This window comes from Sorex fumeus, unplaced genomic scaffold, assembly GCF_029834395.1.
Source record: "Sorex fumeus unplaced genomic scaffold, SorFum_2.1 ptg000022l, whole genome shotgun sequence".
NCBI lineage: Eukaryota > Metazoa > Chordata > Mammalia > Eulipotyphla > Soricidae > Sorex > Sorex fumeus.
This window is the reverse complement of record NW_026606079.1, coordinates 1,911,518-2,054,749: the sequence shown is the minus strand read 5'-3', so window position 1 is coordinate 2,054,749 and position 143,232 is coordinate 1,911,518. Positions and strand designations below refer to the sequence as shown.

At 53.4% G+C, this 143,232-nt stretch overlaps 1 protein-coding gene across 1 annotated transcript; it reads right to left on the bottom strand.

Annotated features, from left to right (window-relative positions):
* Positions 1–29,693: 29,693 nt before the first annotated feature.
* Positions 29,694–124,650, bottom strand: RCOR1 (REST corepressor 1). The gene is made up of 12 exons (XM_056113689.1): positions 124,329–124,650; positions 124,203–124,262; positions 67,061–67,144; positions 49,747–49,799; positions 46,824–46,985; positions 46,090–46,208; positions 43,644–43,722; positions 38,189–38,383; positions 34,286–34,363; positions 33,491–33,548; positions 32,528–32,757; positions 29,694–30,517 (listed from the first exon to the last, which is right to left on the bottom strand). The coding sequence occupies exons 1-12, from the start codon at positions 124,648–124,650 to the stop codon at positions 30,476–30,478; spliced, it is 1,482 nt and encodes a 493-aa protein (XP_055969664.1). The 3' UTR covers positions 29,694–30,475.
* Positions 124,651–143,232: the final 18,582 nt, after the last annotated feature.

Here is a 143,232-nt window from a genome sequence, read left to right as displayed (position 1 = left end):
TGGCAGTGCTTGGGGGACCATATGGGAGGCTGGGGATCGAACCTGGGTCGGCCTCATGCCAGGCAAACCCCTACCCCCTTTCTCATGCTTTTAGGTCTGGCTACAGAGTCTGTTTACACTGGGAAGAAAACCAGAAATCCCATTACAGCAGTCCAGGCATCCTGAGAGGTGATCAAATAACCTCCATAAAACAAACGAAAATAAAGTACATATGTGTATATATGAATATACATGTGTATATCTGTAACTGGCTGTGATCAATTAATTGCAAACACCACTGCACTCGAAGGGCGTTTGCCTTGCACACAGCTGACCCAGGTTCGTTTCCTCCATCCCTCTCGAGAAGCCCGGCAAGCTACCGAAAGTATTCCTCACGGCAGAGCCTGGCAAGCTCCTCGTGGCGTATTCAATACGCCAAAAACAGTAACAACAAGTCTCACAATGGAGACGTTACTGGTGCCTGCTCGAGCAAATCGATGAACAACAGGACAGTGCTACAGTGCTACATATATATATATACATATATATATGAATTCATATGGGGGCCAGAGAGATAGTGTAGTGAGTAGTGCCCCTGTTTTGCAAATGGTTGATCCCTAGCACCCATAGAGTCCCCAAGCCCCTCCAGGAGTGATCCCTGAGATCAGAGCCAGGAGTAAGCACTGAGCATCATTAGGCCCAAAAACAAACAAACAAACAAACAAAAATAAAGTGAAAGTCAACAGGGAGCACATGGGGGGGGGGAGACAGCTGGGCCCTGCCTTACCAACCGAGTGGGCACAGGAGACACCGGCCCCGCCTCCCAGAGAGTGGCTCGGACGCTGCTTCCTACATGCCAGGATTCTTCCTTTTCTGAACCCCCTGGGGTGCATCCAGGCTTTCCTCAACAACAGACACAGAACACAGAAAGGTCAGAAAGCACCACTCTAGAGCCCTGGCCCTAACTGCTGAAGGCAGAGACAGGCTGAAGATCAACGTTTTGCTTTTGGTTGCTGTTGTTTTGTTTCTTGCGGTCTGGGGCCACACCTGGCAATGTTCTGGGCTTATTCCTGGCTCTGTACTCAGGAATTACTCCTGGCAGTGCCAGGGGATCATATGGGATGCTGGGGATCGAACTCAGGTTCACCGCTTACAAGGCTAGCGCTCTGCCCGCTATATTATCACTCCAGCCTCTGAAGACCAACGTTTACACAATCGCTAATTCAGGCTGTGTGTAGTGGGCTGGGGGTGAGGATGCCTCTGGGTCTGAGCTGAGGGCCGGGAGCAGGGAAGCTCTCACGGGCACACACCCTCCATCTTGTGCTGTGTCAAACATGTGGGTTGCTGACATGTCCCCCCATGTGCAGGGGGGAGCGAGAAGCCCCAGACTTCTGCAGATGACGCCCTGAAATGCAGGTGCGGGTCTCACCCCTCCTAACGCTCTAACTAGAATGTTATGGGAATGCGAGGCGCATTAATTGAACGTTAAATTAAATGAGAAAAAGACTCCCAAGTCTCAGCTAATGATCCACTTGTCCTGAGGAATGCAAAATGCGAAGATGCCAACCTGACTTCGAGTTGGCAGAAAGCAACAGTCACCTCACTGATGAACCCGAGGTGTCACAGAAAGGCACAGTTCGGCAAGCCAGGTGCTGGGGGTCTGCAGAGGGCGGCGTGGACCGCCGGGCACTGAGGCTCTGCCAGCCAGTGCCGGCCTAGAGCGCTGACACATATGGACCTTCTCCCGTTTCTCCTTTTCTCTTCCCGTTTCCTTCGCTCTGCGTGGCCCCAGGCCAGACTGCTGGGGTGCAGGCCACCCTCACCCCTGCCCTCCCGCTGTCCGCCTGGTGAGGGCCACTGGCCTGTCTCCACTCAATGGCTCCATCTCCACGTTCAGGTCGAAGCTCCCTCTCTCCGGTCCCCTCCTGAGCCCCCTGCCCGCTCCCCCCTCACTCCCCCTTCTCCGGAGCTGAGGTCCATGTGCTGTCATTCCTTCCCTCCCCTCCCCTCCCCTCCCCGGGGAAGTGTGAATGGGGCTGCCTCATCATTCTCCTTCCTCTATGAACTTCGCAAGAGCCCGTGTGTTAGAGTCCTGCAGTCTCAACACATGGCAGGGGCTGGGTCCCAGGAGGGCTCCTCTGCCAAGTCCAAGCTGAGCACTGCGAGGTGAGTCCACCACGGAGAGCACTAGCTGTCTGGACCGGCTTGCTATGGGAAGACGAGTAGATAGAGATGGGCACATTTAATGCAATTTCCTCTGTTGCCTGATCTAGCCCAGACTTGCAACACCACCGTGACAGAAGAACGGCTTCAACATCATAAAAAAGGACTTCAGGGAGCGATAAGTCATCGCCTCCTTCGTCTCATTAGCATACTGTCCTGACAATACCCCGAAAGGTCCTTCGAGCTGGCACGGTGAAAAATCAAGAGGGTTTACAGCAGGCGTGATCCTGGAGCCACAACCCCGTGTGGGGGGCGGCGGGGTGGGCTGGGGGTGACCACAGCAGGAACAGCTCCTCGGATGCAGCAAGGAGCGGGTTGCTGCTGCTGCTGATCCCAACAACTGGCGCTGCCCTTGCCTGTTTGCAGTGGAACGTCTACACCCTTGTGCCGAGTGAGGCCGGCTCGCGGATCCAAAATGAACGGGCAGCTTCCAAGGAGAAGAGCTGCCGAGACTCTGCACAGGAAGGTGTCTCTCTGGGCGCGCTGGAATCCTCCTGCCAGCTCTCCGCCTTGCTGGCGTGGGCACCAGCACTATGACAGCTGACAGGGACGGTGTCTGGAGGGACACCTCCGCTCCGGCCTCCTCCAGGAAGGGCTCACGGAGGGATGCTGGAGCCGCGCTGGCGGGGTGCCCGCCGCCCGCCAGCACCTGCTCCCACCATCGCCACCTCCTCTGCGGGAGTTTCTTCCACGCCGGCGTCATTCTGCCGTGGCCACGGGTTTTTACCTCCAAGTTACAGAGACAGACACACGCACACAGACATATACCCACAGATCCATGGAAATGTACACACAGAGAGACACACGCACGCACACGCAGGGTCGCCGAGGCAGCCAAGGCACAAATACTTGCTGTCACCGGGAAAGACACCGCGGCGCCCGGTTCCGCAGACACCCGTCTGCGACGCCGTCATTTTAGCGGGCGTTTGCAGCGGTGGAAAAACATGAGATCCGAGCACCAGGCGGAGGGAGGGACGGTCCCGGCGGGTCACTCCCGTCCGTCCGTGCGGGCTGCACAGGCGGGACCGAGGGCCCGGGAGCGCGTCCGCCGCAAACGCGGGGCGGCCGCCCCCACCCCCTCCCGGCCGCCTGCCGTGAATGTCAATCGCGAGGCGCCCGGCGCCGGCCCGGGAGGGCCTGTATGACTCCTCAAAAATCGGCGGCCCCGCGCGCGCACACGCACACGCACACACACGCACTCGGGGCGCAGCCCCGCACCGCCGCCACCCGCGCCCACCCGCGCCTCGCCGGGCGGCCGCGGGCCCGCGTCCCCCGGCGTCCCCCGGCGTCCCCCGCCGCGGCGGCGGCGGCGGCGGCGGCGGCGCCCAGGCTGCGCGGCCCTGGCTCGCGGCGGGCGGCCCGGCCCCCTCCGGCGCCCCGCGGCTCGCTCGCTCGCTCGCGGGCGGCCGGCGAGGCCCGGGCTGACCTTCGCGGCGCGGCCGGCGGGACCCGGACCCGCGGCGGCGCGTGCGGCCCGATGACTCAGGCGCAACTTTTCCGGCGCCGCGGGCCCCGCTCGGCCGGGGGTCCCGCTCGCACGCGGCCCGGGCGCCGGTTCCTGAAAAGCGGCGGCGCCGGCCGGGCCCGGAGCCCGGCCTCGAGGACAAAGTTTCCCGAAGTTGAGGCGGCCGGGCCGGCGCCGGCGCCGGGGCCGGGGCCGGGGCCGGGGCCGGGGCCGGGCGGCGCCCCCGCGGCCCCTCGCCCCGCCGCCCGCGCCCGCCCGCCGCCCGCCGCCCGCGCCCGCCCGCCGCGCTTACCCGCCGGCCGCCGCCGCGGGCCGCCTCAGGGCCGCCGGCTGCGTCCTCCGCCGCGGTCCGCCGCGTCCTGCTCCCCGGGCGGCCCCATGGCGGGGGGCGGGGAAGGGCCGGCGGCCGCCGCCGCCGCCGCCGGCTGGAAAGTCCCGGCTGGGCTGCCACCGGCTCGCGCACGCGGCGGCAGCGCCGCGCCGCGCTCCCCCGCGCTCCTGCCGGCACTTCCTCTCGCGCGCTGGAAATCCCCGCCGCCGCGCGCGCCCCCGCCGCCGCGCGCGCCCCCGGCCCGCCCCCGCGAGTGGGAGCCGCAGCGGCCCGCGCGCGCCCGCGCCGTTGCCAGGGCCCGCCCCCTCGGCGCCCGCCGGCCGGCCCTAGCAACGGCGCGGGGGAGGGGGCCGCCGCCCGCCGCCCGCCGCCGCCCCCTCGGGCCGGCCGGGACCCGCGCGCGCGCGCGGGCGGGCGAGGGGGCGATGGCGTCACCCGGTCCCCCGTCAGTCACGCTCGCCGCCGCCGCCGCCGCCGGCACCTGCTCTCGCCGCCCGCCCGCCCGCCCGCCCGCCGCAGCCGCGCTCCAGCCCCGCAGACACACACACACACACACACACAGCCGCGCACAGACACGCGCACAAACAGCCTCACTCTCCTCTCGGCAGTCTCACACAGCTGTCTTCACACGCACCGTCGCACCCACACTCTCTCAGACTTGCATCAGGCACACTCGCACGCTGCCCTCACGCGGTGACACACCGTCGCACTGTTTCACACACACACACACACAGCCACGTTTTCATCACCCGCATCAGCCAGAATGTTGTCACCGCCTCACACACACACACCACACGGTGTCTCACACACAGTTCCTTTCATCGCGCACGCTGTTGCATACGTCGTCCTCTCACTGTTGTTACAGTCTCACAAGCAACACTTTGATCACACAGAGCCACACTGACTCACACGCAATCAGTCTCTCACACGGAGAACCTCACGCCGGCACAACGGCCACACGGTCTCACACAAACCAGAACGCTGTCACGTGGGCGCACACACAGCCACTCGCCCTGACACAACCACACCTGGCACACATGGGTTCACACACAATCAGTGTTGTCACACGCACTGTCTCACAACCACAGTCTCCCACACTTATTCAGCCTCTCACCCAGTCTCATGCACTCAGTCTCAGATGGTCTCACGCTCAGTCTCAGTTTCACAACGGCACTCAGTGCCGCACACAGTCCCACACACACACACACACACACACACACACTCATATCTATCGGCACACGCTCGGCGTACATTGTACTCAGACGTACTCCCAGTGATACCCAGGCACAGGCACCTTCCCACCCCCAGCAGGACCGAAGGTGACTCAGGCCCGGGGTGCCTCTTCCTCGCTGCACCCTGGAGTTTGCTCTGCCCCGGCCCGGCCCCTCCTGCGCCGGAAGTGTAAACCAGGTGGCCAGTTTGCTGCGAGCTCCTGAGCGCACACCTGGCCTGGGCGCCCTCAGATGTTCTGCTGCCCGTGCAACTGCCTTCCTGCCTCCACCCAGGTCTTCTGGGGTTGTGCAGCCTCGGGCGCAGAAATTTCCACTTCTCCCGAAGTCTCCTCAGCCCCCCAAGTCCTCAGAACTTCCCCAGGGTCCTCTAGGATGCCCTCAGCCTGGCAGGAAGGTGCTGGCTAGTGAGGGCTCTGCCCTTGCCACACAGTTCATAACTTAACCCTAAGGGGACAGCTGGACTTTCCCTTTTTCTCTTCTCAGGAAAAAAAAAGAGAGAGAGAGAGAGAGAGAGAGAGACCAGAGCTGAGAACAACGCAACCAGCTTAAGTCACCCATGTCACCCATTTTCTCCAATGGTTCACATTGGTGCAGACAGGAAGTGAGTGGCTTTTCTCATGGAATGTTCCAGAACCCTCTAACTGGAGCCCGAGCTGAGGTCAGGCACAGTGGCGCCCCCTTGGGCTACTATTAAGCTACAGCTCTTTTGGTTCAGATGAGAGGCCCAGAAGGGCAGGCGGCCCTCACAGGCCAGCCTTCCCCACAAAAGTTAAACAGGAGGGAGCCCTTCCCTCCTGCAGGGTGGCACTGCAGTACACCGGTGTCCTATCCTGCTTGTCACATGTGGCCTGGATCCCCACCACTTCCCCTCTCAGTCAGGCGCCGAGGCCTCCAGAGGCCTGCTCGGCCGGCCCGGGACTCCCTCAGCAAGGGCTCGCTCCCACCTACCACTTTCCTCTACGCTACAATGGGTCTTTTGAAAACTTTGCCAAAATCAGCCTTTGCCAAAAATACTCTCAACCCAACTATACTTTCGTTTCCTTTAAAATAAGCAACAAGGTACAGGTTTCAGACCTGTCAGAGGTATTTTTCGACACTTCCATTTTTCCCCACCAAAGTAATATCCTAAAACCTTCCAAAGGGACACTCAGGGCCAGCCCTGGCTGAACCCTACGCTGGTGAGGCTGCTCCTCTTACCCTCTTCCTTCTCCTTTTCTCTTCCAGTGCTCTGAGCAGGGTTGACTCCTGGTTAAGAGAGCCTGGGGAAGGAGGGGGAAACACACACACACACACACACACACACACACACACACACACACACACACACACACCCTGCCCCAAACAGGGCAACCTCTAGGGAGTGGGATCTGGCCTCCGCAAACACAAGCCCAGGCAGCTGTGATGGGCAGCCAGGAGAGCCAATCAGCACTCTCCCCTGGGCATTTTCAAGGCAAGCCTCTTGTTCCCTATGGCAACATGGAGCAGCACAAGCAGACACCATTTCTGGACAGACGTTTCTCACAAGAATTTCTCTAAGCATTCCATGTTTTGTCTGCCGCATTCTGGGAAACAGGCTCACAGATGGTGACACCTAAGCTTGATAACGCTTCCGACAAGCCCAGGAAACTTATCGTGAAGGTCCTACTACAGTCTGTGGGCTTCTGGTGTTGGACAGGGGTCTTGCTGAACAGCATAATGAGGCCTTATGGGAGCAGAATGGAGCCGGAGAGATAGAACGACATGCAAGGCAAGTGCCTGGCCTGGGCTCGCCCCCTGGCATCCCACAGGGTCTCGGAAAACATCAGGAGTGACTCCTGAGGCCAGAGCCAGGAGGAAGCCCTGAGCACTGCCAGGTGCGCCTCAAAACAAAAAGAGACAAGCAAAAAGAAACCCTTTCATGCTAAGCCCTCAGGCCCTGTGGGCCCAGGGAGCTGAAATACGCTGGAAGTGTCTCCCACTGAGGCAGAGAGCTTTCAACCCATGGCGATGCAGGAGCCACTTGCTGTGGCTCTGGGCGTGGCACGCACCACCCAGCAGGCTGGCTGCACCTGTGTGCGCCGCCCGCCTGACAGTTGCTCTTCTCTGTGCTTTGTCACGCTGCTGGCCGGGACCCGCGCAGCTCACAGCTGTGACCAGAAATTTGAAAACACCGGTGGAGACTCAAAAAGCTACTGGAGGGGCTGGAGCAATAGCACAGCGGGTAGGGTAGGTTTGCCTCGCACGCAGCCAGCCCAGGTTCGATCCCCAGCATCCCATATGGTCCCCTGAGCACCGCCAGGGGTAATTCCTGAGTGCAGAGCCAGGAGGGACCCCTGTACATCGCAGGTGTGACCCAAAAAAAAAAAAGCTACTGGAGATGGTGGGGGTTCTGTGGAAGGATGGAAGCCCCCACCTCCTGCTCCTTGTCAAGTGCTCTTCGTTCCCCGGGGCCTGGTATCCACAGTGCTGGCTGCAGAGTCAGCCGCGCAAAAGAAGCCAAGGGGCACCGAAGGAACGAGAAGGCACAGGATGGGGACAGGGGCACTGGAAACAGGCCTCACAAGGCCAGGATATTCTCTCCTCTGAGTGGGCGACTGGGGAGAGGAGGTACCCCAATTTGAGTGAGACCGTGGTGGGTGCTGCAGGCGCCCACAGGCTCATTCTCCCTCCATTTTCCCTAGTCCTGCCAGGCCCACACTACTTTTTGCCACTGTCTGAAACATGTTAGCTCAGCCAGGAAAATGGGGCTTTCCTGGAAGAAGTTACGGAAGGCAGGAAGAGACTGTGCTGAGCACCCCAGCCAACCTGATGGTACCAGGGTACTCAGCCCAGATCCCAGCTACAAGCTGCGAGGATTGTGGGGTCACTTAGCCTCTCCCCAACCCTGCAGGCTCATCAACAGCCCGTCTATTCCCCACCCTGAGTCTGGCAGACTGCACTCAGCCCTCACTGTAGTGCCGGGAAACCTGTCCCCACGCAGGTCCCCAAAGCCCCCTCACCGCACACCTGCGGCATCCCAGAGGTAACCCCTTAACATGAAAAGGAGAGTCTGAGCCTCAGAACAAGCCTTAGACTGATGGGATGAATGTTTGAGAGGCGCCAGAATCCTCCTAAGTGCTGAAACTGCCACATGGCATTTATTTCATTCTCAAGTCATGGTCGCTGCCCACTGGTGCCAATGCGGGCTGCTTTCCACACCCCTGGGCCCATTCGGTCACGATGTGCGTTCAGTCAAGAAGCTCTCGAGAGGGGGCGCTGGAGCGACAGCACAGTAGGGAGGGCGTTTGCCTTGCACGCGGCCGACCCAGGTTCAATCCCCGGCATCCCAGATGGTTCCCCATGCACCACCAGGAGTAATTCTTGAGAGCAGAGTCAGGAGGAACCCCTGAGCATCGCTGGGTGTCACCCGAAAAGCAACAAGCAAAAAAAATAAATAAAAGGGGATGCTGAGCTCCGTGAGAGGGACTCCCTCCGCAAACGTCTGGATGGGGAGTTCACAGACTGTGTGAACTAAGTCTCTGTTTGATCTCCGCATCTCACAGCAACCAACAGGGTCGGGCCATGTTATGTGACAGAGTGGCAGCAGGGGACATAGACCCTGCTGTCTCAGAGTCCCCGTGTCTGGGCTCTCTCCCAAAGAAATGCCACCAAGCACCAGAAAACTGCCATGACTTGTCTGTGAAGTGAATGAAAGCCTGACTCACCCAGACCCAGGGGCCCCAGTTGCTGCGGGACGGCTGGACCCCAGGCCAAAGCTCAGGCCACAGTGCCACTGGCCACTGCACTGCTGCTTGCCGGGCTGCACTGAGCAGTCAAAGTCCCCACTGGACACAGCTGTCCCCTCAGCTCCCCTCCCCACTCCACGGTGTGGGCACTGCAGAGACCCAAGCCCAGGCCCCCCTCAGCCCAGAACGAACTTCTGTGCCCTGCTCTCTCCTCTCACCACAACCAGCTGGGCAGATGCCAGGGGAAAGACAGGCTCTCAGACTGTCACATTCACCACCCCGGGGCCCTGGTCTAACATGGGCCCTCCACCCACCGGACCCAAGAGGCAGATTCTGGGGCTGCAGTGATGGTATCTGCCTTGCACGTGGGTGACAAGGCTTTGGTCCCTGGCCCCATCTGAGCCCCGCCAGGAGTGATCCCTGAGCACAGGGCAGGAATAAGCCACGAGCACCTCCAGATGTGACCCAGAATAAGCAAAAGAAGGAACAAGTGAGATTCTCTCAGGGCAGATGCCTCCATCATGATGTTGAGGCCTTGGAAGAGGTGAGGCTGCGAGGAATTCACTGGGGCGGGAGAATTCTAGATGAGGGTCAAAAAAAAGCAGAACTCAGCTCATGACTATCTCGGGGAGGCACTTTTGCCTCCCTTGGGCCTGGGTTTCCCCTCCTGTGGAGCGGAAATGACTGCTGGCCGGACCCCAAGGGGCTTCGAGCTGGCAGGTGAAGTCAGCGGGGATGTCTGTGAGGCCCCAGAGAAGCGCGCGGGCGTCACGTGCTGCTGCTATTCTTACCGGGAAAGGGGGCAGCCTGCCCAGGAACGAGGCTTGCTTCTTACCCAGCGTCCCGGATCAATGGGCGTGGGTAAAAACTACGGGTGCCGGGCTGGAGAGATAGCTCAGCAGGTTGCACATAGGGACCAGGGTTCTATCCCTGGCACCCCACCTGGTCCCTGAGCTCGTCAGGAGGGACCCCTGAGCACAGAGCCAAGAGTAAGCCTTGAGCACTGCTAGGTGGGATCCAGAAGACAAACCAAACTGCAACTGCTGTGATGTTTGGGGGCTACAGAGCCCAGTACTGTGGGTACAGTTTCAGGGGTGCCATCCTGTGCCAAGAGCTGGGAGTGTCTCCTGTGTGCCTTGTCCTCAACACACCACCGAGGGCACAAACAACCAGCAGGTGTCCTGCCTGAGATGCCGTTTCAAAGTGTAGCTTTGGGGCCCGGCCATGTGGATATGGCAGACATTTTTTTTTGCTCTTTTTTTGCTCTTTGGGTCACACCCAGCAATGCACAGGGGTCACTCCTGGCTCTGCATTCAGGAATTACCCCTGGCGGTGCTCAGGGGACCATATGGGATGCTGGGAATCGAACCCAGGGCAGTCACGTGCAAGGCAAATGCCCTACTGGCTGTGCTATCGCTCCAGCCCGTGGTGGGCATATTTTAGAAAGAAAGAAAGAAAGAAAGAAAGAAAGAAAGAAAGAAAGGAAGGAAGAAAGAAAGAAAGAAAACAGAAGAGAAAAGAGCTGAATGGACCACCCTCTGAAGGGCTGGCACAGACCTGGGGGCCTGGAAGGCTGGAACCCCACCAGCACGACTGATGGTGATGGCTCAAGTTTCCATCACTTCCACTAACACACAGGTGCGCTGCAGCCCTCAGGGTGAACCAGGAGGAGCAGGTCCATGTCCGCAGGCACTTCTCCCCAACTCAATGAGGGGCAGGCGTGCTCCAAGGAGTCCTGCATGGCCAGAGGCCATCGCCCTCTCTCCAAGGCTGCTGGTGGGGGAGGCAGGGGTCGTCCCCCTAGGGAAGAGCCCTGGGAAGCCCCTCATCTGACTAAGAAAGAAAGTGCGAATAAATGAAGGGTCCTTCAGCCTCAAATCTTTCCTGTTCACTTCCAGCCCCATTTCAGTTCATCCAACCAGCTCCCCTCCCGGCTCTGGCCCCCCCTGGGCTCTGAGTGGGTTGAACGCAGGGGTCTACCCTGGGCTGAGCATGTGCTTTGATGGTCTCCAAGAGCCTGTGTCAGATCCTCATCACTGTGCTGAACACGGTTCTTACACCAGAGGACCCGGGGGGGCCGGACAGCCAGGACGGCGGGGAGGACGCCTGAGTCTCTGAGGTCTCCCTGAGCCCCGCCAGGAGTCAGCCTCGAGCCCCAAACTGAACGACCTCCAAGGCCAGTCTGAGTCCCCAGGAGTCCTCTGCCCAGCCCTGACTCAGGGGGCCAGTGACGGCTACTAAGGCCAACTCAGGGGCGTTTGAACGCCCCGAGAGCAAGCGGGGCCGGTGCAGTGAGCAGGTATGACGAAATCCAGCAGCCGTCCCCTACAGAGCCGGGCTATGAAGCAGTTGGGGCGTGGAGTTTCGAATCTGGGAGCCAAGAGGGATTGAAATTGTCCTGTAAGTGCCAGAGCTCAGGCCTGTACTGCCAGGATGAAAACCTGGGAGCAGGGGCCGGAGCGATAGCCCAGCGGGGATGGAGCTTGCCTTGCACGCAGTCAGCCCGGGTTCGATCCCCGCATCCCATGTGGCCCTCCACCCACCGCCAGGAGTGAGAGTGCAGAGCCAGGAGTAACCCTGAGCACTGCTGAGTGTAGCCCAGAAACAAGCAAACAAAACAACTTTGAACAGATTTACAGCTCCAGGTTCTGGGGTCAGAGTGATAGTACAGCAGTACAGTACAGCGTTTGCTTGGCGTGAGGCTCACCCAGTTCGATCTCCAGTACCCCACAGGGCCCCCTGAGCACCGCCAAGAGTGATCCCGGATGCAGAGCCAGGGTTAGGAAGGCCTGAACACTGCGGGGTGTGGTCCCCAAACAAACTGAAAACCAAAAAAGTACCAGATTCAGGGCCTCCCTCTTCCTCGGCTCACCAGGTGTTCTAACATGCCCATTTCCGTGAAAGGTTTGCAAACAGAGTTTGAATTCCGGGTGTGACTCCCGCCCCCCCAGCTCTCTGGCATCAATCCATGAGCTTATGGCTTCTGGAGTCTGGTGACATGGCCTGAGGACTTCTCCCAGAGAGGCATGACTGGCAGGTCATGGAGGCAACCTGCCTCCTCCCTCCAGCTAGCATGTGCTCCCAGCACCGAGCTGACTGCTGAGGCAGGCCATGGGCCGAGGATGTCACTGGCAGGGTCGGGGCTGCAGCAGACACCCAGAGCCCACTCCTGTGACATGTGTTCCTCATCGGGGGCGAGGGGATGGTGGGCACCGCCGAGGTGCAGCAGTGAGGCAGGGCTCACAGGCCCCTGTTCCTCTGGCTGGCCGAGGCCGGGGTGGGGGCACCCGGCGCCCCAGGCTCTGTCACAGGAAACAGCCTCTCCCCTCAAGCTGTTTCTCTTTGAGTGGGAGGCTAACTTCAGAATTTCCCCCAGCAACGTTAAGGAACCAACTTCGGACCCTGGCTGTGGCCAGGGGATTCTGCCCTTCTGACGGGCCATCTGCAACTCTGGGCACCCCCAGGCCCAAGGGCCACGCCTCTGTGTCCAGGTCACTCCCAGGCAGGACATGGCTTATGGGAGGCAGGACGCTTAGGGAGGGGTCCGCGGCCCCTCTCCCTTCCTGAGTGAAACAGAGACGAGGAAAGGATGAAGGGGAGTCAGCCCCCCATCCCCCATCCACCCTGAGCCCTGAGGCCGTTTCCCCTTCATTTCTGAGGAAAGCCGAGCACGAGTTTAGGGCCGGGGAGCTCAGTGGGCGAGCCCGCCTCACATGATGAGACCCTGCTTCCACGCCAGCACTGCCCACAGCCGAGTGTGCCCGCTCAGGGACCCCAGCTAAAAGCCATGTCCACACTGAGCCCACCCCATAACGTGATTACCATCCTCTAGTACCCCTCCCCGACCCTCCCCACCCTTCCCCCACCCCCCACCGGCCCACCCCTCCCCCACATCACTACATCCCCACCAGTCCTCCTCTCTCACCTGTCCTCCATCAGTGCCCTCCCTTCTGCCCCCTCCCCCTGCTCCCAGTTTCCTGGGTGAAGCAGCGTGCCACTTCTGGCGCCCAACATTCTCTTATGGCCTTAGGGCCTTATGGCCAGAGACAGGGGAACAAGCCCAAGCGAACCCCAAAGAGCCACACAGGAGAGAGCTAAGATCCCCCGTTAGTCGACAGTAGTACTCACAAGACCCCCCTAAGTCATGCAGCCGAGCCCGGCTAAGCTCACAGAACACCACCAGCTGCACCCAGCCCAACAGGCCAACCCGCAGACTCGGGGCTCCTCAGGGCCTAAGTGCTTGCAGGCAGCCCCGCTCCCCTGCAGGACCACCAGCAGAGAACAGAGGTTCCACTCACGCGGCACCCTGCTTTGCAGAAGAGAGCGTACTGCATGCGCCCCAAACCTGCCTTCTTCACCGGAACCAACAGGAAGCACCCGCAAGTGCACCCGAGGCTACTACAACCCCCTGGATCATTCCAGACTGGCCCCTGCATAGCCTGGGCCTCCACCCCACAAATACGGCTTATGCGCCAGTTAGGAACTAGGATACCTGTGGCCGGAGCGATGGTACAGCGCGAGAGGGCACTTACCTTGCACACCACGATCCGTTCAATCCCCAGCGACCCCCGTAGTCCCCGGAGTAAGCCCCGAGCACCACCAGGTATGGCCCCAAAAGCAAAACAAACAAAAGATCTAGGACCCCTCAGGATCCTCGAAGCAAATGGGCAGCACAGTGTCCCTGCCTCCTCCGCCTGCCACGCCTAAACGCTGAGTCCTGGTGACCAGGCCACAGCCTCAGAGAGCGGGGGAGACGGGTCAGCGGGGGTTGGGCTAGCACCCCCTTTTTGAAAGTCTCTCTTGAATCTCTCAGATAAAGATTTCAATATTAAACATGAAGATTTTGCTATGATTCAGTTCTCACTGGGATGTGGAAAGAGCTGTAACCACAGTTCAATGTAGCCTTTGAAGGGATTTAGTGATTTTCCATTAATTTTTTTTAAATGTCAAGGGTATATATCTTTCTTTGAGGACTCAGCCTATGGCAAATTTTGGATTTAAAAAGACCCAGCAATGGACTTCAGGGACCAAGAAGGGGAGGTGAAAAAAATCTACAATTCAAAAATTATGAAACTGCCACGAAGTTTTCTGTTAATTCAAAAAATCATCTCAGTGGAAAATTTTGTAAGCTTTCCATGCATAATCAAAGAGATCTGGTTTGGAACTGCAACCCAAACGAAGCCTTGTTAGCGCTCACTTTCTGGATAAAATGATCAAGCTCTGGTGGAAGGCACAGGCCAGTGGCTGACCGGAGCTGGTCCCAGGAGCTGGTCCCAGAAGCCAGCGAGCAGGAGCCGCGGAGCCAGCCAGAGAGGCACGCGCAGCCCAGAGCCCTCCCCGGAGCGGGAGAGCCGCCATGGTGCAGCTGCAGTTGTGTGCGGCAGTGAGGGCTGCAGCAAGTAGCTATCAGCCACTGAGCAAAAACAAGGACGTTTCTGGCTGCGCCTCACGGCTCCTTCATCAGAACCAGCTAAGCCTCATTTTCAAGCCTCAGTGGGTACCACTGGGGCAACCCTGTAGACATTAAAGTGCAAAAGGGGGCCAGAGCGATAGGACAGCGGGGAGGGCATTTGCCTTGCACATGGCTGGCCCAGGTTCAATCCCCGGCATCCCTTATGGTCCCCCGAGCACCGCCAGGAGTAATTCCTGAGTGCAGAATCAGGAGTAACCCCTGAGCAAGGCCGGGTGTGACCCAAAAAGAAAAAAAAATCAACAAACAAGCAAAACCACTGGTACTGACCACAACAGAAGGTCAGGATCTTCCTGTGCCCTAGACAAAGTGCTTGGTCAGGGAGTCACAGTCAGGGTGATGCCCATGGCCTGGCCTTCGCTGCCCGTTGGCTAGGCAGTGCCATCTCTTCCCAGCTGGGTCTGCCACAGGAAGGAAGTGAGCATGGGAGTCCCTCCTGGGATGCGCCTGCTATCACACCCAGATGCAGTCCAGCCTCAGGTACGTGGGCCCAGCCAGGACCACGAACTCCAAAGTCCCTCTCCAGTGTCCGGCACATGGTGACCCCAAAACAGTGCTGGTGTTTCCAACCTGGAAAAGGTTGGGGAGCAGGGGGCGAGAGGGCCGCACCCCGGCGGGACCCCACCCTAACTCTCCGTGGACTCCTGAGCACCAACACCACCTACGTATCTCCCACGGTTCCCAGCGCCACTGGGGAACTCTGCCCACCCCCAGGGTCCGCGGGCTAAGCGGAGGCAGAGGCCACTAGAGCATCTTGGCCGAAGGCCCATCCCTGATTGACAGCGCTGAGAGCCACTCAAGGCGCATCCTCGCCCCATTGCAGGACCCACCCACGGGGCGGGGAGCGGTGCAGGGCGCTTGGCTGGACGGGCCGAAAGGGGGTGACGGCCAAAGGGAGCACTCTCCTTCATAATGAACTTCTAGGGCTAATCTGATGGTGGCACCCCCCCCCCGGGGGTCGCCAGTGACCCCAGAGCCCTGCCTCTGGAAACTGCGGTTCTCGGCGCACGGCGGGCCCTTCAGTGGGGGACAAGGGGCTGCCCTGGGCACCAACCTGCGGGGGCAGGGGACACGGGCTCCCCGCTGCGTCTGTCCCCGCTCTGGAGGTGACCCCGGGGAGCGGGCGGGGACCAGGTGAGCGTCTCTGAGCGACACCAGCGGGGGCCTCCCAGGTTCTGGAGGAGCCGAGCTTGTTCTTCTCCCCGTGACGCGTCCACGGTCCCCGCAGCAGTGCCCGTCCAGCCCCTAGTAGCTGCTGGACACTTCTCCCACACGGACCGCAGGGCCTTCTGGGCCGCGACAAGCTGCTGGTGGCGTTCCCGGGCGCCTGCGTCTGGCCAGCGAGGCCGGGCCTCCCAGGGCCCTGCAGCGGGCCAGCCCCAACTTCCGGTCAGCCGGGCCAGGCCCTCGGACTCTCCTCTGATTGGCCGAGCCTGTGTTTCGGGCTCAGGGGCACGTGACTCATCCTAACCAATCGCACGCGCAGAGCTTGTTTCCGGGCCGGGGGCCTTGGTTTTGCTACTCTGGGGGGACCACGCCCGGCGATGCTCAGGGGCTGGATGTCCGGACTCAAACCCAGGCCAGTTGAGCAAGGCACGTGCCCTATTCTTGGTTCCGTAGAAGGTCCCGGGCTGGACCCCGAGCGAAAGGGGTAGCCTTGCACGCGGTCTACCCGGTTCCCATCCCGGGCATCCCACAGGGTCCCCCGAACACGTGGCGTTTCTACTACAAACCAAGCCGGCCTCACCGAAGTGAAGCGGGACAAAAGGGGAGACATTGACCCTTCGAGATGCCGCTGAACAACCAGTGACAGCCCAGAACTGATCCTCCCGGGGAAATCTTACAGCTGGCCCGCACTTGGGTGGGTGCTGCCCCGATCAGCGGGTTTGTTGATATGGGGCGAATAAAGACCATCAGCAGGGGGACTGGAGTGATAGCACAGCAGGGAGGGCGTTTGCCTTGCACGCAGCCGACCCGGGTTCAATATTCAGCATCCCATAAGATTCCTGAGCACCGCCAAGTGTAATTCCTGAGGCAGGGCCGGCTGTGACTCCCCCCCCAAAAAAAAATAAAAGAGAACAGCAGAAGGGTCACCTAGGACATAAATTCCCTAAAGGGTTCTGACCAAGTGACTGGACCCTTCAGCCCAGGTAATGCAACCTTCAGACCGAGTGACTGGACCCTTCAGCCCAGGTAATGCAACCTTCAGACCGGAGCATCTGGTGGGAGCAGGAAGAGAGGTGCCTTGCTTGTGCCAGCTTTGCCCACTGCACACTTGCCTTGACCCTGTTGTGCCAGATCCTTGCCTTAAATAAGCCACAAGGAGCGAGGGCAGCATCGCAGCCACCAGGGACCCCCTTGGGGCAGAGCTTCCAGACAGACAGAGGCCACAGCTGGGGTCCCCTTAGAGGCTGTGACTGTGCCAGCTCTGGCCTGTCCTGTTATTAATAGCCACTGTCGGGATTGCCCCCAGCTCAGCTCACCCGGGGAGCCACTCTCCCCTGCAGACTTGAGGCCCCAGAGGAGAAAACGAAGCCCTGACCCCTTTTGAGACACCCCGTTGCAAATTCTTGCACCCCAACATTCACAGCCCTCCACACCCAGCCTCCTCTTCAGCCGTCAGCTGGCCTTGAAAGATTTAACAGTCACCGGCTGTAATGAGAACTCGGTTATGAAGATCTCATTTCTCTTTGAAAATATCTCATGAAGTATTCTCTTAAATAATTGAAACTAAATTCCACCTATCAAAATAAGTGGGAGAGCGCTGGGCTCCGCGGTGTCCTTAGGTGACACGGGGGCCACCTGAACAGCAAGTTCTGTCCAGGAGGAATTGTCCTCCCGGCCGTGCCCCGGAGCCACTGCCGCTCCCGGCGTTACTCACCTTCCCGATATACCGCCGTCCCCTGGACCCCGGCGCGAGGCTCGCTGACATCAGATGTTGACAGCAGTGGGACAATCCCAAAATAAGGGTTTAGGTCTATTCCGAGAAGGCGTGTTTCTCTATACTTAGGACGTGGAATCCAGCCCCGCGACGCTGAGCTCATCGTGTTGGAGCGGAGCGGCCCCTGCCTCTCTGCTCCCCGGGGCCTTCAGGGGGGCCTTTCCTGAGTGGCTCTCGGGGACAAGGGTGGAGACAACTCGGGGCTTGAGGCTGGGTGCAGGGATCCCAGAGGGAGGCCGGGCTAAGCCGAAGGAGCTTCCTGGGTCTGTGTTCCAGGCGTGACCAAGCCCCGCACTTTCCTTTGTTGGTTTGGGGATGTCCCGAGATGATGGGGAGCAAACCCAGGGCTCCTCTAGGCGAAGCCTGCTCCTGGGAGGGGGGCTGGGTGCTCTGAGCCCCGGCCTGAGGAAGGCTGAGCAGGTGGGGGTCCTCATGGGGTCCGAGTCCCTCAAGGAGACAGGCTGCAGGACAGTGGCAGGTCCTGGCAGGGAGGGAGGGGACGCAGGCTCCAGAGTCCCCTGATGCTCATCCAGCCCAGGAAAGAGGCTGTGGGCCAGGTGACAACCCCCAAACGCTCAGCTGTGCCAGGAAATTCCCGACGGGCACTGCTGGGTATGGAAGCGGGTCTGCACCTCTCACCAGTCTCTCCACATGGACCCAGGGGCACAGTCCAGGCCAGCTCTGAGCCCTGCCCGGGTGCTCACTCACCCCAGTTCCCCTCCCACCTCGGCCCACACCCCACTTCCCAGTCGCTCAGCCGCCCCCTGGAGGTCACCTGGGACACTGCCTGGGGCGTGACTCCCCCCACCCCAGCTCCCCGCCCCATGATAGGACTGATGCCCAGAGAGGGAAGCCACTTGCCCAGGGTCACACAGCACTAAACCCAGAGAGGGCCAGGCGCCCGCTTGCACACGCACAGCTCTATCCCCACTGGTCTCAGTGGCTGCCCCGGGAACCCGGCTCAGAACCCCTCCACTTCCCAACCCCTTCGTCCTTACAGGCTGGGCCAGGGCCAGGGTGCTGCCCTAAGGGGCCACTTCCTGAGGCCTGCAGTGGGGTCCGGCATTGCTGTGGCTGAGAATCGAAGGCTGCACCTGGGTGAAGCACCCACCTTGTACCCGATGGTCTGACTGAGCCCCCAGGGCTCACTCCTGAGCACAGCCAGGAAGAGCTGACAGGGAGCCACAAACAGCCCCGCCTGCCCTCAGACTTTACCCACACCTGCACCCTCTTTCCCAGAGGCCTGTGCTCCGCCCCCGGCCACAGTCCCATCTTTGAGGTCTCCTGTCTGCACTCGATTCCTGAGCAATCAGGACCTGTGTGGAAGGGCCCTCAGCAGAAAGTTCCAGAGTGTTCTCAGCCTAGGGGCGACCCACAGCCAAGTGGCTCCAAACTTCTCAGAAGTAGACACACACACACACACACACACACACACACACACACACAGATTTCTCAGACCCCCACAGGCCAGCGCTGAACCTAGTCCTCACCGCAGGCTCCCACGACCCAACCCCACACCCCGCCCACTTGCCCTGCTCTCCTGGGAGCAGCTCCCTGGGGCTCTGGAGCTCTCTCTCTGGACCCATGACCCCACCCCAGCCTGGGAGAGCACCCCTACCTCCATGAGCAGCTTGAGAGGTGGCCCAGGACATCTGGGCTGAACAAAGTCAGGAGGGCAGGGTGGGAGTGGGCAGGGCAAGGTGGGGAGGGGAGGCAGGAAGGGCAGGGCAGGGCAGGGCAGGGTGCTGGAGGCCCCTCAAACTCCCTGGAGAGCTGAGCTGTGCTTCGAAGCCCAGAGCCGCTGAACGGCGTCTCATTGCTGGGACGCGCGTATTATTACTGTTGATTGTGGGTATAATTTCTGTTGATTTGCTAATGATTATTTGTTGATTCTGGGTTTGCGCAGCCAAGGATAGTCACACACCTCCAACCACACTCCCGCTATTTCCTGGCTAATTCAAAACCCGGAAGGTTCGCGGGCGAGCTTAGTGCCTGGCGGTCCCGGCCATGGCCCGGAGGTCCCATTACGTGGAGAGATCCCTGGGCGGGGCTCGGGACAGGCCCTGGGGGGTGCCTGGGGTCCGGATCAGCAGGGGTTGGGGGCACACCCCCAGCTCTGGCACGGGTGCCTCAGCATCTGGGCAGGGAGGCGGCGCGGGCCCACAGCCTTGCTGGGTTAGGTGTTTGCTGCCCAGGCTGGCGCAGGTGCACAGGCCAGGGTGCCAAGGTGCTAAGAATAGCTGCCCCCCACGAGCTATTTGGCGGGGCGGGGGGGACAGGAATAGGCGACGAGAGCCAGTGCCCCCACCTCGAGGAAAGTGGCCCGGGAGAGGAAGAGGAAGCCAGGCTCCAGGGCTGAGCTGCTTCCTGCAGACCCCCGGGGGCCCTGGAGCAGGATAGGAAGGGGGCATCGCAGGGTTGTGGCGGGCTGCGCTTCCACAACAGTGACTGGCGCAGTCCTCAGAAGGGGTGAGGCCAGGAGAGCACCGGGGGGGGGGGGGGGTGAGAACATGGGCGGGGGGTAGTTGGCTGGTCACCCGCGTCCCCGCAGAGTGAGGTGCTCTGCGGCCTGAGATGCAGGGCTGGGGCGAAGGATCTGGCACGCCTGGGGGGGGGGGGGGGGCAAACACCAGGCCCAACGCTCCCAGGCTGATCTCGGCGACTGGCGAGCGCAGGGCAGCAGAGGTGGGGCTGGAAGGCAGAACGATCTGCGCCCCTCCAGGAGGCAGCGCCTGGTCCCCATAAGGGGTGGGTCCCGCCCTTCCAGCGTCCGGGGACCCCATCCATGCTGAGGGGCCCACCCTGGCACTGCTGCCGGGACCGGCCTCTGGTCCTCGGGAACAGGGACGCAGCACAGCCTGGCAGCCCTGCCGCAGTGGCACGCGCAACCCCAGGAGGCTGCTCCCTCCCTGGCCTCTTGGCATGGCCAGTGTCCCAGCAAACAGCCCTCCCCCGCCCCCGAGGCTCAGAGCTGGGTGGGCCGTGGGCTTGGCTGGCTCCTCCGGCAAGGCAGAAACCTTAACCCCCACTTTGTTCGCCTGAGACTTGCAGGACCCTGGTGCATAAAATAGTACACAAATAAAATACCGATAAGACATCAAACTTCTTTTCAACCTCTCATGGCGCCCTCATTCAAGCTCAAGAAGCCAGGATGGAGGGTGGGAGCAGGGGCCGGAGGGAGGCGTTTTCCTGGAGCAGGCCGGCCCGGCTTTGCTCTCGTCTGCTTCCCCGAGTAGAGCGAGGAGTGAGCCGAGTACCACGGCGTGTGGCTGCCCACGTAAAGAAGGAAGCATCCAAAGTGTCCATGACGCGCGGCGTTTTCACTCTGTGTTTGGGAGGGGGCAGGGTCACTCCTGGCGGTGCTGTTGAACCATATGGTTTGGGCTCAAACCCAGGGCTCTGATATGCAAACCGTGTGTTCCAGCACTTGAACTCTCTCCCTACCACCCCCTCCACGTGTTTTGTTTTGTCTAGGGGTCACACCCAGCAGTGCTCAGGGCTTAGTCCTCAGCTTAGCGCTCAGGGATCACTCCTGGCGGGCTCGGGGAGTCACGTGGGGTGCAGGGAGCCCTCCAGGTGAGCTGTGTGCAGGCGAACACCCTTCCCGCTGTGCTATTGCCCTGGACCCCCATGCTTCTCTGCTGCCGGGGATCAAGCTCAGGGCCCCACACACCTTAGCAAAGGCTCTACCACTCAGCTCTGTCCACGGTCACTTTGGCCGGGTAAAGAAGAAAGGCAGGGCTAGGAGGTGGACATTATGTGATTTGCAGGCCACTGCCTCTCTGTTCCAATCCGTTCCAATCCACCTTCCTTTTCCCTTTTTCTTTTGGTTTTGGGGCCACGCCTGGCAGTGCTTGGGGCTGGCTCCTGGCTGGGCATAGGGGAGTACTTGGTGGCCGGGATTGACTGCAGTTAGCCGTGTGCAAGGTGTGCACCAGACCTCCCTTTCCCGCCTCACCCGATGTTTTCTGTTTGGCTTGTTGTTGGCCATACTGGGCAGTTCTCAGGGGCTACTCTTGGCTCACGATTGGGGAAACCTGTGATGCCAAGGATGGGCCCCGGTGTCCTGCACGCAGAGCCAGCCGCTAAGTGCCCTCTGCCCAAATGGACCCAGCTGTGTCCCCTGGCTGGGGCCTCCACGACCTCCTGCCGGTTGGTGCAATGCGTGGCTTTGCCCACAGAGGGTCCCTCGCGGATGCAGCCAGCCTAGTGGGGAGGGGACCCCTCAGTAGCTAGACTGGGGTCAGGCCTGGCATGGGGCAAGGCCGGAAGAGAGCCCGAAGTATGGATGCCCGCGTAGCCCTGGGACACGGCAGGCATTTCGGAGCCCGGCATCTCCCTGATCCCAACAGGCCCTGCTCCTGGCAGCTCTCCGGAGAACACAGTGGCTGATATCACTTCCGGCAGCCCCCACGTGTGCTCCAGGGGCTCAGGAGAAGGCAGGTTTGCTGGTGGCATGTTGGGTTCTCACCGAGCACTATCTCTTACCTTTCTTTCTTTTTTCTTTTCTTTTTCTTTTTTTTTTTTTTTGCTTTTTTGGTCACACCTGGAAGTGCTCAGGGGTTACTCCTGGCTCTGCACTCAGGAATTACTCCTGACGGTGCTCAGGGGACCATCTGGGATACCTGGGTTAGAACCCAGGTCGGCTGTGTGAAAGGCAAATGTCCTACCTGCTGTGCTAGTGCTCTGCCCCCTCCCTTTTTTTTTTTTTTTTTTTTTACAGCTTTGCTGAATAGAGTGCTCTTGTGTTTGCTCTTTGGTGTTTTGGGGTGGGAGGCAGTTGTGTGATCCAAGCGCTGCTGGGCCATGGGGCGTTTTCATGGTCAGCACCCTGAGGAACCTTCTGCGGTTTCTGACTTGCGTCATTTCATTCTAGATTGGGCCCCCTCCCTCTGTGGTGAGCCCTGACACTGCCCACCACAGTGTGCAGACACAGGCGTGAGGGGTCTCCCTCTCCCTCGGGTGCAGTGGGCAGACCGGACCCATGCAGTTGTCAGGAATAAAGCTTATTTTTTTTTGTTTTGTTTTTTTGCTCTTCGGGTCACACCTGGCGATGCTCAGGGGCCACTCCTGGCTTTGCACTCAGGAATCACTCCTGGCAGTGCTCAGGGGACCATATGGGACGCTGGGAATCAAACCCGGATCAGCCGCGTGCAAGGCAAATGCCCCACCTGCTGTGCTATCACTCCAGCCCCAATAAAGCTTATTCTTAGGCCCAGGAGCTCACTCTGCATGGCTCTGCTGTTTTGAGTTGTTTTTTTGTTTTGTTTTGTTTTTGTGTTTTTGTTTTTTTGCTCTTTTGGGGTCACACCCGGCGATACACAGAGATTACTCCTGGCTCTGCACTCAGGAATTTCTCCTGGCGGTGCTCCGGGGACCATATGGGATGCTGGGAATCGAACCCGGGTTGGCCGTGTGCAAGGCAAACGCTCTTCCCGCTGTGCTATTGCTCCAGTCCCTTGAGTTGGTTTTTGTTGCTGTTTTGGTTTGGGGCCATACCAGCAGTGCTCAGGACTGACTCCTAGCTCTGTGCTCAGGAATTACTCTTGGCAGTGCTCAGGAGACCATATGGGATGCTGAAATGGAACCCAGCGTGGCTGTCGTCCTACCCAGCGCCCGACCCGTTTCGCCACTCCAGCCCCACACGCAGCTTCTTTGCTGGCCCAGGTGCTGCTGAGATCTGAAACCAGCAAGGTCTCTGCATCCTGCAAGGGATGGGACGGGTGCTCAGGGACAGAACTGTCACCTGAGGTGCACCCTTCCCCAAGGCTTTATCTGACCATGGCCTGGGTCGCATGGCATGTGTAGAGCTGCGGCCACAGGGGTTTGAGCAGAGTGGAGATAGGTTAGGGGCTCTTTCTTCTGCTCTGTTTCTTGGCCAGGACATCACGGGGACTCTGCAGCTGTGGGTGCACCCCAAGCCATGCTGTGCTCCCCCTCCCTCTTTGGGGGTGCTTCTCAGCTGGAAACGGTTTGCTTTCAGGATTTAGAATCTTGATTCAGTTTCATGAGTGTTCCCTGCAGCTGGCAAGCCTGACCTCCACCCTCCTGTGCGTAGAGTCCCCAGGGAGCGGTGTGGGGACACATCTGGCTGTGCTCAGGACTTACCCCTGGGGCCCAGGGATCACTCCTTGCAGGGCTCAGGGGACCGTCTGGGATGCTGGGGATCACTTGCAGGGCCAGCGCTTCCCCTACTCTCTGTCGCTCACCAGTTTTATGGCCGCTGCAGGACAGGGCCAAGTCAGTTCTCAAGGTGCCTCAAGGTGCCTCCTTGCCACGGACTCACGGGACCCCTGGAGCAGCCTCCCTCGGGCCTAGCGACAGCCCCCTGCACCAGGGTTGCGCCTGGTTTCTCTGTTATTCCAGCAGTAAGTCCTCTCAGGGTATCAGCCACTCTCGGGCCACCACGTCCCTCCTCTCCCCAGGGACTGCACCGGATGTTGCTGCCCGGAGAGTCCCATATCCTCCGTGGAATCAGTGCCCGCCTCACTGAGTCACTCTAGGCCGGGGACAGCGCTGCAGTGACTCTGGGCGAGATGCCGCGGGGGTGGGGGGGGGGGCGGAGGGAGCTTTTTGGCAGCAATTTTGGCTGCAAGACCCCAAATGGGGTTGCTGGTCCCAGCGCAGTTCTTTCGGGTCATGTTCCGCAGTGCTGGGGTGGGGGTGGGGGCACCTGGTGCCGAGAGCCGGTCCAGGCCTTGCAGTGCCCTTGCCCAGCAATTCTATTTATCTGTTTGTCGTGTGGGGGCCCTTCCCGGCAGTGCTCAGGGGTGACCCAGCGGGCTGTGTGAAAAGCAAACACCTTCCCCGCTGCACTCCTGCTCCCGCTGCGACAGGCCCTGCGTTGGCCAGAGTGTTTGTCTCCTTGCATACCAGGTCCCGCAGATGCACACCCAAGGCCAGCCGTGGCCCGCGGGGAGGGGGAGGGTGTGCTGGGCCCGGCGCCGCGGACCCTCCCTTGGAGGCTCAGCTGCCCCCTCCGCCTAGGAAGCGCCTGCAGCGAGGGGCCACGCCCCCGGGCGGGGCCCGGGCGGGGCCACGTGATGGGCGTCACCTTCTATTGGCTGCCGTTCCTGGCGGCGACGCCTATTGGCTGTGGTCCCGGAGGGCGTGGCGCTGGGCGAACATCTGCAGGAACAGACGCTGACCGGGTGTATTACCTCCTTGGCCACCAGGAGGCTAAGACCGAGGCACACTGAAGCGGGGCTGTTGGAGCAGGGCCCTGAGTGACCACCGGCCAATGCCCGCACACCCGGGCCAGGAGGCAAGGCACCCAGGCAGAAAAATCGGGTGTTGCGCCAGGTAAATGCAGTGCAGGGGCTCAAGTCTTCCCACACGTGCCAGCCCGCCCGCCAAAGCCCAGACTGTCACGCTGGCCCGCCCCACCTCATAGCCGCGTCGTTTCCCACTGCCCAGTCTTAGGCGCATTTGCCAGCGAGCCCGAGTCTGGCGGAGGGGTGTGCACCGGGCAGGCCAGGCCCAATCTCCGGAGTCAGAGCTGCGGCACCAACCTCGTGGACTCGTCTCCGGCCAGGCTCCCAGCTCTCTGCCTCTGGTCACTGCCATCCCAGCCTGGAGGCAAGACCTTTCTGCAACTCTGCCGTGGGAGGCCTGCATAGACTCGTGAGGCTCAGCGGTCCTTGTGGACGGAGCACTATCTCCTCGCAGGGAGCAGCTGCGCCGCTCAGCGGGCTCATGCAGCAGCCAGGGGTTGGGGGGCAGCTGAAGCAGCTCCCACCCATCTCAACAAAAGCTTCTGAGCCTTCTGTGCCAAGCAGGCCGGCTCCTGACATCTGCCCAGAGAAGCAGGCCAGGGGCCGACTGGTCTCTCCTGGGTAGGCTGGATCTTGCCCAGCCCCACTCCATCCTGCACCCCATTGACGCTTAGTGGCCGGGAAAGGCCACAGGGGACACACGTGCCGTTTGTCAGGGGGCAGCTGGGTGGCCGCTTCCTTCCGGGCTGTGCAGCCCTCTTCGCATGCAGTCAGCGACTCAGGCATTGCACCCAATGCCTTGCCAGGCCCCGCTGGGCTGCCCAGAACTGGGGAGAGCTGCTGTCACCCAGAGGTTGGGGTGACAGGAAGGGGAGGAAGGCACGAGGGCCGGGGAGTAGGGAAGCTCCTGAGCATGGCCAGGCCTGCCTCGGGCCTCCCAGAGGCCAGCGGGTGTGCGGAGGTGAAGGTCACTTGGGAGCAGCCAGCACTCAGGCTTCTGCCCGCCAGCAGGGGGTGACCAGGCCAGGCCTGCAGCCCAGCTTCCAGCCTGTTTGTGCCGCCAGACCTGCTCACCAGCTTCTGGGAACTAGTCTCTCGAGGCTGTCACTTGCTGCTGTGGGTCACCTCGCTAGAGATGGCAGGGCTTCAACCAGGAGTCAGATCTGCCTACAGTGTGGCCAGCAGGCTGGGTTTCGGGTCCCTGGGCCTGCAGGTGGCCATGGTCTGGTCATCCCTCCTCGGTCACCTCCCAGCTGCTCGAGACTGGTCCCCAGAAGGCTAGTTCTGCTTCTCAGTGGTTCTGAGCAACTGAGTGTCCGCTCTGTTTATCCAGTGGAGAGGCCCGAACAGATGGGAGGTTCAGGGCCAAACGGGGCTCTAGGCATGTGACCCTAAACCCCCAAATCACTCCCCCCCATGGCTGCACAGTGCTGACCAGTCTTGGGAGTCTCGGGGCACCCAGGGGCAGAAGTTCCCACCAGAGACAGACCTGCAGTGTCTCTTCCACCTGCCCTGTTATGGGGCAGTCCCCGCCAAGGACACGCTGTGTCGTGGACCGAGAAACCCCAAGTGCCCTGTGGGAGGCACTTAGAGCCAGCGTGCGAGGAGGAGCGGGGACACCAAGTCCCCCTCGGGAGGTCCACGGTCCTCGTCACCTGCTCTCCAGTCTTGCTGCGCCCAGGGTCTATGCCCGTCTGCCGCGGTCACCTCAGCTAGTCGGGATCAGATGTGCCACCAAGCACCATGAACCTAAGGTGGGAATCAATTGGGGAAGGAGCCATGCACAGTGGGGCTGCCGGCGTGGGGTGCAGAGCCGTGTCTGCACGACAAATGGTGCAGGCAACCCGCAAACACATGTGACCGAGGGCTGGCGGGCACCAGAGCCGAGTGAGGCTGGCATGTTGCGGTCATCAGTCAGGCCACAGGCCCAAGAGCAGACGGAGCAAGCGGCAGTGGAAGGGAAGGCGGCTTACGTGTGCATTCTGCCCTATGAGGTCTGTGTGACCCTGTCAGTGACCGCCAGTGGGGTGACGGGGACAGGAAACGTGAGACAAGCATGTGGGGTACGGCGCCACATCTGGTGCTGCATCAGACCCCGCAGGGCGGTGGCGCCTGCGGATGAGGCCTGGTGCAGGCTGTCCCTCGCGCCTCTGGGGGGCTGCTGTGAACTGGGTCGGTGCGGCCAGGATCCAGCAGTGTCCGAGTGGCGTTTCCCGAGAGCTGCAGGAAGGGCCTGTGCTACGCTGCTCCCAGCCGCCTCCCTCCCCCAGGCAGTTCTTCATCCCCAGCACGTCCAGGGCCCTCTCTACCCCCTGCAGTGGGCTGCTCTGCTTCCAAGCCAATGGGGGCCCAGCAGCTGGGGGGCAGCACAGGGCAGGGCTGCATTCCGGGCGGCGAGGGAGGGCCCTGCTCTGGGCGGACCGGGCGGCACCAGGAGTCGGATCCAGATGTCAGATGTGGCTCAAACACTGACGGGCACATGTTCTGTACTGGGGGTGAGGTGGGGTGGGGGATAACTATGATGGGTGGCGGGGACAGGAAAAAATTGGTCTCATATTTTACGTCAATGGCTTGAAAATTTTTATTGAACTCCAGCAAGTATCAGAAATAGAAAAATGAATTCTGCAGAATTTCACAAATAAAATTTCCAATTTCCACTAACAAATGTTCTCATTCAATGGCTAAGCAATGGTAATGCTCTGAACTCCCATCACAATGAATATGTGCTGAAATAGAAAACAGGCAGAAGAGACATTAAAATATTCCTTACAATAGCATTATTACAACATGTTTCTTTAAAATTTCAACATGGATTTTTATCACTTCAAAAGATATACAGCATTTCCATTATATTTGCAAACTTAACCTTATACATCTTTTAAAATCTTGAAAAACTCGTGTAAGCAATCTAAAAAGCACTTCGCAAAGTCGAGAAGTCTACCTCACGGAGTCCTGCCCAGCGCAGGGGAAGCTTGGTTCCGGAGAAGGCGACGTGAACGCTCAATCCCACGACACGCAGGACGCCCCGCCCTCCTCAGGGCCGAGCGGCTGCCGTTGTGCTTGGCTGCGGTGAGGGAAGCTGCAGAGACCCAGGGCCCTGGAGCACTGCACAGGACGCGCGATTCACAGCTGCTCAACTACCTTGAGGCAAGTCAGACCTTCTAGAGAAGCTCGATCCTGGGCCGCTGGGTTCAGAAGCAGGTTAGAGTGAGCTGCCCCACCTTTCCTTAACTCACAGAAGCGGGGATTCAGTTAGTGTAATGCACTGTTTGGCGTCTTTTTGGTATGCAATTATACCAATAGTACTTCTGATTTTCAGAAAGATAAAAATAGGGCATAGTCGAAATTTAAAGTGACAATGAGCACACTTAAGAGTGGTGTGTGGTAACTGAGAAACCAGAGACACAGAGAGCGTCTGTGTCATTAGTCTGCCAGAGTGAGCTTTTAAAACTCGACTTTTGCATTGTCATGTTTTGAGTAGAGGCCTGTGGCCACCGGGGGTCTATACATGGCTGTGGTGGGCCTGGTGTCCCAGGGCCCTTGTGTGGGCGAGTCCCACTAACCTCGGCTTGTCCCACTGCGCGTCTAACAGCACAACTGAGGCCTGCTTCCCTCCTGGTTAAGAGAGCTATATTACAGAAGTGACCACTGTTTCAGACCAGTCAATACGATATTCAAGTAACAAGGTGTTCAAATGGTTAAGTGGAAAAAAAAAGAAAAAAAAAACAAACAACAAACAAACAAAAAAAAAAACTGTTCCCTAACACTTTACACGTCTACACAAAATTAAATAAAACAAACTTTTAATGCATATGCAAATACAATTTATATCTTTTAGGATCTCTAAACTAAAAGTTAAACTATCATTTGCTTCATGGTACTATATTTTGCACAATAACTTATACTTAGGAGAAATTTTCCACAAAAAATATCTATATAATTATGACATTCACATTGATAATGTTTCTGAGACAGAGCTGCGGCGGCCACCGCCTCTGCCACACTGTCCGTGGGCCGCCCGCACACGCACATCTGGATGCGTGGACCCCACCGCGGCCACACGAGCCGCCCGCAAACCCACGCCTGGATATGTGGAAAGGGTCTTGGTAGATTTAAGACCGAATCCCTCTGCTTCTCAAGCAAAGTGATTTCTTGCATTGACATCATTGCAAAGACAGTGGAATGCAACAGTTTACACAGCGCTATCTGATGCGTGGCACCGCGGTCAGGGCGGCCAGGGAGACCCCTGGAGACGCCCCTTCCCCACAGAGAGCACCCAAGTTCTGAGCTGTGATGCCGCGTGCTCCAGCACGGAGACGCTGCAACGCTAAGCCCACCGGCGCCAGGCCCCAAGGAGCGGTGCTGTGTGACGCCAGGCAACAGAGCACTGCCGGGAGGCACCGACACGGACGGAGCGGACAGCAGCCAAGAGCCCGCCGCTGGGCAGCACGGGGAGGCCGGCACAGACCCGCACCTGACTCCGGAGCCTGCGCTTCCTCGGGTGCTCCCTCCCTTTCCCAGTGGGGGGACATCGGCCAGCCCTGCGGCCTTCCCGAGGCCGCCCTCGGACCCCTGCTCAGCTGTCAGACACCAGGGCAGGGACAGGTCGTCAAAGCTGGCAGAGCCCCATTTCATTCCCTTTTTGAAAGAAAGACATTCCTCCAGACTTATTAAAAAAGCGTCACTCCAACAATCTAGGTTCCTAGTTGACCCTCTTCCTAAACCCAGTCGACTTTATTTAAATATAAGAAAAAAGCAAGCAAGGTGCTTGGGGCTTAAAACACACCAAAATTTTAATTGCATATTTTAAATCTTTAAGAATTGTTTATACCTTAAAGTATCTGCATTTTTTTTATTTAATTTTTTGGTATTGAAAGCAGGAAAAACATTTAAGTCAGGCAAGAAACACAAAACCACTCCCGCAGATCGTGGGGCGGGAAGGGGCGCCTCGGGGCCCCTCTGGTGGCTCCTTGAGCACTGGGAACCCGACGTGCTCCCAGGGCGGCCAAAGGACACAGCACACCACCTAGAACCTGTCAGTTCTCATCTGGCTTCCCGAAGGAAGTACAGGACTGAAGTACAGGACTCAGCGCGGGGCGCCGGGGAGGGCACTCCCGCGGCAGCAGCCCCTCGGGGCGCCCGAGCTCCGGACACCCCGGCCCCGACCTCGGTGCTGTCATCTTTGGCGAGCAATAGCTTTAAAGAAAAATAAGACACTGAAACAGACCAAGGATCGCAAACATGGCTGCCCTAAGGAGAAGGCACCGATTCCGAATGTCCGAGCACCAGGTGCGAGTGGGAGGGCGGCACCATCCTGGGGGCACACGCTGAGGGCTGAAGGCAGAAAGGGGTGAGGCCCCGCTCCCTCGGCGTGCAGGGCGCAGGCAGAGAGGGTGGGAACGAGCGGGGCGGGGGCTGAAGCCCACTACACTTATAAAGCATGATTGTACCCTAGGTGGAGGGAAGCGCCGATCGGGGTGTTTGGCACGGTGAAAGCGACGATGCAGTCTGCCAATACCTGGTGATTTCCAAGAAACATGATTATCGCTTCGGCAGACGCCTCAGGAGAACAGGAAGCTTCCCGCGGGCAGCGGGCCCAGCCGCTGCGGGTGGCGGGAAGCAGGGCGGTGCCTTCCGCGCCCCACGCCTGTTTCGAAGCTGCTGACGGATGCGCTGACCGAGGGGCTTGGGAGCTCGAGCCGGAGATGGTCCCCGAATCCCAGAAGGTCCCCGCGCGCAGCGCCGGCACGCGGGACGAGCGAGGATTAAGGCAGATGGAGAGCACAGGACTGCAGTGGAGCCTTTTTGGTAATAGCTGCTTGTCCACAGAGATGGGATGCAGATGGCTGGGTGGCGTCCGGGATACCTGACCGCGGGGACACAGGCGCCCGCACCAAGTGCTCGAGGCGACGCTCCTCAGGAGGCAGACGCGTACCTGACATCCAGAACCGAAGCAGCCTGCGGGCACAGGAAGACCCAAGCTCAGAGACAACAAGCTGCTCACTCCGGCACATCTTGGGGGAGGCCGCGCCAGGACACCGGGGCCCGGCTCTGCCTTCTGGCTGCGCCCTCGCACGGTGGCCCTGCAGACGGCAGGGTTCTGGCGCGCTAGCTGTGCTGGGTGGAAAGGGGTGGCAGCCACCCCGTTAGTAAACAGCCCCGGTTCTGCTGGGCAGGACGCAGACCGCGAGCACAAAGCACTGTGTACTTCAGGGAGTCACTCCCTGACCAAACGCGGGCCCGCGCGCAGGCACTGGCAAGTCACCAGTCACCGTCCCGTCATGTCAGGCTACCCTAGGGACTCTGAGTAAAAAGTCAACACTCGAGGGGTGGGTATCTCAGTGGGCCCTAGCCCACTTCCGGAAGCACTTCAGTGAGGGAAGGTGGGGTGTAAATGGTGCCAGGGAGTGAACTGGGGGGTCTCAAACATGCAAAAGGTGAACTCCGCCACGTAAGCCTTGGCACATTCAAAACGTCAAGCCAACAGACCCCCGTGTTATGGGAACGCCTGGAACTTCGACACTCTGCATCTACAACACGCGCACCCGAGGGCCACGAGGAGGCCTCAGACACGCACCAGAGCCAGCCTGGCATCAGCAGCCTCCTCCCAAGCGCCCCAAGGCTGCTGGTCTGAGTATTCCTTTCTCAGAGTAACATGGAGAGCGCACCCCACGGTCACTGCAGCAGGAGGCCTGGGAGAAGCACAGAAGGGGTAGGTGCGTGTGTGCGAGAAGGGAGGAGACAGACAGATGGACTGACTGAAGAGAGAGGAGTCGGTTTCTGAGGGTATCTGCTCCGAACACTGCTCGGAAGCGTGGACAAGCACATGCACTCTCGCAATGTGGCTATCCCCCCTGCTGACCGACCCCTTCCAATGCTCCTAACCATGTCCAGGACTTCCAAGGCTAATTCGCTGCTATGGGGCGATCAGCCTGGGACAAACATCTCTGGCCACGAACAGCTTTGTTGCACCGCCTGCCAGCCACGCACCCGCTGTGTGAGAGTTTGCAGACTCACCACAGAGCTTTTCTGGCAGGAGGCTCAAAGAAGTCTCGCCTCAGGGCTTTCCCTGGGGCCTGGGTCTGACCACCCGCCAGGAGCCGTCTTGATCACTGCCAGGTACAGTCCCCAAACCAAGCCGAAGCGTTGGACCCAAGCCAGGCCAGTGTGCTCCAATTCTCTGACCGTCCCAATGCCTCAGACCCTTTCCAAAATGGCAGAATGCACCAAGGACACCCACCAGGCCACAAGGCTCAAGTCAGTGCCATCCTGTCCAGAAGGCCAGAGGAAAGAGGTGGCACAGAGAATGTGAAACAGGTCATTTCCAATCATACCCAGGGGCGTGGGGAAGATCGGTGAGAACACGCCCTTCCTCAAAGAGCTGAGCCAGGCCAGTAAGACCAGCAAAGAATTCAAAGGCAAAGTGACTGGCAACAAACTTTGCAGGGCCCTCCCTGGTGAGGGGGAGTGCGGAGCGGCTGGAGCGGGAAAAAGCCTCCGTGAGCTTCCTGCCTCAGCTCCTGTGAGCTGCCACCATCCCGGGGAGGACTCGAATGCCAGCCACCATGCTGAAGGGCCAGCCAGCCAGCAGGCCCAAAACTCATCCTTCTCTGAGCCAGGCAGCCGCAGAGCCCTCCCACTGGAGGCCCGTGCGTCAGCTGCACACGCGCAGTGAGATGACCACCCTTCTCATGGGACCGAGCTCTGGGCACTTCCAACTCACCACATTAAGTCAGAGTTCTTACTGTATTCAAGAAATATTGGTAACGTGAAATATTTTGTAGCCAAGGGTATCAGGCTGGAATTTTGTCTAGGAAATAAAATGTGGATAAAATGCACAGTGTTCAACAGTCACTGAAGTCAACATAGATCATGGTATTGAGAGTAAAAGTCAAGTAATGAACAGATGAAAACCTACACATCCCTACAGCTGCCGAGCGCCGGCCAGAGGCTGTCCTGTTCACTCACCTCGTCCTCCTCTTCAGGCAGCTTGAGCGCCCGGTCAGGGGACTTGACGGGGTTCTGGCTGCTGGGCCCATTCGCCTCTTCTTTCCCGTGCTCCGCCTCCCACTCCTGTAACACTTCATCTATGTTGAAGCGGCGCCGATAATTTACAAAAAAGTTTTTCACTTGTACCACTGATTTGTTCCCAATCACATCTGAGATTGCCTGAAAATCTCGGCCATACTTCCTGATGGCTGAAGACAGAAAAAAAAAAAGAGCATTAACACATGAGAACAGCAATTTCTGCAAAGCACCACTGAGTCTCCGGCTGCAGAGAGGAAAACACGCAGGCACGTTGCCTCTCCCACCGCGTGCCATCGACCATGGCCCTCCCAGGAATCAGGGCTCCCCTCCCCTGGGGTCCCCCAGCACGGATGTGGCTCTCCAGCCACGTTCGCAGAAGCCCTCCAGCAGGAAAAGCCTAATGGTCGGTCCACCTCTCCGTGGAATCTACTTCCTGACTACTCAGGACCTAGAAAGATGCTAATATATATGTCACACTGTCCTCCCGTTGTTCATCGATTTGCTCGAGTGGGCCCAGTAACGTCTCCATTTTGAGACTTGTTGTTACTGTGTTTTGGCATACTGAATACGTCCCGGGTAGCTTGCCAGGCTTTGCCATGCGGGTGAGATATTCTCGGTAGTTTGCCGGGCTCTCCAGAGGGCCGGAGGAATCGAACCCAGCTTGGCCGGGCTGGCTGCGTGCAAGGCAAACGCCTTACCACTGTGCTATCGCTCCAGCCCATATATATATATATATATATATGTATTTTATATATATATAATTATATATATATTCACTCCTGCAGAAAATCAGGCTTCCAGAATTTACATCCTGTGCGACAAAGGCAAGGCTGAGGGAAGGTCACATGCTGGCCACGAGGGTGCAGCGTGTCCCTCAGCCCTTAGCGAGGAGCAGGTCCCTACCTTGGACGGCGAGTAGCTGCTCTTCTGTGGTCCAGCGCGCGTTGCATTTCTGAATGACCTGTCGGCCAAACGACCCGGTTAGCATCTCCACCCACACAGGAGCCCATTCCGTGAGTGCCAAAGCTTCCTCCTCTCTGACCGGATTTTCACAACTACGGTGAAAACCCTTTAACAACATCAGCAGCGCACAGACTCTCCAAAGGGACGTGTGTGGCTCTGAGAGCAAGTTCTTCCTTCTTTCTGGCTGGCTGAGCACTGAGCAGTGGTCAGGGGTGCAGGGCCCCCAGTGATCCACCCCACCAACCCGCTCGGCTCCTGCCACGCAGCACTGCTCGGGCCAGCCGTGCTGTGGGCTAAAGGGTACACCTGCAGCGCTCAGGGCCTATGTGGTGCTGGGATCAACCTTGGGGCCTTGGTCACCAGGCCCAAGGTTACAATTTTGGAAGGGGTGGCGAGGAGGGAGGCACTTTGGGCCATAAGGCGCTGGGCTGAAACAGGACCCCTGCATGCCTCCACAGCACCAACCACGAGGTGTCCCAGCTTTCAACTCTTGGTTTGTTTGCTTCTGGGCCACACCCGGCAGTGCTCAGGGGTCACTCCTGGCTCTGCACTCAGGAATCACTCCTGGTGGTGCTTGGGGACCATATAGGATGATGGTAATTGGACCCAGGTTGGCTGAGTGCAAGGCAAACGCCCTCCCCACTGTGCTATCACTCCAGCCTCACTGCCACAGGTTTAAATTCCTAAACACAAGACTTGGGTATGATGACTAGGCCAGTCTTAACATAAACCTACCTCTGGTAGTCGGTACGGTTCTATCCCGCCATCAAGTTTTTCTTTGAGAGCACTGTTTGTCTGTTTAATATTCTGAATCTAAGAAAGGAAAGTAGTTTCATTTAAAAAATGAAAAACGTTCATAAAGGTATGAAGACCCACAAACAAAGACAACTAAAAGAACAATCTAGAGATGTGCTATCAGCCAGGCAGAGTGCGGTGTCACCCCAGGGCGAGAGCAGCCTCCGCCCCCAAGCCCAGACGCCCTCAGGACACAGCGGCTGTGCCAGGTGCCAGGGCAGCAGACGCCAATGGGGGCAGAGCCCACCGACCCACACTCGGCAGCTGGGGGCTCGCCAGGCCACCTGGCTCAGAAACAGAACACACAAGGGCAGCCAACGTCACCAACTTGGTTTTTCCATTATTTTCTCTCATGGGAAAAGAAAAAACCGAAAGCCCGGCGAGCCAGGCCAGCCGGCCGGAGCCCCCCACTGCTCACCACAGCCCTCCTTGCCCAAAGGACAGCGGGCAGGCGCCTGCCCTATGCGGCCGACCCAGGTTCCGTGCTCAGGTTCCAGGGATCCTGGGCACCACAGGAGTGACTGCTGAGAGTACAGCCAGGAGGAACCCCTGAGGAATGTTGATTGTGGCCAAGGAAAGAGGTGGGAGATTGTCCTTGGAGCTCACGGTGGGTGTCCAGGGCCGCAGGGACTCCCTCCCTGCCCCCACCCTGAAGTGCTCGTGAAGGGCAGAAACGGTTCCTGCCTGTATGAGGCCACAGCAAGAGCAAAGACCATTAACTCAAGGAGGGTCGAGCAAAAGATCAGCAAGAACCTGCATCCAAGAACATTCTAAAGGAATGAACACCAACGACCAACGGCTGCTGGTACGTCTCTTGCTACTTGAGAAAAATGAACCCCGACTCCGAGGCCAGGTCTTTGCCGCTCTCACAGATGTTATCTGAGGAGCCAGCACACAGAGAACCCCAAGGTCAGTCACCGCATCTCTGCACCCAACCTACATGGCCAGTCTCCTTTACGTGTCCAATTTAGGCCTCTCCTTACAACAATGTCAACTCTGAGCAGCAACTTGCAGAAAAATTTCTGCTCTTGGGGGCCCGAGCAATAGAGCGGACAGGGCACTTGCCAGGCATGTGCCCGGAGTAACCCCTGAACACAGTGGATATGCCCAACCCCATCTCCAAAAAGTTCTGCTCTTGGGGCCAGAACACGATGCCAGAGTTTTCCAGGTAGACGGGCCTTGTCCAGCAGGGCCGGTGCTCCTGCTCCTGCCCGCAGCCACACCAGCAGAGAAGGCGCAGCCCCGCCGGCCAACGAACGAGGAAGCTCAATGCGCCCGAAGAGCGGCACAGAAGCAGCCCAGGCAGCCCTCGGTGGCGTCAGAAAGATGGGGGTGAGGCGGTGATCGCTACCAGCTCGCTCTTATTGATCTCGGTTCTGATAATCCCACCTGCCTTTGGATTGTGACACAGTATGGAGGAATTTTTTTGTGCCCACTAAGGGGGCAGGCTGGGATGGTAGGTGGGAACCAGGGACACTGAAAGAGGTAAGGTCACATGGGTGGGCGCCAAGGATTGGCGCTGGAACATTTAATGCCTGGAACAAATGACAAATTGGAAAATCAGTGTTAAAGAACAACAAAACGCCGTCCACAGAGATTTCTGCTCTGGGCTCCCGCGAGGGGGCTGCAGCCCCACGAGGAGTGGGTTCTATGCACCGAGCTTCCAGAGGCTCGTGTCAGGGACCCCCGGGCAAAGGTGCCGAAGGGCCACAAAAGCCCAGTCCTGACCCGGGAGGCGCCTCCAGCGGAAGGCTGTCTGTGTCTGGCACTGGCTTCGGCGAGGCGCTCCTCAAGCGAGAGGCAGCTCACAGAGGCTGCACCTGCGAGGAGGACGCCCCGCGAGGAGGGACCGGGGACCCGCTCTCCGCCACTCTACGACAATTGCCTCCCACTTCGCCTTCCAAGAAAACCACCAGGATGAGCAGGGGAAAAGCAGGAAAAACGAAACAGAAGGAACACCGGCCGAGGACAAGGCAGGCCGCTTGGCTGCAGCGTCCACTTAAATGGACCCTGCAAAAATCAAACTGCACCCACAGCTTCTGTTTTGCTTTTTTTCTGAGTCACATGTGGCGATGCTCAGTGATCACTCCTGGCAGGGCCTGGGTGCTGGGGATAGGACCCAGGGCAGCCACATGCAAGGCAAGAGCCCTTCTCACTACACTATCGCTCCGCGTCAGGAACAGTTTCTTAGGCCACACACAGAAGGACCCCCCAACCCCCGACTACTTTTTTGCGAAGGGCGGGAGGCACAGTGCGGGCACCCAGGGATCACTCTGGCAGTTCTCAGGAGACCATATTGGGTGCCAAGAATTGAAGGGGGTCAGCTGCACGCAAAACAAGTGCCCTCCATGTTGGACTTCTCTCTGGTCTAGGAAAGGCTCCTCTGAAACAACCGCGGGCCCAGAGACAGCCAGGGGCGAAGGGCTGCCCTACAAGCTGCATGAGCCCAGCTGAACCCTGTGTCCAGACTCCAAGGCAGCAACAGCGTCACTGATCCCTCGGGCCGGAACAGAGTGTGGCCCCGGAGCACCGCAGGGAAGTCTCAGGCGCTACAACCAACACACACATGCACTGCCATGTGTGCGGCCCCACCGCGACTCCCAAGACCACCTCGACAAAGGAAGGAACTAGGAATAGACACGTCACAAAAATGAAAGCAGATGGAAAAAAAAAAACCCTACGATCTTTATCAGAATATTCAAAAAGTACCTAGTATCGGAAAATGAAGCTGTCGTGGACATATCAGATCTGAACATAGAAAGTAAATCTCTGGGCGAGATCAGAGAGCAAGCGGGGGGTGCACGCTCGCCCGCATCCGATGTATGCCTCCATTTTAAGCTTGACTCTGGATTCTCTGGGGGTGGGGACACGCACAGGGACTCGGGCGCTGGGGGCTCAAACCAGAGCCGGCCACACGCAAGTCAGGTGCTTTAACCCCGGTGCTATCGCTAACTCTTTATTTTGGTCTAGAGATTTATTACCATCCAAATCAAGCTTCTAACAGAACTATTCTTCCAGAAGTTGAGAAGGTGACTGAATTTAACAAGGCAAAGCAAGGGCCAGAAAGAGCCACGACAATCGTGGAACACTTAGACACCGATCACTAGATTCAGAGGGTTGCAGAGCAAGCAGAGGGAGAGCCCGCAGGCGGGACGGGAAGGACAAGCTGCCACTCTGCAGAGATTTCTGGGTGAACGGAAGATCAAAACACAAACGCCCCCGTGAGGAAGTCTTTCCGCCTACGGAGCGGAAGCTAATGGGCTGGGCACCTGGGTGGGACCCGGACCGTTCCAGGAGTACCCCGAGCACTGCGCGTGGGCCAGACACCCAGAGGGGACCAGCCCAAAGGCACGTCCCTGAAAGGAAGCGGAGAGGCAGCACAGTCCTGACAGGGCCTGCCCACGCTGGCACTGACCCCTCCGGTCGCTGCTGCTGACACCGGGGAGATTCCTGCTCCAGCATCTAGGAGGGAGAGGCCAGTCCTGACTCAAGGAAGTCGCAGCGCACCCCGAGGGCCACGGGAGGCGTGGCGGGGGAAGATGCGGCCAACAGGTGCTCTCCACCTCGTCACCTTGGTCACCGTGTCCACAGTGCTGACGGGGCAGGCGGCGGGAGAGCAGGCGCGCGGGCCGCCTGTCAGGCACTGGGGGCCACACGGGCCCATCTCTGGGCCCGGCAAGGAGAGGACGCACCGACAGGCAAGAGGGGAGGCGAGGGGCGAGGGCAGCGACGTGTGAGCGTCTCGGCCTGCTCCACGCCTCGTCGCTCGGAACCCAGACTCCTCATTCCTCACACGCAGCAGCTCGCTTTCACACTTGTGGCGCGCGTGGGTGTCGCACCCACCTGCCGCTTGATGGACACCAGCTCCATGTCCAGCTGTCGGAGCACGGTGGCGGCCGCGCTGGCGTTGGCAGAGACGGCCTCCACGTCCTCCTGAGAGAGGAACATGCCTTTGGGGGGTTTCCTCTTGGCTCTGTTCTTAGCTTGTGTGCTGTGTTTCTCCTTCTTGATCTGAGGAACCGTCTCCGAAGGGGGCACCTGGACAGCACACATATTTGACGCAGAAAAGTAAACAATTCAAGTGCCCGATTGGCAGGACCAACATCGCTCCCTGCACCAGCCACCCTGGAGGCGAAAGCATCAGCCTCTGCACTCGGGTCGATACTTCAGGGCATTCCAACTCCCTCCTGGGCCAACAGGGCTCTGCACTCCCGTTTCGAGCGTCTAATAATCACATTCTCGACTTCCGAAATGAGGGACATAGGAAGGAAACCCCTGTATTCTCCTCTGGTGGGCATTGTATATACGACAAGGATGCCACTCGACCTGAATCCCACACAAATAGATGGATTTTGATCACCAAAATGAGAAAAATGATTCAGCACACGTATAAAGATCCATGTAATTCTCACACAGGGGCCAGAGTGATAGTACAGCAGAGAGGGCATCTGCCTCACACGCGGTCGATTTGGTTTGATCCCGGGCATCCCAAATGGTGCCCCCCAGCCCTGCCAGGAGTGACCCAAAAACAAAAATAATTCTTTATATTCTTTATATACTGGTCATAGAAATTTAGATTTTCAATGGGAAATATCACCATTTTGAAAGGTCACACCCGGCCGTGTTCAGGGCTTGCTCCTGACTCTACATTCGTGGGTCACTCCCGGCGGTACCTGGGGAAGCACACGGGGTGCCGGGGATCAAACCCAGGTTGGCCGCGTGCACACGGCACGCACCCTCCCTGCTCTCCTATCTCCCCAGTCCCAACAGGAAAGTGCTATTGTTTAAAGAATAATGAAAATGCTTAGGGCAGCTGTGTAACGTCAAAAAACATATCCTGTCACTTAAAAACACATGACGGGCTGGAGACAGCAGGAGTAGGCTGGAGAAGGAGCTTGTCTCACATGCAGTGGACGTGGGTTCGATTGCTGGCACCTCATATGGTTCCCCAAGCCTCACCAAGAGTGATCCCAAAGCAGAGAGTCGGGAGTAAGCCTAGCACCCCAGGGTGTGGCCCCAAAACCAACCAACCCAGAAAACTGCTTTCTCTTAAAACCACAACCTCTGGAGATGAAATGCAGTGAAATCTTGGCATCTCCCTGGCTTCCATTCTCAGAGCAAGAAGGCGTTTGCAATTGCCCATAATTTCATCTTGTAATTTGTATTTTAACATTTGTTGATAAAGCAGAAAATATGTTCACATTTTAGAAGCGTAAACCCAAGAGACCATGCCAACTAGGACGGCAAAAATACAATCTTGAACAAGATTCCAGACACCACTGGTCCGCGTCCCCCGCCAGCGAGCTCGGCTGCGCAGCACGAGGCTCGCGCCCGTCTGAGGCAGCCTGACAGGAAAGAGAAGGCACCACCACGCTCCTTCAGTCAGAGGCTGTGTGACGGGAGACTCTCAGAACTGCTATAGAGCCTTTGCCTCCCTCGCACTGTCCCTCTGGGAGCCTGCTCAGAGGCACCCTGGCCCTGCCCTTCTCCTGAAGGACACAGTGTCCTCTTGGGAAGGAGAAGGCGGCAGCGGGCACGGGCTCTGGAGAGTGGGAGGCCCCGCTGCCCTCCAGGCACTACCGAGCAACCCCCCAGCACAGCGCCACCTGCACTGCGCCCCACAGTAAAACTGACCACAAAATGTCCCATTCGGAGTTGTTCATCTTTGGAGTCTGTCTAAACACTCTTTTTTTTTTTCCAAACTCTGTTTCTGATGAAAATAGACAAACCCTCGATGTCCACCAGCCCAGAGAAACCGAACAGGAGCTGACAACATCATGGTGGGGAAGTCTAACACGAGGCCATGTGGCTCTGTGCCTGGCGTCAGCCCCCCTCCCAACAGTGGGCAACGCGAAGACAGGCAGGACCCTCAGAAGGAGAGCCCAGAGGCCCCCAGAGGCTGGAGGAAGATGATGGCTACTTAGAAAACTTCTTCAACCTCCAAAGAGTTTCTAATTTTTTTTTCTTTTTTTGGCGGGTGTGGGTAGATTTGGGCCAAACCTAAATTTGCGGGGGAGGGATACCGAGGGCACTGGTGGTGGAAAACGTGCACTGGTGGGTGGACCGGTGTTCAATTTTTGTATGACTGAACCCAAACACGAAAGCTTTGTAAGTGTAGCTCACAGTAATTCAATTAAAAAAAAAAGTCATTATGTTTATGGTGTATATGTGTGTGTTTGGGGGGGGGGGGGGGGCGCTGCGCATTCCCGGTCATGCTCAGGACTTACTCCTGGCTCTGGTGCTCAGGAATCACTCCTGGCAGTGCTTGTGGGACCGTATGTAGTGCCAGGAATCAAACCAGGGTCAGCCACGGGCAAGGCAGGTGCCTTAAGCCCTGAACGTTCTTCTCTGGCCCCTCACTGTGTCTGTTCTTAGACGCTGCCACTTAGGGGCCATAGTGCAGCAGGCAGGGCTGACTCGGTCCAGATGGTCCCTGGGTCCAGCCCGGGCTGCCCCCAGAGTGATCCCTGAGCTCAGAGAGAGCAGTTATGTCCTCCGCACCTATGGGTATGGTCCCCAAACAAAACCAAACCACAAAACCCACTTCCATTTAAAGATCAATGTATCAAAATGCAAAGTTTAAAACTGCAAGTGAAATCTGATTTCCTCAACAATCCAATTTAGCTAACCTTTAAAATAATCCTGTTATTTAACAAATCATACAAGGTGCTTGGCAGTGGTGAAATCAGAAAGAACGAACCGTTTCCAATTTAATGATTTCTGCAAAAACAAGCCTTAAAAATATATCCGGGAGGGAGGGGGCGATCAGAGAGAGAGTACGATAGCACAGTGGGGAGGGCATTGGCCTTGAATGGGCCCATCTGGTTCGGGTTCGATCCCTGGCATCCCATATGGTCCCCTGAGCACTGCCAGGAGTAATTCCTGGGCACAAAACCAGGAGCAAGCCCTGAGCACTGCTGGGTGGGACTAGACAAACCCAAACAGAAATATAATACTTAGTAAACTCTTGACTGGCCTTTGTAAACTGGCTTTTTCTCACCCCTTGTGACCCCCCTACTCCTACTCCTTGTGACCCAAAAAGCCAAAAAAAAAAAATCCCAGGCAGAGGAGGCAGCTCAAAGGACTGTAGCACACGCTCTATCTTGCAAGAGCCGAGCTAGGAGTAGCACCTGGGCACTTCTAGGCCATGGCCTTTTTTTGGTTTGTGGGTCACACCCAGTGATGCTTAGGGGTTATTCCTGACTCACACTCAGGAATCACTCCTGGGGGTGCACGGGGGACCACATGGGATGCTGGGGATCAAACCTGGGTGGGCTACATGCAAGACAAATTCCCTCCTGCACCCTCCCTGCTGTTCCATTGTTCTGGCCCTGATCACGGTCTTAAAATGAAACAACAACAAAAATAAGCAAAACAAAACTAACCCAAAACAGTCCCTAAAGTTGGGGTGTAGCTCAGTGGGAGAACACAGGGCTTACATGTGCGAGGCTTAGGCCTCGATTCCTAGTGCTGAAGGTTCTTACTTTTAAAGAACACAAAAAATGTATCCAGCACTCTCTTATGCCAACGATTCAACTACCAGAAATTAATTCTAGTGGAAAAGTAAGTTATGAGGTGTCAGCATTACAGCATTGTATGGCCTAAGAAGCAGGAAAAAAAAAATTAAACCCATGTAAGATTCATGTTTTCCCTTGGACATGCATTCATCTTTCTCTCCCCTCGCATCTGTCTCTCTAAATCTCTTTCAATAAAAACTATTTTGCGGGGGCCAGGGTGGAAAATACAGAGGGTGTTTGCCATGGACCTGGCCGACCTAGGGATTTGATCCCGACATCCCATAGCATCCCATATTGTCCCCTGAGCACCGCCAGCAGTAACCCCTGAGCATCACCAGGTGTGGTCAAAAAAGAAAAAAACAAAATCTATTTTGCTTCACTTAGAAAAACGGACCCATTGATCAAAGGTCTGTATGATGGAATAACACTATAGAGCTCTGTATACATATATATAACCAGCTGTAGTGTTTTTATTAAACAGTCACATAAGATCCCACAGAGAGAGAGAGCGCGCGTGCGTGCGAGCTTTCTGTTGAGGGCTTCATCCAGTGCTGCTTGGGGCTCTGTGCTCAGGGACATGCAGTGCTATCTGGGGTTGGCCTCTGTCCTGTCTCTGGAGCCCCACCACCAGGAGTGATCTCGACCTGTCAGGTGTGCACCCCGTACTATACTCTGCATCCCGCCCTAGGCATCAGTGCGGGGGACAGAGAAGGTCATCAGGAAAGGGTCACCCTTTAGGGAGTAGGTCAGGACACCCATCATTTTAACTTTAATTTCGTTAGCTGTATTTACTTTTTTTTTTTTTTTTTGCTTTTTGGGTCACACCTGGCAATGCACAGGGGTTACTCATGGCCCTGCACTCAAGAATAACTCCTGGCGGTGCTCAGGGGACCATATGGGTTGCTGGGAATCGAACCTGGGTCGGCCACGTGCAAGGCAAACGCCCTACCCGCTGTGCTATTGCTCCAGCCCCTGTATTTACATTTTAAAAGAAAATAACATGTACTGCTGCCATAATCTAAGTTCAGCTGTCAGCTATTCTCGTCTGTTCCACTCTTGGGAGACAGAACCCTGGGGCTGGGCTAGTGCCCAGACCTCAGCAAACCGCTGTGGGGTAATGCCCCTCAGCCCATTCTCGCTGGGACGCGCTCACGGGCACCCCGGGGAACTGCGCAGAAGGGCTATTCTGGGGGGCGCAGCTCGTGCCAGAGACCCAGACCTGATCATGGACGATTTACGATTGTTACTTATCTTTCAAAATCACAGGCAACTGCAGGGATCATGGGCCCTGTCAGTGAAACCGAGACTCAAACCTCTGCCTGATGATGACTTCCAGGGAGGAAATGTCGAGGGCAGCTTGTCCTCACGTGGTCGGAGAGGACTTGCTGTGGGCACCCCACGTCCGAGGCGGGGGGGGGGGGGGGGGGGGGGGGGGGAGGGGAGGGGAGGGCAGCCTGGAAGGAGTCCCGGAGCGCCAGAGGCGGCAGACTCTGGCGGCAGAATTCTCCCTAGAAGCGTTTTCTGACTAAGCGCCGGGGAAAGGCCCGAGGGCTGAGACTCCAGGCTCCGCAGTGCTCAGGGACGCACTTCCAGTCCCGCCTTCTACTCACGCGCTGTTCAACCCAAACGCTGGCTTTCTACACAAAGGGGGACCGCCGAGAGCCACGCCGTGACACTCGAACCGCACTTCGTATTAAGTAGAATAAGCAAGAGGAATGCTGTACTCATGAAGCAGCAGTAGTAAAATGTCTTTGTTCAAATAATACTAGGGAAAAAAATACCTCCTTTTTGCTTTCCTTGTTTTGATCAACCTCAATGTCAATGGGGTTATTTCCATTCGTTTCTTCCAGTTCATCCTCACTGGAAGACAAGAATAAGTTACTGAAAGATTAATCTGTAATGACTCCAATATACAAGTATAAGCAATAAATTCATACAAATTTAGTCTAAGTATGTCTTCAAAATACTGAAATACAAGAGTTTACATAATTCAAATACAGTAACACCAACGGCATAGTCTATCGGTCTAAACGATAAAAATACTACAAAATAGGTTTGAAACTCCTAAACCAGGTCCAGAAGACTGCGGCTTTGTATCTGTAAGCTGTTTCCCCTCAGCGAAAATATCGAACGTTTATGTTATTTCCCCATAATCATCTCCAGGAGGTGGACTGGGAACTGAGGCGTCCTCAGCCTGCACCACGTGGGAGCCGCACGCGTGGCCGAGGAGGCAGGGCTGGGCGCAGCGGGCTGGCCGGAGGAGGAGCCCCAGCACAGACACGCAGCAGAGGGAGGTCCCGTGGGTGTGCGGGCCTGGTCCAAGCTCTTCCTGCGAAGACCACCACCAAAGCCACCCCCGGAAGCGTGGCGACACAGGCAAGGTCTCCCGAGGCCGGCACGCTGTGCTCAAGGCCTCTCTCCAGGTAGCTGACGACCACTGGCGACGGAGGGCTGGGGAAGCACCGACCCCGCCTGTCTCCACCCAAGTTCCACTTAGTGGACTGTTCCGGTTGGTGGGAACCGGCTCATTTACAAACAGGACACGAGCCCTAACAGGATGCACATAGGAAACCTGAATCAGCAGTTTCCACGGCAGGCTCGTGTGTGCCTCGTGTTCGGTTAGCAAGGTACTGATCCATAAACAGAGCCGGCGGCGTGCGTGCGGCAAGCTGAGAGACGCAGATGGATCAAGGTCAATTAACTCAGACTCTTGCTGCTGGGAGAGCTCGGGAAAGCTTCGCAGAACCATTCAGTTTCCCTGTGACACCAGAGGATCTGGTTCTCCCGGGGTGATACTCGGCGGAACCTGCCTGAGGCAATGCCACGGAGACAGACGCAGCTCACCCTTCTCCCCATGCTGTGTATGGATACCACACACCCGCACACACTCACACGACTCTTAAACTACAAACAACCCAAAGGCATGACCAGTGTACTGCTTTCTAGCATCTTCGTTTTCGTGTTGAGGAAGCTAAAGCCAGTGGACGGTGCGAAACGGGGTGAGAGTGAGCTCTGCAGTGAGCACCAGCTGGCCCAGCAGAGTGGAGACGCGTGTCCTGGGACTGAGTGCCCGGCCAGCCCCTCGTGGTGTCAAAATTAAGGCCTGGAAAAGAGGCTAAGAGGTGTCCTATTCGCTGAGCTAAATCTTCAGACTGGCATCCTTATTAAAAAACCATCACACATGTCTCCAGGCGTATCGACAAAAGGGAAAAGCGAACAAGGGAAGGAACAAGAAAATGGCACCCGGTGGTCAGAGCACTGATTCCCAGCAGCCCACGTGGTGCCCGAGTCCGGCTAGGAGTCACCCCTGAGCACAGTGGGTTGTGGCGCAAAAATCCAACAAAACACGAAACCTCTCTGGGGTGAGAGACTGTCGGGAAGTGAAGGAACATGCCTGCCTGTGCCACACCCTGGGGTTCGAGCCCCGGCACCACATGGCCCCGAGGATCACCGGGAGCGCGGGCCCTGCTGGGGAGGCACAGGGAGTCCCTGGCACCACAGGCAGCAGCACGGCCAGGACATCCGGTCTCTGGGTATCCCGAGGGAGACCCGAAGTAAGAACAAAAGCCTGGACCTCTAGCACAAACTGCACAGCACGCGGGGAAGGACCCTCCCTGGGCACGAGGCCAAAGCGCAGCACACGCTCCCTGGGATCACACGGTCCCTGGAGCACAGCTTTGGGGTCCTGGTGCTCTGGGCCCAGGTGTGGAGCCATGCCGCAAGCTCAGCCAAGCACAAAGGGTGCGGCTCTGGGTTATGAGCACTGCTTGAGAGCATCCCCCGAGAAAAAAGGAACCCCCTTAAAGGGCATGAAAAAGGGGGGGTAGAGACAGCACAGGGGCAGGGCGCTTGCCTTGCATGTGCCCACCCAATGTGGCCACTACATGGCCAATCCCAGCCCCATATAGGGAGCCCTGAGCGCCCCCCAGGAGTGAGCCCTGAGGGCCACCGAGTGTAGACAGAGACCAAGGAGCCTTGAGCACCATCAGGTGTGGCCCCCAAACAAAACAAACCATCAAATGTTGCTTCCCGGTTCAGAACAGAAGTCAGAACAGAAATTTAACGAAGTTTCTGTTAAAATGGGGGCCAGTCCGGCAGTGCGGGGGCTCCTGGCCTCGTGCAGAGCCCCACACTGCAGCTCCCTCCCTGCCCCCAGGCGGATCCACCAGCCCCGAGAAACTTCTGGGGCCTCAAAGGGAGTGGCGAGGACGCCCCGGCGAGACTGACCTTTCCTCCCGCTCCCGCTTCTGTTTCCGAGCATGGCGGTCCATCACGCTGGTTTTAGTTCTCGTCTTCTTCCAAGAGTAGTAAAACTTCACCAGACTTGCTATTGATTTATCAGGGAGCTAAACATTAAAAGTGGCTGGTTTAGACTTAAAGCAAATTCTGAAAAATTCAGTTGTTTCGATACATTTAATAAGGATCTCTCTCCCATACTTGGAAACGCTTGGAGTCACACGTCATTTCCTCTAAGCGAAAAACCGACAAAACACGTTTTCAAATTAGGCAGGTTTTGGTGGTCAGTGACTCGGAGCTCGTGAAACGCTGGACCGTGGATTAAAGGTGCTTCCCACATACGTAAAGCCCCAAGAGACCAGGGACTCAGCAGCCGAGCACACGCTTGGCACGCGTGAAGCTCTAAGTTCTACCCTCAGCACCCCAAAACGCAATTAAGAGCCTCAACAGTAACGTGAGCATCGCGGAGGCTGTCCGTGAAGGGACGAAGCTGTGCAATTCACCCCTGGGAAGCCTGGGCTCAGGATGCCGCACCCTGACTGGAGCGACTGGGGCCCAAGAGAAACTGGGGTGAGTGGGAAAGGGCCTGGGCCACAGCTGTCAGGGGCAGAGTAGGGGGGAAGCCCTCCCCCAAAGGCCGAGGCCCAAGGAGGCTTCTCGGAGTAGCGAGCAGACAGCAGCCCTCTCCCTCCAGTCCGGAGACAGGGGACCGACTGTCTACTCACCATCTGCTGGATCCGATGGAAAGTCTTCCCGTGGAAGCTGAAGGCCTGCTCGAACAAGACCTTATCCTCCACCGTCCACTCGTCTGGGAAGGGGGTGAAGTTGGGCAGATCCGCCAGGGACTTCTCAATATTATGCTTGTGCCAAAAGAGCATCCCGAGAGCCTAGGGGAGGGCAATGAGTGAGAGCGTGCAGAGAGGCTGGAGGGAGCGCCTCGCACCCAAGCACGAGTCACCCGAGAGGAGGGCCTGGGGCAGAGGGAGGCCCGGCCTCGAGCTGCGCAAGGAGCACCGGGACCGCGGCCCTGGAGGCCACCCAGCCCGACTCACAGCTCTTTCTTCGTGTTTTATTTTTTTATTTCTATTTTTTTGTTTTGTTTTGTTTTGGGGTCACACCCAGCGATGCTCAGAGATTTCTCCTGGCTCTGCACTCAGGAATTACTCCTGGCAGTGCTGGGGGACCATAATGACATGCAGCGGATTGAACTCGGGTCAGCCGAGTGCAAGGCAAACGCCCTCCCCGCTGTACTATCATTCTGGCCCCTTCGTGTTTTATTTTACGGCCTCCAAAGTGATGCTCAGGAGGTCTGGGGGCCCCACCATGATGGCTGGTAAACCAGCAAGGGCCTGAGGACACTGCTCTGGCCCTGGGGTGCTGGGGATGACACCCAGGCCGCCCCAGGTGCTCTGGAGGTGCTAAAGACCAAAAGCTGGGCAGTCCGTGCGATAGCCAAATAAAGACCCGGTTCCTGATTTTGTTATTCCTTTCCTCAAAAACCTCAACAAGCTTCTCAGTTAAGTCAGGGAAAAAAAATTACAGACAGGTAAGGAACAGGTTAGAATGAGAGAAATAAGGAGTATTTTTCCCCAAAAGAATTTACTATATTAGGGGCTGGAGAGATAGCAAGGGATAGGGCTTTTGCCTTGCTCGCGGCCGACCCGGGTTCAATTCTCAGCATCCCATATGGTCCCCTGAGTACCGCCAGGAGTAACTCCTGAGTGCAGAGTCAGGAGCAATCCCTGTGCATCGCCAGGTGTGACCCAAAAAGCCAAAAAAAAAAAAATTTACTGTATTACAATCCTAAGTAAAAACACTCACTTTTGGAGAACAGATTCCTTGAAAATTCATGCAAATATATTCAGCAATCACCAATAATACTCATACTTTCTAAACAGTAACACGGATGCTTTTCTGAGCAGCTGTGCAAAGTTCATGAACAGTGTTTGAAAAACCGAAGAGCAAGCGCTTCTTGCTTCCAATTATTTGGCACTATCTTAGCTCGGCATTTCTGACAACTGAACAGCAGTCAAATAATTCCACAGGAAGTCCAGGGTCCACAGCAATGCCCACAGAAAGGGCTGGAGAGACAGTACAGAGGTGGGGGGTCTGCCTTGCACGCAGCCAGCCCGGGTTCCATCCCTAGCACCCCGCATGGTCCCTGAGTACATAGCCAGAAGTAAGCCCTGAGGACTGCCTGGTGTGGCTCAAACCACCTCCCTCACGCCTCAAAAAGTCCACAGCATCTGAATGAGGGGTGAGCCTCAGGCATCAGGACAGAGGAGGAAGACGCCCACAGGCGGTACATGCCACTTCTACGTTTGAAGAGCACCAATCTGACAGTGCTGGCAGTGCTGGAGGGATAGTCTGTGGTGCCAGGGATGGAACTGGGACCTGAAATGCCACACCCCTGTACTGTCCTCTGACCTGTTTTTGTAGGCATTCAAATTAAGGCTGAAATACAACTATGGAGAAAAATCTCTGATTGATCCCCAAGGATAGATCTGAGCAAGGTCTGTGGAGGAGTCCCTGGTGACTCTGGGCCAAGAGGAGGTGGGGCCATACAGGGCCGAGCCCACACGGGCACATGCCAGACATGTGTCCTAACTGCTGTGCCATTTCTGGTCCCGCCAAACAATCTTTGTTTGTTTTGGGGCCATACCCAGCAGGACTCGGGGGTTACTCCTGGCTCAGTGCTCAGGACTCACTCCCGGCAGGCTCAGGGGGACCAATGGGGTCCCGAGGATCGAACCTGGGCCAGCCGACTGCAAGGCAAGCACCTACACGCTGTCCTACTGCTCTGCTCTGGCTCCTCCAAATGGTCATGTTTTGGTGGCTGTTTAGAATCACAGCCAGCGGTGCCTAAGGGCGACCCTTGGCAGGACAGCAGGCAGCAGGGAAATCAAATTTTGCTGGAAACCAAATCGGGGTCGGCTGCATGTAATGCAAGGAAAACCCGAGTCAGTTTATGAGTTCAAAGTTCCACAAAACAAAATTAACAATAAAAGACTATAGGCATGAGTGTGTTGATGAGTCACAAACCCACAAAATCAGAAGAATAACACACACTTGAACAAAAGCCTCTGGCCGGCTGAGTGTCCAGCATGCTGAAGAGCTGTCCAGTCCACAGACGCTGTGCCAACTAAAGGCACCTGACAGCGCAAGCAGTGGAAGGGACGGAGCCTCCAACGAACAGTCCCGTCAGGAAGCCTTCAAACTGTTTAGGACCGAGTTAGCCACTGAAACCCATTTTTTTTTCTTTTTGGGTCACACCTGGCAATGCACAGGGGTTACTCCTGGCTCTGCACTCAGGAGTTACTCCTGGCGGTGCTCAGGGGACCATATGGGATGCTGGGAATCGAACCCGTGTTGGCTGCGTGCAAGGCAAACGCCCTACCTGCTGTGTTATCTCTCCAGCCCCTTGAAACCCATTTTAAAGATAACCAAACCAGGAGTGAAGAGACAGAACTCGGGTAGGGCACATGCCTGGCACACAGACAACCTGGTCTGATCTCTGACACCCGAAACAATCCCCTGAGCCCTTCCAAAGGTGATTCCCGAGCACAGAGCCAGGAGCAAGCCCTGAGCACTGCTGGGTGTGGCCCAAAACAAAATTTCAAAAAGAAAAAAAGAAAATCATGCAATTACCTGTTCCATGTTGTACCCGTGCTTCTCCTTCGCGATGGCGATGTACTCATCCACTGAAAGACAAGACACGGGCATGGATCGCAGAGAGCACGGAGCCTGAAGGCCAACGCTACTGTGTGTGCATCTATTGGTATACATGGATGGATATACGCGTACCTATCTATTTTTCAGGTTTCTTCCGCCCAAAAATAATCAAAGGAGAGTAGCAGAAGCACCTCTGGAGCCCATCAGGACCTGCACATCCCGTCTACCAGGGCTGCCACCCGGCCAAGCTGAACCTCAGGGCACGAGGCCGGTCTGCGCGACAGCCCCCTCCCGCAGCCCCTGCAGTCTCGCACACTCAGGCCTCACTGAGAAAACGCTCAAGATACATAATCAAGTTAAGAAAATCCTTTTGAGGCAGAGGTAAAACTCCCCCTTGCCTTCCTTCTCTGGCCCGTGGTCCCCGTCAGTGGCCGGACAGAGTGCTCGGCTGCGCAGGGCAGGGAGTCCTCACTCTGCCACCCATTCCAGTCCATTACGCAGCCACTCTCTTAAGCCGAAGTAGGAAAAAGAAAAATCAACTCTGAAAAAAAATTCAAATTCTTTCATCTGCATGACTTCTAATACTAGAAAGAAAAGTTCTCCACTGATAGTCTAAATCAGTAACTATATGTAACATGACACTTTACTTTTCTAGTTCCTTTTTTTTTTAAACCATCTCTGTTTTGTTCCTTTGGGAGGGCAACCCCCAGCAGTGCTCAGGGCTTGGGCCCATATAGGAGCTGGGGACGGAACAGCAGGTCGTGCGAAGCAAGCGCCCTCCCTGCTGTACTTTGTTGCTCCAGCCCTAACTTTTAGAACCATTTAAAGCCCGGAGACCCTGAGCACAGGCCTGGCCTGGCTCAACAGGACTCAAAGTCCCTTTGTTTTCTGGGAGGCAGCTCTTATGAACCAGGAAGTCATGGGATCAGGGATGGGAGTCCCTGGGTTCAGCCCCCAGCACTGCAAACAAATCTCATTCCAACTCTCCCACGCTAGCAAAAGGCAAATTCGATGACCTTAGTTTGTCAAAGGCGACCTAAAACGGGGCCCTCACTGGTCACTCCAGCACAGCGTGCTGTCCCCACTCGGGAGGGAGGAGTCCCCAGGCCCTGCCCTCTGCTACCCGCTGTGGCGTGACCTGCAGGGGCACTGGGAGGCCGGGAGGCTGGGGTTTGCGGGTCGGAGGGAAGAACGAGGGAAAGAGTCCTTGAGCAACACCTACAGAAACATTTGGTGAAGGGACAGTCTAGAACCTTCTGACAGGTTCTGAGCAGCCTCAGCTCTGCAGACATCGTGGCCTTCTGCACTGGGTCCTATATAGGACGTGGACAGGGCGAAGCACTGGGGGGGTGCCCCCCCCCACTGTCCTGGCCTGCATCTGATCCGCCCCTGCAGAACGGGCCTGCCCAGGGTGTCTCCCAGCACCTGACTGCAGTCGGGGCGGGCAGCAGAGACGCCTTCCACACAGCTGACTTAGGTCCCAGCCCAGGTACCACACACGGACCGTCCCCACCCCAAGCACCAAGCGCAGAGAAAGAGCAGACAGAGGGACAGTGGCAGTCAGGAAGCGGCAAGGAGAGTAAGGGCGGGGCGTTCTGGCATTCTTGGGTGCTGCTCCATTCCACCTGCTCCCCGCCCTTCCAGGTCGTGGCAGCTGACACAATTGTATTTTCAGCAGTACAATGTATAATTTCACACTTTCTTTTTCTTTTCAGCAGACAAGTTGGCTCAAGGCAGCAACAGTAAGTAAAACATCCCTGCGACGTAGCCAAGGGCAGTTCTATCACTAGCTCTACTGTCCCCAACAGGTTTGTTTTTATTTTGGTGCAGTGGTCCTGAAAGCAAATCACTTAGCTTTTAGATTTTCTTGGAGCTTACCACAGGATGCAAATTTATAGCAAAGAAAGAAAAAATTCTCATAGTTACATAAATAAATGAAGTCACCTGAGCAGGTGAAGGAACAACTTAATAAAAATGTTGAGAATTCCTGTCTGATGCCACCACCAACAATCGAACTTTTCACTCATTTCATACCCGACCGCCCAGAAGGGATCAGCGCCATGCTGTCCGTCCTGGGGCGCCGTGATGCAGGAACCTGAGCTAGGACAGGCCAAGGCAGACCGACCAGCAGAGCTCAGCGGTCATCTGCTCCCATGTGATGCTGTCACCTCTGGCCCACGCCTCACGCGCTCACAGCAGGCTGCATCCCTTCCTGGTTCTGACCCTCAGCGCTACTCCCCAGGGAAAGTTTCTCAGCCCCACTCCGTCCTCCCTGCGGTTGACTCCGTGCTACCGGCAGAACGTGCTGAAAAGCACGGAGCGCATTTTTTCAAGCCTCTCGAGGAACTTCCAGAAAGAGACACAAACAAACCACTTTCAACCTAAGAAAAGAAAATCCACTTCCAAACGCACTCATAAAAATAAATTATTTCGGTTTTGCTTGGGCACAGGGGTTGTGATGGACACATTCGAAATACGGTGATGGGGAGGGGTGACGGTGGTGGGATGGTGTCGAATATTAAATGTAACCAAATACTGTGAGCTACTTTATGGCCCAGGTTCGATTCCCAGGACTCCAAATGGCCCCTTGAACCCACCAGGAGTGAGTCCTAAGCATCAGTGGGTGTAGCCCAAACTAGCCCTCCCCCCAACAAAAAGGAAGGGCTGAAGAGAAATGAGCTCTGACCATCTGCTGCAACAGTAATCCTACAGTAATCTCAGGTTTGCCTCTGAACAGTTAAAGGTTAACCAGCTGACCCTAGTCTTGGGGAGAAAAGCCGATGCGGGCAGCGTGTTAGAAAGCTGCGATCAGGAAGGGGAGCGAAGTCCAGGGGCCCTCAGAAGACGCCGCAACACTGCCACGGGCCTGGGAGTCTTCCCCCAAATGGGACTGGGAGGGCATCTGGGGTACACCCGGGTCCAAATGACACTGAGCAGTCACGGGGCATCTGCTTGACCCGCCCCCTGTAGAAGCAACATCGGTGAGAACCGAAACAATCCAAGTTCCAATGGACAACTTCGAAGTGCTTAATCTTCAACTGGGATAGGTGAAGAGAGCATGGCGCAGACTCCATACACCACAGGAACAGCACGGGAAGGCAGAACGTGTAAGACCCTACACCTTACAGACCCCCAAACCTGCCTAATCACGTCTTCAGTTATGCATACAGCTGCAGCTCACATACAGATGAAAAACACACTCATTTTGCCCCCAGAGAAGCGAGAAGCAAAGAAGAGAATATCCAAGCCACAGTGTGGGGTGCAGAGCGGGGGACCCGGCAATCAGGAGGGGTAATGAGAAGGAAGAAGAGCTTTGGACTCAAGCTGGAAGCGTCAGAAGGCGCTGAGCCCGTGGGCACCGTGGGATGCTCTTCCCGAGGGTGGACCCCAGTCAGCAGTCACTCCTGCTCACAAGTGAAGAAACTGGGGGAGGTACTGAAGAGGAGACACGGTTTACCCCACGATGGATAAACAGTGGAAAAGGAGCCTGTAAAGAGTGTGACCAAGCCCAGGGCATGAAACTCCAGGGTCTCTTATATGTGGAAGGAGGCAGATGGGCAGTGCAGAGGAGAACAGCCTCCTCCTCGAGCAGAGAAGGACAAGGCAAACCCACTGACCCAGCGTAGGGGAGTTGAGGACGCTAAAGCTGCGTTAGTGTCCAGGAACCAGATGCCCTTCTAGCACTCTGGAGTCTCAGATTCACCGCATAGAGGAGGGATGCAGATGAGAAGGGCTCAGTAACCTTAACTTCCCCTTCCCTCCCCCGAGATACTGCAGTGATTCAAAACACCTTGTAATCGTGCATGTTCTATGCAGAGCAAGAGGCTGACACTGTAAGGTGGGTTGAGGACAAAGCGACAGTCAGAATATGGCTTTTAAAATACCTCATAACATTTGCAGTAGCATTAGGTACTGCGAAGGAAACACGGCACCAATTTCTCTCTCATAACTCCAACTCAGCAGGCCACAAATTTTTGTTCTAGAACATGATAAATATCATGGCCTCGCCTTTTATTATTAAAAAAATGATGTCTTTGATTCATGGAGAACTGAAATAAGCCCACGTTGAGTTAAGCAATCCTGCCACCTGGTGGGCACGCACATTACTGCAGCTACGAGAGGGGATGAAGGCGGGAGGCCCAGGGAAGCCGGACTTTGCAAGGGTCAACTATAATGAAGCAGAGCTTCCTAGTCAGGAGTGAAATGTGGCTTATTGGGAGAAATTCGATTTCTTCATGTGGTTTTGCACAAAGTCCCCTTTCTAGCAATGCCAACATCTGCTTCCCTGGTACTCCGGTAAGTACTACAGGCGCCCAGCCAAGAGCACCGGAGGCGGCACTGCGCGTGAGAGCACTCGTTTACCTTCTGGGCCTGGAGGTAACCTAAGGCGCCTCTCCGCCCCAGCACAACTGCACTCTAAGTTCTACCCCGGAAGAATCTGAGCCTCAGGGTGCTTAAAATTTAAATTTAACATTTAAAGTTTGACCTATTAATAAAAGACGAAAGAATGATAAAGGAGTGAGGAAGATGCCTCAAGGGCTGAGACCTGCGCTAGGAGCGCCCACATTTCCCCTAAGCACTTCCGGGAGTCCCCAAGCAATGCTAGGTATAGTTCCCCAAACCAAAAGCCCCACAAAAAGGCGGTGGGGGTAAGATAAAGCCTTCTGGCTTTCTACAGCACTCAGAGAGTTCTGTGTCCAATCTCCCTTACTTAGGGTGATCAGAGGCCCGGGAGCAGCTGGGCAGGGAAAGTGGCTTCTGAAAAGCTAAAGGTTCGATCCCCGGTGCCGCCTACGGATGCGGAAGGGCGGTCCCTGCAGCTCTGCTGTCTGGGTCCCCTGGCGGCACAGTTCATCTCTGGCACGCAGCTAGCTGTGTGTGAGTGCCGGTTATGGAAATGAAGCCCTGTGAACACGGGGGCCAGGTGTGTGACTCCCAGGGCACCACGACCAGAGTGTGCAGGGTCCAGCAACAGCAAACACGGGGATGCAGTTTACAACCACCACAACCTGCACTGTGTTCAAGCCCCAGACACTGCAGCAACAAAGGGAAGCACTGTCACGCCAAAGCCACCGAGCTGTGATTACAATGACCACCTTTCTCCGTGACTGCACCCAAAGACAGTAATAAAGAATCAGCACCAGATATTTAGGCAGGCAGCCCCCGGCCCCTCCCCGCTGGATGACCAAGTCCCTGAGCAACAGCTGTGCACATGTTCCCAACAGCCACGCTCGCTCTGAGGTACTGGTACCATCTGAGCCACACCTCCCCTAACTACAAGCAGCATTCCCTGGCCGCGGGTGTGGAGGAAGCGGGGAGCCCAGCGGTGCGGACTCCCCGCAACACAGCAGACTATGGTGGCTGCAGCCTCCGAGACCCGGTCACTCCTCAGGCAAGCCCTCCCCAACGGAGCTCTCCGGCCTTCAGCGAGCTGAGCCCAGATACCCCGGGCACTGCAGCAGAGCCCAGGCTCCCCATCATCGGGCATCACACAGTCCCCAGAGGCAGGCCGAAGCTGTCCCTACCTCCCCCTGCTGCACTAGCCTGACTCACCCTGCATCGGCTTGTGGACACGCAGCTGATCAGGCACAGACACGCCTGGCTAGAGGCCGCTACACACACCTCCAGCACACAAGGACAGGAGAAAAGCGTGGAGAGACTCCAAGGCGGGGAGGGGACAAGCCCGCTGCACAGGTAGACAGCTAGTGCCATGCTGTGTTCTCATTGTGAGACCCCCAAGGAATTTACAATCTGGCCAGAGGACAAATGATACAAAACAATTTATCCAGTGCTCACAGGAGCTACAGGAAGACTGCAGAGTCAGCAGGCTTTTTTTCTTCTACTACAAAAAAAAAAAAGTTCCAAATTCCTGCTTACTCATGTGTTGTTTACAGTAGGAAAATTTTAAAAATATATGCTCAAGAATAGGGTCATGGCTAAATTAAGCTATCAAGGGATGTTATTCAGGATTAAAACTCGGCCTGACTATCATAGCTGAAAAACTAACATACATTATGTGACATTATATGCTTGAAAGAGAGATGCACGCGCATGTAACATAGGGGGGTGCTGCACTATGGGGAGCCCTCCTGCAGGACACTGTATGCAGTGCCAGGCCCAACCCTCCACACCTCCTGCACGCAGCTGCCTCAGCCCAGCCCTTCACGTCTAGCCCCCTCACCCTGCTGTTCTGAATAATAAAAACAAGTTGATAGTATACATTTGACCTTTTTTGTTTGTTTCCTAGTTTTGGGGCTACCCCCGCCCTGCAATTTCCAGAGCTTACTCCTGCCTCGGGTCTCAGGAATTCCTCCTGGTGGTGCTCAGGGGACCATATGGGTTAAGCCCAGGTTGACCATGTTCAAGGCAAGAGCCTTCCCCTCTGCGATAGCTCTCCAGCCCCTTAGAGTGGCTCTTTAACAACTTGGGGGACAGCACTTAGGGGTGCTCCAACAGCCAAGAATCCACAGGTCACTTCTGGCTCCTCCAATTCACTTGTGCGTCAGAAGACTTTTCAGAAACATAAAGAGCCAATCAATACACATTGTGTACGCTGTATGTAATATACACACAGCATTCTTACAATAAAGTCTACTAGCGAACAAGTCTAGAAAATCATAGAGAAAATGCATTGCCAATATTAGACTCTATCACCTTAAGTTTGTTGCTTGCTTATGAGAAAATCTAATATAGGGGCTGGAGAGATAGCACAGCGGGTAGGCGTTTGCCTTGCACGCAGCCGACCCGGGTTCGATTCCCAGCATCCCATATGGTCCCCTGAGCACCGCCAGGAGTAACTCCTGAGTGTAGAGCCAGGAGTAACCCCTGAGCATCGCCAGGTATGACCCAAAAAGCAAAATAAAGTAAAATAAAATAAAATAATAATAATAGTAGATGGAGCAGTTCAAATCCATGTCGTTCACAGGTCAACTTGAACATGTAGTTTCTTAACGAGTATCACAGTAAAGCCCTGCCCTTAATAGGACTTGAGTGAATATTGTGTGTGGACACACACACACACACACACACACACACACACACGTATTTACATATGGGGCATACTCCTGGCAGTACCCAGCTCTAGTCTCCGCCGTTCAGTATGGGATGGACTTGGCAGGGGCGCTGGGATCAATCCCTGGGCCTCCCACATGCTCCACCAGAGGACACTCAACCCAGCCTAATTAGCACAGATTTTTACATATATATATATATATTCTCATACATAATTACACAACAGCAAATTTGATTCTCAAACAGCACCTTCTACATCTGCATTCCAACTGGCTAGCTCGTGCGAAAACGTTTTGTATCTGCTGAAGAATTTTAAAGTAAATATAAAGTGACTTCTTTTTTATGAAAATGTGTAAAAAAACTTCTTCCAGAATCACAAGACCACTGTCACACTAACAGAAACAGCAAGAGGCTGGTGTGTGAAACGAGTCTGGCACACAGACCCCCAAGCCGAGGCTGAAGAGAGCACGCGTAGGCCCTGCAGCTCACCGGCGCTTTGGAGCCACTCGGCGTTAATCTGGCTAAGCTGCGGATCTACACTCTTCCCACGTGGACGCCACGAAACAAGTTAAAGCATGTTCCTGCCACGATGGCGGAAGAGGGCGACACTGGCAACGCTGCCCAGGGGCAGAGGCTACTGGTTATGACCAGTGAACAGGACGAAGCGGAGGAGAGGGAGAGGCCACGCCCTTGATTTACTTTGTAAATTCAACGCCTGCACTTTTCCAAGCCAGTTTCCCACTTCTTAGCTAAATATTTAAAAAGACAATTAAAATGAGGGGCCAGAGCAATAGCACAGCCGGGAGGATATTTTCCTTGCACGCATCCTGATCTGGGTTCGATTCCCAGCATCCCATATGGTCCCCTGAGCACTGCCAGGAGAGATTCCTGAGTGCAGAGACAGGAGTGACCACTGAGCACTGTCAGGTGTGGGCTAAGGGGTGGAGATCATTTCCAGAACACTCCCATTTCTTTTTCTTTGTTTGGAGGCCACACTCAGATGCTCGGGGGTTAGCCTCGTCAGCCACAGGCAAGGCAATGTCACTGCAACCACAGAATACTCCTATTTCTAGCTATCCTCTCTTGCCAAAATCCCAACTAAGAATTCCCCTAGGCCACAGTCTGATCATACCTGCTTTGGCGAACTTTGTTTTCCTTAAAACATTAAGGAGGAAACGCAAACATGAAAGCTTTGTAACTATCTCACGGTGATTCAATTACAAAATAAAAAATATTTATTTTTATTTTTGCTTTTTGGGTCACACCTAGCGATGCTCAGGGGTCACTCCTGGCTCTGCACTCAGGAATTACTCCTGGCGGTGCTCAGGGGACCATATGGGATGCTGGGAATTGAACCCGGGTCGGCCGCGTGCAAGATAAACGCCCTACCCGCTGTGCTATCGCTCCAGCCCTCAAAATAAAAAATATTTAAAAATTAAAAAAAAAAAACACATTAAGGAGACCTGGACTTGGACTAGGAGAAACACTATATGTTTCAAAGAAAAAAAAAAAAAAAAGGCCGGAGGGAAAAAATATCTTGAAATTTCTGGTTATTAAGATACGCACTTTACTTTTGTTAACCTTCAATGTTCCCCTAAACAAAACCCAAGGTAGAAGTGGATGGTGCAGGTGAGACGGAGGGTCCCTTAAGAGGGCGGTGGTGAGGGGGCGTCGCGGACCGCAGCCTCCAGAGCTGCCGCCTAGAGGCCATTCAGATAATTTTACGTCACCATGCCCTGCGTCCTCGACCCGCAGGACCCTCCACCTGGAGCCAGACCCGTGCCACCCGGACCCCTTCCTGTCCCAGCCTCAGCCTTTCCTAAGCCACAGACGGACAGGGCCTTCTGAGGCAAACCTCACAGGGGCACCTGCCTCGCACTCGGCCACCACAGTCCCCCGGGCTTGCCAGGAGCGATTCCTGTCCCAAGCAAGAGCAAGCTCTGGGCACTGCTGGGTGGGACCCTCCCCCGCTCAAATAAACAAATAAATTCATAGATGAAAGGCTCCAAAGCCCTCCTTCCTTGAGGGGCCGGCTGCCCGGCTGGCCGCGAGGCAGCGCTCCAGCAGCCCAGCCCTCCGCCACCCCCTCTGTGAACAGAGCAGTCTGAACAGGAGTGCCACCAGCAGGGTCGCTCTGGCTTGGCCGCCTCCACACTTCAGTCCCCGGGATTAACTCATGCACTCCCGTCCCGGAAGCTCACCGAGGTGTGTCCCTCAAATGGCTGGTCCCTGCCACTCACACCCACCTGTCCCGGTCTCGGCCCCTGGGACATGGACACTCCCACACGGCGAAACCCACCTGGGGAGGCACATTGTCCAGCACACTAAGGGCCCCTGCCCAGAGATGCTCTGTTCACACACAGCCCTGGCCAACAGGAAGGACTTGGGCGCTCCCCCTGCAGAGTGCCTGAGCTGTGTGAGCAGCCTGGCACCTGGCCACGAGCTCCGGGACCTCATCTGCCTCCTCCTGGCCCTGTCTGTGACGTCTGAAAGGAAGGAAAGAGGCTGGAGGAAATACATGCAGATTATGTGTTTATATATTCATTTTTCTCCTACTGTAAGTTATTTTGGGGGAGGTGGTGGGACCCAGGAGAGGACAGCTCAGCGGGCTGGACACAGGCTAACAGGCAGCTCCAGGACACTGGGCCAGAGGTGTGGAAGGGAGGCGGTGAGGGGGAAGACATGTCTTCTGAAACCCTCAATTCCTCTTTTTTATTTTTTTGAGGGGGGGTTGTCACACCAGGTTATACTCAGGCTTACTCCTGGCTCTGCAACTCAGGAATTACTCCTGGCAGTGCTCGGGGCCATATGGACTGAACCCAGGTCAGTTGCATGCAAAGCAAGCGGCCGACCTGCTGTGCTATAGATCCGGCCTCTGGAACCCTCAATTCTTTTTTTTAATTTTTATTTATTTTTTTATTTATATATTGAATCACTGTGGGAAAGGTTACAAAGCTTTCAGGTTTAGGTCTCAGTCATGCAAATATCAAACACATTTCCCTTTACCAATACTTATTTTTTACCATGAAGAACCCCAATAAAACCCCACCCCCCACCCCTCCCAGTCCCTGTGAGGCAGATGAATTCTAGTTAACACTCTATCTGCTTTGATTAGATTCATTGTTTCAATAAAAGATTCACCACTATTATTTAGAGTTTACCCCCCCCCAAATCAGACATGCTGAAAAAGCATTGTGACGTGATTTGCTTTCTACAGCTGGGTTCAAGAATTAAATGTTGGTTTTGGATTTCTGCTATTTTACCTATTGACCCTGGAAGTATTTGTACTGAAAGTCAGATAGTTAAGAAATTGGTTTGTGTTCTGGAGTCGTGGCTGTGCTGGAGAACCGCTCGGGGGGGCAACTGGTGGCCTCGGTAGGGCGTGAAGGGCGGACCGAAACGCCCCTCTTCCCACGAGGTTTTAGTCGCCCCCACACCCCCGGCTCATACCTGCTGTCCACAAGGCTCCCGTGTGGCCGCCATCTTTCTTTCCAGAGAAGAGAGGGCGAATGGGGCAACACCCTTTCCCCTCCGGCAGATTTGATGGCCTGGATTAACGCATAGTCCGTTCACTTTTCTGCTCCAAGCTGCCGGGTTCTACATTAAGTCCTTGTGCTTCTGGGGCCGTGGCTGTGCTGGAGAGCTGCTCGCGGGGGGGGGGGGGGGGGGGGGGGGGGGGGGGGGGCGCGCAACTGGTGACCTCGGTAGGGCGTGAAGGATGGACCGGAACGCCCCCCAACCCATGAGTGGAACCCTCAATTCTTAAGACACACAAAACTGCTTAATATAAATATGAATGACATCAATTCTCACTAAGTAAAATCAGAATCAATACAGCCCTAATTAAGGTGCTTTTGCTGGGGAGAACCTGACACCAAGTGTCTATGATTCACTTACAAGAATAAACTGAGCCAAGAACATGGGAAGAGTCAAAATGATACCATTAGGAATCAAGACACACTGCAACAAAACACATCCGAGTCCAGACAGGAACCAGAGCGCAATGTGAGTGAGTGGGAAAAACGATGAACCAACAGGAAGGCAAAAGAAACTCAGGAACACAGGCCTACAATTTGTTTCTTGATTTCTGTTTCTTTGTGGGGTTTTGGTGGGGGGAGAGTGGGATGGGTGTCTGCAAAGCAACATAACAGCATATTAATAAGGGACAGGCAAGAATAACTGTAGCAACTGGGGCCAGAGCAGTAACCCAGCAGGGGAGGCTTCTGCTTTGATCCCAGCGCCCAGAGTTGCTGGGGCAGCTCCAGGAGTGATTCCCGGTGCAGAGCCAGGAGAAAGCCTGAGCACAGCCGAATAAGGCCCAAAGCCCACACAGTGATGGGGACCAAATGGTACAACATGACAGCAGGGAGGGGGCTCACCCTGAATGCAGCTGACCCGGGTCCACTCCCCGGTTTCCCATAAGGTCCCTCAAGCCCCACAGGAGTAATTCCTGAGTGCAGAGCTGGGAGTAAGCCCTGAGGACTACTGGGAGTAGCATCGCCAAAAAAACAAGTAACTGAAGTAAATAAAACTTTAAAAATCAAACAAAATAGAAACTTGGGGGCCTTGTTATTTCTTTAGGGGAGATCTGGACTTATCCTGTACCTGTGCTCCACCACTAAGCTACATCCGGCCCCCCAAAATATAAGGCCTGGCCTGCCTAGTATGACCGGAGACTTAAAACTGCTGTTAGTAATTGTAAGGAGATGCAGTGATGGAGCTGGAGCAATAGCACAGCGGGTAGGGCGTTTGCCTTGCACGTGGCCGACCCGGGTTCGATTCCCAGCACCCCATATGGTGCCCTGAGCACCGCCAGGAGTGATTCCTGAGTGTAGAGCCAGGAGTAACCCCTGTGCATCGCCAGGTGTGACCCAAAAAGCAAGAAAAAAAATTATGAATTGAGCTTCCATATGGCCCAGTTAATTCATCACACTAACAAATATACCCAAGGGCCCAAAATCAATGCAGAAAAGCCACCTGCACCCCTCCTATGTTCACTGAAGCACTATTCACAATAGCAAAAATCTGAAAACAACCAAAGGACCTAAGAACAGATGAGTGGATAAAAAAAAAAAAAACACGGTACATTTACACAATGGAATACTTCTTGGCAGTAAGAAGAGATGAAGTCGGGGATGGAGCGATAGCACAACGGGCAGGGCATTTGCCCTGCACGTGGCTGACCCAGGTTCGATCCCCAGGATCCCATATGGTCCCCCAAGCACCGTCAGGAGTAATTCCTGAGTGCAGAGCCAGGAGTAACCACTGAGCGTTGCTGGGTGTGACCCAAAAAAGAAAGGAAAAAAAAAAAGAGATGAAGTTATGCAACTGTGCGATACATGGATGAATCTGGAGAGCATCCTGCTGAGTGGAAGGTCAGGGTGAGGAGGACAGGGACAGCCGGGCCGCGCTCATATGCAGCAGCATAAATTTCATAGGGTAATATCAAGTCTCAAATGCCCAAAGGCAACCGACGGGAAGAGCAGGAGAACTTGGTAAGCAGCTTGCCACTGGGCATGGTGCGGGGAGGGGGGGGAGGGATGGGACCGCTATGACAATGACAGAGGGACGTGCTCACTCGGGACCGGGACTAGGCGCTAAAAGGAGGTGCCATGAGTGATACCCTCTCTCTAGCGGTCCTATAAACCACAACTCCTTAAAACGGGGAGGGGCAGAGGGAAAACCAACAAGTGCCCGTCACAGAGGAAGGCTGGGGGCGGGGGAAACGGGCACGGGGGAAGGGACGGCTGCGGGAACACTGCCTGCCTGAGACTCAACCATAAATAACGCTGAGACTTCGTAATTCACAGTGATTCGATTCAAAATTAAAAACAAAACAGCAAAGAACAGATGTCCAGCACCCCACCTCTGAGTATATACATACAAGAACTGAAAGCAAGACCTGGGAGAAATATTTGTATGCATTCTAGTATGGAAATAACATGTCCCTTGAAGGGTGAACCGCAAAACAGTCATAATGAGTCACAAAATGAAGGACACTGGGATGGAGCCATCGTACGGCGGAGAAGGCACACACCTTGCACGCAGCCGGCCCAGGTTCGATCCCCGACATCTCAGGAATAATTCCTGAGTGCAGAGCCAGAAGTAACCCCTAAGCATTGCTGTGTGGCCCAAAAGCCAGAACGAAATAAAACAAACAAGTCACAGAGAAAGGCTATCTGACAGATGTCACAGGACACTGGCTGAAAACGTCTGTGCAGGGTTTAATCAACAATGGGAAATGCAGGCCAATGCTCACACACATCACACTGATACGTACACATAACACTCCCACACACAGAAAATGATGCAACAATAAGGTTTACATTAATGCGAAAAAGAAATAAAGAGTCAATCATTTCTTCTTTATACTTTTCTGTTTTTTGAATCTCAACGTAAATATCACTTTTTGACTGACCTGAAAAGTTTCAGATCTGAAAGTCTTTTCCTATACCAATAATGAGGGAGGCAAAATAAAACTGCAAACATTTTACAGCGGGTAGGATGCTTCTCTTGTATGCAGTTGACTGGGGTTCGATCCCTGGCATTCCATATTGTCCCCCGAGCAATGCCAGGAGTGATCCCTGAGCATCGCTGGGTATGAGTTCCTCAACCCCTGCCTCCTCCAAAAAAGGTAATTAAAAAAAAAATTCTGACTGCAAAGATGCCAAGCAAGATGCAAGATGCCAATAACCTTAAACTGTTAGTGACTGGATAGCTAGAATGAAGGCGGGTGCAGCCCGAGAGCCATGACTCGGGAGGAAGGGCCAGTGTCAGTTCCATGGCTGGTCCACTGTGGACTGGTAGGGTCTCATTTGTAAAACAGGAACAACAAAATCTCTTGGGCTATTATGAAGATTAAATAAAATGGGATGTGGAGAGTATCTGAGTACAGTGCTTAGTAAAAGAACCCCAAATTCACTACTTTTAATATTTAGGCACCATAATTTTAATTGATTTTTTATGTTTTGCAGGGTCGCAGGGGCTGGGGATCTCTCCTGGCGGTGCTCAGAGGACCATGCACAGAGGGTACCAGGGACGGAGCCGGGCCGGCCGACGGCGCAGCAACAGTGCACTGCACTTGCCTGGGGCACCAGCACTGAGAGGGCACTGCAGCAAGCTGGACTGAGTCCAGGAGGGCCCCAGGGTCGGAGAAAGGCCTGAAGCACTAGGCAAGGCTGTGAAGGGAGTGAGAGGACGAGACGAGACATCCGTGTGGAAGCACAGTTATTAAGCGGAGTGTAGGAAAATAAAGCTTTAAAGATTGCAGGAGGCAGATTTTCAGCTCTTTGTTAGAAAAGAACAGCATGTTCAAAAATAAAACATCGCTTTTAGTAGGCTACTGTGAGTGCTCAGAGAGCAAAACAAAACAAAACAGGAAATACTCAAAATGTCTTCCCAAGGGCCAGGGTGGGTTCCAGAGGCGGGGCTCTGTACCTGGCCTGTCTCCTGGCCCCCTCCCCACAACGCCACGGGGGCAGCCCCTAGCTCACGTACTCAGGGGATGATGAGGGAGAGAGAAGGGGGGCACGCGGCACAGGAGGCGGGAGACGGAGCACAGGGTCCCCCGCACCACTGGGGGTGCCCCGCGAGCACTGGGAGCACAGGGCCTGAGCATCCACTCTGTCATTTAGCCGGGCCCCGGAGAACAGGCACAGTGGGGAGGGCGTTGGCCCCGGGCCTCCTGCCACGTAAACAGACGGAAGTGAAGGCGTCGGGCCAGTAAAGACATCAGAAATCCCAGTGTTTTCCCCACCACTCTCTTCTTTATGAACAGAGCTAGCAGCACCCTGATGGAGGCAAAATTTACCAGACTCTGAAAATCTGATAAGACTGGGACTACTTATTACTGAATGTCTCTTATTCCACAGGTTTTATACAAAGAAAAGCCCTCTTTCTCAAAATCAAACCCACTTCTTCATTGTGTGATTGTCGTGCCTTTAATATGTGAACATGTATGTTGAACACACAAAAGGAGGGCGGGGCTGGGAGGGTCCCCCTGGCAGGACAGGCTGGCAACTCATAGTGCCACTCGGTCTGCAGAGCTGCAGACCCCCAGGGCCACCATGGAGGTACTGAGGGGGCGCCAGCAAAACACAACTGTGAATTGGGGCTGGAGCGAGAGCACAGCGGGGAGGGCGTTAGGCTTGCACACAGTGGCCCCGGGTTCGATTCCCAGCATCCCATAGGGTCCCTTGAGCACCGCCAGGAGTAATTCCTGAGTGCAGAACCAGGAGTAACCCCGTGACCCAAAAGTCAAAACAAACAAACAAAAAAACAACATCAGAGCTGTGAGTCTTACTTGAAGTCCAAGAGCTCTAGTCGTGCTCTAGTCCTTCTCTCCTTCTCTCTCGTTCCCTCCTCCCCTCCCCTTTCCTCTCCCTCCCTCCCTCCCTCCCTCCCCCCCTTCTTTCCCCCTCCCTCCCTCTCTCAGTGTTGCTCAGGGCTCACTCTGAGCACTCAGGAATGCCTCTGCACTCAAGAGTTTCTCCTGATGATGTTTGGGGGACCACATGGGATGCCGGGGATCAAACCTGGGCCGGCTGTGTGCAAGGCCAACGCCCTCCCCACTGTGCCTGTTCTCCAAAGAGGTCTTAGTCCCTGAGGCTTCCTATGCCGCCACATGCTCACGCATGGACTCCCCGCCCCCCCTTCTTGTGCTGGCCTGAACCTAACTCAGAAAGGTGCTCGGGAAACCCGAGTTTCCTGCATACACTGGGTGCACCCCTGCGTCCTGAGCCCCCTCCAACCCAAACCTGATGCTTTAACCTGTTTTCACTAAAGATCCATCGGGAAAATCCAATGTCCTTTCCACCAGAGACACATCACTATCACTATCATCCCGCTGTTCATCGATTTGCTCGAGCAGGTGCCATGCCAGTAAATGTCTCCATTCATCCCTGTCACGTGCTAGTGCAGCTCGATGGCATATTGGAGGCTCTTTCAGGGTCAGGGGAATGAGGATCATCGTTACTGTGTTTGGCATATCGATTACGCCACAATAGCTTGCCAGGCTCTGCTGTGCGGGCGGGATACTCTCGGTAGCTTGCCGGGCTCTGCGAGAGGGATGGAGGCTTTTGGGGCAGCCTCTAATCACCTTTCCAGGTGTTCCCAGTCAGGCATCCATGCGGGCAGGAGACTCTCGGTAGCCTGCTGGGTTTTCTGAGCCTGAGAACTAGACAATAAGAGGTCTAGAGCTTCCAGAAGCTTGGTTTTATAGTCTCTGGATCTCGGCCGTTGAAGAGTAACACAATGCATTAAAAAAAAAAAATTCCAAGTTCACAAATCCTCATGAACTCCATGCATAAAATTCCTCAAAGGGAAGGTTTAATTAGTTTTTCCTCTTAAGTCGTGAAGAAAGTAAAAACCTCAAAAATGACAAAGAATTAGGCAGACATTAAAAAAAACAAACCAAAAAACCCACCATTTTGCAGGCACTGATGGTACAATCTGAGTTGGGCAGTTGCCTCACAACGCAGCTGAGCCAGATCCAATCCGGGCACCCGAGATGCTTCCCAAGCCCACCAGGAGTGATCCCGGAGTGCAGAGCCATGAGTCAGTCCTGCGCACCACTGAGGGTGGCCAACACAAAAAAGTGGGGAAAAAGCCTCTGTAGCCACATCAATTCAATCCCCTGCATTCCGTCAGGTTTGCCAAGGTCTGTCAGGAGTGATGCCTGAGCACAGAGCCCTGAGTCAGCCCTGAGCGTGGCAGGTGTGGGCCAAAACAACAAAAACAAAAACAAATACAAAACAAATACGATGAACATTATAATGACGACAAAGTCCTCGGCCCCAAAATGAAAAGCAAGGAGCTCAAAATGCTCGTCCTAGAACAGGTACGACAAATGCAGACATCTGAGGTGCCAGAGCTCTGCTTCTAAGAGGCTGAAGTCTGTATGTAAAGCAAAGCCTGTTTCCAAAACACACGTGCCCTTTGTAGTCATTCAGATGAGAACTGTACGAGCCTGTAAGTCCCCAGCTGAGGGGACACGCGGTGCCTCCAGGGCCGCCTCCTCGCTTTCTCTCTCCCAGAGCCTTTCCTCTTAGTTGCCTCAGGATCAGCGTAAACGGCATTTTGGAGGAAGTGGAGGATTAGGTAAACACGGTAGACATTTTTTAAATCATATGACAGGCCATAGAAGAGAAACATATGTAGTTTAAAACTCTTCAAATGACTTAAGAAATCTAAGAGAAATAAAAATGTTTAAGAACTTGAGATGCAAAAGGTGACTAACATTTTACAGTAATAATAAAGAGATCAAGATTCTGTCACTTACGTTTGGCTTCCGAGAGATTCTGATTAGGTGACCACACCAGCATGCCAAGATTGTCTCGTTCTTGACTGCGTCTTGCCAGTTTCGCTTGGTATGAAAAAGAAAAAAAATACTTTAATAGGTACAGCCAAGGATGATGAACACCCCAACTCTGGTCTTGACCCTCAGAACAGAGCGCGCCTGCTCTCAAGTACCCTCTCCCCTGCCCCGTGGCCCCCTGACCAGGGGTGGGTCGAGGGGGAAAGGCGGGGGAGCGCAGGTCTTTTGTCTACTTCCTTTGGTTTTTATTAACGGTTTAGTTTTTGGACCACAGTGCTTACTTCCTGGCTGTGCACCCAAGAGTTGCTGCTGGAGTACCCAGGGGACCACTGGGCTGCCGGGAAGCAAACCCGGGTCAACCGCACGCGAGGCAAATGCCCTGCCTGCTGTTCTGTGGCTCTGGCCCTTCCTTTCACCCATCTAACAAACTCGTACAGAGCATGATTACTCTTCTTCGCTACCACGTGAGGAACCTGAACACACATGCAGCTAGGAGGAGGCAGACACAGGGCTGACCTCAGTCAGAACGGCTGAGTGCCCAAGAGTTGGGGACCTGAGGAACCCCAAAAGAAAGGCACTTGTGCTAGGCTCTTCAAATCCTAAACTCAGAATTCTTAAACCCGAAAGTCTGTGTTCTAAAGGCCACCACTATCCTGTCGGAGAAAACTTGTTGCTTCAGTCTGGTACACCAAGTGGCGCTGGGGATGAGGGTGGCTCAAAAGTCCCACAAGAAGCCAGGAGTCACCCCAGATCTCCCGCACACAAGCACTTGGGTCACCATTTCTCTGGCTCTGCTGGGAAACGATTACAAAGAACAGCAGACTGAGGCCTGAGCAAGAGCACAGCAGGGAGGGGTCTGCCTTGCATGCAGCCGACCCACGTTCAATCCCAGGCATCCTATATGGTCCCCCAGGCACTGCCAGGAATAATTCCTGAGCACAGAGCCTGGAGTAAGCCCTGAGCATCTAAAGATGTGGACCCCAAGCAAACAAATCAACCCAAAACAAGTCGGATGTAAGATTTCCAAGTGCCAGGCACTGAGATACTAGGTGATAACTAGATTTACCACACAATGGAGTCATATCTTACCAGACAGAGACTTTTTCACAGCACCCTAAAAAGGTACCACAGACTGCAGAAGCCAGTAGCTCCATAACCAGCCACTGCAGCTTTTCTGGAGATAATCCCCTCTGCCCCTCCCCCCTCCCTCCAGGCCTTAGATAAAGTCCTCTACAAACATTACCAAAGTTAGGAGAGCCCCACAGACATGAAAACTGGAATAAAAAGAAAAAAACCAAAAGATTAAGAAGACCAAGAGCTGTTCTTTGGAAAAATAAACAACATTGATAAACTTCACAAGAAGAGAGGTCGCAATAAACAGAACCAGGAATGAAAGGGCACAGTCACAACAGACACTTTAGAAATTCAAAGGATCATCAGAGATTACTTTGAGAATCTTTCTGCCACAATTCATAAGAACCTAAAAGAAACAAATACGTTCTCGGACTTCTAAAACCTTCCAGGGCTGAACCAAGATGATCTGGAATACCTGGGCAGACCTATCACTATCGAGGACATTAAAAGGGCAATCGAAAGTCTTCCCCAAAACAAAGGCCCAGGCCCCGATGGATTCACTAGTGAGTTCTTGCAAGCCTGTAAAAAGACCTACTGCAATCCTTTTCAGCTCCCCCAGGAAACTGAAGGAAAACACTTGCAAAGAGCTTCTATAAAGCAAACATCACCAGATACCAAAAGCAGACAGACACCAAAGAGAATTACAGGCTGATATCTCTGAGAAACACAGATGCAAAGATCCTCAACAAAGTATTAGCAAATGGAATTCAATAACTTATCAAAAAAAAATCAAGACAACCTGAACAAGTGGGATTAATCCCTGGAAAGCCAAAGATGGTTTAAATAGACAAGTCACCACAATACACTGTATCAATAAAAGAAAAAATAAAAACCATATGATCTTATCAATACACACGGGGAAAGACTTTGACAAGATCCAGCACCCATTCATGATAAAAACTCTCAATAAAAGGGAACTGAAGCATCTTTCCTCAACATAGTCAAGGCCATCTACCACAAGCCCACAGCAAACATTATACTTAATGGGGAAAAACTAAAAGCCTTTCCTCTCAGATCAGGCACAAGACAAGGTTGCCCAGTCTTCTACTGTATATAGTACTGGAAGTGCCTGGCCATAGCAATGAGGTAAGAAAGAGGCACCAACGGCATCCAGACATAGGGAAGGAAGAAGTCAAGCTCTCATTATTTGTGGATGACATGATATTTTTTTCATTTTTCATTTCATCATCCTGTTATTCGTCGATTGCCTCGAGCAGGCCCCAGTAACGTCTCTTTCATCCTAGCCCTGAGATTATATTCAAGGCTCTCTAGGAGAATGAGACCCACCAATGTTACTGGTATTTGGCATATTTGGTAGGCCACGGGGAGTTTGCCAGACTCTGCCCTGTGGGCAGGCTACATTCCATAGCCTGCAAGTTTGTCCAAAGTATGTCTACTTTGGACATGATATTATATTCAGAAAATCCTAGTCTCTACAAAAAAGCTCTTAGAAACAATAAATTATAAAGTAGCAGACTACAAAAGTACATGGGTTTCCTATGTACGAACAATGAGAAGAGATAGTGAAAAAATGCCGTTTAAATTGTGCCTCAGAAAATCAACTACCCTTAACTAAAAGAGGAGAAAGACCTATATAAAGAGAACTATAAAACACTCTGCACCCCATGTTCCTTGCTGCACTGTCCACTATGCCAAAATCTGGAAACAACCCGAAGTCCAAGAATAAGATGACTGGATAAAGAAACTATATGGAATGGAATATTACTGGGCCATATGAAAACATAAAAGAATGAAATCTCACCTTATACCTGTGTATCTCATTGTGATTCAATATTTAAAATATATTAAAATTAAATAATATTAAATATATATAAAAATTAATATAAATGTAAAAAGTAATGAAATCTGCTGCTCCATGGAGGGACGCAGGGAGTATCCCGCTGAGTGAAGTGAGTCAGAGGGAGAAAGACCCACATCGAACTGTCTCCCATGTTTGGGATATAAACAAACATAATGGTCAAACAGTAACAGACACAAAGAACATGAGAACTGGCATTGAGTAGGAAATATGCCACTTGAGGGGGGTGGGGGATAAGACAGGGAAGGGCAACATCTATGACGGAGAGAGGCGTTAAACTGGGAGGAGGTGGTGCTGAAAGGGGTCCTGTTATGTATGAACCCTACCAGTAACAGTACTGTAAGCACAGTGCAAAAATTCATATATATATATATGTGTATATATATAGTGAGTGAGTGAGTGTGTGTGTGTGTGTGTGTGTGTGTGTGTGTGTGTGTTTTAAGCGCTCTCACAGAAGCAGACTGCTGGGGGGAGAGGGGCTGAGAGAGGCAGGGCACTTGCTTGCACACAGCCGACCTGGGTTCAATCCCTGCATCCCACATGGTCCCCAAGAGCACAGAGCCAGGAGTAAGACCTGAGCACCACCAGGTGTGGCCCCCGAACAAAAACCAAGCCAAAAAAAAAATAGAAGAAATATGACAGGCAGGAAAGATGGTGAGAGGTAAAGATGCCTGTCTTGCATGTGGCATGACCAAATCAATGGTCCCCATTCTGTCCCCCCAAACACCCCTACGAGTGGCCCCTGAGCACCACCAGGTGCAGCATGAAAGTGAACGTCCTATCTTCTGACAGGGTGGGAGAAGGAAAGGCCCTTCAGGCGAGCAGCGCACAGGGAGCCAGGGAAGGAAGGAAGAGCAGATAATCCAATCGTCAGAAACTGGCAAACTATTTTAATGAAGAGATCTATTTTTGGAAGATTAATACTTTCTTTTAATTTTTTAATTTGTCAAGTGAGCTTTTTTCTCCGAAATTTTATTTTATTAAAGCATCCTGAGCTACAAAGTTATTCATAGTTGGATTTTTGACTTACAATATTCCATCACCGCCACCAGCGCCAGCTTCCCTCCACCATGGCCCTCGGTTCCCTCCCCTATCCACCCCAGCCTGCCATCTTTAAACGGTCTACTTTAATAAACAAGTTAATAATTTAATGCTTTAATCAATATTAAAAATCAAGTCGTTGGAAAAGGCTAATTCAAACCAAGCAAGGAGCCGGAGCAATAGTTCAGCAGGGAAGGTGCTTGCCGTGCACGTGGCCAAACGGGGCTCGATCCCTGGCACCCCTGCCACCCCACCCCAAGCAGGCCAGGGGCGGTTCTGCAGAGCCAAAAAAACCAACACGACATCGCAGAACGAAACCTCCTGGCATTACTGAGGTCGCAGCTGAAAACGCTCATGGCCTGCTGGAGGGCATATGAAATGGTACATTCGCATTTTTGGGAAGCGAGGTATTTCCCAACTCTGCCCACCGAGAGGGCCCGGTGGAAAGGTAATAACGCGGGAACAAGCTGTGCACCAGCTCTCAAGCTCGGTTCCTAAATGCCACCCCCAGTCAGAGCCCTCGGTCCCCCGGAGAAACAGCCATGCTAGAGGAGGAAGCCTGGAAGAGAACCCGAGGATATCTGCTCTTCTAGAACGGGAGAAACTGTGCTCCCATTAACATAATCTGGGACAATTTTAGCAACAGTAAGTGATAATAAAATAACCTATACTAACAGCAGCAGGCAACAGGATAGGAAGAGTAAATGGGGGCTGAAGCGTCACGACACAGCGCCCTACTCAGACTTGCCCCTGAGGGAGAAGCACGCAAGGCAGTGTGGTCTGGCAGTACAGACAGAGATCAAAGGAACAGTCTAGAAATAGACCCAGATCAATACGGGCACCCGATTCTGCAAAGGTGCAAGAGCAACTGAACGGGGAAGGAAAACTCATTTCGAAAAGAAGAAAGGGTGAACAGCGCGGCGGGGAGGGCACGTGCTCGGCAGGCGGGCTGAGCCGGGTTCCAGCCCTGGACCCCAGGTGGTCAAACATGTGGTCCACCGAGCACCAACAGGAGCAACCTCTGAGCATTATCAGATGTGTCCTGCTCCCAAAAATGTGTTAATAGTATTGAATTTCCAGTTATCACTGGAAAGTAATAATAGAAAAAGTTTCAATCTATTATTTCAGACCTCACAAAACTTTAATGGCAATAGTAACTCCTGAGCACTATTTCAGGTGTGGCCCCCTAAAATGAATTTTTAATGAGAAATTTTGTGAAACTGGTAAGAATTCTTAAATACGACACCAGTAACTTAATCCATACATTTTTATGGTCAGCAGCAGGCCTACATGGGCCTTAGGTTTCATGTGGGAGACTCTAGATTCCATCCCTGGAACCAAAATAAAATAAATAAAATATAATAAGTGATAAACTGAGGGGCTGAAGAGATAGTACAGGTGGTCAGGGCGCTTGTTTGCATGCAGCGACGCTGAACATGGCCCCAGGCCTGGCCAGGACCCACTCCAGCATTTTCGAGAACAAAACACAAGTCCCACAGATATGGCCCCAACCTCCCCCCCCCCATAATAGGCAAATTGAGCTTAATTTTAAAAAAATTGATTATGGGATTGCGGGGATTGAACTAGGTCAGCTGTGTGTAAGGCAAACACCCTATCCACTATACTACGGCTCCAGTCCAGAAAAAAAACGTTTTAAGGCACAGAGAAAATAATTCAATGATTTTAAAATGGGCATCGGTTTTAACAAACTCTTGAACAAAGAAGAAATACAAACGGCCCAGAAGCACACTGTATGAGCCAGCAACAGCGCCACAAAGGAAATGCAGGTCAAGGTTATGCGGGAGCCACATACAACAACTGAAACTAAGAGAAATGGACAAGAATGAGGGGCCGGAGCGGCGTGGCCAGGGCAGAGCTCAGTGACTAATACCTGAAGCTGCGAGTCCCATGGCCAGTGCCATCTGCGACCCTGGCAGCTGCGCTGCCTGCAATCCCTAGCACCTCAGCAGATTTCCGGTCACAGCAGGTAATGTATCAGCATCCCAACTGACGCAGGGAGGGCTCCCTGCGAGCACAGGCACAGCGAGAATCCAGCTTCCAAGCAGAGTGCCCCTCTGTGAGCACTATGGGCATGAGTGAGCGCTGAGACAGAGCAATCACCACCCATGCCACACCCTGTGGAAAGTGGGGGGCATGGTGACAAGAACAGTGGACAGTGGGAGCTCTCATACACGCACTGCTGGGGCAGAACGCACGAGTCACAAAGGGAAGGACTCCGTGCCGCTCTTATGAAATGACAATTATACCTAATAGACGACTGACCAAACAATTCCAATCTTTGATATATTTATCTATACAGACATATATAATGATAGAATCGATAAAATGCCTATATATTCATAATAAAACAACATTTTAGCAGCTCCCAAAGCCTGGAAGAAAAGACAAATATCCTTCCGGGGTCAACGGGGAAACGTGCTGCATCCACGTATTTCACTCCAGAGCAGTCAAAAGCCATGAACTACGAGCACACACTACAACATGGTCGTATCCTGAAAGCACTCTCCTGAGCGAGAGAAGAATCTCTCGAAAGGTCACAGATGGCAGGGCTTACCTATATGTGACATTTTAAAATGGGCAAAACTGGACTCAGCATTGAATCCTGGAAGACAGCAGCTCACCGGAGATTTCTCCAGAACCCGAGCCAAGCTGACCTCCCCGGGGCACCTCAGATGGAGCAGGTGCCCTTTCTCCGCCCACTCCAAATGAACCCCCTGGTGACCACAAACTTCTGAAGACTCCAGATGGTGGCAGGGACAGGCCGTCCCTTCCCATCTCACTGTCCCCCCTGGGGTCCTGGCTGTCGCGCCCATGCACTGCCTCCAGTACCTTGTACGAGTGGCTACAGCCCTGATCCACTCACCAATGAGTCTTGGAGTGGACTAGCTCCCTACAGAGACGTCTCCGGACCCAATAATTTACAATCTTAGAATTCCAGGAGCACGCGGCAGTGTGACTTCTCTGATAGTCATAATAAGCAACAGAAAAGAAAACATCTACATCTGCCTGTGGCAGGCAGGCTTGCATGGTAGTGGGAAAATTTGAAATAATGCTGGTGGAAAGATGTAATGGTGGTAGGATTGGTGTCGAAAATTGAATGTAATCCATTCATGTGAACAACCTTATGGAAAAAAAATCTAAATAAATAAATAAATAAATAAATAAAATAGGCAAAACTCAAAGGAGAGCGAACAATCAAGCGAGTCAGGAATGGGAAGGAAGTGAAGAATGACATGAAGTGGGGCCAGAGTGACAGTCGAGGCATGGGGTGCTTGGCGCCTGCTTGACCACACCAGACCTGGGTTCAATTTCCAGCATCCCACAGGGTTCCTTGAGCACTAAGTAATTCCTGAGAGCCAGGAGACACCTCTAAGCATTGTCGAATAGCGCCAAAAACAAAACAAAACAAACAAGATCGAGTAAGAATTACACAAAGAGGGGCTGGAAAGACAGTGTGGCAGGAAGGACCCTTGCCTTGCAGGCAGCCCATGTGAGTTTGATCTCCAGCACCCCAAATAGTGCCCCAAACCCACCAGGAGTGATGCCTGAGAGCAGAGCCAGGAGAAAGCCCTGAATACTACTGAGTACGGCTCAAAAAACCACTGTAGCACTGTCCTCCCATTGTTCATCGATTTGCTCAAGCAGGCCCAGTAACGTCTTCATTTTGAGACTTGTTGTTACTGAACAGTGAGTACCATGCAATTTACCTGGGTTCAACCCCCGGCACTCTATATGGTCCCCCAAGCAGGGTCATACGTAATTCTTTAGTGCAGATCCAGGAGTAACCCCTGAGCATTGCTGGGTGTGGCCAAAAACAAACAAAAGGTAAAAATTTTTAAAAATTTAGAAGAATTGTGTGGGGCGGGGTGGGGGAGAGAAAGAGACAGTATGTGGGCAGCCAACAAGGGTTTGATCTCCGGCATCCCTGAGCCAACAGGAGTGCTCCCTGAGAACAGGGCCGGTCCAAAGTCCTCAGCAATGTTGAGTGTGGCACAAATAAAGAAAAGAATTCCATGAAGGGGCTCGAGAATCAGTACAGCGAGAAAGGCACTACACACACTCTGCCTGAGTTCAGTTCAGGGCTCACAGGGAGTGATCCTTGAGGGCAGAGCCAGGAGTCAGCCCTGAGAACCTCTGGGGTATTCCAAACACAAAAACAAGATAAGCAAAAAAAGGCACTTGCTTTGCCTGCAGTTAACCCCTGCTCAAACCAGGGGTTCAAACCTAGCATTGCTCAGTGTGGCCCAAAATGAAAATAATAATAAATCAAAAAATAATAAAATGGACAGTATCAGGAATAGGAAGAACACTAAGAATTACACAAAGTGGGGGCCTAGAGTAGCCCTGGTCCAACCCCCAAGTTCTACTATTACTATAGAGTAAATAAATACAAACCCCACATCAAAGAAACAAACCCAAAAATTGAGAATATTTGGAAGAGGTGAACTTGTGTGGGACCCAGTGTGGTAGTGTTCACGGGAAACTAGCATTGTCTTAACACTCTCAAATACCTTTACCCTCAATTAGTTCATTTTTCTGCAGGCAAGCTGAATACAACAATGAATACAAAGCAACCCAATTAAGTTCAGAATACTAAAATTTAAGCACTGTAGATGCTTGCGTTTCAAACCTAAAATATACCCAGACCTACTTGGAAGTGTAAGAATTACAAGGAAGTAGTGATGAAAAAAATTCGTAATACTGCTATAGTATGAACTGAGAGCAAAATTTGACAGTGTCTAACAAAGTTCAAGCATAGCTATGCTGCAGCTTAGTGATTCTTAGCTCGACGCACACCACAGCCAGACCTACTGAAAAGCATCTGCTGCACCCTAACCAGCATTTTTAAGACGGCACATGTGGAAGGGGGCCGCTAACTCCCGTCCCTGAACTCCACATTAATTGGGTCTTGATGGGGCTTTTTCCAGAGCTGTGGCTAACTCCGCCCACCAGCAGGGCCTTAAGGAGACACCTGAGCGAAAGGGGGGCCTCATGCAACCAGCTGGAGCGGCTTTAGAATACACACTGAGGTTTCCCAGGGTGGGGAGAACCACGTCAGTTCTTAACCCCAACTCCTTGCAGGCCTGACAAGGTTTCCAGCTTGCCAGGCACGCACAGTCACATCGCAATCGCTTAGGGCAAACGCTTACACACATGTGCACACACTCCCTCCTGCTGCTTCCACTCCTCTGCAGAACCCTGACGTGCACCCTAATTCCAAGCCCGCTTATAGTGCTGAACAATAGCGAGACATTACAAATCATGGCACTGAAATCGGGCGAGCTGTCACATGTGCATTCAGAACAAAGAGAAAATCAGAAACATAGGTACCAGCAAGTGGCCTTTTTGGGGGTGGTGTGCCTCATCTCCCCAGTCATGCACAGGAGCCACCAGGGCACACACCACAGGGTGCTGCTATCAAACAGTCTTGGTTATCTTATTCTCAAGTTCCCTTCAAACTTTCCGACCCAGGTTTGATCCCCAGCATCCAGTATGGTCTCCTGAGCTCTCCGGGAGTAACCCCTGAGCATCATCAGGTGTGACCCAAAGCCCAAAACCAACCCCCTCCCAAAAAAACCAACCCAACCCGCCACTTTTCTTTCCACATTACCATTTTAACATTCACTGCTTAATGCCAGTATAAATCCCATTACTGGCCATGAACCAAAATAAAGAGAAACAAGTACTTTAGAGGCAACTCGAGTGTATCAATTTTACAGAAATGTGGTCATGCTCAGGGTTCCCCCATTACTCAACTCTATTACACAAGCAGCCACAAAAGCAAACAATGACAAGAGGCAAGGCACGCTGACCACTGACCACCATCCTAAACATACAGAGGGTGACGCTGGAGAGATAGCACAGCAGGTAGGGCACTTGCCTGGGCACGTGGCCGATCCAGGTCCGATCCCTGGACGCAGAGCCAGAAGTAAGCCCTGTGTGCCACTGGGTGTGACTCAAAAAAATAATTTAATTTAAGGGGGAAAAAAAACACAGAAGACCAAGACTGTCCTGACACTAAATATTCCCTACCTACCTACCACTTGGCCCTCCAGGACGCCAGCAAACTGCAACTACTCAATCACGAACTGAGGACACTCCTTTAAAACCAGCAGATGTGACAAGTGTTGGTGTCAGGAAAAAGGCAAAACAAGGAACTCTTTCCAAAGGTCTGGCAGAGCAGAATGTCAGAGCAGGTAGAGAAAAGCGAGCCAAGAGAAATGCGGACAGAAGCACGAGTTTTAGCTTAGGCTCTCCAAGGGCAAGACAGGAAGGACTGGATTACCAGAGCAGCGGTTTAGCCTCCAGCAAAGTGACCAGACACTCCACGAAATTTCAGCGAGCGATGCTACTCAGTGGTAATAAGCTAGGAACTCAAACATCCAGCAGGACCATTCAAGTCTGGCAATCTGCACCCAGGAGTTTCGAAGCACACCAAGGACACACCTCAGAGTCGCCCCAGCGAAAACTGACAACCAAACCAGTCTCGGGAACAGTCCTTACCCTGACCCTGACACCCGGCCCTCTCACCCCCCGGCCTGTACCCCTTCCCCTACCAGGGCACTGCCTGCTCAGAGTGGTACTCATGCCCCAGAGCTTCCCCAAAAGCTTGCTTTCAGTAACTCCATTCAATAAACCAGGACACTGCAGGGGAGGGAGAAGAAGCACAAAGGCTGGAGGATGTGTTTTGTACCACCAGGAGTGATCCCCAAGCACCGTACCGGAAACAACCCCAAACCCCACCAGTCATGACCCCAAAAAACAAAAAAGCAAAGGAAGAAAAAATTCTATAGGAAGCTGAACTGACTTTTCCTTATCTCATCTAGATTTGGAAGGCTTCGTTAGCTGCCTTCCATGACAACGCCACATTCCATTTTGGTTAAGGGGGAGGGAGGTTGCAGTGTTTCCGGTGGTGCTCTGGGGACCATATGGTGTCGGGGACTGAAGCCACAGCGTGAGCAGCCCTGAGCACTGCTGGGTGTGGCTCAAGAACAACAATTTTAAATGAAGGTCCAGAAACACAGTGAACAGGCGGGCACTTGCCCGGCACCGCCCAGCACTTCGACCTCAGCACACGCCAGCCCACACTCTTCGGAGCACAGAACCTTGAGCACTACCAGTGGGGCCCAAAAACAAAAACAAGGAAAATAATTTTTTATAAACCCTGAGTCCATTTGTAAGAGTTGGTAAACCGTGAATATTAAAAAACTCTTTACATACAATCTTTCCACTAACATACAGATGTCAGTATAACAAGTTAACAACTACAGAAAACTACGTGCTACCATTTCCTACTACTGGTCACAGAAACGTAACGAATCCTTTCTTCTTAATTTAGGACAGATTTAGAAATCTTCGTATGGGCTGGAGCAACAGAACAGCAGGTAGGGCACTTGCCCTGGATGTGGCTGGCCAGGTTCGGTGCCCAGCATCACTATGGTCTCCTGAGCACCACCAGGAGTGATTCCTGAGTGCAGAGCCAGGAGCAACCCCTGAGCACTGCCAGGTGTGGCCCCAAACACCCCCCAAAATTAATCTTATTATGGAAGATATAACTTGGGAGGTGCTCAAGGTTCACCCCCAGTGGGACTTGTGGGGCCACAGGAGGGACTGGAGTTGAACACAGGTTGTCTGTGTGTAAGGCTAGTGCCCTGCCTGCTGCACTACTGCTCTTGTTTCGGTGGAACCCCGATTTTAAAAACAGAAAATCAGGCATGGTTCTCCTTCTCTGGGGTTCTGTGACACAGCACAGAAATTTCTGGTAAAAGGACCAGAGTGGAGTCCAGCAGGTAAGGCGCTTTGATCCACAAAGATTCCATGCCTGGCTCAGGAGCGACCCCTGAGCACGGAGCCTTCTGCTGTGTCGATACCTAGCATGGAGCAGTTTATAAATGCTGAGTATTTGCTTTGATGATAGAGATCGCATAACTTCTTATCAAAAACCAGACGAATACACGTATACACAAATGGATGAATTCAGAATTGAGTGCAAATATGGAAGATTCCATGGGAAGACTTCTTTCAAAGTTAAAGAAGAACATGAAGAAAATGAAGCCCAGTAAGTCCACAGGAAATGGACAGACATAGATAATCCCTAGGGAGAACACCTTCCCAGCAGAACTTCAGATAACCTGTGTCAGGTCCCTTCTTTGAGGAGGGGCATTTGGCTACTTACTCCCTCTAAGTATGGGGCAGACTAAAACGCTACACTACAGCACCGAAACCTGGCTGAACACGGCACTGGCCCGGTAATTGAGGTGAATCTCGCTCAGCGCGGCGAGTGGTGAGCAGAGAGAGAGGGAAGGCTGCGTGCAGAGCGGTCAAGCCCTCGGGCCTCGGAGAGGCACCCCCTAAAGCAGCTCTCTCTGCAAGTCCTCCAAACTCACACGGTGAGAAGGACCATCGGAAGTGTGCGACAGTCACAGACCCAGCAGTCACGGAGAGAGAATGCGAGGCAGCCTGGAGCTCAGTGACAGGCACCCATGTTAGCTTCTCGGCGCTGCTAATACGGGGGCGATGATGGCAGGACGCTGACATCCAAGAACTGGGGTCGGTCTGACTCTTTACAGGGGACAGGGAGCAGGATGAGACGGTGATCTGGACTGGTAGCCCGTTTCTCAGAAAGTGAAAACTCCCACATTAGGGGCATTCTTTACTGGTGGGGGCACCCAGCTGTGCTCAGGGATCACTCCCGGTATGCCTGAGAGACCAGCTGGGGTGCTAAAGATGGAAGCCCCCTACCACTGCGTTACTGCTCTGTCCCATAACTAGGCTCTTAAACACAAGAAAAGTTTTTGAGCTTTTGGGTCATCTGATAAGACCCATGAGAAAAGAAATTCTTACAGGTGTTTCTTAGACATCTGGTTTACTTCTCCGCCACCGAGGAGCATACCAAGGATTCTGGGTGCATGCTTCAAGCTCAACCCCACTCGGCTTCCTGACCGTCCTGTGGCCGTGGAGGTCTCTGAGACTGCTGGGTGTTCTGGTGACCCAAGGCACCCCAGGGCGCAAGCAGCACCTTATTCTTGTGGCTGAGCGCTGAACTGGTGCCCTGATAGACCAAGTTTACCAGGAATGGCCCCGAGGACCACTGAGCACCGCCTGGGAAGAACCCAAAAGCAAATTTATCCTTAATCAGATCTCGCAGGTAAACAAGCGATGTTTTAATATCCCAGAGGGGCGGGAGTCATAGTACAGCGGGTAGGGCGCTTACCTTGCGCACACATTCAGGGTCAGTCCCCGGCACCCCAGAAGGTCCCCACACCAGCCAGGAGTGATCCCTGAGTACAAAGCCAGGAGTAAGTCCTGAGCACCGCTGGGTGTGATCAAAAACCAAAAAAATAAATAAAATCTCATGAGTGCATCTCTGCTGCACCCCAGCCTGTGGCGTCTACTTCTCACTCCCCATTTCTCTAAATAAAACTATTTTAGTTCACTAAAGAATGAACAAAATTCCACTAGATAAACAAGCCAACATTCCTAATATCAAAAAGGGTAGACAAAACTGAAAACTGTCTCTATTACTCCAAATGTTTTTCCCAGATATAATCTTAAATTCACACCGATCACAAAGTTTGTTCATCTTTTAAGCATTAAGGGAAGGGGCTGGGGATACAGTCCAGCAGGCGGGGGTACGTGCCCTGCAGGTGGTCTGCCTGGGCTCAAAACCCAACACCCCATGGTGCTGGGACCCCGTCAGGAGTGATCCCGGAACACAGAACCAGGAATAAGTCCTGAGCACACCCAGGTGGGACCCAACTCCCCACTGAAGTCATTAAGGGGGCACAGAGTTTAAGGCACTGGTCCCGGTTCACTCCCTAGCACCCCCTTTGCCCCCAAGCACCACCAGAGAGGGATCTCTGAGCAGACCAGCCTCTGGTCTGGCCCCAAAACAAAACAAATTTTTAAAAAAGAAAAGAAGAAAATCTTTTGTTTTTTTCTTTTTGGGTCACACCTGGCGATGCACAGGGGTTACCCCTGGCTCTGCACTCAGGAATTACTCCTGGTGGTGCTTGAAAGACCAATCGAACCCGGGTCAGCCGCATGCAGGGCAAACGCCCTACCCGCTGTGCTATGGCTGCAGCCCTGAAAGAGCAAAGTCTTGAGGCCTGAGTTCTACTTTCATGGTAAAACATCTGCTTTGAGTGTAGGAAGCCCAAGGTTCATTCTCAGGAGCTGAAAGTGAGCGAACGAGGGACGGAGGAAGTGGCAGCACAGACCCGCTGCTGTGGGACTGCGTGGGACCTGGCCCGCTGTGCAGCCATTCAGCAGGTCTGCCAGTGAAACGAGTTCTTCTGCCTTCGGTGGTGGCAATTACAGAGGTGGGTTTGGCCCATATGATAAAGCAGCACGAATCTTAGGCCTGAATTCCACCGCCAACAGGAAAAGTAAGAGATGTTCACGGACAATGTTCATTAGGCTGCTCGTGTCCGGGTTCTCTTTACAGAGCTGCCGAAACCAAGCAACTGGAGACTACCAGGATGTCAAGCTGGAAAAAGGGAGTAAGTCACAATACTTAAGTTCTGATTAGCTTCGTGCCATGCGCCTCCCTCGGACTCATGATCTGACGTGCTGGGAGGCCTCCTGTGTGCTGAGCACCCCCCAGCCTTGGGAGCTTCCTCCCCAGCCCGGAGATTCTAGAACTTACTTAGAGCAAGCTAAATTCAAGCCTTGGAATAAGAGCGATGGTTTCTATTTTATGACTTTTTTCAAATTTTCAGGCACACCCAGTGGTGCTCAGGGCTTAGTCCTGTCTCAGGAATTACTCCTGTTGGGGCTCAGTGGATCATGTGGGGTGCCAGGAATCAGATCTCGAGTGGCCCCATGCCTGGCAGGTGCCCTACCCTATCACTTGGGCCCTATTCTACAATTTTAAATCAAACCATTCAAAAGTCAGGATATCTGCAGAATAGTAACTGTGCATAATTAAAAAAAAAAAAACTAATGTAAAGCTATCTTCCTGTGATGCTGGTACTGGCGGTCAGGGACCGTTCAGTGCCAAGAACTTACACATCCAAAGCACCCCACACTGGGTGACATCCTGGTCCATGACCCAGTCTTGGATTACTGGGGTTAAGTACTTGGTATTAAATCACCAAACAAAACAACAGAACACTGAGGCCACAATCGCCTAAGGGAACTCACCCTTAGATCAAGTCATGTGGAAACTCTAGGACCCAAGCATTAGGGGCACATGCTATACACCGCCGTGGTGTGGAACACTGAAAAGCTATCCATAAGCATCGTTGTCAGGATGGCATCACAGTTAGGACACTTGCCTTACACACAGCCAACCAGGAGTGACCCCTGAGCACTTCCAGGTGTGGCCCCTAGAGAACGAAGTATCTTTTTCGTAGGCGTTTGCGTTTGAGCTTATACAGCTGACTTAGAACAATCATATATAAAAGAGGAAAAAACAAACTAAGATTGAATCGAATCTTTTTGAAGCACCGCCAGGAGTAATTCCTGAGTGCAGAGCCAGGTGTGACCCCCCCAAAAAAAATCTGAACCAGGGAACCAGGGAATTCAGAGAAAAATTAATTTACACAAATATATGGGTTCTGGGGCTGGAGCAATAGCGCAGTGGGTAGAGCGTTTGCCCTGTACTCGACTATCGGGGTTCGATTCCCAGCATCCCATATGTTTCCCCGAGCACCGCCAGGAGTAACCCCGTGCATCACCGGGTGTGACTCAAAAAATAAAATATATGGGTTCTCCAGGAAACATTACAACTCAGACAGTGTAATCCAATTTTGGAATCCATAGCATTTTCTGGTTCACAATTACTTTTCTCTAAAACATACTATGTGAGGGAGGGAGAAACTGAGGTATTTATTGTTCAACTAGATCAGTTTTCTCACAAACTGCCTGTAACCACGACTTCTGGAGAGAGCTGCCGACGTCAGTGGTGATGTGCTCACGCTCACTGGTGGGCTGGGACTCGGATTCCGCCAGGAGCGTCCACACACAAGGCATGAGCTCTGCTGCTGAGAGAGCACATTCCCAGCATTTCCCAGCCCCACCCTGTGAGCAACAGAATCAGCTCTTGAAAACTCCAAGGCTGGGTGGGGTGCTGGAGAGATAGCACAGCAGTAGGGCGTTTGCCTTGCACGCCGCAGACCCAGGCTCCATTCTCAGCATCCCATATGGTTCCCCGAGCACCACCAGGAGTAATTCTCTAGTGCAGAGCCAGGAGTAACCCCGGAGCATCGCGGGAAGTGACCCAAAAAGCAAAACGAAACAAACAAAAAAACTCCAAGGCTGAGCCAGAGCAGAAATAGCTCGGAGGCAGAGCACTTGCCTCACAGGTGTGAGACCTGGGTTTGATGCTCGGCACCACACCACAAATAACTGAAAGAAATGCAAACTCCAAGACTTGCCGCCAAAGATGCTGAAAGGAAGAAATGCGTCTCTGAATTTCACAAATGAAAACAAGGTGTGGCAGCAAGCCACTGGGCTTCCTGCCACCCTAAAGCACAGGTGCTCTTCAGGAGTCTCGGCCAGGTAGTCCAGGGATCCTGTCACACACACAGGAAACTGACAGAAGGGGCTGTCACCAGACAGGGAAACACCAAGGAAGAAATTTCCTTCTCATCCTACATATCCTTTGTGACTTTTAACTTGTACAGTGTGTCTGTATTCACTATTCACGTACCAAGGGAAATCCTCAGGGCCAGAGAGGTGCTGCTAAGGCACTGGCCTTGCTCAATCCCTGGGACAGGTGAGGCCCTTTACAGCCGCCGGGCTGGCGGGCGCGCTCTCCACTCCCCAAGGGCCTGAGCTGCAACGCCACCCGCCGCCAAGTCTGCTAAAAGTCACTCTGCGGGGCCTAGCAAATTCTCCATCTCTGTTCTCCTTTAGAGTCGAGGCTGGGGCTGGCCTTTCAAGGCTGTTCTCCCGCCAACAGTGTCACTTCTTGGCGCTATGATTCTTCGGCTCATTTCTGCCCAGAAAAGCCTGTGTTCTCTCTCAAGCATGTATCTCTTTCTCTGCCAGTCACATCCCTCTTTACTTTTTATTTTTTTTAAAGAACTGCGATTTACAAAGTTATTGACAGTTGATTTTATACACAGAATATGTGTAAATGCCACCCCCAGCACCGCCATATTCCTCGCCGCCCCAACCCCTGCCCCAGGGCCCCTGCCACCTTGACAGGCACATTCCAAAGTTCCAGCGGCTGAAGCGAGATGCCATGTTTTCTGTGTTTTGGATATACGATATCCCACCCACCCATCACCAGGGTAACTGAAGCCCTGGTGCCTGCTCACCCACAACGGCCAGTTTCTTCCCTTCCCATCCCCCTGACTTCTTCCCTTCTCTGTCCTCCTCTCTAAACGCTGGGTCAAACTGATCTAGGCATCATTTCCTCATCCAGAATTCTATAGACTACAGGTAAGATCATCCTGTCCCCTCACATCTTTCTAAATAAGTCTCAATAAAAACGGAGCAGGTGGAGGGAGGAGCGGGAGGAGGGGGAGGTCGGGGTGGGGGGAGAGGACAAGGAGGAGGAGGAGGCTTAAAAAACAAAATCAGCAAGCTAGAAAGGTGGCAAGGGGCCGGGACAAGCTTTGTGAGAAGCCGAGGCTGTGATCCCCAAGCACCGCTGGGTGTGCTCCCTCCTGTCCCCTGGCCCTTGCACTAGCCAGCAGGCCTGCTATCCTAAGTGTCCCGTGGCTCCCTGGGCACTGGTTGGAGCCCCTCCCCCAAACAAAAATGGTCACAAGAAAAAGGTGTAGCCAAGCCCCTCCATGAGGAACTACAGGGCTAGACCCGGACAGGCTCCCTGCAGGGACACTCCCTGCCAGGACTTGCTGGCGTCCCACCAAGCCCACGCCCCTCTCGGCCTCCCGGAGCACCTTACAATCAGGAGAACACACTGCTCAAAGACAGAAGGACTTGTTCAGATAAAAACAAGTTGGAAGAGTAGGTAAAGAGTCTTGTCTTCACCTACTCTTCCACCAAAAGTTGCATTTTACATGATACTAAAAACACTTAACATAGTCTTTAAGAAAGTAATTAAGGTACCTAAGAGGCCAAGGAGACAGCTCAAGGGGACAACACAGGCACAAAAGTTAAGCAAAATGTATAAGAGACCTCAAAATGGGCTGGAGAGAAAGTACAGCTGGTCAGGCAACTGCGGAGGTGTGGCCCACAAACAAACTAACGAAAAACCACTGTGGTGTCATCTCACACCCTGACACTGGCAGGCATCAAAGAACAGAAACAAGCCGGGCTGGTGCCGTGCTGTGGAAAGGGACCCTCATTCTCTGACAGAGGGAATTTCTACTGGCTGGCCTTTTCGGGGAACAATATGGACACTTAAGAAAAGAGCCAAGTATTGAGTTTCCATATGGACCCAGCAATTCTCCTCTTAGCTTCTACCCCAAGGGCTCAAAACCCGCTCAGCAAAGACATTTGCACCATTATGCTCTCTGCAGTACTCTCTACAGCCAAATCTGAAAACAGACCAAGAATAGATGACTGAATGAAGAAACTGTGGTACATAAACACGACGGAATAGTACCTGGCTATAAGAAAGATAAAGTCTGGGGCCGAAGGCATAGCACGGAGGACAAGGCACTTGCATTGCATGCGGCCAAGCCAGGATGATCCTTGGCATCTCATATGGTCCCCTGAGCACTGCCCTGAGCACTGCTGGCCGTACCCAAAACCTTTATTTAAAGAAAAAAAAAAAAAAAAGAAAGAAAAGAATTGGGCGATAGCTCTAGAACTGCAGGGAGGGGCATCTGCCTTGCATGTGGCAGACCCAGGTCCGACCCTAGGCATCTCATATGGGCCCCCAAGCCCACCAAGAGTGACTCCTGACTGCAGAGCCAGGAGTAAGCCCAGAGCATCACTGGGTGTGACTCAAAGAACAAAAAATAAAAGAAACAACGAGGGGCTGGAGTGACAGCATGCTGTGCAAAGCCCTGACTTAGTAGGGCTCTCCAGCACCCCGTATGAATCCCCAAGCCCACCAAGAGTAATCCCTGACCCACAGATCCAGCAGTAAGTCGAGCACAGGTGGTTGCAGCCCCAAAATAAACAAAAAAAACACCCCCCAATACGCAATGAAATACTTAAAAATAAACTTAATTAAAAAAAACCACCCAACCTGAAAATTGAGTGAGATCTGAAAAGAATTTTTTCACATAATATGGAAATTTCTCATCAGAAGCCATCGAGAAAATGCCAATCAAGATCACACTGAGGGTCCAGGGGAGAGGCACTTGCCTGGCGTCCCACTGACCTGGATTCCATTGCCAGCACCGGGCTGTCCTCCTGGGAAGAAGCGTCCCCCTCTCCCTCAACAAACAATAAATTATCATAATGATACCCCACTTCCTACCACTAAAATGGTTATGAACTAAAAGACTAGTGGCAAATATTGACAATGGCACCCTCATACACAGCAGGTGGGAACACAATTAAATTGGTGTTGCTATTTTATTTCCAGTGTGAGCTGCTATTTTGAAGAAGTCTGAAGTATCTTCAGAAAGTTAAATATAGAGTTAACTGGTGACCCAGCAATTCCACACCTACATATTTCTAAGAAAAATGAAAACATTTCCCACACAACGACTTGTACACAGCCTCCGCTACCCAGTGCTGGGTGTAGCCCCTGAGCACTGGTGTGGCCACAGAACCGAACAAAAAACATTTTATTTGCTCTGAAAATCTACGTTTTCCTGTTCTTTGTAAAACGAATTTTTGTGGGTCCCTAAAAAGAATGTGGAGCCCTGGAACCACGCCCCCAAGCCTGAGGAGGAAGAAGCAGCAGCAGTCTCTCCCCGGCAGCTGGATGAGGGGTGTTCAGCCTGGGTCCTTAGCATCCCTGTGCTCCCCACCGGCCTGGCTTGTCCTGTCCCTTAAGAGTGAGCCACATGACCGGCCCCCCTTTACACTCCTCAACAGAGGAGTAAAATAAAAGTGAAACCTCCCTTTGTTGTTCACATTTCATCTCCACAGTTAGGAGGCCCTAAACTGGAACTCGTGAACCCTAGAGCCCTCAACTCCAGGGCTCCATTCGGAACCCAGCCGGGGCAACGCTCTCGAGCGGGGTCCAGGACCTCCCTCGTGCGGTCCTCTCTGTCCCAAAGTCTTCACTTGCAGTGCAAATAAAACTCAGGGTCTTCTTCTTCATTCCTTGGAATGGGCACCAGTAGGTCTTTTCAATCTGCAGAGTACGACCCCCACTTCTGTAATACTTTTCAGTATTAATTCAATCACTTTCCTCTCTAGAATCCCGAAGGATTCTGATGCTGATCTCCTGGACTGATCCATTAACTGCTTTCTTCATGTAACAGGAATGTTTATATCATAAATGCTTTAATTTTTCTGTTTCTGCAACACACATAGAGGGCTCAGTGACGGGCCTGAGCTGCGGCACGAAAAGCCACTTCACTTCAGCTTGTCTCCCCTCAGCCCTGTCCTCCGTCCCTCCCCGCTCCCTCCCTCCCTCCCTCCCTCCCTCTCTCCATACATGCAGCCACTTGGAAAATGCTGACAACATAATATTTCCTTCCCCATCTCTTAAGAATAAGGATATTCTCCTACAAAATTACAGTGGATGTTCTCCTACAAATATGGGTATTTTCCGACAAAACCACACTTGAGGAAAACTCGCACTGTTTCATTATCGCTTAGTACAGTCAACAATCACAACTCCTACTTCCGAACTAAAAACAAAAATTCCCAATCATGGACCTATTCAAGGCTCATGCACTGTTCATTCTTGCTGTTCTGTTCAGGGCCATTCCTGGCTGTGCTCAGGGCCCCTAAGTGGAGCGGGTGATTCAAACCACAACCCCTCACGCTTGGACTCTCTCCAGCCCCACCGATTCCCTTTCTCATTTGTTTGCTACTACTTTCTGGATGGTTTTCCTAGGTTCCTTTTCTTTTTTTAAGTGTACCTATTACTTCATTTCCCAAGAGTCAGTCCCTGTTCTCTGGCTGTTTCCCTGCTAGACAACATCCCATTTCTGTAGGGGCAGAAGCAATGATAGTAGAGCAGGCAGGCACACACCCCATCCAGTCCATCCCTCGGCTCTCCAGGAATGACCCCTGAGTGCAGAGCCAGGAGTAAGCCCCGAGCGCTGCATAATAATCACCGTCCTACATTTGTGTCGTAGTTGTTCAACTTCTTTAAGATTTTTCTTCTTGAAATCTAAGCTTTCCTTCTGCAATTTGCATTTCCAGTTTCCTCACGTCTCTTCTGATGTGTCTGTGCGACTTTCCCCAGCGCGCACCGAGCCCGGACTGCTCCGAGTTGAGAGGGAACCCGAGCTGAGAAGCAGGCTTTGTTCCCTGCACAAGCTGCAGGTGGAGTGCTCGCCAGCCCGTACTCCCGGGGTGGACCGCGCTGTCGCTCAACTCCCAGGATCCCCGAGTGACTTCCCAGGCTGCAGTGTGGAAGCTCATCACACTGCGACTCCCACAGAAGCAACGTGGCCGACTTCCAGGCCTTCGTCACGCCCAGAGAACAGGGCAGGAGATGGTACGGGGCTTAATGTGCGGACCTGCATCCTGCTGACACGGTGTGAACCCCTGCACTGCAGATGCTCCCCTGAGAACCGCCAGATGGAGCCAAGCCCCTGCCCCCCACCAAATAACTAGGAAAGGAAAGGAAACAGATTGGTCCACCTGGTAGGCAGTCATCACGGCAGTGACCAAATGCACAGCACCCTCACAACAATGCCAGCCCCCTGCACACTGCACCCACCTCTCCTGCACTCTTCCAGTCGCCACTGACTGCCACCACAGACGTGAACTACGCTGGAACTGCCGGTCAAATCCCCCAGCCCACCCCCAGACCCTCAAGCCATGTCTAAGCGGCCTTTAGAGCCATCGGGAGTGACAAGAGTCTGGCACCTCGGCACCAGGGGGAAGCAGGCCCCCCCGAGAAGGCTGCCAGGAAAAGCCAGTGGACGGCCCCCACCAGGAGACCGGCAGGGGAGGGAGCCAAGTGCTCCTGTACGCTGGAGACAGGGTCTTCACTGGCAGTGGTGGGGAATGCGCCTGCGAGCAGGGAAAATTTGGGGCGCCATAGAAAGTGAGGAAGTGAACAGAAGTGCTTTACGGGGATTTCCGGGCAGAACTCAGGAAGTGGGGACTAGAGAGGGGACAGAGCAAGCAGCTGACCCTACAGACCCTCGCACCACGTAAGCGCTGCTGAATTACTTCAGGCCCATGCACTGGGGCCGGCTCCGCTGAGAATCACTGGGAACTGTCCTGGGTGTCCTAAAAACCATTTAGAAGACTCGAAACAAAGAGAAAATACAGAAAAACACCATTGATGGTGGCCATAACAAAATGAAAGATGAGAGCGATGCATTAAGGAAATGGTTAAGAGTCAAGATTGCTGGCTTCCTGGGGCTGGAGCGATAGTGAATTGGTGAAGTACAGGAAAAGATGATCAACTTAACAGGGAAACGCAAAGCAAAAATCTACACGATTAATGTATACTCATTACGATGGCTACTATCAAAACCAGATATAACCAGCATTGGTGGGGATAAAGAAATTGAAAACGCAAACAGCACAGCTGTGGAAAGCAGCATCACATTCCCAGAGCATTTCATCACATCTTAGTTTTGGTTTGCACCCTGTGGTGCTCAGAGCACCAGGGACTTCCAGGAATCAAGTAACCACGCCCTTTGCATGCAACCCTGTGCTCAGGCCCTTGAGCGCTCTCTCCAGTCCTCCCAAAACAGTAAAATCAAATTATGTTAGAAGCCAGCAATTCTGCTTCTGAGCATACAGCCAAAACAGAACTAAAAGCTGCTGTTGGAACAGTGTATGCCTGAAACACGATCATGAGTAACTCTGTAATTCATGGTGCCTCAAATTTTGAAAATTTCATTTAAAAAAGGTGGGTGAGAGCCATAGTACTACAGGGAGGGCATTGTCCTTGATGCAGTCGGCCCAGGTTCAATCCACAGCTTCCCAAATGGTTCCCTGAGCCATTCCCATCAGGAATAATTCCTCAGTGCAGAGCCAGGAGTAACTCCTGAGCATCGCCCGGTGTGCCCCAAAAACCAAATCATTTTTTTTAATAAAAAGAAAAGATGAACTGAATACAGCTCATGTGGCCGCCCACAGATAACCAATCAAGAAACGGTCTGACCAGGGGATGGTACAGTGGGGAGGGCGCTTGCCTTGCATGAGACCAACCTAGATTTGATCCTGAGCATTCCATATAATCCCCAAAACAAGGTGTGGCCCAAAAACAAGAAAGGGAGGGAGGGAGGGCCTAATGAGTACACTGGAGTTTAGCCCCCCTTTAAAAAGAAAAACAAGAAAGGGAATTTGGAGGTCAGAGCAATAGACCGGCAGGGCGCCTTGCCTTATGGGATCATACCATTCATTCCATAACGCTGGGGCTCTAACCCAGGTCAGCTGCATGCAAGGCAAGCACAGTACCCGCTATACTGCACTATCGGACCCCCAGATCTGGATTATTTTTAAACTATTTCATCAGCTTTATCACCATTATTCAACTTAGTTTTGACTTACTTTTCATTCCTCCAAAACTACTGGCATATAAACTGGAATGGGGCCTGGGCTGTCAGGGGTTTCAAGAATGACTGAATTAGTTCTTTTTCTTTTGATGTATCAAAGGCGGAAAACTCTAATCAATTCCCTTTTTTAGCTAATTTCCTCCGGGTAATTTTTCTTTCTTTTTAAACCACTCTTCCCATCTGTAGCTTTTGAAGAAGCATTCAATTCTGATCATCCCACTGCACTGCACTACTGGAAATGATGGCCTTTTAAATGGCATATGCCATTCTCTAAAAAGTTCTTTATGTACTTTTTCTAGTATAAATGGCATTTCGAGAGTCCTTCACCAAAAAGCCTCTCGTTTTCACAACAACTTCAGCAACATCTTCAGATTCAAGCCCTCCGTGGCCTTTGCTGTCTCCAGTCCTCTTACTCAGGACAGCCTGCATCGCATGCCATTGTCACGCTAAGCAAAGGTGTCTGCATCTGGGCATGCCTAGGAGGCAGGCAACCTCCAGGGATCATTTCTGTGTAAGTGGAGGGGCTGCTTTTGCCTAGTTTGTGAGCCCACAAACCAGCACCACCTCCTTTAGAAACCGGTCACCCACCCGCTTTGGGATCAGCAACAGAAGCGACTTGACAGGGCCAGCAAGGACAGCCGTGCTCAAAGCCAGCAGCTCCCCACCTGCTCCTGGGAAGGCGGAGCCCCGGCATGGGTCCTTGATGGTGGCTGCACGGTGCTGTAAATGCATTTAACACCCTTGAACGTGCATAGGGAAATACTTTTAAGAAAGAGGACTTACACCCGCGCTGCACCTGCGGTTGAGGCTTCGTCCCTGAGTCCATCAGCACGACTCAAGAGTCCGTGGGTCACAAACTCCAGCCTGGGATGGTGGTGGCTGCATTCAGACCCACCTGCTCCGACTATAAGGGACCCGGAGCTCTTGGCCGGCAGCCCTGCAGAGGGAGTGTCATGACCACCAAAGACACAGGAGGTCCAAGAAAACTGGGAACAGCTCACTGGAGCCAGGACAGCCCCCGAGTACACGGGTAGTAACATGCATCAGAGCGGGGAGCTGCGGGCACCCTGCAGTGACGGCCGAGTCGAGCCCAGATAGGCGTCCCCTCCGGGAGCAGGAGCAGGGCACACAGTCTGTGGACGGGGCTGGGGCTGCCTTCGCTCAGCCCAGCAACTGTTCAAAGTTCTGAAGTGTGTCAGCCAATCAGGGCATGGCTGGTTTTTTACGACTCAGTATTAACAAGCCCAGGGCCAGCGAGGCTGATGGGCACCTCAGTTTCTGCTGACTGGCCCTGGGGGTTCATAACCGTGGCATGTTAAAATTACCATTTGTCCTCTGACCCAAAAGGTGTTCCTTCTTTCCTGGCACTTGCCTGCTACTTGTCATGTTCCAGACACCTCTACCTGGAAGCCAGTTTCCCAACCAGGTTTAGGTCGAGCTCCTTCTCCAACATGAGTCTATAGTCGGCTGCAATCGTTTCCTTCGGTTTGACTTGACGGAACTGCAGTGAGATCTATGTGAGGTTCTTCATCACACTAACCACGGGGGCCACCAAGCCCAGCCCACCCTAACTGAAGAATCACTACAATGTTCTAGACCTGGATCACTCAGGGTCTGAGGGACATGCAGCTTGTCTCATGCAGAGTCTGGCACGACTTTAACATGCCACCGGGGCCAGCAGGACAGCGCAGCGGTGAGGACGGACACTCCCAGGTGGGAGGACAGTTCTGTGCAAGCATCTATGAATCTAAACTACCCAAAAATTGAACACTAGCAAAAGAACATCCTAGAAACTAAGCAGTCCCTTCCCCGAGATGTCCAAGAGGAGCCAAGTCTGAGAAACACTGACCCAAACGTTTTTCTCTTTTCTTGCTCCTCCCCAAATTTCCCAAAACTTAGGAATCCCACATTGTAAATTTATCTGTCCTAGAATTCCAAGATTAAGATAGTATTTTACATTCTCAATTTGAATGCTTAATTTCTTTTGTAATAAAGAGCACCCACAGATGGCAAGTGATTTCTGTTCAATTCTTCTGTTGTCAAGACCTTAAGGAATTTAGTGCTAAATTTATCAATGTAAAGCTTTATCCATGTTTGTCCCTTACAATTAGAAATAAATGCCTGATACTGTCACCGAGGGGAAAAAAGTAACATAAGAAAAAGGAGCCGGAGAGACAGTACGGCAGGCAGAGTGTTTGCCTTGCATGCAGCTGACCTGGGTGCCATCCCTGGCACCCCATATGTTGCCCTGAGCCAGTCAGGAGTGACTCCTGAGTGCAAAGCCAGCAGTAGCCCCGAGCACCACTGGGTATAGTCCCAAAACAAACAGAAGGGGGGGAAAAAAGCCTTGAAACTGGAGAGACAGTACAATGGGTAGGGTACTTGCCTTGCATATAGCTGACCTAGATCCAATCGATTCAATCCCGGGACCACAGCCCCCAGCCCTGCCAAGAGTGGAGTGATCCCTGAGACGGCCTCAGTGGACACAAAGGCCTCCAGGGGCATGTACTTGGCACCTCCAGCACTACACCCAGTGGTACTGGGAGGCCAGATGGTGCTAGGGTTTGAACTCAGGCTGGCACATACAAAGCATGTGCCCCTGACTACTGGACTATTTTTGACTGGAAGGAATGGCAGATGACTTATCTCTTCAAATTCACATGTTCAGGATGGTGGGGTTTACCTTGCACGCAGTCAACCCAGGTTCCATCCCCAGCACCCTATATGGTCCCCCAAGCCCACCAGGAGTGATCCCTGAACACAGAGTCAGGCCTGACCATCGCCAGCTGTGCCACCTTCACCCCCCCCCCACAAATGCTCACATGTTCAGATCTAGAAGTACACATCGGAGAGCCTCATCTGGGTGCAACTAGAGCTGAACTCAGAATTAATGCCACTGTGTGGGAGACGACGACACACACAGTGTGGGGGTGTCGGGAAAGGACGGGAGTCAAATCTGTTCCGGAAGCACCAGGGTACAGCACAGGATGAAGCAGCACGTCCTATCTGTCACGGCGGCCATAGACCATCCTACAGATTCTCCTGACAATGACTGACTTGGCTTCAAGCAAGAGATGATACCCAAGACTGTCGCCTCCAGGAACTATGTGACTGGGAGGACAGAGGTAAGAAACCAACCACACTTCATGCTGTATCTTTCTGAAGTTGCTTGCTTTTATACCAAAGACATATTACCTATTAGAAGTTTGGTTCTGTGTGGCTGGAGAGACAGTATCTAGCAGGCAGGGTGCTTGCCCAGCATGCAGCCAACCGGGTTTGATCCCAGGCCCCCAGTGAGGTCCTCCAAGCCCCGCCAGGACTGATCCTGAGCACAGAGCCAAGACCATGCCCTGAGTACCACTGGATGTGGCTTAAAAAGCAAAAACAAGTAAGTTTGGTTTTGTTCCAGGAGCAGTGCGAGGGGCCGGGTGGCAGCAGGCCCACACGAGGCAGGAGCGGACACTCCTCAGAGCCTTGCAGGCTGAGCAGCTGTACCCTGTCTCACCTACTTGAGTTTCGAATGCAGGGCCAGGGACAGAGCTCGGGGTAGGGCGCTGCTTGGCATGAAAAGGCTCTGGGTTTGACGCCCAGAAACACGCACACCCCCCACCCAACTATCACCCCCCCACACACACACATTTTGTAACCGAAGGGCTGAAAGGTAATCCCCAGCATAGCGTAGCAACTGGGGCCCAGCAGGGGTGGCTCTGGTGGCACCCAGCATCATTGGACCCACGCAGCACGGCATCACCGGGCACTGAAACATCCAGTCCAACTGACCAAGTCCTGCTGCTAATGGCCACAGGCCCTGTCTTCGAAGTCTTTAATGAAAAAACTAACAACAAAAGTAGAAACAGGTGTCTCAGGGTCGAGGTGACAGGGCAGTGTGTGGGGCACTTAACCTTGCATGTGGACAACCTAGAGCGAACAGACGCCTTTGGGCTACACTAGCATGCGACAGGGACAAATAGAGACATTACTGGCGCCCGCTCGAGCAAATCGACGATTAACGGGAAGTCAAGTGATCAAGTGGACAACCACGGTTCACTCCCTGGCATACACAGGATCCTCAAGCCCCGCCAGGAGTAACCCCTGAACACTGAGCCAGGAGAAAGCCTGGATGTGGACCCTCACCCCAGCCACCAATAACAGACAAACAAAACCCCCAGGAATCTCAACCCTTAGTCCCCAGGTTTTTCAAACTCAGAAGGGACCAAAGAAAGTACAGCGGGCAGGGCACTTTCCTTGCATGCGGCCAACCTGCGTTCAATCCCTGTACTGTCTATGGTTCCCTGAGCACCACCAGGAGTGGTTCCTGAGTGCAGAGTCAGGAGTAAACCCTGAGCACAGCCAGGTATGGCCCAAAACCAAAATAAAATAAACATCGATTTAAAATAGAAAAAAATTTTAAAAGGCTTCAGAAACATTACCAAAAATAAACAAACCATCATAGTAAAGTATGATTAACAGTACAATTCTGGCATTGGTATATACTCAAAGACCAGTGTCCACATCTGATTTGTAAATCGAAATAATGACCTGTGTGGAGTACAATGCTGGCAACAGGTCAACCTGTACCCCCGGGACCAGGGCATCAGCAGCCTGATGGTGCCTCCAGGCTTCCTGATACCCCAAAGTTGCCGCTGTGCCTCTGGCAGGACCCCAACTACTTGGGACCAAATTTCCTGAGAAATTAATAGGCCAAAAGTTAGGTATGTGGGAGTCACGTCCACAAACTACGTCCCGCTCAGCTATACCTCATTTTTCCCGCCTTGCTTCAGAGAGCCATAAACAAATCTCAAAAGAGATCAAAAATCATAGTTAATCTCGGACCTGTGCAAGGCTGAGCAGCTCAGGGGAAATCAAAGGGGGGCAGTCAGCCTGGTGCCCACCCCACCAGTGCTCCCGGCAGCCGCTTGCTCCCACAATCCAAAATCGCCACCATGCCCCCGTCCTGACTCCACCGTCTCAGGACAGACCTCACCAAGATATAATCTGCTGAAAATATGGATATGCAGGTTTTGTGACTAAAATCTCCAGGGTTTCTCGGAGATGGGATGGGCTACCTCCCCAATTTCCAATACTCCTGGAAGCACCGGCAGTCACCCCCGTGAACCAACCCCAGCGCCACCATGTAAGCCCTTCTACCAGCCTTGCTTCGGAGACTCATAAATAAATCTCGAAAGAGATCAAAAGCCACAGTTAATCTCAGTGCCAGACTGAGAGATCGAGGAAAATCAGGGGGAGGTAGGTCACCCTGGTGCCCACCCAAGCAGAGCCCCCAGCCGCCGCTTGCTTCCACAATTCAATATTGCCGCCATGCCCCTGGCCTGACTCCACTGTCTCAGGACGGACCTCACTGAAATATAATCTGCTAAAATTCAGGTATGCGGGTTTTGTGACTGAAACGTCCAGGCTTTCTCCGGGTCGGGATGGGCTCTCTCCCCAACCTCCCTGTACTTCCAGACTCCTCAAAGCGGCCACCCAGTAAAAAAGCTACTCCAGCCTTATATTCCCAATAAAAATACCGAATGACATGAACAAACACGATAACCTCCTAGTACCTGTATTGCAAACCATAATGCACAAAAATAGAAGGAGGCTGGAGGTGGGGGGGGGGGGTGGATTGTTGAGGGATGGTGGGAGGGAAATAAATATACACTAATGAAGGGATGGGGGTTGGATCATGGTATGACTGAAACCCAGTCATGACCTCTGTAACTGTCTATCTCACAGATATTCAATTAAAAATTTTTTTAGAAAGTAATGACCTGTAAAGCCGAAGAGGTGGGGGGTCAGAGAGACAGATCTCTGCTACCCCATATCATCATTCCCTCAGCAATGTCAAGTGTGGTGCCCCCCCCCCGAAAAAAAGGGAAGAACACTAAAGTCTAAGAGGCTAAGCTTACAATAGTTATTTCAACAATTTTCTAAATACCCAAATTAAAAATATAACCAGTACTTTCTACTACAAAGGACTGATGCAATTTCACAATTGTTTCAAACTGCCCTGCCTAGCTGCCCACAGAAGGTGAAATATCCAGTTTCCAATGAGAGAATTTTAATTCATTCTGAGCTAGACCTGCCTAGCAACAAGTTATAAACTTGTATCATTCTACTTCTGTTCCCATGGATACAGTCATGAACAGTACAATGACAGCTGTACAAACCAAGAAAATTATCCCAAGAGAATTATCTTTCAAACTTGGATTAGGGGACCAGAGAGATAGAACTGTGGGGAGGGTGTTTGCCGTGCTGACCTGGCTTCAATCCTCAGCATCCCATATACTCGCCCCCACCCAATCACCGTCAGGAGGGATGCCAGGAGTGAACCCTGGGCACTGCTGGGTGTGGCTGAAAAGCAAAAACAATGGATAAAATGGGTTTAAAAAAAAACAAAAACGCTAGAATGCTGTCCAACATCGTTCCCCTCAAAATCCATCGCTCCCTTCCCTGCCCATCTCTCCCCACGCAGCATTTGTGGAAAGGGCAGCAACCTCCTCAGAGCCGTGAAGATCCCGGGTCTGCCACATCCTGCGTAAGATTCTTCATCTGGGCACAGTTCTGATGGTGCAAATCAGCAAACTGGCTCAGCCCAAAGTAAAAACCCATTCAGCAATTTAAATCTAAAATCTGGGTGAAATGAGTAAATTTGGGGTTTTTTAAAAAAGATCTTAAGTATTGCTATCTGAAGGGGGGGAAGTGCACACAATTTTAACCTTCATTTCTATCTTCAATGTTTAAACACACTGTTAGAACTGTATTTTAAAAATCTAAATTTAGACACACTGCACCTAAAAATAAAGGAACCCTCTCACAGCAGTGAGGTCACTCTTCCTTTGTTCAAATAACCTTCTCAAACACCGTAAAACTTCTAACAGCATTTTAAAAGGCAAATACTTTAAAACTCATCTTCACAATAGTCTAATAAAAATTCAAGATTAATAATCTCAAAAGTCATAAGCAAAATGATGTCTTACAAAAATACTGAGTTTTTGTAAATCTATTCATGCATCAAACGAAAATCATCCGACAAGCTTCTAACAAAGGGTCTAGCTCCCTTTGAGCTCTTGTAAATTGAGAGCCGGACAGAGCACAACGGGTAGAGCTTGCCTTGCACGCGGCCGACCTGGCTCCCATCCCTGGCACCCCAGGTCTCCCCCTCCCGAGCATCACCAGGAGTGATTCCTGAGTGCAAAACCAGGAGTGAACCCTGAGCATCTCTGTATGGCAAAAAGAACAAGAAACAAACAACAAAAGGCGGCACTCCTTTGGAGCTGTTCTTGCTGCCATGCTGGTGCGTTCTGCCCGCAGTACACGGGAGGATGCCGGGAGGCTCAGGCACGTGGCAGGGCTCACAGAGCCCCACCTGGCATGGCCAGAAATCAGCTGCAGTGCCAGCAGAACAGTCAGTATGGCAACTCAACAGATCGGGTGGCACTGTGGTTTCAAGTCACGGCCCTATGCTTCCCAAGCAGGTGCTTGAAGACAGAACTTATCCGGACCCCCCACTCTCATCTGTTAAAACAACTTCCAAATGGCGGTGGGATTGGTGTTGGAATATCAAATGTAATGAATTATTGTGAACACACACTGTCCTCCCATTGTTCATTGATTTGCTCGAGCGGACCCAGTAACGTCTCCATTTTGAGACTTGTTGTTACTGTGTTTGGCATACTGAATACGTCACAGGTAACTTGCCAGGCTTTGTCATACAGGCGAGATACTCTCAGTAGCTTGCCGGGCTCTTGAGAGGGGCGGAGGAATCGAACCCGGCTCGGCCGGGCTGGCTGCACACAAGGCAAACGCCCTACCGCTGTGCTATTGCTCCAGCCCAGTTATTGCGAACAACTTTATAAAAATAAATAAATAAATAAATAAGATAATTTCCAGGCTATAGAGATGGTTGCTCCAGGGGCCAAGGTATTATCATGCATGCGGCCAACCTAATTCAGTCCCCTGCACTACTGTCAGTATGCCTTCCCACATCCCCAAGAGAGGGAATCTCCTGTGTTTATTAGGCACCCAAATAAAATTGTTGGACTGTGTTTATTAGTCATATTCAAGGGCCAGAGAGTGTATAGCAGTTAAGGCACCCGCCTTGTTGCAGCAATCAATTGATGTGATCCCTGAGCACAGAGCCAAAACCAAGTCCTGAGCAGTGCTGGGTGTCTCCCGCCAGCCCACACCCACACCAATTGTGAACGTTAAGGGCCAGGAGATAGATCGCAGGGGTGGGGAGGAGGCAAACGCAGGTGGAGGGCAAGGCCCTTGCCTTTGCCAAATGTGGTCATTTCTGCTGGCTCAATCCCTGGCACTACGGCCCCTCTGCCCTGCCAGGGTCACCCTGAGCCAGCAATGGTCCAAACACAAAAGAAAAGTTATGTGCGGTTTAAAACATGCAAATCATACAAGGTCCTATCTTCACACAAGAAGAACCACAAACAATTCAAGGTTTATTCCAGTCTGCCCTCCTTCAGGGCACAGGTACGAAGACCATGACTGCATGTCTTTCGGTCCCACACAGGACAGCCTGCACTCACCAAGCGCTTGGGACTAGTCTGCTCCCAGTGAACCTATGTCCACACCCTCGTCAACCTTCTTCAGATGTGAATCATGTTAACCAAGGGACAGCGCCAGTTCGGACCTCCCCTGCTGGCCTGGGGGAACCCTGAGTCACCCGCGTCCACGGCCTGAGGGGAGAAGAGGCCCCAAAACTGCCTGGATTCAAGGTGCCGGCGTGTCCCTGAAGTCATCAGACGCCTCCACCCACCTGCCCTGAGCACATACAGGAGCAGCAGACGCTGGAAGCCCATGGCAAGAAGCAGGAAACATGAGGACTTCGCATCTGAAACGTGTGTAATTTGTTATCCTTCCTGAGAGAGAGAAGAGGACGTCTCTGGTTCTCCGTGGAATGCCCCAGAGGCGGTGAGCGGGGTGCCGTAAGCAGGGGTGCAGGCAGCACGCGCCCTCTACTACTCTGGACCAGGTGGTCTTTCTTTCCCTCGGAGCTTACGACCCCACTGACCCTCGGGAGGGCTGGGAAGCTCACGCTGAGCGAGGCTTCCGACGTCTCCGTTTGGGAGGGTGGGAAGCTCTCCACACGGCATGGAGCCAAGGGTCAAGCCAGGCCTCCCGGACACAGAGCCCGGCGCGAGCACTGAGTTAGGCTAGGCTTTGTCTTTTCAGCAACGCTCTCAGGGATCCTGAGCGTGTGGCTGTTGCTTTGCAGCATGTACATGCTAAATGACATCTGAACATCGAGTGGGCAGACGATCGTGGCTTAAGAGGGTGGAACGGTCTGCCCAACACCCCTGAGTTCTCGTATGACACAGGATGAATAACATCTAGGATCAGAGTCACCGCACAGAAGGTTCTTGCCTTGCAGGGGGAAAACGGTGAAAATGCTGGTACAGTCAGTTCCCCCACAGACTATGAAAGACAAATGTAAAAGTCACATGTCTGTAAACGTTCATCCATTGCTGAAAACTCCAGGCTAAAAAACTTTATCTTGTAAACTTCCTGAGAACGATTTCTATATGTTTATAACCGGAACATTGCTCGAGACAAATGTGAAGTAGGCTCTACTCTTGAAACTGGTGATGTGAAGACAAAAAAAAATGCTTGCCTCCCAGAGCTTACCTTCTAGAGTTAGACAATAAACAAGATAAATAAGGAAGCATGGTAGAAAATGATAAGAGTGAAAGGGGGGAAGATGGGGGAGGGGGACAGGAAGTACCAGGGATGCAGCTGAAATCTTTAGATAGACTATCCAGAAAGTCTCAGGGAAAATGTTTGCAATGCAGAAGGGAAGAAAGAACACTGCATGCAAGTCACTGCTTTAAGTGTAAGAAGCACAAAGGCAGAGAGAAGAAAATGCCCGAGGCAGAGGGAAAGTGGGTAGAGATCTTTAGATGCGCAGAGGTCCACCAGGGCGATCCCTGAGCTGGGTGTGGCCCCAAGACCAAACAAACCGATCCTAAGGCAAGAGCAAGCTAATGAAATGGGGCCGGAGAAAAAGCACAGCAGGGACAGCACTTGCTGGCCAGCGTTCAATCCCCCGCCCCACATACGGTTCCCCAAGCACCATCCGGAGTGAACCCTGAGCATGGGCGAGAATAAGCCATGTGGTCCAGCACCCCTACCCCAGCCTGTGGCAAGGAGCCAGGAGGGGTCAGGTATAGCTCATCCAACCACCCACCAGCCCAGGCTGTGTTAAACAGAGGAACTGTGCCAGGGTGGGAGGTAGCAAGTAGTACCTGTGCCCAGACAAGAGTACCCACTGTGCTATAGCTCCAGCCCCAAGCAATCACTTTTTCGAAATGTCATAGGAAGAAAGGATTTTGTTTGCTTTCTTACTGAACCACAGTGAGACACACAGTTACAAAGTTGTTCCTGATTGGGTTTCAGTCATAATGTTCCAACACCATCCCTTCCCCAGTGTATATGGGAGAAGGGTAACTGAGTGCCAACTTGGCCAGGCTCTAGGGTTCAGTCTAGTGCGGGTGCAGGACAGCGGTGCACTCGACTGGACAAATGAGTAAGGCCCCCTTGCCCTTCCCAGCGTGGCTGGACCTCCAGTCGGACGAAGGACAGTGACACAAAGGCTAAGAGAGACTCTCCAGACTGACCACTGGTCAGCACTTACACCTCCCTGCCCCAGCGCCTGCTGCAGCTCTTGAACTTCTCAGCCTCCACTCTCGTGAACCAATTCCAACACAGAATAAACTCAGAGCAATCAGGTTTCACGGAGGAGTACTCTAAGGAGTACTTGAAGGAGACAGGTCAAATCAGTTTAAGGACCGCAACAGACCGTCGTTGCTATAGTGATGTGGAGGTTCCTGGCGACACCATGAACAATGCAGTGGGGACAAAAGTATGAATGAAACAAGACAGGTGAAAAGAAATGGAGATGTGGAAGTAAACAATATCAAGAGGGGCTGTTCAGGCCATGAAGGAGAACAGCAGCCGCCCAGAAAACACTGAGAACAGGAGGCCTGGATGATGCACAGGACGGTGGGCGCGGAGCCAGGTAAATACTGTTTTAGAGAAATTTGCAAAAATTCAACAGTACTTGACTTTAGCACTCCTGAGGAGACCTAGGCTGGGAGGGAAGGGCAGGTGAGATTTCGGGGCTTTTTGTTTTGTTTTAGGTCATACCGGGTGGTATTCAGGGCTCTGCACTCAGAAGTCACTCCTGGCCATGCACAGGGGACCATGTGGGTCCCTGGGACTGAACCAGGGTGGGCTGCGCCCGAGCCAAGCTTCCTAGCCACTAGAGTATCTCTCCAGCCCTGAGGATATGGATGTGACTGGTCAGACCTCCAGAGCAGCATTCCCCAAGGTGGGTGACACTGCCCCCTGGGGGTGCTTGGGTGAGCCGCGACCCAGGACTGCAACTGGGAGGGCCCTTCATTCACTTCAAGGTCAGTTTCTTGAGAGCGGAGTGGCTTTGTTTCTGGAAAGCCCCCTCCAGTTTGGGAGCCTCTGGCCTAGAGGCTGAACACATCACAGCCTCATCAGAGCACAGGCTCTTCTCTTCTTTCAGGAGAGGCTGCAGGGGAGCAAAGGTTTTTTAAACAGCAGCAGATCTTCAATAGCTAGCAAAAGGAAGGGCCAGAGCTCGTACACAGCCCCACCTCTACAGCCTGAACTGGAGAATTTTTACGGTGACCTTAATAACTACTATTACGGGCCAGAGAGGCGGGCTGGAGCGATAGCACAGTGGGTAGAGCGTTTGCCTTACAAGTGGCCAACATGGCCGACCCGAGTTCAATTCCTCCGTCCCTCTCGGAGAGCCCAGCAAGCTACCAAGAGTATCTCGCCCACATGACAAAGCCTGGCAAGCTACCCGTGACGTATTCGATATACCAAACACAGTAACAAGTCTCACAATGGAGACGTCAGTGGGCCCACTCGAGCAAATCGATGAACAACGGGAGCACAGTGCTACGGTGCTCTACCAGCTAAGTGACCCTGGCTTCAAAAATGATTTTATTGACTTTTATTGGCTGAGCCGGGTTCGATCCCCAGCACCCTATATGGTCCCCCAAGCATCGCTAGGAGTAATTCCTGAGTGTAGAGCCAGGAGTAAACCCTGAGCACCACCGGGTGGCCCCAAGCCCAAAATAAATAAATAAATAAAAGTAGAATGGTGAGATGACCCCCAGGAGGGCCATGGCCCCATGCACTGCCTTTCTCCCCAGCACCTTACCGCGATGCGAGCCCCACCACCACCACCAGGTGCGGTCATGCCTCGTAGCCCCCAATCACAACCTGAATGTGCTGGCCCCTTGCTGAGGGACACTAAGGCCAGATCTCGGGCCCCAGCCATGCAGTTCCAGGGCTCCACCCCAGGGTCTCCTGCATTTAAGACATGCTCTGCGTGACCATCAGCTGCTCAGGGGCCATGTGTCTCTAAGTGGCTGATCCTGGTTTGGTCCCAGCACTACACGGACAACCAGACACTGCTGGGGGCAGTCCTGGGGGGTCCCAAGCGTGGTGGGTGGCCCAGGCCATCCCTGTCAGCACTGCACTGACCCGCTGATCCGGCAGGGGGAGGTTTTCCGGGAGGAGCGTGCTTCTGAGGCCCCCCAAAGAACGAGAAACCCATGAACGACAGGCTGAGAGAGGCAAGGATGACCAGCCATGGGGCTGTTTCTAATACTTTTACATGCTGAATCTATGCACATCAGCTAGTGTGTTTGCCTTGCACACAGCCAACCATGGTTCAATTCCTCCGCCCCTCTCAGAGAGCCCGGCAAGCTACCGAGAGTATCTCGCCCACACGGCAAAGCCTGGCAAGCTCCCCGTGGGCTATTCGATATGCCAAAAAAAGTAACAAGTCTCACAATGGAGACATTACTGGTATCCGCTCGAGCAAATCAATGAACAACAAGAAGACAGTGCTACAGTGCTCTACCAGCTAAGGCACCCTGGCTTCAAAAATGATTTTATTGACATTTTTTTTGGGGGGGAGGGTTGGAGTTCTGAATCATACCCAGCTCTGGGCTACGGAAGTGGGTTTGGGCAGTCATCACTCCCAGCGGTGCTTGGGGGCCGTTGTGTCAGGGACTGCTCAGCCCATTAAGCCATCTTTCCTGTCCCCAAAATAATTATAATTTAAAAAATTAATGAACCATCTATATCTTACTGCCAACTCATCAGAAATGAAAAGGGGAAAGAAATCGGTTAAAACAGTAAATGATGCAAGTAGCAAACAAGAACAGGAACATGCCACCAATCTACTGTCTCACAACTGAATATGTTGGTGGGGGAGCGACAGTACAGCGGGGAGGGCATTTACCTTGCACAAGGCTGACCCGGGTTCGATCCCCAGCAACCCATACGGTCCCCCGAGCACCACCAGGAGTAACCCCTGAGCACTGCCAGGTGTGATGACCCAAAAATCCTATATATATGGGCTACTCCCAAGCTGATGCTGGGGTACAACGAATCAAATTTAGCCCTTGGAGCCATTTCCCTGGCCCCATTCACAGCAAAATTTTAAGGAAAAACAAGGTCAACACAAGGATCTATCAAAATTCAAAGTTTTGGGGGCCGGAGCAACAGCAGAGAGGGCAGGGCGTTTGCCTTGCACACAGCTGACTCGGGTTCGATCCCCGGCACCCCATATGGTCCCCCAAGCACCGCCAGGAGTAATTCCTGAGTGCAAAGACAGGAGGAACCCCTGAGCATTGCTGGGTGTGATGCAAAAAAAAAAATTTCAAAGTTTTGGTGCAGAATTCAAGCCACTTGCCTTGCACATGGACAATCCCAGTTCAATCTCTAGCACCCCAGTCGGTCCCCTGAGCACTGCCAGAAGTGATCCCTGAGCATAGAGCCAGTTAAACCCTGAGGACCACCAGATGTGGTCCCCTCCTCCAAAAAACAGAATAATAAAGGTATTATAAAGCAAAATTTGATGGGTGTGCTTTTGGCCAAGATGTTATGACATTTACTCTCCCCCTTGGGATAAAAAAGAAGCGAAACATTAAATAACAATCTCCAGGGAATGCACACTGAAAGGACAGTGACGCTGAAAGACAGGAAGCAGGGAACATAGTGATAGTACAGGGGGAAGGTGCTTGTCTTGCACAAAGCCAGCCTAGGTTCAATCCCCAGCACCCCACATGGTCCGTCAGCACACCAAGTATGACCCCCCTCCCCCAAAAAAATAGAGTGAGAAAAAAGAAAGACGAGGAAAAAAGAGATAGGGCTAGAACCATTTGTACAACAGGTAGGGCGCTGACCTTGCACACAGGGACAGGCCAACCCGGGTTCGTCCGAGCATCCCATATAGCATCCCGGGTTTGTCCTGAGCACCTCCAGGAGTTACCCTGAGCATCACCGCATGTGGCAAAAAAAGAGAGAGAGAGAGAGATAAGCTTACAACTGTCCTAACGTACTGCCCTGAAAGTTTCTAGACACCAAGCCCAGAGACTGAAAGCAACAACCGTTACTCCACCAAAGATATGCAATGTCAAATAGGCAAAGAAAGATGCACAATATCATGTCAGCAAATAAATGAAAATTTAAACCACAAGATACTCCACACATGTAAAAATGCCTGAACTCACACAGACTGTCCATGCCAAGTTAGAGCAAGTGCATGAAGAAACGGGGCTGCAGACAGTACAGCAGGGAGGGTGCCTCCTTACACATGGCCAACCGGGTTCATTCCTGCATTCCATGTGCGCCCCGCACCACCAGAAGTAATTTCTAAGTGCAGAGCACGGAGTAACTCCCAAGCATTGCTGGGTGTGGCCCCCCCAAAAAAGAGACGACAGACAAATGAAATTCTTAAACACTGCAAGTGGGGATGTAATATCGTAAAACCACTTCAGGAAATTTTGCAGTTTCCTGAAAAATATTAAACATATCACTACTATGATTTCACTCCTGAGTAATTTCCTCAAAAAGAAATACATGTATACAGAGACTTACACATAAACATGTAACAGCTTTGTCACAGACAATAAAAATGAACCAAAGGTCCACCAACCGGTCAATGAATAAAAAATACTTTGGTGTAGGACCAACAGGATTCTCTCAGGGTCAGGGGCACATGCAAACTAACTCCCAGTGCCATGGGTCCATGGGGTCCACTAGGCTAAACACGGAGGCCCCTGAGGCCCCCAGCATCGCTGACCTCCAGACCCAAGCTGCACCACACTGAGGGCCTGAGCCGAGTAGCCGGTTCCTCTGGCCTCTTGCGGAGCATTGATTTAAAGGACAAAAGGACAGAAACCGTTGGGGTCAGAGACAGCATCAAGTCATGCAGTGCTATTGCATGACGTGGATCTCTGGCACCAAGACCCCACAAATACCACGGGGAGTTACCCTTGAGCATCACCAAGTGTGGCCAAACAACCACCCCACCCCCCAAAAAAAGAAAAACAAGTGTTTTGGTATACCCACATAATGCCACACAACCCGAAATATAAAGGAACAATCCACTGACACAGCAGTAACAAAGATGAGTCTCAAAATAATTATGCTGAGTGGAAGAAGAAAAAGTAGCAAAATGTTTAAGATTCCACTCAAGTGAAACCAGAAAAAATGCAAACTCATCTGCAGTGACATAAAGTGGGTTTTATCCCCAGCACCACATGGTCCGTCCCCCGACACTTGCCCAAGCACAGCCAGCAGTGACCCACAGCAATGAGCTGGAGGCGATCCCCAACCACCACTGGGTGGCCAGAACAAAACCTAAACATAAAATTTATATAATTTTAAAAAATAACAGAGTAACAGTGCTCAAGAGGGAAAAAGACAGGTGGACCCAAGCTAGGGATGGGAGGAGAGTCTGCAGGAACTGCAAATGAGTGCTGACTAAACAAAGACGAATGGTTGGCTGGGTGAGTTTCAAAACCCCCGAACCGGGGGGCCGAGATAGTAGAGGGGGTAGGGCCTTTGCCTTGCACGCGCCCAACCCAGGTTCAATCCCCAGCACCCATACAGTCCCTGGAGCAAATGCAGAGCCAGGAGTAACCCCTGAACATCACCAGGTCTAGCCCAAAACAAAAACAAAAACAAAACTATATTTACCTCAATCTCTTAGGGAAGACTGCAGAGATAGTACAGGGAGGAAGGTCTTGCTTTGCAAACAGCTGACTGGTGGTTGACCCCTAAGCACCCCACACCATCCCCCTGGGCACTGCCAGGAATGATTCCTGAGCACAGAGTCAGGAAAAGGCCTGAGCACAGCCAGCTGTGGCCCAAACAAAAGAGGGGCTAGAGTAATAGCACAGCAGGTAGGGCGTTTGCCTTGCACACGGCTGACCCGGGTTCGATTCCCAGCATCCCATGTGGTCCCCTGAGCTCCGCCAGGGGTAATTCCTGAGTGCAGAGCCAGGAGTAACCCCTGTGCTTTGCCGGGTGTGAAAAAAAAAAAAAGAGTAGAAGGCTTCACTCTCACCCCCGCCTCTCTGCTCCACAGAGTGTTGTACAAAAATGCCAATGCCGTGGAAAAATGACCTGCGCCAAGCATGCCAACACCAGGAGCACCAAGGGCTGACTGAAAATCTAACTCTTCAGTGGCTATAGGAGGTCCTAAGTCAGGGCCGGGAGTAAGCGCAACAGGCCAGAGACATGCTTCCAAGCAGGGCCCACTCTCAACCCCTGGCGTCTTATGACACCCAGAGAACAATTTAAGCAATTGCCCAAGTACTTGTTGTACCCTCCCAAAAAAGAAAAAACACTAAATTTAGCTTAGGAGTCCCAATAAATGGCATATTATTGGCACCAATTATTGGGCCTAAGCAGTAGGACAGCGGTGAGACATTTGCCCTGTTCAGTCCCCAGCATCCCATCTGGTCCCTGAGCACAGCCAGGAGTGATCCTTGAGTACATACAGAGCAGAAGTAAGCCCTGAGCATCACTGGGTGTGGCCCAAAACCAGTAGGGGGGATGGGAAATGGGGGGCGCCATGCACAACAATGTCTTGTGTTTGGCCAAAAACAACATGTATATACTAGAAAAAATATATATAACACATACAACTCAGACCAGAGATATAGTACAGGGTTTAAGGGACTAGCTTTGCACCCCCACTAGCCCTATTTCAATCCTCAGCACCACAGAGGAACCCCCAAGCACCAGCAGAAGTGATCCCTAAGCACCCTGAATGCAGACCGAAAAAACTTAGTAAACTAAAGTTTTTCCATGTAGTAGCAAGCACTACATCCAAGCACCTGACAAAACAAAGGGGATGGAGAAGCACGATGTAGGGTATTCATTCTGATTGGAGACCACACACAGGGATGTTTAGGGGTCACTCCTGAGAGTGCTGGGCAGGGGGCATAAGTGCCTGGATGGAACCTGGGTCAGTCACGTGTAAGGCAAATGCCCTACTTGCCGTACTGTGGCTCAGGCCCCAAACAGGAGTATTAAGACCTGTGTATGACACAGACGTGGGTTCCATCCACCATGGTCATCACGGCTGCCCAGAGCACCTGAGAACCCCTGGGTATGCTGGGCACACGAGAGCTGAGGTTCCCAAGTTAATTTTACACCCATTTTTAGGACAGAAAAATGCTCAGTGCCCACGTGAAAACCTACCTTCCTTAAGCAAACAGAAAACAACCCCCGAATTTCACCAAGGAGGCTGATTTCCAACCTGACCCCCACCCAATCTCTGGAACCCCGCCTCCCTCCCACTCGGGGGAGCACGGGGCTAGAGCAGTTACGTTACCGAGCCGCTTGTTGATAGCACTCAGCCACAGGTTCCGATGAATTTGAAGTTTCACTGTTGCTAAATTTTTGTTTGCTTTTGTGTGCTGGGGATGAACCCAGGGCATCATACGTGCAATTACAGGCAAGTACTCTACCACTGATCTCATCTCAGTCCTGTTATTAATTTTTATAACTGGTTCAGAAGTTCTGCCTCTTTAATCAAGGTGTGTAATGAAATATATTGGTCCAGGTGATATTTTGATGTCTATGTACTAAGTTTCTCTACTAGAGAATCTGCTAAAATATGATCGGGTAGTCATTAAAAATAGTATGTGTTTTGGTTTTAGGCAGACCTAAACAGTTTCAGGGGCGTCTTCTTGCTCTGCACTCAGGGGTCACTCCTGGTGGTGCTCAGGGGATCAAAGGCAGTGCCAGGGTCAAATCAGGGTTGACCACTGCCAAGCAAGTACCTTAACCCCTGTAATCTCCCCATCCTGAATTAATTTTTAAAGCCACAACTACAGTCTAAGCTTTTAAAGTGATTCCTTCAACATCCATGCAAGATGTCAAGCAACTCCTCCAGTTTGCCCCAGCCAACACACCAGACACCACCTGTTACACTTGTGTCTGTGCTGCCAGAAAGAGGAGGAATGTACCAGACACAAAGTCACCTCTGGACACCTTACACATGAAATTCCATGACATTTGGGCCTCAACTGGTCCAGCGGAAACATTTTTGTTTGCTTGGGGGCCACGGCTGGCTGTGCTCAGAGGCTGATGCGGTGTTCAGGCCAGATGCTCAGGGCACCATGCAATGCCAGAAATCAAACCCAGGCCTCCAGCACGCAAAGCATGCCCTCTGCCCCCTGCCCCAGCTCTTGGCCCCTCAATGTTATTCTTGAGGACGGGTGCCACCTGAGAGAGGCTCAGAAGAACCAGGGCCCACACTCAGCGATTCTTGGCAACAGGTCGGCAGCTCAATGAGAGAGCAGAAGCCTGAGTGCAGCTGGGGCACCCCGGGGTGCAGAGACCTTCCAAGCTACACCTGGTGACGCTCAGATCACACAGGCCCCCTTCCACATTTTGATGTTAAAGCATTAAAGCATTAAAGCAAATGAGCATGTACAAAAACTTCCACCTACAAAGACTTTGAAAATAAATCATTTACCACAGGCAAGTATGTGATCAAATACACACACACACGCACGGAAATTCTGCTGGCTTTGGGAGTATCACTTGGATTTCCCTTCGAGAGAAGTGCAGAGAACCGTGTGACCAGCTCCCAGCAGACTGGCACCTCTGGGACCCAGCAGTGTCGGGGCCAGTACAAAACACAGAAGGCATTCGAGAGCACCACTGCTGCACCTAGCTCGTACCGCTCTCAGCAACCGGAGGCTTCTGGGTCCAATCACCAACTGGGACTTCAGAAGTATCACGCCTGAAGAGTTCTGCCACCGACCTCTTCCTCTTTCCTTCACAGGCATTTCCCCTATGAATCTCTTACACATCTAATTCTGTCTAATATCTGCTTCTTAGAAGATGCAAACAAACTATCACCGCAATTAATATAAATCCAGCACATGAGAGAAGTAGGAAAAAGAAGCATTAGCCCTCAGCTCCGTGAAAACGAATGTGGTCTTGTTTTTTGATTTAGGGTTTTTTTGAGGATATTTTTGTTTTGGAGTCATACCCAACGATGTCCAAGGGTGACTCCTGGTTCTGCACTAAGGAATCACTCCTGGTGGGGCTGGGGGACAAAACAGGATGGCAGGGAGCGGCATGCGAGCCAACACCCTATGTGCTACACCACTGCTCTTGCCCTAACAAACATGGTCTTAATATGAACAATGTTTCATCACAATGGTGGGCAATACACAAACTATTCCTTTCTGTTATAGCTGAAAACATCTGCCTCTTAAATAATTATCTTTACAATTTATCCAGCTTTCTGGTGACTTGCAAAGACTTCCAATTATGCACAGTAGCTAGCTACTTCTATTTTCTCAAGCTTAGTTCTTCCTGGTACTAAGTCTTCTAGTTCTAAATTTATGGAAACAAACTCTGTCTAATTGCTTCCTCTCCTGCTTTTTTTCAGACTGGAGAAGCTGTGTTCAAGTACTTCCTCTCTCTCCCCTCACATCTTTCTAAGTTTCATTCAATAAAAAACATCTTACTTTACAACAGAAATTGGGGCCAGAGATAGTACAAACTAGGGCACTTTTCTTGCTTGCAGTCAACCTGGGATCAACCCCTGACATCCCAGATGGTCTCCCAGGGCCTTTCAGTGGTGATCCCTTAGTGCATAGACAGGACAAGCCCTGAGCACACCCAGGTGTGGCCCAAAAAACCAAAAATAGATAAAAGAGGCCAGTAAAAATATTTTTCTTATTATTACAGTATACACAAAGCCTCTAAACAAAGGCTCAGAAGAGAGGATTAGACTGCAAATTAAAGATAACAACCCAGGCCAGACAGATAGTAGAGTAGATAAGGTGTTGGCCTTGCAGGCCGCTGACCTGAATACAATCCCTGGCATCCCCAATGGTCCCCTGAGCCCTGCCAGGTAATCCCTGAGGCACAGCCCCAAGTATTACTGGCTGTGGCCCCCAAACAAAAACAAATAACTAAAATTACCAAGGACCAGAGCTGATAGGGCTTAAATCTCCAGTGCAACCATATAAGCTGAGACAAGTAAGACTGCACTTGGATCCCAGTGCCTGTTCCTCACACACGGGCGTGAGCCCCGAAGTCTTCTGTCGGTCCCCTTGAATAATAAATAAACCTCTTGGGACTGGAGCGATAGCACAGCAGGTAGGGCGTTTGCCTTGCACGCGGCCGACCCGGGTTCGATTCTCAGCATCCCATATGGTCCCCTGAGCACCACCAGCAGTAATTCCTGAGTGAAGAGCCAGGAGGAACCCCTGTGCATCGCTGGGTGTGACCCAAAAAGCAAATAAATAAATAAATAAATAAATAAACCCCACATCCTCACTGCTACCCGGAGCAGCCTCTAATGAGCGCCACAGCCAAGGGTCCCTCTGTTCCACGCCATCAATGCAGAGACAAGAGGGTGTATTTGGGGTATCTCAGAGAGGTAGTACAAGGGCTAAGGGTTACGGAGTTTGGGCTGGATGGAGGACAATACAGCGGCGGGATCTTGCTTTGCACAAGACCAACTCGGGTTCTATCTCAGCACCCCAGGTGGTCCCCCAGTCCTGCCAGGATGATCCCTGAGCAGAGCCAGGACTAAGTCTTGAGCACTGTCGGGTGTGGCCCCAAAACCATAAACAAAATAGCCCTATTTTAAAAGCAGACAATAAACAAAGAATAACTTGAACTGATGTTTTAGCTCCAAAACATTATCTTTTTTTCCCAACAAGCTGCCCCACAGAACTTACAACCCCAAGGAAAACCCTGAATCCTAAAATTAATTTTAAAACAATTCTACTCTGAGAAACAAAAACCTACTCAAGCCGCTGACCTTTGAAACTTTGCTGTTGGGCACCTGGGAGACAGCAGACAGAGCCAGTGCGCATGTGCGTGCGGGAGGCAGGGGCTGTCCCGGCTCTGCAGAGTCCCCGGCACCACCAGGAGCCACCGCCAGCCCTGGGCCAGGAGTCATCCATGTACACATGCCAGGTGTGGAAAAGATGAAACACATAGATCTTGGCTGTTGGAGGCCAAGGATATACGGAGCGGTAGAATTCTTGCCTCACAGGTAAAGGACCGGAGTCCGAGTCAATCCCCAGGACCACTGGCAGTGGCCCTGCTGGCCCCCGGTCTGGCTGGGCCCTAGCACTGAACTTCCGGCCTGGCTGGCTGGGTAGCGTTAGGAATGGCCCTGGGCCCCCTGAGCACTATCTGGAAACACCTGAAAAATGAAAGAAAAATAAACAAAAAGAGGGGCCAGAGAAATAGTACTGCTGGTAGGGCGCTTGACTTGCGTGTGGCCGAACTAAGTTCCAAGTCCCAAGTGGTTCCCTAACCCGCACAAGCCCACCAGGAGTGACCCCTGAACAAAGAGCCAGGAGTAAACTCTGAGCACTGCCAGGTGTAGCCCAAGATAAAAGATATATTTTTATTTTCCAATCATAGAAGAAATGGGCCTGGGAAACAGATGCCAGCACCACCGTAAGCACGATAGCGCCAGGGCAACCCCCAGAACCATGACAAGCAGTTCCTCAGCACTATCAGACGCGCCTCAAAGAAAACAAAAGACACTGGCTGGGGATTTGGCACTGAGGCAGAATACTTGCTTTACATGTCTGTGTGAGGCCCTGGATTCAGTTCCAAGCACTGCTTTGTCCTCTGAGCACAGCTGGACGTAGCCCAAAATAACAACAACAAATGTAGCATGTACACGTAACTTAAGAGCAATCACCTTCAAGGACCAATAGAGAGTACAGAAGGGAAAGCCTTTTCTTGCACGCTGCCAACTCGTTTGATCCCCCACATTACACACTGCCCCAAGACGAATGTCAGGACTGACACGTAAGCAGTCAGGTGTGGCCCAAAAGAGAAAAAACAAAAACCAGTCCTTTTCAAATGTCTTAAAGTATGATTTTAAGACATTTTCAAATGTCTTAAAGCATGACTGGCACTGAAACAAAGCTTAATTTTAACTGCAGAATGATCGATGCAGTAAGGCAGGCAATGCAAAGACCACTCACTACTTGGCAATCAAAGTGACATGAATATTAGATTGAGGACAGCATAGAATGTTCGCTTTATACTCCCTGTGTGTCACACACTGTGCTAGGCATGCTATGTGTATACTTTAATTCCTCCTCTTGTTCTAGTACACCTACTTCAATGGTTTTCAACCAGTGGTCCTGGGATCGATGCCAATCCAGGGAAACTCCCTGCCAATCTGCAGAAAAACTATTGCCACTGCACTGAGAGTGAGTTTCAATCTTTTTGCATCCGCAGAACAGTCACCATCAGCAGAAAACCACTGGTCGAATCAAAAGATTGTGGTAAAAACGGGGTGGGGGGGACACAGCAGGCAGGTGCTTGCCTTGCAAGCGTGCAACCCAAGTTGTTCAATCCATGGCACTCCGTATGGTTTCCTGAGCCCACCAGAGTGGCCAGAGTGATCCCTGAGTGTAGAGACAGGAGTAAGTCCTGAGAACTGCCAGATGTGCCACCCCACATGAACCCTGAGCCTACCAAGATGATCCCTGAGTGCAGAGCCAGGACTAAATCCTGCATCCTGCGCACAGAGGGTGTGCCCACAGCCCACAAAAAAAAAAGAAAACCCACAAAGAACTTACCCAAGGTCAACATGCAGTTGGCAGGATTGAGAATTGGAACATGTCTGGTCTATACTGCTTTGTAAAGAAACATAAAATTAAAAAGATGACTAACTGACATAATCACAGCCTACTGGAGAAGAAATGCTGTTCGTAATTAAGAGGATCTACTTGAGGATAAAATGACCCCTCAGCCTTACACACCTTACTCATAGAGGGGCATTTAATCTCCTGACAATCAATTTTAGGTGTCTCCCTACCACACTACTTAATGAAATTATCACTCACAAAATTACCGGCCCTCTCATTGGGGCTAAAACTGTTCTCAAAATATATCAAACACAAACATCCACTGTAACTTTGGGGGAGGATACCTATAAAATCAATTTACTACTGATTAAAACACAATAGGAAAGTCAAAAAGAATTTTCTTCAAAAAAATATATGAAGTTTTCAATATAGAGCACAGGGGGCCGGAGATAGCACAGCCAGGAGAGCGTTTGCCTTGCATGCGGCCGACCCAGGTTCAATTCCTGGCATCCCATATGGTCCCCGGAGCACCACCAGGAGTGATTCCTGAGTGCAGAGCTAGGAGCAACCTCTGGGCATTGCCGGGTATGATCCAAAAAGTTAAAAAATTAAATAAAATAGAACACAGAACCCTGAGAAAATATGAGATGGGGGGGGGGGGTGGCCAGAGCAACAGTGAAGGGATGGGAAGAGATACAACACTGGAGGGGGGGGGGAGGAGGAACTGCATTGCATTTTGATCCCCATATAGGACCAACAGACGGATGGACAGACGGACGGACGGACACACACACACACACACACACACACACACACACACACACACACAGAAGGTGCTTAAACCATCTGCTTGGCATCTGGAGCCAGAGTGATAGCATGGCAGGTAGGGCGTTTGCCTTGCACGTGGCTGACCCAGGTTCAATCCCTGGCATCCCATATGGTCCCCAAGCAATGACAGTAGTAATTAATTCCGCCGTGCAGAACCAGGAATAAAGACAAGACAAGAAAAGAACCCCAACATTCCACATATAAGGAGGGTGATCTTCGCGGCTCTGCAGTTTAAGCCTCCTAGATCTGCTGTCCGTGCGCCCTGCAATTTGTTTTGTTCTATTGTTTGGGTTACACCAATGATATTCACAATGATATTCAGTGACTACTCCCAGCTCAGAGCTGGGGGGGAGGGCAGAGAAAAAAAAAAAGAGTCGTTATGGGGGACCATGCAGTATGCAGTGCCAGGGATCCAAACCCAGCAGGCACACTCCAGGCCCAGGCCACAGCTATTACTCTGGGCACACCACAGTTGGGTGTAAGCTTCACCAAAAAGGGAATGACACAGCCTCCAGCAAGAACTTCAACCAAAAAGGAGCAGCCAGGAAGCAGGACAGCTGAATGGACCTGGCGACCTGGAGCAGGCCGCAGTAATCCCTGCCACCACGGGCATTTCCAAGCCCCAAGACCCCATGTGCAAACCCTAGAGAGCACTGTCGCCTGACCAGGAGTGATCCCTGGACACAGAGCCAGGAGTAAGCACTGAGCACATCTAGGTGTGGCCTAAAAATGTAAAAAATTGATAGAGTCGATATACGGTACAGGGATTAAGGTACCTGCCTTGCATGCAAGTGACCCCGGGTTGACCCCAAAACCACATGGTCCCCCACATGCACTGCCAGGAGCCATTCCCGAGGTCCCCAAGCATAGAACATTTTTGGTGTAGATCAAAAACCCAAAAGAAAAAAATTATATAAATAGGGGCTTGGGAGGGAACTCAAAGGGCTTAACTGCATGCTTTGTATGCTGATGTCCTGGACTGATCCCTGGTACTGCATGACCCCATGAGCACTGCCAGAAGCAACCCCAAGCACCTTGTAAGGGGTCATGCCTAGTAATGCCAGGTATAGCTCAATAGCAAAATTCAATAAACAAAGGTATATTTAAAACAAAATGTACAGCAGGGCACCTTGTTCAATAAAATTATACCACACTAAAGCATAACGTATTTTACTAATGCAAGTTTGAAATGACAGTTGAACCAACTAGGACTATAAATTTTCAAATACAATTATATATACTGAATTCAATGAGCAAATCAAGATTGCTGGGGGTTTTGGTGGTTGGTTTTGGGTTTTTTGTTGTTGTTTTGGTTCTTGGACCACACCCAGCAGTGCTGAGGGCTTGCTCCTAACTCTGTGCTTGGAGGTCAGTCTCCGATAAAGGCTCGAGGGACCCTATTAAGTGCCGGGAACCAAAGCCTGGTCCAGCTGCATGCAAGGCAACCGCTGAACCCACAGTACTAACCCTGGCCCCAAAGGTTGCAATTTTAAAGGACAATACCTCAAAAATTATTAGCACTGACAACTTCTTCCCTTAAACTCAATTTTAGTGAGTTACGATACTGAAAGCTACACAGAAGAGAAGTTGACATCAAAACACATGCTTCGAGGATAGAAAGAGAGTCCAGCTGGTAGGACGTTTGCCACGCACATCGCCCACCTCAGTTCAGCTCAGCACCACATATGGTACCCCAAGCCCTGCCAAGAGTGATCCCTGAACAGAGCCAGGACTAAGCCCTGAGCACTGCCAGAGGTGGCCCCAAAACCAATAGAATTCCATATGTTCTCTAACTAGAAGACAACAGAGGGGCCAGGAAGATAGTGCAGCTGGTAGGGTGTTCATCGTGCATGCAGCAGACCCAGATTTGATCCCATGGTCCCCTAGGGTCCCCGAGCGCCAACAGGAATAATTCACGCATGTGTTCCCCATCTCCCGCTAAAAAGACAACAGAGAGTTGTACCAAACAGTCAAAGAACTCCATGTCGGACACTCTCCCTCTTCACATTTATTGTAAAGATCAAGGGAACATGCACATTGTGTGTAGAAAAACTTACTTCAAAACAAAATATGCTTTTGCAAGTGTTGAAAACAAGAAACTACCAATAAGACTGAAGAATCAGCCTTCCCCTCCTCTTAGTCTTCTAAGGAAGTGTGTGACTTAACCCAACACTGAAACAACCAATGACATAGAGGGTCATCGAAATGGCTCAAGGGCAGAGCTTGCACATTACAAGGTACTGTGTTCACACCCCAACAATGCAAACAGAAAATAAAAACCATAAAAATGAAAGCAGCCATGTCAGCACATCTTCTCTCTTGGAGATTCGCCCGTGTCTCCCTCGGCCTGAGATGTGCGCTCCCAGCTCTCCCCTCTGGAGAAGCCGGTATTCTCGGTCGTGGGGACCAATTCCTACGCCGTGTAGATCAGGCACTCTTTCTCACAGCCGCCTGAGCACTGGCGGAATACTAGTGTCCCTGCCGCATGGCTGTCTGTGGCAAGAGGTCACCTCTCCTGCATGACCGAAGTGGGGGAGCCAGGATGTTACCTCCCTGTTTCCACCGCAGCCAACCTAGAGCACTTGGAATGATCAAGTGACCTACAACATCATTTCATGAGGACCGAGACCGCCTTCTCTTGGGGAGGTACTTCTCCCACCCATATCAACTTCACTTTGAAAATCAAAATACCATATTATACTCTCAGATGCAACAAAAATTTGCTTGTTTTCTTAAACTGATTCAATAAAAATAAATGAAAGAACCAATCAATGGGGGCTGGAGCGATAGCACAGCGGGGAGGGCATTTGCCCTGCACGTGGCCGACCCAGGTTCGATCCCCAGGATCCCATATGGTCCCCCAAGCACCGCCAGGAGTAATTCCTGAGTGCAGAACCAGGAGTAACCCCTCAGCATCGCCAGGTGTGACCCTAAAGCAAAAACACGAAACAATCGCTGCCAGCAGAGCTCACTCTGGCCTAGCATCTGGACCAGACCAGATGAAGAGCAAAGCTCACTTTCCAAGTGGGGAGCTACATTCTGGTCTTGGCTTTACATGTAACTGATGAAACTTTTCCTTCTATCATAAACACAGACGGATTTTAATCACCAAGTGAAATCATCCCAGTCTGCTGCTCAAGTCTAGGGCTTACTCAATGAGAACTCGGTGCCCACTGCAGGAAGGCAGTTCTAGGGTTCGATCCGCTTCACTCCCCATCAGTGATGACAGAGATTTAGGCTGTATAGGGTATGGCTTCTTCCTCACACTTTTTACTCGCAATCCTTTTTCATCTACGATTTTTTTTTAAATTTTGCTCAGCAGTACTACTCGCTCTGCACTCAGAAATCACTCCTGGTGAGCTCAGGGACCAAATGGGGTGCCTGGGATCAAGTCTGGGACAACTAGGTGCAAGGCAAGCACCCTACACACTGTAAAATCTCTGCAGCCCCCATCCAAGAAATGTGTTAGGCAATCCCAGGTATATAAAGTAAGTACACAAATCAAACCTTTATTTAGTTTTTAGAGGGGTTAGTTGCAGAGGTGCGTCAGGCAGTTAGTCCTGACATGTGGGGTCTACTTCTGGCTGTTCTGGGGGATCATAGTGCTGGCCACTAACGCTGGGCCTCCCACATGCAAAGCTTAACTCAGTCATTGAACTGTCTGGCGCCATAAATTTATTATAAAACAAATTTTTCATGACCTCCATATTCAGTTAAAAGCAGTTTAAGAAGCAAGGACAGGGCCTGAGATAGTAGCAGCCAAGGCACTGGCTTCGCATGTAGCCCACCTGAGTTCAACCTCCCACATTCCATCGGGTCCCCTGAGCACCGCTAGGCGTAATTTCAGAGTGCAGAGCTAGAAGGAGCCCCTGAGAACCAGGGGGTGTGGCCCAAAATAACAACAAAGAGCTAGGGCACAGGAAATAACAAAAGTCTTTTTTTTTTTTTTGGTCTTTTTGGGTCACACCCTGCAATGCTCCTGGCTCTGCATTCAGGAATCACTCCTAGCAGTGCTCAGGTGACCATATGGGATGCCGGGGATTGAACCTTGGGTCAGCTGCGTGCAAAGCAAACAGTACCCGCTGTACTACTGCTCTGGCACAAAAGTCCTAACTTTTAACCATTTGCTTCTGTTTTTTTTTTTTTCTGGGAAGGGGACCAAACCTGGCTCTGCTCCAGGTTTACTTCTGACTCTGTGCTCAGGGCTCACTCCTGGCAGTTCTCAGAGGACTGTATGTGTGATGCTGGGGACTGACCCGGTTTGGCTGCATTCAAAGCAAGAGTCTAAGAGTCTGACGCATTGCGTTATGTCTCTGTCCCAAACCACTTCATTTTAAATCTAAATACAGCCCAAATTAAGATACTCTAAATAAAATCTAACTTTAAAAATACTTAAAGGGTGGAGCCAGAGCAATAGTACAGCAGGTAGGGCACTTGCCTTGCATGTGGCAGACCCAGGTTCAATCCCCAGTATCCCATGTGGTCTCCTGGGCTGCTAGGAGTAATTCCTGCGTGTACGGTCAGGGGTGACCCCTAAGCATTCTAGGTATGACCCCCCCAAAAAAAGTAAAGGATAAAGGAAGGGGTCTGGAGAAGTTAGAGGGAGCTTGCCCTGAAAGTGGCTGGACTAGGTTTTGAGCCGGCATCCCATAGGGTCCCCCACACTTGCCAGAATTAATTCCAGAGCCAGCAGTAAAGCCTTCTGCCACTGGATGTGGCCCCATAATCACATTTCAAAATAAATTAGAAAAAAATTTTTAAATAAAGCGTGCTTGCCTTACACGCAGCTGACCCATGTTCAATCCCTGACCCGCCTTCTGTTCCCCAAAACCCTGCCAAGAGTGATTCCTGAGTAATGGGCCAATTACAGTAAGTCCTGAGCACTGCTGGGTGTGGCCCAAAAACAAAAATAAGAACCATAATAAAAAACTAAAGGGAGTAGAGACACAATTCAGTGGGGAGGGCATTTGTCTTGCATGCAGCCAACCCAGGATCCCATATGGTCCCCACGTCCCACTAGGTGTGATTCCTGAATGCAGAGCCAGGAGTATGCCCTGAGCATCGCTGCGTGTGGCTTGAAAAGCAACAAATAAATAAAGTGAAATAACCCAAAATCTGAGCCAAAAAAGACAGCTCCAAGAGCTAGAGTATCTGCCTGCACATGGGGGCTCCAGCACATGTCCCCCAGGCACCACCAGGAGCAACGCCCGCGCACTGCTGGCTGCGATTCAAACCTCCCCCAAAATAAAGTCAACTTCTTCAGTCACTTGTTTTCAACAGAAACTGTCTATTGGTTTGTTTTGTTCAAACCTCCTGAAGAGTCCTGTTTTTAAAGAATTTCTGATGAGTTTCATATTCACCTATCCAAATTCTGGTAAAAAATAAAGCTGCTTGGGACGGGCCAGAGAGAGAGAGCACAGCAGATAAGCCGCCCAGATTCCATCCCAGGCACTCCGTAAGGTTCCCCGAGCTCCACCAGAAGTGACCCCTGGTGCAGAGCCAGGGGTAATGGCATGAGCACTGCTGGATGTGATCCCAAAACTAACAATAATTAAAAAATGAAGATTCAGGGGCCAAAGAGATCAAATGGGGAGCTAACGTGCCTTGTATGTGATTCCAGATCAATCCCTACCACCACTCTGGTAACTTGAGTACCACCAGGAGTGATCTCTGAGCACAAAACCAGGAGTAAACCCTTTGCACAGCTGGGTTTACTAAAAACACCCTAAATAAATAAGATATACTCCTATCTCAGACAGGTGGAAAAGTATTAACAATCATTATTCCTTTATTGTACTGACAGAAGAAACCTGCTTTTATTGTTTTTTGGGGTTTTGTTTGTTCTGGTGAAACAAATAGTGGGGTTATTTTTTTGCTTTTTGGGGTTGGCCTTTGGGCCACACCCAGCAATGCTCAGAGATTACTCCTGGGGTGCTGGGGATCAAACGAGGGTCAGCCATGAGCAAGGCCAACACTACCCATGTACTATCAGTGCCCAAACAGTTTCTATTGAAACTTATTTAGAGCACTGTGAGGAGAGGGAAAAAGAACTACATGTTAAAGAGAGAACATGGGCTTCTCCAGGTAGAAAAAGTCAGCAAAGACACCTTGAGACAAGCAACAGAGGGACCTGCTCAAGGGAGAACAGGGCGAACAGGGCTGGAGGAACAAGCAGAAGCTGTCTTACATTCAAAGACAAAAGAGAGGGCCAGAGGGCCAGCACAGCAGAGAGGGTGCTTGCCCTGCACACAGCTGACCACGGTTTGATCCCTGGCACCACATACGGTCCACCAGGAGTGATCCGCTAGCACAGAGCCAGGCAGGAGCAAGCCCTGGACACAGGCAGGTGTGGCCCAAAAACAAACCGAAAAGAGAAAAACGGGGCCAGAGAGATAATATAGGGATTTAGGGGGCTACAGCAGGGAAGGTGTTTGCCTTGAACACGGCTGACCCAGGTTCCATCCCCGGCGTCCCTTAGGGTCACACAAGCAACGCCAGGAATAATTTCAGAGTGCAGTAATCCCTGAGCATCGGTGAGTGTGACCCAAGAAAGGCAAAAAAAGAAAACCAGAAGACAAAAAAAATAAAAACAGGGATTTAGGGATTTGCCTTGTACACAGCCCCAGTTCGATCACTTGGCACCACCTATGACATCCCAAGCACACCTCTAGGAATGACCCCGGAGAACAGAACCAGGAAAAAGCCCAGCACACAGCTGGTTGTGTCCCCAGTGCCCTAAAGAGGAAATAAAAAAAGGTTTGTCCATGATTCAAGCATGTCTCGTTTTTCCTAAAATGGAAACCAGGAAGATTTCTGAGCCACCCCAGTGGTGTGCGGGCTAGTCCCAGCTCAGTGCTCAGTGATGACCCCTTGCTACCTACACACCATCAGTAATTCGCAAATCTCTTCCTTAAATTTGGAGTTTTTGGGGTTTTCTGGTTTTTTATTTTTTGGTGTGGAAAGTGGGCCACATCCAGCAATGCTCAGGGGATACTCCTGGCTCTGCCCTCGGGAATTACTCCTAGAGGTGCTCAGGAAACCATATGGGGCGCCTGGGATCAAACCAAGGTCAACAGCATGCAAGGCAAATGCCCTATCCACTGTCCTATCGTTCTAGTCACCCTTTAGATTTTAAATCAAATGAGACCACTCCATTAAAAATCACTAGGGGGACAGGACAGATAATGAAATTTTAGTTTTTCTTTTTTGGTTTTTGGGTCACACCCAGTGATGCTCAGGGGTGACTCTGGACTCTGCACCCAGGATTATTTCTGGCAGTGCTGGGGAATCATATGGGATGTCTGGGATTGAACCTGGGTAGGTACATGCAACAGAGAGATAATGCAAAAATTATAACACTGGGGGCTGGAGCGATAGCACAGTGAGTAGGGCGTTTGCCTTGCACGCGGCCAACCCGGATTCAATTCCCAGCATCCTATATGGTCCCCCAGCACTGCCAGGAATAATTCCTGAGTGCATGAGCCAGGAGTAACCCCTGAGCATCGCCGGGTGTGACCCCCCCCCAAAAAAATTACAACACTTGCCTACCCTGCAACTGAGGTCCCAATATTGGCTCAAACCCTGGCACTGTGATCCCCCAGAATGACCAGGTGAGTCCCCTAAGCAGAGTCAGGTTTGCTCCTACCCCCACCAAAAAAAAAAAGAAAAAATCACTAGCAAATATAAAACTCCACAACTTTTAGTGATACCAAGGAATGTGACTCGCTCAAACTGACAAAACAGTTCCAGGGTCAGGAATATGGATTATTTTTAAGCAGATATCTTGCATATCAGACCCTGGATTCAATTCCCTGTATTGCTGAAAATCAAAAACAAAAAAACAGGGTTTGAAATTATTTCACACCAATTAAGATTCCTTTCTGGATTAAAACACAAAATATAAATACAAAGACCCTATTAACTTGCAGGAAGACGAAGAAGAACATTTGCAATTTTGGAATTTTTAAATGGCAGACGTCTTAGCAAATTTATGCTGGTATCTATTTCACTGGAAACGCAAGAACAAGGACAGAAAGTACAGCGGGCAGGGTCTTGCCTGGCACACAGCTGACCAGGGTGCAACATCACCGCCCCCCTCAACCCCCAGCACACCATATGGTCCTCTGAGCACTGCCAAGAGTGGTCCCTGAGTGCAGAGGCAGAAGTATGCCCTAGCACCGCCTGGCGCGGCCCAAAAAAACAAACAAGGAAAAAAAGCAAGAATACGGATCAAAATGTAATCCTGTGACATTTACTATCCCAAATAAGTAACACTAAGCAAGTCGAGCTCATTACTATCGATGCAAAGCTAGACCCCAGTATTTAAAAGAATTTTGTAAACCTGGTTGTTAGCATCAAATATGACCTTGCCTCACATCCATATATCCAAACAAAGCTTTCCAAACTCACATAACCACAATGTATCAACGACTGACAGTGTTACTAAAATATCTGTGCACGTTGGTTTTTTCATGCAAGGGGACACTTGGGGACAATCTCTGCTTTACGCCTGTGTATTAAAACAAAGATGACTTGACCTACAAAATGAAGATAGGGTCAACTGTAACCAAAAAACAGTATGCTTCCCCTGGTGGCCAAGCAAGGAATGGGGAAGGCAAGCTTTAAAGAGAAAAAGCCTCCTCTCCGGTTCCATTCAGTAGCTCCATAAACGAGAAGTGAGAACCAAAAAAGGAAGACGTGGAAGGGGAACCTATCCAAAAGACTAAGAAGAGTTTAAAAGGACCACAGACGTGAGCGCTCAACAACACAAACTAAGCTTACGATCGACAGGCGAAAACTCAGGCGACTACGGGAAAGGGTTATTTCCAGGGAGCACACTTGGGGATCCCTGCGCATCTTCCCTTCAAAGAACATCCGGAGTTGAGTTACTTTCATACCAGTTCTAAAAGCTATCGCCCTCCTCAAGGACGGGATCCGTGCAATTCCCTGCAGACGTGCTTTCACCGAGGACCAGCAGGTATGCACCTACTTTCCCAAGCCGGTGGTGTAACCTACATCGAGAAGCTCCGGCTCAAAGTCCTCCAGGCAGGACTGTGAACGCCAGTCCTACAAGATTCTCCTTCGAATTTCCCCGGACCAAAGCGGCGTCCCCTCTCTCTCTCTCTCTCTCTCCCACATTACCTCCGCCAGCCAGCAACCTTCACCGGCAGCCTCACGGACGGACCAGAATCTCGAGCACTCAAATCTGACCATTTCCTTTGTCTGGTGGGATTTTCCCCCCCGTCTGATGCCCCTTTAGATTCGCCTCCACCGAGAAAAGCAGCAAGGAAAGTAAACGCGCCGCCCTCGGGGGTCGGTGTCCCTGGGGGTGCCCATCCCCCGGGATGGTTGCGGGTCCCAGGCTTGCACCGCCGCTTCCTTCCAGAAAGAAGAAAAAAAGAAGAAAAAAACCGCACGCGCTGTTCGAGACGGGTCCCGGGCGCGGGGGGCCCGGTCCACCTTCCCGCGGGGCCGCCCGGCAGCGGCGCCCGGGGACAGCCCCGGGCGGGTCCGGGGCGCTCGCGGGCGCCGCCGCCTCTCCGGCACGGCACGGCACCTCCCTCGTGGGGACCCCGGCCCCCGCCCGGGCGCGAGCAGGCGTGGCCGGCCCGGGGGGCGCCCGCGGCACCCCCGTCCCGCGCGCGGCGGGGCGGGGCGGGGCGCCGGGCGGGCGGGCGGGGCGGGGGTCCCCCGCGGGCCGCCGCCGCCGCACGCGCCGCCAGCGAAGTTGTCCCGGGGCCCTCGGGCCGCCCGGCCGCGCCCCCGCCCGCCCGCGCGCCACTCACCTGGGTCGAAGTCGGGCACGAGCGCCTGGTACTGGGGTCCCACCCGCATGCCGCCGCCACCTGCGGGGAGAGGGGGCGGTCAGCGCGCGCGGGCGCGGCGGGGGCGCGGGGGCGGCGGCCACCTACCGTGCTCCTCGTCGCTCGACGAGCCCGAGCTGCCTTCTTCCCAGGAGTTGCTGCTGCTGTTGCCGTTGGGCGCCGCCGCCGCCAAACTTTTATTCTGCCCATGATTGGGGGCGGCGGCGGCGGCGGCGGCGGCGGCCGAGGAGGAGGCGGCCGAGGCGGCGGCGGCCGAGGAGGAGGCGGCGGAGGCGGCGGCGGCGGCCGAGGCGGCCGAGGCGGCGGCGGCGGCGGCCGAGGCGGCGGCGGCGCTGGCCGAGGCGGCCGCGTTGTTCCTGCCTCGCCGCTTCCCGGACACCTCGGGGCCCTTCTCCACCATGGCCGGCATCGGCGGGGGCCCGGGCCGGGGCCGGGGCCGGGGCCGGGGCCGGGGCCGGGCGCGGCGGCGAGCGCCCGCGGCCGCTGAGGAGGGGGCGCCGGCGGGGGGCGGGGGGCTCGGGGCCGGGCGCGCGGCGGCGGCGGGCGCGACTCGGGGCTGGGGGCGGCCCTGCCGGGCGCTGCGCGGAGCCGCTCCGGGCCCCCCGCGCCGAGCCGAGCGCAACTTTGCTCTCCGCGCCGCCCGCACTTGACTGGCTCCAACTACTCGGGAGCCGCGGGCGGGAGGGGAGGGGGCGGGGCCTGGCCGCCGCGGGGGCCGCGCGCAGCCCAACCCGACGGCGCCGGGCCCCGCCCCCCGCGCGCTCCCATTGGGCCCGGCGGCCGGCGGCCGGCCGGCGGCGCCCGGGTTGGCCGGGCGCGCCCGTCAATCGCGGCGAGCGGGGCGGGAGCGCGGCCAGGGGGCGGCGCCGGGCTTCCGTTGGCCAGGTTCGGTTGACGCGTATCGGCCGCTGTACGTGGTTTGGGGCTTGCCATCTCTCTCCGCCCCAGGATCCATCTCTGCGAGCCCCGGCGCGGAGTTCGCGGCCTCCCCCGCCCCCTCCCCCCGCCCGCGCGCCCCCGCCCCCGCCGGCGTGCACCCCCGGCGGCGCGGGCCCCCACGTGCCCCGGAGGCCCCGCCGCGAGTCCCCCGCAGCCTCTGAAAGTAAAACCTGCCCGACGCGACCACGCAAACCGAACGCCAGGTCGGGACTACTTTCCCCCTGCGCGGAGGATTACACGCCCCAGTTTGAATGGGTTCGATACAAAGAGGGGAAACTAATTGGGAGAAACTAATTGCACCCCCACCTTCCCCGAGGGGAGGCGAGGGCGCGCTCGCCGCCGGGGCTGTCGTGGGACCCGGGGACCGGGCTCCGAGCTGGCGGTCTCCCCTGAAAGTGAGGGAAGCGGCGTGGGAGCTCGGGGGAGCTTTCTGCTAATTGGAGGGTGGGGGGCGCGGAGCGCGGAGGTGGGAAGTGACCGCAGTTGCCCCGAGTTGCGGGGCGCCGGGAGACCGGAGGGGGGTCCCCGGGGGGCCGCCGGCTGGGCGCAGGAGCCTTGGCACGGGGTCCCAGCCACCCCCATGGCCGTGGAGAGGCCGGCCCAGGGGTGGCTCGGGGATGGGGGGAAGGGAGCGTTGGCAGATCTGCGGGGGGGGGGGTCTTGCTGGACGGGGTGGGGGCCAGCACGCGGAAAGGGGAAGGAGCTATTTTCATCCCAAGCCCCGGGTGGAGGAAGAGGGTCAACTTCCTCCGAGACAGGAGCCACTTTTCCGGGTCTGCTGCCCGCCTGCCTCCCCCACTCCACCCCGCAGCGGCACCGCACCGGAGCGGGAGCAGGACCCGACCTGTCACAGCCCTGGCCGCGAGAGTGACCCCCGCCGCCCAGCTCGGGCTGCTCGAAGGTTGGGGGCGGGGGGGGGGTGAGGTTGACACCCGTAGAAGTCCATCATGTAATCCCCTCCCCCCACCGACTCCCCAGGCAGCCTCGGGAGAGAGAGAGGGTCTGTAAATGAACAAATTTTCGGGCGGCCGGTGGCTATTTTTCTCTTAAGTTACTTCGAACCTGAGCTTAATATGGGACAGTTTACACCAGCTCAGGATATAAATAGCTCACAAGGAGAAATCTGGAGTTTTATGATTTCAGAGCCTGAATAAATAAGCCGTGGGTGCTCTGCCACATTTTCCGCAGCATGAACCATCATTATTAACTTGAACCAAGTGGCCACGTTTTTTAAAATGGACTTCAGGAAGCGGAGCCCCCAGCAGAGACACCCCACTTACTAACTGAACCTCAGAGTTCAGGGTCACAGTTTCTGGACCCTTCCCCGGTGGACAGGCGCTGGCCAGGAGAACACTCCCCTGCCCCCAGCCATTGGCCCATGTAGGGTACAGAGAGCAGAGCCGAGGTGAGGCCCCATCGGTAGCATTTCAAGAACCTCCACCTGGCCACAGGCAGTGACTCATCTGGCCGTGAGCACTGCGGGAAGAATGAGTTTTGAGAACTCTGCCGTGCTTACTGCGAGCTGCTGCCGCCAGACTCGGACAAGATTATCCTCAAGGGCATAATGGTGATACTGAGTCATTTATTACGGCAGCAGAAACAGTGGAGCAGATGGGGGTCACCAAACCCCGAGTTTAGGGCTATTTCCTGGCCAGGTTCTGATGGGGCATCACTGGACCCCTCCAACTGTTCATTTTTCCCCCAGTGATCCTCTCCACTGGAGTGATAGCACAGTGGGTAGGGCCTTTGCCTTGCAACAGGGCTGACCTGGCCCACGCAGGTTCGATTCCTCCGCCCCTCTTGGAGAGCCTGGCAAGCTACTGAGAGTATTTCACCCGCATGGCAAAGCCTGGCAAGCTCCCCTTGACATATTCGATATGCCAAACACAGTAACAACAAGTCTCACAATGGAGAAGTTACTGCGCCCGCTCGAGCAAATCGATGAACAACGGGAGGACAGTGCAGTGCTACAGATCCTCTCCACTTCCGCTATCAAAGCATAGATCAGTGGGACTGGAGCAATAGCACAGCGGGTAGGGCGTTTGCCTTGCACGCAGCTGACTCATGTTCGATTCCCAGCATCCCATATGGTCCCCCAAGCACCACCAGGAGTAATTCCTGAATGCATGAGCCAGGAGTAACCCCTGAGCATCACCGAGTCTGACCCAAAAAGCCAAAAAAAAAAAAAAAAAGCATAGATAAGCAGCTCCTTCCTGGCCGAGTGAATTTGTATAGAGTCTGTCTTCCTTCTGCCATGGAAGCCCCCATTCCTACCCCTACCTGTTGGTAGCCTGCTCTGCCGTTTCCCAGTGACACCCCGCACTGCTCTCTTCTCCCCCACCAACTTTTCTACCTCCCCAACCCGTGGCCTCACCGCTTTTGTGATATTGCCCGTGAGTTTCTCCCAAGGGGAAGACACCGACCTTGCTCCTGGGCCCCTGGCAACCTGTTGCCCTCCCCTGCCCGCCCTTGTCGACACCCGCCTTCTCAGGCTCCTCACCCCAGCGCCTCGGCCTCTGTGCAGCCCACTGCAGAAGCCATTTTTTGGAGGCACATACAGATGCTCTCCGCACCTTGGCCTCCGGTTCCCCTGCCAGGAGCTGCCCCAGCGCTCAGGCGGCACTGCTCACCTGATTCACCCACCCCGCATTTTTTCTCCCTGCCCTCCTTCCAACCTGTAACTAGGGGATTCTGGCAAAAGAAACCCCAAAAAGATCGCTGGATGGAGCCAGAGCAACAGCACAGCGGGAAGGGTGTTTGTTTTGCACGCGGCCGACCCGGGTTCGATCCTCGGCATCCCACATGGTCCTTGAGCCCCAACAGGCGTCATTTCTGAGCACAGAGCCAGGAGTAACAGCTGAGCATCACCCGGTGTGACCCAAAATAGTCACTGGTCCCCTTTCCTGTGCCCAATGCACTGCAGGTGTTGAATAATGCGTTGGCGGAAAAGAAGCGGGCCTGAGCACTGAGGAGGAAGAGAAAGCCCAGTTTGCACTGAGGGCCGGGTTCCTGATGCGAGCACTGCGCAGAGGGGAGCGGGCCCAGGACCCTCGCCCCTCCCCCCCACCGGGGCAGTCACTCGCTTAACAGCCTCCGGCCAATCAGGTCCGTCGCCCACTGCGGAGGTGATTGGCTGGCGTCGGGCCACGTGACCCCAACAAGCCAATCAGGTGTCCGGAGATTTCTCTGAGGCGTCCTCCCCTGAAGTGTAGAATGCAGGGCCAGGGCTGGAGTGGGTGCCCCGCGAGGGTCACGATCAGCAGAGACAGTACAGCGCAGCCGTGTGCTGCGTGAGCCCAAGACGGATCCTGGCTTGACCAATCTGATCTGAAAAAAGGGATCAAGTTTGCAGTAGAGGGGTCTGAGCGGTACTACAGCAGTAAGGGGTTTGCCCTGCACACAGCCAGCCCAGGTTTTCGATCCCTGACACCCCATATGGCCCCCTGAACACCACCAGGATTGATCCCTGGGCACAGAACCAAAAGTAAGCCCTTGAGCATCACCAGGTGTGGCCCCCAAACAAGCAAATGCCTGCATTAGATCCTGGCCTTTCAAAGTTGGTGCCCAGCGAGATGGTTCATAGGGTACATGCTTTGCCTGAACACTGGAGGGTGTCACCCAGAAACAAAACCCAAAAAAAGGTTTTTTGGCATTTTTTTTTTTTTTGCATCACACCCGGCGATGCTCAGGGGTTACTCCTGGCTTTGCACTCAGGAATCACGCTTGGCGATGCTCGAGGGACCATATGGGATGCTGAGAATCGAACCCAGGTCGTTCACGTGCAAGGCAAACGCCCTACCCGCTGTGCTATAGCTCCAGCCCCCAAAAAATAGGTATTATTTTATTATTTTTAAATTTTGACTTGGATGGGGCAGGAGAGATAGAGCCCATTGTGACCCCCCCCCCCAAAATAAAATAAAATAATGGTGGCAGAGTTAGCTCAACGGATGAGCTGCATTGCATGTGTTTTATTAGTTTGGGCCACACTCAGCAGTACTCAGAACTTACTCCTGCTTCTGATCTCTCAGAGATCACTCCTGGGGATGCTCTTGGGACCGTATATGGTGCTGGGGATGGAACCCATGACTGCCGGGAGCAAGGCAAACACCCTCCCAGCCAGACTATCACTCCAGCACTTGGAACCTGGATTGGATCCTCCCAGACTGAATAACCCCCAAAACACCTCTAGAAGAGACCCCCCCAGCACAGAACTGGGAGTAGCCCCTGAGGCATGGTCAAAAAAAAAATAAATAAAGGGGGCTGGAGTGATAGCACCAGGTGGGACATTTGCCTTGCATGCGGCCAACCCGGGTTCGAATCCCAGCATCCCATACGGTTCCCTGAGCACCGCCAGGAGTGATTCCTAAGTGCAGAGCCAGGAGTTAACCCCTGTGCATCACCGGGTGTGAGCCAAAAAGCAAAAAATAAAAATAAATAAAATAAACAATGATTTAAAAGTTATTGGAGTGATTGGAGTTTCTATTACAACTTAAACCTGAACAATGCCAATAATTGGGCTTTGACCCGATGTGGAGCAAGGCCCAGGCCAGGAAGGAGCAGTCTCCCTCACGGGGAGAGGCTTAGTGATAATATCTCCAGGGTGTGTCGGCTCTCAGCCCTGAAACCCTGAGCTCTTTAAATCCGCCCAGTAATCCCAGCAAGTGAAGTAGTCAGGCCTGGCGCATCCACGCCTGTGAGACAGGGGGAGGAGACCTACACGTAGTGGTGCAGCCTCATGGGGCTGGCTTGCGAGGGGCCTTACTGGCTGGGCCATGGGTGAGATTGTGCAGAAATGTGGGACATTCTGCCCCCCTGCTTCCCACTCTTACACTGCTAGTAGTGGTAATGGTAGCATTCCCTGGCTTGGTAGAAAATTCTACTAGGCAAGCAATCACTTCCCCAATGATTGGATAGAGCCTGGCACTGGGGTCTGACAGGAACACAGCCCTGAAGATAGTCCTGGGAGGATCGGACCCCCGAAAGACTTCACAAACTCAGAGTCTGAGCAGGAATTGTCATTCCTAACCTGCCATCTGTGCAGAGCGTTCTGGGGAACCGAGAACCTGGGAGGGTAATTACGGCTTTATTTAAAAGATCATTTAACTAAATCTAGCGTTTTCTTCCATTATGAATGTAGGCGGCTGTAGCGATGGCTGGAACTCTGTCACCCATAGCACTCATGACATTGTCTCATCACATCACAGTCAGGAAGTCTCAGAATAGCAGGGGACTCATCTCCAGGATCACGGAACACAGTAGCCCTCCCGCCTGATCTTGTTACTTGGTGTGTTAATGACTCAACAACTAAACACGGATCATAAACCTGAGCAGGAGAGAAAACCATCAAGTGCTTGTTTAGTTTTGGTTTGGGGACCATCACTCGGGATCGAACACGGACCTGCTACTTGCAAAGCCTAAGCTCAATCCCTTGAACTGCCTCCCCGGCCCAAAATCTTCGATGGAGAGAGCAGAGGTGAAGGGCTGAGCCCAGTTCGATCCCCAGCACGACCCGTGGCCCCTCAAGTACTGCCAGGTGCACCTGAGCACCACTGGACATGATCTCAAATCAAAAACTAGTGCTCACTCCGCCAGGAGTAATTCCCGAGTGCAAAGCCCGGAGTAACCCCTATGCATTGCCGGTGTGACCCAAAAAGCAAAAACAAAAAAAAAATAGTGCTCGGGGGCTGGAGAGATAGCACAACGGGTAGGGCGTTTGCCTTGCACGTGGCCGACCCGGGTTCGATTCCCAGCATCCCATATGGTCCCTTGAGCACCGCCAGGAGTGACTCCTGAGTGCAGAGCCAGGAGTAACCCTGTGCTTTGCCAAGTGTGACCCAAAAAAAAAAATAGTGCTCACTAAAGTAGTACAAATACAGAATTAGAATGCTGCAGAGAAATCATCATTTCCCCGCACAAGGATGACTTGTGGAGCTCGCCATATTTCCCAAAGGTAGGTACACAGGTGAGGGTATGGTGTTGGGAGTATGAGCACAGGAACCATCGTTAACAGCATCGCAAATCACTGAACCTCAATCAAAATTGTTTTAAGTTAAAAAAGGGGGGGCTGAAATGATAGTATAATGGGTAGGACTTTGCCTTGCACACACCCGACGGGGTTCAGTCCCCAGCATCCTATATGGTTCCCAGAGCACCACCAGAGGTAATTCCTGAGAGCAGAGCCAGGAGTGACCCCTGAGTATCGCAGGGTGGGCCCAAATAGGAAAAAAAAAAAAAGAGGCTGAGTGATAGCACAGCAGGTAGGCCACTTGCCTTGCACACATCCAACCTGGGTTCGATCCCAGGCACCATATATAGTCTCCTATATGATGATTCCTGAGCATAGAACCAGGAGTGAGCCCTGAGCATCACCAGTGTGGCCCAAAAATGGACCAAGAAAGTAAAAAAAGATGAGTAACTCAATTTTATTTTGGTTTAGCTTTAGGCTTCAGCCCTCAGTGCTTGGGGGCTACCCCCCCTCATTGCTCAGGAATCACTAGTGGTGGCCCTCATGGACAATACCTGAGTCACCAGCACGCAAACCAACTCAAAAGCACTCCAGGGAGCTTGTCTTGCACGTGGCCTACCCAGGTTCCCTGCCTCCCCACATGGTCCCCCAGCTCTGCCAGGAGTGATCCCTGAGCACAGAGCCAGGAGTAAGTCAGGGAGGGAGAGAGAAAGAAAGAAAGAAAGAAAGAAAGAAAGAAAGAAAGAAAGAAAGAAGAAAGATGCTCAACTTCAGTAAGCAAAGCAAAAGATGGGGCTGAAGAGACAGTAGAGCAGGGAGGGCACTTGCCGGCACATGGACAATCCAGGCTCAATCCTTTGCATCCCACATGGTTCCCCAGAGCACCACCAGGAGTGATCCCTAGTGAAGAGCCAGGAGTAAGCCCTGATCCATAGCCAGGTGTGGCCCAAAACAAGCAATAAATAAGTAAACTACGAAAGCAATGCGAAGGTTCTGAAAAGCATGTGCTCTGTACTGAGACCTACTTCCATCCTGAGACCTACTTTCTACTTTCATCCTTTTTTTTTTTTTTTTGCTTTTTGGGTCACACCCGGCGATGCACAGGGGTTACTCCTGGCTCTGCACTCAGGAATTACCCCTGGCGGTGCTCAGGGAACCATATGGGATGCTGGGAGTCGAACCCGAGTCGGCCGCATGCAAGGCAAACGCCCTACCCGCTGTGCTATCTCTCCAGCCCCGCTACTTCCATCCTGAAGCCTGCTTCCACCCTGAGACCTGCTTCCACCCTGAGGCCTGCTTCCAGTCCTGACAGTTCAGCATATAAAATGGTCAAGACTTACAGGAACAATTTCTGCACACCACCTGGTAAGGTCCAAAAACAAAAAGAACTATGAAGAAATCCCTTCTTACCCACAGGGGCTTCAAGAATGAAAGAGACGGCAGGGATGAAGGATGGATGTGGCGGAGCCCGGTACCTGGGACGGGCACGGGAGCGGCAGCTAAAGGTCCTGGGGCACCAGGGACCCAGAAACCCTGAGATCAGAACCCAAAGACTAGGAAACGACCAGACAAACCTAGCAAACAGTTTTCCCTAGAAGCTGTACTGGGGACAGTCAAAAATAACAGTCACTAAGGAATGATGAACAACCCGGGGTGTCTCCCTTTCCCCCAAACAGGCCTCACCCAGTTTACAGGGAAGCTGAGGGCTGGGGCCACTCCACCAGCACTGCTGACCTGACAGTGACATGTTGGGGGGCAGGAGGACCCATGTGCCAGAGACTAGACTCAGGGTCTGTGGAAGCTAGGCAGGGCCCTCCCACTTGAGCTGGCTCCTCCAATCACAGGTATATCCTTAGAAGGGACTATTATTCGGTCATAAAAAGGAACGGTGGGGCTGGAATAGCACAGCGGGTAGGACGTTTGCCTTGCACGCGGCCGACCCAGGTTCGATTCCCAGCATCCCATATGGTCTCCTGAGCATTACCAGGGGTAATTCCTGAGTGCAGAACCAGGAGTAACCCCTGAGCATCGCCAGGTGTGACCCAAAAAGCAAAAAAAGAAAAAAAAAAAAAGGAATGGCATGACTATTTATATTTGTTTACATTGGGTCACTCCTGGCTTTGTGCTCAGGGGTCACTCCCGAGGTAAGGTTCAGGGGAGCAGATGGGGTGCCAGGGCTGTGTGTGTGTGTCCAAGGCAAGCACCTTACCCACTAGACTATCTCTCCTGCCCCCCAGGAATGGCATGATACTTTTTTTCTTTATATTTTCAGCGGTAATTGTTGCCTCCATTCTTATTGAAACACCATGAGATACAAAGTTACAAAGTGGTTCTTGCTCGGGTTTTACTCAGTGTTCCCACAGTCATGCCTGCACCAGAGCACATTTCCCACCACCAGTGGCCCCAAGGTCCCTTTTGGAGTGACAGTACAGGGATCAGGGCATTTCCGTTGCACTTGGCTGACCGGGTCCAATCCCCTTCATCCCACATGGTCCCCCAAGCACTGCCACAAGCAATGCCTGAAAGAGGAGCCAGGAGTGAGCCCTGAGCATCTTGCCAGATGTCACACACATACACACACACACACACACACACACACACACACACACACCAATAATTTCTTTTTAATTCTTTTTGGTTTTCGGGCCACAGCTGGGGGTGCTCAGGAGTTACTCCTGTGTCTGCCCCCTTGGATCACCCCTGCAGGGTTCAGGGAACCGTACAAGGTGCCAGATATTGAACCTGACCTTCCTGGATGCAAAGCTCAGCCCTTTAAGCTTTTCCATTTGTTTGTTTTGGGGGTATCCCCAGAAATGCTCGGCAGGGGGCCTGGGGTCACTTCTGGGAACACTTAGCCAACCGGGGGCAGTGCTGAGGGCCTGCAAGGCCACACCTAGCAAAACTCAGGAGCCATATGTGATGGGGACACAGTCCAGGTCAGACTGTGCCCAGATCTCCACACTCTCCCCTGAGTCCTCATCTTCAGTTCTGGAATCTCAAATCACCTCTTCCAGGAAGGCTTCCTGGGCCTGGCATCAGGTCCCTGGGATGCACGGGGCCATATGCCTTTCCATGCCATGTCTTTCCATCATGGGAACACGGGTCCCGCTGGGTCTCTTGCAGGACACACACTCACACTGGGGAACACTGAGCTCGGCCCTGGTCACCAGTGGCCTTCCAAAGAGGAACATTCCCTCTCGGTGTGTCTCTGTGCCTCTGCCTCTCTATGTCTGTGTCAGTCTGTCTCTGTATGTCTGTCTGTCTTTCTCTGTTTCTGTCTCTCTGTCTCTGGGTGTCTGTTTCTATCTCTGTCTCTGTCTCTGTCTCTTCCCCCACCCCAACCCCAGAATTCTTTCTCTTGTCTCTGGATCCCCTCTCAGGCCCCACCCTTCAGCTGGCTAGAGAAAGGGGTGACAGCACCCATGAGCAAAAAGCCCTGAGGCGAGGCTGGAGTGATAGCACAGCGGGTAGGGCATTTGCCTTGCATGCAGCCAACCCAGGTTCGATCCCCAGCATCCCAAATGGTCCCCCGAGCACCGCCAGGAGTGATTCCTGAGTGCAGAGCCAGGAGTAACCCCTGAGCATCGCCGGGTGTGACCCAAAAAGAAAAAAAAAAACCTGAGGGGTGGGTCACCCCACCCCTACAGGTCAGGCCTGGCCCTGCTTGGACTCGGCCAGCTCAGACACTCCCCAGGGGACCCCTCCACTCCTGGGGGTGAAGCTCAGGGCCCACCCCGCAGATGGCACCTCTGGGAGCAGATGGTCCGGGACTCCACCTTGCTGCACCTCATCCCGACCCCCTCCTGGGGGCCTGGCCACCCTAACCCGCACAGCAGCCCCACCCAGGCCTGTGTCATCTGCCCTGCAGCACAGGGCTCGTGTCTGTCCACCTGTCTGTCGATCTATCCATGTACCGAGCAGCGCCTGTCCTGGAGGCACCTGGAGCTCAGTGTCCTTCTGGTGGCTGTATGGGGGCAGCAGGGAGGTCACTGGGACGGTGTCATGGCCCCTCTCTCCAGCCCCTCTTAGCCCAGCCCACGGGCCTGAGCAGAGGCTCGGGTTCTGGGAGGGAAGCAGGGACCCTGGTATGGGGAAACAGCAACTTCCTTCCCGGGCCTGACTCTGCCAACCCAGGAAGCCCTGTGCAGACCTGCTCCATGCTCCGGGGTGCCCACATGTTTGGGCCCCCCGCGAGGGCCCCGTGCCCAGCTCAGGGCTGTCGGTTTGCCCATCTCCGTAAAGAGCTTGAAAAGGGATGGCCAGGCATCTGCTGAGAACACAGACAGGGCAAGGAGATAATGGGGATGGACTTCCAGACCCCGACATGCAGGGACCGAGAGCCTCATGCCCAATGGACTCCAACACAGGGCACAAGGCACCGTGGAAAGATCCAGAACAGACAGCCCCAGAGCCCGGGGCTGGTGAAGAGGGACGGGTGGGGGGGGGGGGGGTACAATGTCCTGGCACAGGAAACGCTGAGAATGTGCTGGACACCACAGTGACCAAGGGTTCAGATGGCCATGGGTAGGGGGGCGGAGGGACGGGCGCACACAGCCTGAGCCCTAGGGGCACCGAGCCCCTCCATGAGTGATGCCCAGCAGAGACAGGACTAATTGCAAGTACAGCCGGGGCGGGGGGGGGAGGGGTCGGGGCAAAACAAAAAGATACAGATTATGTGTATTTGAACCCCACACAGCCCCACAGCAAAGAACGGAGGGACCCAAGTTCAAGGCCAGGGCCTCAGTGCAGAGCTGCCGACTGGCCCCCACAGTCGCTGCGCCCAGCTAGGGAGAAACAGTCTGCACTGGAGCGACCCCCGGGAGCCGGGCACTCTGCTCCCCGCAGCCCCCAGGCTCTGCTCAGGGCCCCCGGGGCTCCCGTCTGGGCCTCTGGCCCCTGTTCTCCTTGTCCCCAAATGCCCTGGACGCACAAGGGGCTTCATCTTTGTGTGGTTTGGGGGCCACACCCGCAGTGCTCACAGGCTACCCCCACGCTGTGCTGGGGGGCTGCTCTGGGCAGGGCCTCCCGCCTCTGCAGCCTGTGCTCAGGCCCAGAGCTTGGCCCACCCGTCTCTCCTCCTCAGACTGCACGGCCTGTGTCTCTGCCTGCCCCCTCCCCCGCCCAGCTGTCACCTCTCACCGAGATTCCTGCCAGTGGCCTCCCCACCTCCCTTGACCAGTGGGAGTGGGAGGAATCTGGTGGAAACAAATCAGCTAGCTTCCAGCTCATCTCGCAGCCTCCCACTTTGCTACGGGTGAAAATAAGATGTGGTGACCTCTCGGACTCTATCTGTCCCCTTGTCCTCTCAAGTAACCACCCACTCTGGCCCTATCAGTCTTTGTACTGAGCCTGGGGCTAACCAACCCCACTCAGACCCCAGGGCCTTTGCACCTGCTTGTCCCTGTGCCTAGTGCTCTTTTCCCAAGAGTCACTGGGCTTCCTTTCACCTCCTTCAGATCCTGTTTCATTTCTCAGTGAGTCTCTCCCGCCCCCTGGTATACCGTGCCCAACTCACCCCCTTATGATCTGTGTTGGCCTTAATCCTCAGAGCTTGTTCTCTTGGGGTTTCTGACCACAATGTGGCACAGGATATGGCAGGACATGGCACTACTGTCTGAGACCCAAACAGGAGCCATCCTAGGGTGGGGGTGGGACGGGGTCAGCCAGCAGCCCTGGGGTGCCCCCTCCTGGGTCGGACTCCCACCCCCAGCTCCCAACAGTGCTGATTCCACCCAGCCCAGGGTGGGGGGACGGGGGGGGGGGGGGAGACAGGTGTGTCCTGGAGCATCTTGCTGAGAGGGGAACACTCCAAAGTACCTTGACAATGACACTCGCCACTTTCCTGGAGCCGCGGGACTGCCAGAAACCACCTGACTCATTAGTATCTGCCTCCCCACGTGTTCTGGCTGAGTCTCTGGGGAGGGGGTGTCTGGGCGGAGGGAAGTTGGGGCTCTGCCAGCCCAGGGCCTCTGAGGCATGTGTCAAGTGACAGGCTGGGCTCAGGTGAGGGATTTGAAACTGCTCGCGGAGGCATGAGGAGGGGCAGCAGGGCCAGACCACGGTGGGGTGCCACTGCCCGCTGAGGACTGACATAGCGGACGCAGGATGAGGAAACTGAGAGGGCGCAGGGATGGGTGGGAAGTGGCACAGCTGCTCCCCCATCCCCTGCCAGCAGCCAGGCCGCCTGGAGCCCCCACTTCGCCAATGCAGGCGGGAGAAAGACACAAGTGCTGGCACAGTTGGGGACGCACGCGGGCTCGCAACGCAGCTGCCAGAACAGACCACAAAAGTGTGGACAAACAAGCGTGGTCTGGCCACACGCTGGAATGCTGCTTAACCACAGAAGGGCTGACGCATGACACAAATGCATCTTCGGAGTCACCCACTGCAAGAGATTCCTCACGAAAGGTGCCGTGTGCATGACGTAGCCAGCACGGAAAGATCTGCAGAGGCAGAAGCAGAGGTCGCCAGGATGGGACGGGGAGGGACAGTGATTTCCAGGAGGGACACGATTTCTTCCTGGGATGATGAAAATGTTCAGAAATTGTGGTAATAGTTACATAGTTGCTTGGCTCTCTGAATAACTAACAACCACGAAATTGTACCCTTTAAATAGGTGAATTAAATCTCAATAGAGGTGCTTAATTGTACCTTTATTTGGGGGGAGGGGAGACACAATTTAAGCCACACCCGGCAGTGCTCAGGTCTTATTCTGGCTTTGCACCCAGAAATCACTCCTAACGGTGTTCAAGGAACCCTTTGTGCGTCCAGGGTCAAACCAAGTTTGGCCACATGCAGGGCAAGTGTGCCCCCAAACTGTTTAATTAAAAAGAAAGAAAAGGGGCTGGAGAGATAGGACAGCGGGTAGGGCATTTGCCTTGCATGTGGCTGACCTGGGTTCGATTCCCAGTATCCCATATGATCCCCTGAGCACCGCCAGGAGTAACTCCTGAGTGCAGAGCCAGGAGTTACCCCTGTGTATCGCCAGGTGTGACCCAAAAAGCAAAAAAAAAAAAGAGGGGAACTCCCAAGCAGTGCTCAAGAGGACCAGGGGCCCTACTGAGATTTGAAACCAACTGGGCTATTGGCTCAATGCAATCGCCAGGGCCAGAGAGAGAGTCCAGCATGGGGGGCGGGGAGAGGGTGGCACTTGCCTGGCGTGCCCAGGTTTCATCCTTGAAAGGTCCCCTGCACACCCCCAGGAGTGATCCCTCGGCGCAGAGCCAGGAGTAAGTCCTGGGAACTGTCATTATGGCCTCAAAAAAAACAAACCCCCAAAAGCCCATGTCGGGGCTGAGGACCTGGTGCTGCGCGGGGAACCCGGGCCAGATGTGGGCCCTGGTGGCCTCCAGGATCCGCGTGGTAGGCATGCAGCTCAGTCGCCTGACTATTTCCTGGCTCAGAAATGTGTTTTTATGAAATATCTTTGTTCACTTGGGGGTGAGACCTGGCGCTGCCCCGGGGTCACTCCTGGCTTGCTCCCAGGGATTGAGTTGTGCACAGCAAGCGCCCTGCTGGCGGTACTGCGGCTCTGGCCTCTGAAACTTAAAAATCCTTAGGCAGGAAAGAGAAAAAGCCTCTGGGGTTTTCTGTTATGGCCACAGATCCTAGCCCATCCTGTTTGTTGTCACTCAGAAAGAGGAAGTGACCAGACCGCAGGGCAGCGGAGGGAACTTGGGCTGGGAGGGTCCTGCGGTGTGGCGGCCCCTTTACCTGTCTCGGGGCAGCTGAACCCCCACAGAGACCAACAGGCAGCCAAGCGCACCATGGGTGGGCCCCTCCGTGCTACTGAGCCAAGCTCATCCTCCCGCCCTTCACCGAGGGCTGCTCCTGCCACCCAGCTCCTGCCACCCAGCCCCTGCCTGGAGCCCTGCACCCCCACCCACAGTCAAGGCCCCGGCTGTGTCCCAGGACAGTCACCCCCTCACCAGACCCTCCCCTGAGGCATCCATAGCGTGCACACGCACAGAGTCCAGGACCCAGGGTCGGCCGGCGCCTGCTTGTGCCCAAGTTTGCCCACTCCCTGCAGAAAGGCCCTTTAGTCACGTGGTGTGGTGCCAGGCACTGGGTGCTGGCCACTGGGTGCTCAGTGCTGGATGCTGGGAGCTGGGTGCTGGGTACTGGGAGCTGGGTGCATTTCTTGAGACACCCCTGCCCTAGTTGGTCAGGTCTGCTCTGTGCAGGGGAGGGCCCTGGGAACAGTTCTCCGAGGGGAACTGCTGCCTGGGACCTCCCCGGGGTGCTGATGAGGGTCAGCCAAGAGCGGTACCTGGGGCTGGAGTGACAGTACAGTGGGGAGGGCATTTGCCTTGCACGCAGCCCACCCAGATTCAATCCCAGGTGTGTAAACTCACACAAAGGGGGGCACGGCACTCAGCAGCAGTGGCTCTATCTCTCCCGCCGCCCGCGTTCAGTAGTCTCACCCTTCTCCCACCCCGGGGAGGTCGATGGCGATGGTCAGGCGGAGGAAGGAATGAGGGCCAGGCTGGTAGGTATTAGTCGTAGTTTATTCTGATTCTCTCTCCATCTACACCAGTCTTCCTTCTCTGCCTCTGCTCCCTCTTCTTCTTCCCCCATGCTACTTCATTCTCCTTCTCCATCCCCCTTCATCCTCCTTTTCCTTCTGATCCTCTGCTCTTCCTTCTGATCCCCAGCCCTCTCCTACAGTACAGTTAAATCCTGTCCATGAGGAATTGGGGGAACAATTACACATAGGTGCGGTCACAATCAATAGGGGTAGAACTCTTAGCCTCAGGGAAAGCTGCTCCTAGGACAGATCCTTTCTCAGTAGGACAACCCACCCTAGGGCGGGATCCCATGGGTGTGTCTCTCCTCTCCTTGTCCGACAAGCATTGCTTGAGCGGGCCCAGTAACGTCTCCATTCGAGACTTTGTTGTTACTGTGTTTGGCATATCGAATATGTCACGGGGAGCTTGCCAGGCTCTGCCGTGCGGGCGAGATACTCTGGGTAGCTTGCCGGGCTCTCCGAGAGGGGTGGAGGAATCGAACCCGGGTCGGCCATGTTGGCTGGTGCAAGGCAAACGCCCTACTGCTGTGCTATCGCTCCAGCCCTAAGCACATATAATATAAATCATTTTGTATGGATACAGTAAGAAATATCTTAAACTTATAGAATTGCTCTCCTAGGGCCATCTCGATCTCAGACTACAGTGCTCAGGCCAGATAGTCTTTCCCACCCTTAGCAGGATCCTAGTCTCGTCGTTACCTTTGGATCATGACAGCATTTGTCTATGATCAAACTCTTAACTTATAGTTAAGAATCGTGGCACCTTGGCCTGGCCCATTTTGCTGCCAGGGTAGCTCACCGCTTGCCCTGGGTCCATTCAGTCCCTCGTCGGGACCCTGCTTTTGGGGTGTTAGGAACTAAGGGCAACTGAGGCTTAAGTCGAGAAAGCAGATGCCTGGGAGTGAATAATATTCACGAATCACGACCATCCTGTTATTCGTCGATTGCCTCAAGCAGGCCCCAGTAACGTCTCCTTCATCCTAGCCCTGAGATTTTTAAGAAAGTGCTATATTCAAGGCTCTTTAGGAGAATGAGACCCATCATTGTTACTGGTATTTGGCATATTGGGTACGCCATGGGGAGTTATTCTACCGAATAATATTCAAAGCCAATTAAATCCTAAGTTACAAAGCATAATGTTAACGGTCCTCCTGTATCTATACAAAAAGGATATTGCTTTAAAGTAAACTATTCATAAGGCATAAGGAGAGGAGAAAGGCAATATTTCACTCATACATATAAAATCATAGATTTCTGGGAAACTGACCTTACAAATTAAGTTTGATTAGGGGGAAAGCTGATCAACTGGGTGGGAAGGAGAGCATAGGGAAGACTGTTTACAGATAAACACAATGGAATGGAAGTGCCTCAGGAGCACTGTGATGGGTGTAACCAGATAAAACTAAGCTTCTTGTGGAAGAAGGACAAAGCAATGTCACCCTACACTCAGGCATCCCATGTGGTCCCTGAGCACTGCCAGGAGTGATTTCTGAGCATCTCCAGGTATGACCCAAAAAGTGAAAAAAAAAAAAAAAAAGAGTGGGTGCCCAGGTCAGTCCCCTGCTTCCAGCCCAGCCAGCCCACAGCCGGCTGGGCTCAGCAGGTCGGGACTCCCCCTCTGCTGTGGGCCATGCACATAGTTGAGGCAGCTAGCCTGTGGGGCAGCCTGTGCTTGGTTATCTGCTTAAATTGGGCAAATATCTTTTTCGGGGTTTTGCGGTAAAATACACTTAAATGTCCTATGGTGGGTGGTGCCCACCCAGGCAGTGCTCAGGGCCCGGGGCTCTCAGTGGCACGGCAGTGTCAGCGGGGGTCCCTGGGCTCTCGAGGAACCTGTACCCAGAGTGGGCTTCCCAGCACAGGCATCCAGCGTGGGGCAACCCACCCCTGAGGTGGCCATCCTGGCCCGAGGCTGTAGAAAGCCCGGAGGGCACGTGGCAGGGATGGGCCCATCGGCTGCTGAGCTCCTTGGAGCTAAGGTCAGAGTCAGATGCTCCAGCTGCCACCGGGACAGGGACACGGGCTCTGGGGGGCCTGGCTGAGAGGGGGAGGCCCGGAGGGGGCTGAGAGCCAGGAGGGGTGCCGAGAGGCGGGGCCAGGCGCAGACACGGAGCGGTGGGGGCTGTCTCCCCGATGACTGAGACAAAAACCAATTATTCCAATTACTGGATCGAAAACAAAAGCACCCCGATGAGGCCTTCCGAGGCGCCTGTGAGAAACGCCGGCTGGGGGGGCTCGCGGGGGCGCCGTCCCTAGAGTGCCTCGCCCCCGCACGCTCTGCTTATTGTGCTCCCTTGTGCCCTGAGGCCCAGACGCTCGGATCCAGGGCGCCCCTCCCCACCTCCCCACCCCCCGTTTGGAGCACTCCTGCTCCCGTGTGCTGGGGTCTCCCGGGACCTCGCGGCTCTTCCCTGCGACTGCTCTCCGCCCACCGGCTCTCTCATTGCAGAGCACTGAACCTGAGCAGTACTGCCGCGCCCAGCGTTTTTATAGCTCAATAGTCATCGGGGTCCCCTCACCGCTGAGGTCCACGTCGGCTTCTGCTGGCTGTTTCTCTACTGGCTTTGGGGCACCTGTACCCACAGCTGGGCCTTGGTTTGCCCACCAGAGCCCTGGCCCACGCCCAGCTGCCAGGCTCCTGAGTGAGGCTCCGTCCAGTATGTCCTGCCATTGATTGAAGTCACTGGTGAGACACTGGTTTCCTCAGAAGGTTACTGTCCCCACCCGCGAGTGGTACACACAAGACAGGCTCCTCCCGCCTCCCCAAAGTCGGCATGATGCCACTGGCCTCTGTAAAAGAGCAACATTTGTCCCTGTTTTCCCTTCCCCGAAATTCCGAGAGGCAAAGAGCGAATGTGGTCTTGGGCGTCTGCGTGGTTGCGTGGCCAACGTGTGGGTGACAGCCGCTCCCATGAGCTCCTTTCCCAGGCCGGGTTTAACCAGAGCACCTCTTTTTAGCCCTGGGATCTGGGTGCGCTGCTTTAGATTTCATGGGGCATGGACTGAGGAGGAAGGTTCTGGAATGTTCTAGAATGCCACAAAGTTCCCACTAAAGACAAACGCTCACTGGACCAGTCAGGAGAGCTTGTTTTTCAGGACCCTGATCTTGTTTAGGCAGCTTCAAAAATGTCACCGATGGAGCTGTGGATGTGGCCAGAGTAGCAGAACACATGCCAGATACTTGTAAAGCCCTGGTTGGACCCCAACACCGCATGCCCTTGACCATGTCAGGACTGTCTGGAATACTAGGGGTGCTCCCAGATGCCTCCCAGATGGTCCCTGCCAGGGGCCGGAGAGATGTCCTTGCACAAGCCTAGGGCCAGAGAGTTAAGGCAAGGATTTAGGCACTGGCCTTGCATGACACCAAACTTGGTTCAGTTCCCTACACTGCACATGGGGCCCCGAGCCTGCCAGGAGCGATCCCTGAGCACAGAGTCATGAGTATGCCCTGAGCATCTCCAGATGTGGTCCAAATCCCACTCCCCCAAACAAAACCAAAACGAAATAAAAAACGTCCCTGCACTGGAGGCTGGGATCTCGGATGCAGTGCGACCTGGAGC

What these genes read in the sequence shown, in the direction of transcription:
- RCOR1 (XM_056113689.1), bottom strand. Translation starts at nt 124,650, where the DNA reads ATGCCGGCCATGGTGGAGAAGGGCCCCGAGGTGTCCGGGAAGCGGCGA. An exon ending in GCAGCTACTCGCCGTCCAAG is followed by an intron (nt 32,758 to 33,490) that starts GTAGGGACCTGC and finishes TTCTGTCTTCAG; the next exon opens with CCATCAGGAAGTATGGCCGA. An exon ending in TGCCTGAAGAGGAGGACGAG is followed by an intron (nt 30,518 to 32,527) that starts GTGAGTGAACAG and finishes CTGTGCCCGCAG; the next exon opens with GCTGCTTCGGTTCTGGATGT.